Source organism: Urocampus carinirostris, chromosome 3, assembly GCF_059441175.1.
Source record: "Urocampus carinirostris isolate Australia breed hairy pipefish chromosome 3, RoL_Ucar_1.0, whole genome shotgun sequence".
NCBI classification, from domain to species: Eukaryota; Metazoa; Chordata; class Actinopteri; order Syngnathiformes; family Syngnathidae; genus Urocampus; species Urocampus carinirostris.
This window is the reverse complement of record NC_142351.1, coordinates 35,877,277-35,999,172: the sequence shown is the minus strand read 5'-3', so window position 1 is coordinate 35,999,172 and position 121,896 is coordinate 35,877,277. Positions and strand designations below refer to the sequence as shown.

General features: G+C 39.6%; 2 protein-coding genes, 1 long non-coding RNA gene and 1 pseudogene across 3 annotated transcripts; 2 read left to right on the top strand and 2 right to left on the bottom strand.

The window, feature by feature from the left end:
- The first annotated feature begins 2,335 nt into the window (after positions 1–2,335).
- plekhn1 (pleckstrin homology domain containing N1) lies at positions 2,336–26,617 on the top strand. Its single transcript, XM_088331623.1, has 16 exons — positions 2,336–2,596; positions 5,854–5,944; positions 6,020–6,181; positions 7,360–7,440; positions 8,666–8,756; positions 11,931–12,064; positions 13,255–13,404; positions 17,477–17,557; positions 17,678–17,753; positions 19,304–19,449; positions 19,784–19,930; positions 21,058–21,279; positions 22,342–22,497; positions 22,780–23,016; positions 23,228–23,285; positions 26,067–26,617. The coding sequence occupies exons 1-16, from the start codon at positions 2,523–2,525 to the stop codon at positions 26,249–26,251; spliced, it is 2,091 nt and encodes a 696-aa protein (XP_088187749.1). The 5' UTR covers positions 2,336–2,522; the 3' UTR covers positions 26,252–26,617.
- Positions 26,618–27,943: 1,326 nt separating this feature from the next.
- LOC148369563 (uncharacterized) lies at positions 27,944–74,075 on the top strand. Its single transcript, XR_015850023.1, has 3 exons — positions 27,944–27,996; positions 54,621–54,698; positions 73,755–74,075. It is a non-coding gene; the product is annotated as an uncharacterized LOC148369563 (long non-coding RNA).
- On the bottom strand, positions 31,763–94,785 carry perm1a (PPARGC1 and ESRR induced regulator, muscle 1a). The gene is given in 5 exon segments (XM_088329658.1): positions 31,763–31,780; positions 32,182–32,288; positions 33,017–33,133; positions 34,097–35,958; positions 94,521–94,785. Coding segments are annotated over 4 exon segments (2,079 nt in total). The 5' UTR covers positions 35,934–35,958; positions 94,521–94,785.
- On the bottom strand, positions 56,266–56,380 carry LOC148369564 (U2 spliceosomal RNA; annotated as a pseudogene).
- Positions 94,786–121,896: the final 27,111 nt, after the last annotated feature.

The window sequence follows — 121,896 nt, the reverse complement described above, 5'->3', positions numbered from 1 at the left end:
TCAATGAGTGCAACGGACACAGTCATCATCTTCTTGTGATATCCACATACATAACAAAGCCCTCTGTAAACCAATTATTAAGTGATTAGATGCTCTATCTTCCTGGTTGTGTTTTAGCTTTTCTCACACTACCAATATTAAGCAGTTCTTTATGTCATTTGAGCACACATGCAGCTAAATCAATCGGCTACACTTTATTGATTCAATCAAATCTCTTTGACTTTATCTTTTAAGTTTGAGGGGCTCGTCAAAGAGTTAAGAGTACAAAAAAGTATTGGAAACTGACAACAAAGTAGACTGTTGGTGCCTTAGGCGAATCCGTTTTACAACCGGTCAAACAGGTTGGCTGCTCGTGGGCTGCAAGTGTTTGACTTTACGACTAAGATGGCTGCAGACACAGAATTAAATAGCAATACACACATAGCAGTAGCAAACCTGCATGACTGATAAGACATACCAGTGGGTATCACTTTCCCCAGAAAGGAACACATTTTCTTGTTGGGTTAACGGGTGTATTATTAATTTACAGGATTTATCACATAAGCTTCTTTGGAAGATACAGGTAGTAAATGCAAAGACATTTATCCATCCATATCCAATTTTCTCACAACGGTTGGGGTGTGTGCTTTATCCCAGTTCTTCAGACAGTAGGCAGATTATGAACATGCTAAACTGGTTTACATTACACAAAGACCGACAACCTTTTTAGTCAAGTTTATGTCTATATGTAGCACTTTAATGCATAAAAATACAACTCAAATTGATACTTAATATATACCGTAATTCCTCACTACTTTGCACTTTGTACTTAACTGCCTCATTGCATAACAATGTAAACATATTCATTCAAAATTTAATAAGAAAAGCTGCCTGTGCATGGGAAAAACGATTGTGAAGTTCTTTTTTTTTCTATTATAATCTATTATCTTTAAACCCATATCGCTGCGAGCAGGGAATAGCAGAAAGCAATTTTGTTGGGAGGTGTGAAATGCACGGTTGTTGCTGTGATCCTTTATCATCTATCCCCAGTTGACTATTTCTGAGAACAAGAGCCAAGGAGCACTCTTTTTGGTTCGGATCGCTCAAGCCTGTCTTTGTGGCATGCCAAAAATGAACTGCACGGTTTTGGCCGAGAACAATTGTCGACTATTGCTAAGAGTGGGGACTAAAGAAAGCAAGTTTATGTCTCAGATCTCGTGTTTTCCTTGTTCTTTACGTCTAAAATGAACAGCAACCACGATCCATTATTCCAGGTTGACTAATGTTTCGAGTGGGGGCCCAGGCCGCATGGATTTGCGAGACATTAATCCTGTCTTTTAGAACAAAATCTAAGTTAAACAAGACTATATAAACAGAGATAAAGAAGAACTATCGTGACTGGAAAATAAAAGAGACAGAGAAGCTCGGTCCGACGGAAGGGTACTGACGGATCGGGTTGGGCATGGGCTTAAGGTTTTATCTCTAGACTGAAGGTGGCGGACAATACCTTTTCCCACTTCCAAAAGGCTTGCTCGCTTCAGATTTGTCTGAACTTTCATAGGAAACTGCCTTAAAGATTTTTTGGGGCTTCAGGGTAGATTTCTGAGCCTAGTAACGACTCAAAGCTGAATAATAATTTGGTTAAATGCTTAAAAATGAAAGCACACCGCTGGAATCTGCGGAACCAGGTAGAAGCAATGAAAGGAAGCTGATTTTTTGGAATAATGTAATAAGTATTGACGGACAAAACAAAATTAACATGACATGATTCAGATATTTTTAGGCCGGCAGAGAAAGCCTCGCAGACACAATCATGGCCAATCACTGAAAAAAACGGTTGACGCACCAACTGGATAGCGGCTCTTGACAGCATACCCAACTTGCATCAGATGCAAATAACTCCATTTGAATACAGAGTCCTGTTGAACCACATCTGCCTCGCAACACCAGACTGCCTCAAGGATAAAACCCAATAGGAGGGTATCATATTCTAGAATCTAGCTGTTTTAAAACAATTACCTTTCTTTCAGGGTATTTCTTCTACTAGGTGAACATGAACCGGGTCAGGGGTTCTTGGAGTAAAAATAACAATATGTGTTTAACATTGAGCACATAAAATAAATGGTGGCGGGTTATTTCATGCCTGGGCATGTCGCTGATGGTTTTGATTGACACATACCATCCAGTCCGTTTGCAGTGGCCATTTTTTCCGAGTTCCGAAGCAACTGAGCCCCATTTGGCTCTTGTAAGGTGTGAAAACACACACGTCTCCCTCCGCAGGACGTCTCTTTTCTTTGTAGTTGATTTAACAGACAGGCAAGTCTCAGAAGGTGTGAACTCAGCTGATTATTCATGCACGCGCACACGTAACAGTGACGTGTAGGCGAGCCGCGCCCCTTCGAAGCAGACACATCCCTCGACTCACACGCTTCTTCAACAGTCTGCCTGGAGCTCGGCGTGCGTTACGCTACTCCGCTGGAATAATACTTATTCACCACGCTTTACTTTATCCTGTCGAGGAACTTCTGAAAAAAAGTGACAACATGGGGAGCAGCATCTCATGTGTACCTCAGCACAACTTCACTTTCTCAAGCAAAAGTTTCATCCGAAGGAACAGGTAGTTTCGAGTTTTCAGGTGTCATTTGGGGTTTTACGCCATGTGTGTCCAGGCTACATTTGACATTCCATTGCTTTGTTTTGGGGCTTGTGGTTTTAAAATGTAAGAATTCTTGTTGTACATTTTGATGTTCCTGTATAAAAAAGAGCCTAGTTGACCAGTGGCCCACTAGCTGCGTGTCAAGTTCGCCAGTGGTCCAGTTACCATTTGCTTCCTCTGCGGGTCTCTGCGATAATCTGCCAACTGTCAGTGAGTCGAGTGACCCAAAGACAAAATCGGGCTTTGAACCACGTATGGATCCCGTTGATCCGGGTCCAGTATGACGCGTCAATCGAATTTTGCTATGTCTGAGTCAATCCAACCCTCTATAACTATTTAATGTCAATAATACCTTTACTGCACCTACCAATGGCACATATGAAAACAAGTCATCAATAACAATCCCATACATTAATAATTTTATTCATTACATTTTATGCCCCCCAAATTATTTTTATATGTACAGTACACAAAGCCCATCCTCCTTGCTTCACTTATAAGTGGACAGGTTGTAATAGCTATAAGAGAATAAAGCTGAGAGTAAGAGTCCCGGCTCCTTGGCTTTGTAGCGTATTATGAACTGACCGATAACGGATAATTAACAAAGAAAATAGAACAATAACCCTTAAAAAATCCCAGCCCTCCACATTTCTTAGTTTTTGGATCCAGCGCTTTCATCATGTCCTCGAAATGAAAGTTCCTGCTTGCTCGGTTGGGACAGGCTTGCTAGCTTCTGAGTTGTTCCACCTTTTCCAAATGATCCAGCTTTTCTTGAAATGTACATCTTGAAAATGGCTTTGACAGTAAATCTGAAACCAAATCCCTTTCTTCTCCTCCTTCAACCGTTGTAGGTTGACAAAATTGAAATTAAATCAACAGAACAATATATTTCTTGTGCAGATGGCTACAGATGTAGTTTGCTAACACTTGCATGTACAATCTACCACTAGCCAATCAGTCTTCGTCCTCTTTAGGTTTAATGGCAATTGGCCCTTTAGCCAATAATAGTTGGTAAAAAGGCTGCCGTTTTCTTACGCCAAAAAGCTTTTTTAACACTTTTATTATGCTACAGGTTGTGCAGAACTTATTGTGAAGGCCTACAGGTAGATTTGGTAAATGCTTAAATACAGTATTTGATCACACATCTGGAAGCAGCGCAACCAAGAGAAAAGCAATAAAAAGAAGCTAACGAACAATTTGGAAAAATTTCAGTATTCATGGACAAAATATAATTAATATCACATGATTCAGATATTTCAAAATAGGCCTTGGACGCCCTGACGGCCGACCACTAAAGCAAAAATGTAAGAATCTCAATTTAGGAGAATCGCTTGTCATGATTTTAGTCATGCAATCAATGGTTTATCCTGTTGGTTCTTTTCAATCCCCCTGGATTATGTGTTTGGACATGCCATGCTCTGTGTGGGATTCTCACATCTGATTCTCATTAGCACCCATTCTTCTAGTTTACGTTGTGTAATGATTCAGGTTCTGGTACTCACCAACTTGCCCAGAAGCTCTAGATGTGGTTTCAGTTTGCAAACATTTACCCACAAGCACACACCCTTCCGAGATGGATCAATGACTCAAGTATGCACGTTCAATTCACAATTCCTTTTCCTGTGTGGTTAAATGTCAAAACGGGGACTCAAGGATATTTAGTGTGAATGCAGCCATTGACTTATTTTTTATACTCTGCTTATAGATTGCACCTGAGAGTATCATTCATTGTCATACTTATACTCTTAGTTGACACAAAGCCAAAGTGTACAGGAGAAGCAGCACCAGTGACCTTAAATGATTGACGCTAGTTGCTGACTTCCTGATTAGACGGACTCATTTCCCACCATGCAAACAAAGGCGCTCTGTGTTGCACATAGGCACACATGCATATATGCAGTACACAGATAAGAAGATCAACTCTAATGTCAGACTGCGCCAGCTGTGCCTAAGCTTTATCAGGGCAGTGAGGGTGCTTCTTTACAAAGATGTGACACTAATGGTAGCAGAGGAAGGCCATGCAAAACAAAGGAGATCTTTGAATGCTGATGGCATGAAAACCCAGGGGGTAAAAGTAGCCAACCTTATTACTTCAATGAGAATAAACATTCAGAGGGTGCGGACCACAAGATACAAAAATAACATGAAATTGCATGTTCACGTATAGACAACCCACTTTGTAAATCAATCAGTATCATTTGCTTATTTATTTTTGAGATGGGGTCTTAAATGAACTTTCTTTATTGGTATTTGTATTTTACCAATACATCAAGCTGAGCTTGCTGAACTCCATATAAATAAAAAGAGAAAAAGCATTTTAGCAAATTGTTTTCTGCCATTTGCAGGTTAGGGTTTTATATATATATATATATATATATATATATATATATAATGTGTGTTATACATGGGATTATGCTGTTTAAGAGTGAGAATCACATATTATTCGCAACAAATATATAAAATCTTGTTTTGTCAGATAATTTAGCCCATTTTAAATTTTTTCTTATTTTACTCATATTTTAAGTATTCTATCGATGAAATAATAAAAATAAATATTTGATGGAATGTAAAATGTATTTTTTTGTAAAATAGGGTCGCAAAACAGATAATTTAAGATTATTTTTCATATTTTACCAAAATAAAGTTGTATAAGGTTTTTTTTGTAAAACAAGCAAAAAAAACTTAAGCTGGCGAAAATCTGCATTTAAAATTTGCAAAATGTCTCATTTTTAGTATTGTCTTGGTATTTTTTTATATTTTTTGTCAAAAATTATTAGTATCATGAAATATGAATTATTTTTTTAAAGTGAGAAAAATTAAAAGATGTATTGGACTTAAATTACACGTATAATGTTTGGAGTTTTGGAGGGTCTGTAATGTTAACATAAAAGTAAAACATCTGCAAAGTACTGTAGCTCACTATCAGAGCAGAAATAAAATCCATTCTTACTACAAATACTTTTGTCGAAGTAAATTCCTAGGTTTATGAAATGAGTACCTTTTAATACCGTTATCTTACTGTCTCCAAATAATTTTTTATTCCAACCAATATAGTTAATAGTGACAATGAGGACTTTTCCTCAGGCTTTCAATCTTGGCTGTTTCTTCCAGGGACAGCACTTGATAACAGACAACGCCTATAAACAGGAAATAACATTTTGTAAGAAAATAATAAATAGCTGCGGAAAAGGGCTTAAGTTTTTCTCTTTATCTTGCAGTAGTCGTCTGTTCCGCAAGAAGAACCCTCAAGAGGGCCAGGAGAAATCCAACAGCATCATCAATATCCTATGCACTGTCACCCCCAGGAAGGTAAAAACAAAAAACGAAACGCAACAGTACAAAACAGTCCTGTAAAATCAGGCTTAATCAGGTGTATGGCTGCAGGAAATGTCCCCCAAAGACCTACAAACCATTGAGAACATCAAATGGGATCCACCGTTCCCATATGACCCGGCTAGCGGCTGGAAGAAGAGCAGCATCAATGTGAAAAATTACGGACGGCTGATTCACAGCTCCAAAGTTCGTTTCCGCTTCCTGCACTGCCAGGTGAGCGCAACTGATATCTCCTTTTGTGCTATGAAGTAAGAGGCAATATTTAGGGTAATAAAAAGTTGCTCAATAAGAATCTAAACATTGCTGCAATAATAAGCCGGAAAATTGTTAAAACCCGAGAAAGCAGGTGCAGCTTCTCAGGAAGCTTCTGTGCAGACACTAAAATATAGAAATTCAGTGATGCAACTGACAGGGTGGTTAGCTATGAATAATCAAATCCGTTCTCCTGCCTGTGTTTGGACATGCTAGCCAGAGAGGTAATTGTGAAATGTTTCAGGGAGGAAAAACCTCAAGGGAACAAGATTGCTCCTGATCCCTTGTCCTGATAGAGGACAGCTTGTGCCAAGTTGAATTCGTCAAGGCTGTGACACAACAAAAATAACAAGAAATGAGAACATCGAAATGGCATCAAATATTTCTCAAAAGCGGAGGTCAGGAAGGAAACTGTGTCTTTAGCATTGGCTAATTAACAACAGGAAACCATTCTAGAATATTACTTGTTTTGATACTCAAATGATGGATCTCACAATTATTCTCTGAAACCAAAACTTGCACAAAATTATTTGCCTGAGACCATCCGTTATTCAGCAGTTGAAGCAAAAATGGGGTTGAGGGGATTTATAAAGTAGTTGATCTCAATCTTTCTTAAAGGGACAGTGTGTAATACTTGGTGCCTCTTAGTGGTACAAAAACTTTCACTCAGTAAAAAAAAAAAAAAACATTAATTTGAATGCTAGAAAAATACATGGACTATCATACCAAAGTATGACTCTTGGACCACGTACGCCAGGCTTTTAGTGCTTAAATAAGTGATTATATATTGCTTTGATTTGAATCTCTGTGTTTCAAATTCAATAGGATGTAATGGTTTACTAATAAACAAATCTAAAATGAAATGTAACGTGTACATATAAATGTCTGCTTGTATATCTATTCATACTCTTCTGCATGCATTGCAAAGGTATCTGATTAAGACTTTTTGTCAAATCAAATCAACAAATTATTTATCCTCATGGCTCCGGCCGCTACACAATTTTTTTTTAACTGTGGCCCGGGAATCAAAACGTTTGCCCACCCCTGATCTAAATTGACACGTAATCAAAGGCAAATTACAGCAACAAGTTTTACTTGAGTTTCTCTTGATTGTTGAGCTTCTTTTGTTGTGTCTGTAGGATATACACGATTGTTACCTGGATCTTTTCCAGACACACTTACACTTTGTGTCCAACAATACCCCTGGTCTGACATATCAGGTAAGTCCTTCCGAACGCTACCCCAAAGTCAACTTTTGGAACGCCTTCATTCCTTCATTCAAATTCCTCGCTTGAATCATGACGTCAATATATTTGCGAGGTTTCATGTTCACTTGCATCAGAGGTCTGAGCTCTGCCATCATTACTTTTGACAAGCGTATCATGTCAACCGCAGAGGTGTTTGTAAACTGAGAGGATGATTATGTTTCCTCACCTGTCTACCGGAGCATGAGCACTCAATCATGAGAGCGCCTCGTGTGCTGAAGGCAAAACGCCCGTGTAGTCATAAAAAATGTACATGACTGCATTTAAAAGTCTAACCTTGATTCTACTTTTCACCCAGAGAAGATAAATCTTTACTCATTTGTCAAAACATGTTAAGAAGCATGATGTTTAAGGCAAACATCGCAGACAACTTGACTATATTTGCCAAAATTGTACCTTGTCAGATCATAGCCCTTTAATTTTATGAAATTGATTATTTCTAGTTCCTAATTTTTAAATTGCTACAGGAGGGTGACTGATATTCGTATTAACCTCCATCACAAGTACCATTATGAACATAAGGTCAAGTATTAGCCAAATACTAATACCTAGTGTCAATCCTAACCCTTCCCTCATGTAAGTGCTGTAGGAGCTAGAGCCGGAAAATGAGTCAAATTAATTAGATTAATTCGTGAAGTTGGTTGGTTGGTTGGGTATTTAATCCCTTACCCACTAGGGTTGTAGGGGCACCACTTCCTGTGCTGTGTCTTGGGCAAGTGCGGCCTGGTGACGCCAAACCCTTTCCACGGCAAAATAGTTTCGCCTGGGCATGAAGTTAGAAATCATACATTTTAAAATTTACTGAGTCGTTTATTGAGGGTTAGAATTCAGGAGTTTGATTTGAATTACTCAAAGCTGGTGGTTGGGACATTTTATCTTTTTTTTTTTTTTTAAATGATCTATAACTTTGATATAAAATTGTCTCTTGTCTAAACATTTTGCATGGGACAAATGTTTTTGATCAACAAAACTTTCTTTAAACTGAATAGTCGTATGAGTCAATTCAATATTTCATTTTTGTCACGTTGCCTGTTCCTTGTTGGGACTGAAACAAATGGCAAAAAAGACCTGCAAAACAGTCTAGCTTTTAGTCTATCACATACAATTGATAGAAAACTGTCACTCTTATTCAGTGGAAATTAGATTTTATCTGAAAATCTCGTTGATGTTTTTTGTACAGGGAACTTTGCCACTAAAAGAGCTGACTATTTGCAACCTGCAACAGAACTGCAACCACAGCCAGCCAGTTGAATACGCCTTTCAAATAAATGGTGAGCCCTGTTCAATACTTTGCTGTTATGTCTCTATTACCACAGAACTACGCATGCTGTTGTTGTCACGTAAATAATATACAATTTGCAAAGTTACGAATGAATACATTTGTGACTGCAGGATTTGATTACCGTATTTTCCGCACTATAAGGCGCACCGGGTTATAGGGCGCACCCCGAAAAAATCGTTTTTGGTCCTATTTTTGACATACATAAGACGCACCAGATTATAAGGCGCTACAATGGGAACGTCGACAAAACAGTAAGACAGTTCAGTCAAACTTATTACCCCCTTAACATTCCGAAAGCTTGCAAAGACGCAAATACGTGTCGAGAACACGTGCGGATGCAGTGTCAGTACGATGTCACTCAAATGCATCGTTCCGAATATCATTCGAAGGTTAAAGTCTTGGGATTCAAGAAATGCCAACCATTCCTTAGTTTCTGTTTTCTTTTTCGCTCGCAACTTTACTGTATATATGACAATAAACACTTGGAATTGAGTTTAATTTAAAAATAGACACTCCATTCCATCCATTATCTGCACCGCTTATCACAGAAACATCGAGTTCAGTCTGAAACAAGATACAGGGATAATATATATAGCCAGAGTAGCTCACCGAAGTCGTTGTGTTCATAATAATGTGCAGCCGTGGTCCTCTTATATCCGTGAGTTTAGTAAATCCAGTAGAATAAAATATTTACAAATACTAAATAGTAAAAAAATGCTTTCTGTATGGCGTCATCCACGTGCTATACCATCCACGTGCTATACGCATTCATCTTTTTCGGCCAATTGCAGGCTTTGTTTTGCCGTTCAAGCCAATGCCAGCCTGTAAATGATAAAAAGGATCCGCCCCTTGACCTCCGAATAACTTTAGCCAATAGTGATCGATTCAACTGATGATTGACACGTCTTTTTTGGCCAATTGCAGGCTTTGTTTTGCCGTTCAAGCCAATGCCAGCCTGTAAATGATAAAAAGGATCCTCCCCTTGACCTCTGAATAACTTTAGCCAATAGTTATCCATTCAAATGATGATTGACACATTGGTTAGCCAATGAAACGCCGGTAAATAAATCCCAGCATACACCGCGGACTACTTGGTGTTCGGGGGAAAATCTAGTCGGCGGCTGCAAGTTAGTTGCAAGACTTTGCGAATTAATTTTGTTCCATAAATAAGGCGCACTGTATTATAAGGCGCATGGTCAGCTTTTGAAAAAAATAAAGGCTTTTAGGTGCGCCTTATAGTGCGGAAAATACGGTACATGGAATTCATGCTGGAATCATGTTGGGATTCCAATGAATGAAAAGATTTAGTTCAGTTTTGCTAAAGGTCCCTTTGAAGGAAAAAATACAAATAATGGAATGTACTATGACAGTTTTACAGCTTATCTTCTGTTACCACATTCCCCTAATTCAAATGTGCAGTGACCCTCATTACCTCTACTCAACCCCAAGCTTATCTAAAACTGAGCCCCCTTTAACCTTGGTCAGGGGGCCAAAGCTGCCTTCAGAGGACTCACTTGTTAGACAACAGGTGCAGCTGTCCCACCGAGAAGCCTAGCTACCAACTTTGTCGCTGGAGCAAATCTATGCATTCCTCAAAGTCATATCACATCACTTTGGAACGTCTTATCTTCAAATTATAATTATAAAGAACGTGTATGCTTACGTTAGAGAAACAGCACAACAAAGTTAACTGGTTAAATTTTTAAAAGTTTAGGATCAATGATGAAAATATATGTTGGTCTCAAACAACGGTAGATTTCTTAATATGTCTTAAGGGTCTAATCAGTAATCACGCATGTTTGCTTTTTTGTCCATTCCAAATCATATCAACATTTACTGAAACAAACAACTTAATTTCACGGTGGATTACACTTTAAAAACACACCAAAAAAATTAACCAAACTTAAATTCGTACAAATGTATCCAACTATTTAGCTTGTTCTAAGCAAAATAACCTAGATTTATATATGTATATGTATATATATATATATATATATATATATATATATATGAGTTTTTTAAAGGGATATCTTGTATTATCTAGCTATTAATAGTGGTTAAAATACAATTGATTTTCTAATAATAAGCAAAAACTAATTATCTCATAAACAAGCATTTTAAAAAATAGTTGTAGGTCAAAGCGTGGTACCTAAGGTTTACCAAAATAATGAAACGCATTGTAAAAGGCTGGGTTTGTAGCTTGTATTGTTCCTAGTGCTTTTTAGCATTTGTCAGTTACACTACACAATACAGCAACATCTAGTGGTCAAATATTACACTGTGTTCCTTTAAACAAATCAACTGTGTGCCACAACTCAAGGTTTTTTTTCTTTCAAATAAAAATGGACTGTCATACAAAGGTACCTGATTAAAACACCAATAACACTCCTTCTGAACTAAGAAAGAGGGTACAAGTAATTACATTTCTGGCAACTGCTGTTCCAATCCATCCTTCGTTTTGATATTCCTGTTGGATCTCCAGGAGAGCCTTGTTATTTTGTAGTTTTACGTTACAGTCTGTGTTCTCTCTCTAGCCCGGAAACTTTATTTACTTTATGGGAGGCCTCCACAATGGCATGCACATGGAGGAAGTGTGACGACAGTCTGAGTCAAGTGAGGGATTTGATAGAGCCAAGAGCGTGAGACACTTCCTTAACCTCTGCTGGAAACGCAAATCCATGTCCACGGTGGCCAGGGAGCATGACAAAGCAAATAACTATTGAGAGAAGACTTCCAGGAAAAGCTAACACGGGCATTGTAATTGCTTAACAGTTCGTCACCTTTAACAACAGCCAATAACTATGCTATATCTCAATAATCACTGTGCAAGGAAAGTGTCAAGATTCAACCTTTTCTAACATAACAATCAGATTTGATATTAGAAATGTTAAAATCGCTACCAATCTATTTGCGGTTTATCTCTGGTATGTGCGCAGCCGATAAAGAGAAAGTCTTTCTCATTCCTTGTGGGCTCTCCGTGTGTGGGAGGACAAGACCGCAAAGATTTGAAATTCTTATAGGGATGTTCAGCAAAGCTTTGACGCGTGGTCTTGCACACATGTTAGCAGTTATTGCATTCTAGACACAACAATGGGTGCGAGGTGAAAACTCCCTGAGTAAGCCGAAAGATATCTCTGTAATGAAGCGTCTTTGTTCCTTTCAGGTGTCAGTCTTAACCCTATCATTGTCTACTGTACTAACCAAGACGAAATGGACCGGTGGTTCGGTCTTCTTAAAGAAAACATTGAAGCCAATGGCGGCAATGCCATTGCGCCGGAAAACTACACCAGAGTCAAAGTAAGTTCTCACTAATAGCCTGAAAATGTTTTGACCTTTACGCGTTTACTAGATGAAAAGTATAATCTGTGGTTGACGAAGACTGTTTAAATAGAAATTCAGATGCACAAAAAAAGCAAAAGAGTTCTATTTGAAATGTAAGAGGTAATTCAAACTGATGAAATCATAGCTGTTGAATGTTCCTTAAAGCCGAAATTTCCTGCAATTTTAAGCTCTTTCTTTATATGTTTCTTTTCACCCATTGCTGACGTCTTTTCTTATAAAATAAAAGCCATTTTGTTTAAGACTGTTCTTACTAGGAAGTTGAACGGCTGGTTCACAAACACTACACCTCTCCCAGGAAACGCAACAGTTAGCATTCTGTGCTTGACTCACGGTGCATTGAAAATTGGAACTCTCACATATATTAAGAATATCTCAGGTGTGTGGATGTTTCTTATTTGATGCCGCTCATGTTTCACCTGAAATGTCTACCGGTACTCATTCTTAATTGGTGGACAAATTGTACTGAGTTGTGACTTTTAGCAAGTTGCCAAGTTGGTTTTTACCTTTCCCCACATCCCAATTCCATAGTTGAACATTCTTGGAAGATTTTGTGTCATTAACATGTTTTTAAAAAAATGGATGAGATAAAATTAATTTGCAACGGAATTCTAAAAAATTTTATAAAAAAGTAACAATACTTGGGCTCATATTTAGTCAAATGTTGTCTTCCTTATTGAATTCACTCAAGTAATGTACGGACTCATAAAAAATGTACAGCAATAACGTACCTTCATCTATTCCAGCACCCTAAAGGTATTGTCATTGTATAATGATGAAAAATGTTGCAGGTTTTTTAACTGAAACGCCAACCTTCAAAAAGCATTGAAACTATTGTTCTCACTCACAGTGGTATTTGTTTTTCTTGGAAGTTATATCTTTTTAATTGCTCACTGGGAGAAAAAAATCCTTTCCCAAGCCAGAATAAAACCGGATGTGTGTGAGTATTCAGTGAGTCAAGTAGGTCACTTGCAGCTCTACCCCCATTGCTGGATAGTAGGGAGCGGCCTTGACCACATATCTATTGCTATCCAATCCCTAAACACTCACAAGTATGTCATAATTTCAGGTTCGCTATTTGTTAATGTCAACCTAGGTGAAACAAAGACTCTGATTGGCTGTTGTTGTTATTTTGTGTGTTTTGGTAGCAAAACCAGGAGAATAATCCTACAGGCAGAGAAGAGCTCAGGAACTCCATAAACAAAGAGCCCATCTATGAGTGGGAGGGATCTCAACGAGACAGCCTGGGGCCCATCATTTATGTCTCCAAAGTTCGATTGCAACACTTGCCTTGTCAGGTATAACAAAAGCATATACTCCTTTTTTAACTACCTTGTGGGAAACCGTACGGGGCTACGTCGCATGTGTTCATACACAATTTTATTGACAGATAATTAGGGGAAATGAATCACAGTTTGTTAATTGTGTAACACGTGTATTACGTACATTCAAAGGCGGAGTGTTGTACACTCTTGTCTATGTTTCATTTCAATATATTTATTTAGTATTTCTTTTAAACACGATTTAATTAATATTCGGATCACTAATTGACTATACAACTTCACAGACTGGACATGTTATTAGTTATTTTAGTATAGATATAGATTAATTTAACTGCCAAATGTGAATAATTGAAGTCAAGTAAAAATTGTACACCTGACACTCTATTTTCAACATCGCCAAAACACACCTCACCACTCCCTCTCAACTTGGTTTCACTCAATGCAAGGAGATTCAACCGTCTTCTAGGAAACAAACTTCCAATCTCACCTCTTTTACTCTCAATTGTACTACAATCATACACATTCAGCACCCCAAGTCTTAGGGTGGTTGAGGGCACCCCATGACACAGAGGAGGGGATTCCCAGCCCCCCCACTGTGCTCGTTTTAGACGGATATTAAATCATACAGGAGATACAGTGGGATAAATCTTGTTTTCTGCAGCAGCACATCGATGTGAGCATATTACTCACATCGGATTACCCGTGCTGTTCCTACCCAATTTCTCCTTCTGTCTTATCCCTTATTCCTTCAATCAAAATCCCACCATAAAGTTTTCCCACCACACTCTACAGACATTTTGAATTTCTATGCACCAGCCTGTTACCTTTCCCTTTGAACAAGGGAACCACACGTGCACTACACTAGTCCTCTGGTAGTCCTCTCCGAGCACAAAACATATATTTAACAACCTGACAAGCCACACTATCACAGATTCACCACCTTTCCTGATAGGCTCTACATGCATCCATCCAACCTAGCAGTATTCCCTTTTTTTAATTGACCCAACTGCTGCTTCCACCTCTTCCCGCATAATTTGCCTCTTATTCTTCAATTCACTAAACAAATGCATCTGTCCACCATCCACAAGCACAATACAGGGTGATATGGCTTTGGTATAAAAATAGATAGAAAAAGTGTACAGTTGCATGGAACAAAATCTAAGCCTTTAAATACTTTGCAATACATTTTAGTATTACTTTGATTGTGTCAGAAACTTTTGTCTTGTTTTGTGCTCCTAAATTGCAAATATTTTGCTGCATTTACCTTGTCTCAGATTGACAGTTCGAGAGCAGAAGAGGGCTATGTTTGCCCTGTGCATTAAATTTGTTTTCTAATATAATAAAACTGCACCGTGAGCCATTATTGTGAAAAAGTATGTATTTTCATTTTTGTTTTATTTGCGCAGAAACGGCATTTGTAACCAAATTATGTTAGAGGATTAAAATATCAACAATTCTAAAGTCCCAAAAATGATGAACGAAGGCCCACATTTTAGAATCACTGCTCCTACATAGGTAAATTGTGGTTTTCTGGTATTGTTAGTGGCACATAGAAATAAAAAAACAGTGCTCATGCCACAACGTGCCAAGATTGTTTATTTATCTTTGCTTTGGGGAACTAGCGGCTGGCCCACTGATGTCTGTGAGATTTAAGGTGTGGGAAGCGAATACACTCACCTTACAGCTGGAATGTCAGCTGTTTCTGCGGACACACCCTCTTGAAGATGAGAAAATCAAACCCCACAAGTTTTAGTTGCCACACAGTTGCCAGAATTCATTTTGGTCCTCACTGTAGAATCTGAAGGGATCCAAATGGTGTTTTTTTAAAAGATTTTATTTAAAGTGGTTGAAAGGTCTCAAGGTGACCTCTGTGCTCTTTCTTTCGTTGAGTCTTATCTTGCCGCAGGCAGTTATCAGGTTTTATTAGCTTTGGAGCAAAAGAATTTGATGCGGTCAAGTCTTTTGCAACTTCAAAGCCTCAGAAAAAGAAAACATGTTTATATCTTCTAGGTCAAGAACATTCAGTCCATGAAACCATTCTTGCAGCGTTTTAGTCTGCTGTTGGAATTTTGAAGAAGTTAACACAAAATAATGCCTAATGCACACTGCCTTCATACTGGGGACCATCTGTTGCGTTTCCACTGCAGCAGGCTGCAAGCGTTCCATTTCTTCCCGACACCGCATTGGATTTTTATGAAGCAAAAGACATTAATGGAGGCAGGAGGAAGTCTGGCATCAAATGTAGAATTGTATTCGTTATCTATCAAAAGAAATCCATTTGTGAGACAAGCTAAATGTGTGGCTCGACATCAGTCGGACATGTTAAACGACAAAAAGGTGAACTAGAATACATTATGCACAAAAATGGGATACAATATGAAAATCATGCTTTCTTAATCCTTGTTGATAATATCCGCAAAGTGTATCTGTGAACAAGTAAAACATTATTGTTTACAAGGACAGTGACACAAGCATTCTATGGTGCCTCCAATATGTTCCAGATGCAGATGCATTAGGCATAAATATTAGAACTGAATGCAGATAGAGACCAAATGTTTTGGTCAGGATTAGTTTTTAATCAACACATTTTTTTTTTTTTTTACATTTTCCTTTTATACCATACCAGCAAACTTTGACATTATTATCCAAAATACACAAATACAGTACAGTCCAGATGTTGGGTACATCTTACCTTTCCTTTATTCCGCACCATTCTACGGACCTTAGCATTTAAAAGTTCAAAAATTTAGTATACCCAAGTCCAAATTAGCAATCAAGCACCCATTGAGAGAAAAAAATGGGTGTGATTGAAATCTTATGGAATTATCAAATATAAGCTTAAATACGATTTAAAGTTAAAATTTCATTTGCTCTGCTGCCTTCATATCCCAAACACATTTTTGCTGTTTTGCAATACTAATTCACATATTTCATCGTTCTTGGTAAACAACATCAAGAAAAGTTGAATACCAATAAGGAATGCTAAGTGTATCTGGTGTTTCGATCTTATCGGGTACTGGCACTTAAATTTGCTGCTGTTAATCCAGTCAAAAACAATCACTTTTTGAGTTGTCTTAAATTAGCTTGTTTATGGTTCACGGATCGCTTGACCGCATGGGTTGTCGGGCACCAATGAAGACGCAACTCTGGAAAGCTTTCCCCACTATTGACGGCTCCTGGCCGATTTTTGGGTCATGGCAAAGTTGGCACCAGTCCATTCCTTAATGGTGTTGTCTCAGTTCTTTTTCGGTCATCCGCTCCTCCTGCTGCCTTAAAGAATTATCTTGGCCAGTCCTAACTGTCTTGTGATATGACCATATCACTGAAGTTTCTGTCCATGTACAGTTGACAACAGTACTTCATAGGATCCCATGTGCCCTCTGATGGTGTTGCGCACCGTTTCGTTTGTCACATGGGTTGACTAGCTGATGCTTAGGAGTTTTCCATAGCATCGGGTCTCCATGGCATGGATTTTCTTTTAGACTTGACTTGACTGTGAGAGTCCAGTCTTGCAAGAAGAAGATGGAAGTAACCAGGACCTGCATGAGAATGATCTTTGAATTCACTGCTATGTAGTCTAGCAAGTGCAGCTGTGGTTCAGCTATCCCATCCATGATCTCTGTTTCTGACCCCTCTTCTAATATAACAGCTCCAAGATATTTCAATTTGGTGACAGGTTTTAGCCATCTGTGGTTGATGGTGATGTTTGTGGTGATACCGTGGTGATTGTTGGACAACATCTTTGTTTTTACTGTGCTGATTTCCATCCCGTGCTGGCTTGATACTTTGCCCAGGCAATTGACAATCAGTTATTTGGGATAAAAGGTTTTAGTGTAATCGTTTGTGCCCTTATTAGTTTGTGCCCCTTATTAGCGAAAGATCGGAAGCGATCAAGCTTTCATATTTAAAAAAAAAAAGGTCCTCGATTATTCAACAAGCATAGCGTATATGATGTGACCATAAAACAAGTCATGTAAATAAGATTTCAAAACATTTTTATAGGCCTTACTGAGAAAGGATAATACAGTGAAACAAGAATCAACATTGAGTGTTCATGTGAACCTGACAGTTGCTCTATTTTTGACAGCAACAAAGCGACAGACTCCTGGTTATGTACACAACAACTATTATCATCTTATCAGAAGAGAAGGACGGCCTCTTTTACAAGGTGTTTGTTACACACAAATACTACATATTTTCCACAGTACTTTATCCGCCATCCAAACACTTCTTCCTCGAAATGTGAGCACGTTTTTGACAACATTTTTTATGGTTCCTTATCTTTCAGGGAAAGCTTCCACTCAACATGATCACTGTCACCACTCCTTGCCAAGACATCAAGCCTAACACCTTTATGATTGAAGGTAAATACAGACAATACAGGGCAATAAACATGGCTGAGAGTGGGAAAATCTATGAACACATTAAATACCTTGTGCAAATGAATTACTCAGGGAAAAACAACAACAATTAAATAAAGAAACAAGTAATTTACTTATTTTTATTTTTCCTTTGAGGATCAGAACTGCACCTTAAAAAGAAAATCTTATCATTGGAAGAAAATGTTGCATATTTGGAGTGCTATTTTATCCCATTTAAATCTTATTTTTCTAGTTTAAATGTATGCTTAAATGAAATTGTCTTGTCTAGTGGTGGTGGATAATTTTACTCATTGTAGGGTTTTTTTTTTCTAGAAAAATGACATTTTTTTCGTTGCAGAATCCAGAAATATATATTATAAAAAGACTACTATATACCTAAAATGTTCTGCCAATAGGGTGAGATTTTATTTTTTGCACTGTGTGTTTTACTTTTTGCACTTTCAACAAGTGGTTTGTTTAAAAGGAAGTCTAGTCTCAGCTTTTCTGTACAATGACCAAAGGAAGGACCAAATAATAAGTTAAAACTTTAGTATACACTCCAAGTAAGGCGAGAGGACATCAATGGATTTTGAACTTGCACGTAGGACCGAGAGTAGTACTTTCAGATAAGAAAATTCCATCCTTTACTAAAGCTCTCAGAGCCCGCTCTTTTTATTAAATCTTCAAGTTTACAAAAGACAGATCAGCCCTAAAGGGTGTGGAAAATCAAAGACTATCAACATGATTAGCCGATAGCGACTATGATGCAATAGTCGAAACAACAAGTCCAAATAAGGATCTGGAGTCACCTGAAATCTCCCTTGCACTTGTCCAATCGTTACAAACATATCACGGCCACTTATCAAAACACCTTATCTCTCTTATTTCATGCAATATTAAATTAGCAGTCAAATCCAGACATTTTGCTCCATCTTGGTGTAAATATTTTACCATGAACCCTCCTCTGCAAATGACATCACACTTTCCGAGTGCTGAAGTAAAGCTCATTGTGGCTCACAGGTCTTCCAGGTTTGGTAATGTGATTGAGCGTTTAGGAACAGTGTTGCTGATTTCTGTTGACAACAGGTTGCAAACTCCTTTTCCACAAGGTTGTTCATAGCATCAAATGTGCACATAACATACTGATTGCTAAGTGGATTTTTTTAAATGTTCTTGAAACAAAACTAACATCGTAAGAAGAAGCAGAACAGCTTCAAAAGTAAAACCGGACATACAAAAGCGAATCTGTTGTTTGTCTGTGTGCCTCTTTGACTGCAAAAGGTGAATAAAAAGATTTACAGCATATTTCAAAGTTGATTTCCTAATTTCTTTCTAACGATAGTGCATTATTGTGTCATGTCCAAGTGTACAGTGTTATGCATATTTTTTGCCAATTGCACATTTACAGGAATGTGCCAGCGTCACAAAGTGCAAGCCTCCATGAATGAGTTGCTTTTATCCCCATTGAATGACAATGTGACCGCAGCACATTCCACTGAACGATTGAATCGTAAGACAGGCTTTTTCTCCCCCTCTCCCTTTTCTGTTGCCAGGGAAGCTCATCAATCCCATAGTGGTCTCCTGTCTGGATAGAAGCGAGTTCTGCGACTGGATCCAACATTTCAAAGCCGCTGACGTGCCTGTTCTCAGCCCACCGCCCCCGGTCTATGACATCATCTATACGCCAACGCACAGGGAGGTAAAACCTGCCCTAACAATCACGTTGCTAACAGCTGCTGGTGCAAGCTGTGTATCTGTGTACAGTTGCTGTGTCACTCTTGAGGCTTAGGCTTTGTTAATGTTTTTTTCCAGCCTTCCTGAGTTTTGGGGTACTCTGACCTCACTAATTTCTTGTTGAACCTGACAAATGCCCTCAACTTGTGGAACTTCAATCGTTATTTGTCTATAGGGCTCAAGCTTATCCGTGGGCCTAATTAGAACAAGCACTGAAGATAGGCAACTTGATGAATGGAGTGAAATTAGTGCATGTGTAGTATGTAGTTGTTAATGTAAGAAAACCTGTTGTCGTTTAGGCACCACAGTTTAATAGGTGGAGCGGAAACAGTCAAGGCTACTCGGAGTCGCTGAAGTTCAGTCAGAGTGGACGTGGAACTCACAGCCGTCAGTTCCCTTCTCATGACGACAACCCACTCTCACCAGGATACTCTGAACCTCTATGTGTAAGTTACCAACAATGTACTTCGAGAGGTACATTAACCTCAGTTTTGCACCCAATGCAAGTAACCGAAATGTGGGAATTTCGATAAAAACAACAACAAAAATTCTTGAATAATTCAAAAGGTTTTTATCCTGTCATGTAGGATTTTAGAGACATATAGGATTATCACCATATCGATACAATTTTTTAAAATTTCCAGTGATGCACTCATATTTTTAGGAAAACTTGAACATTGATTTGATAATCACTGAAAAAAAATCACTGAATGCATATATTGTACATATATAACTAGCAGTCCTCGTTTTTTGGAGTGACTGCTAACAGCTGTATGGACTTGAGTTATCCTTTGGAATGATCAAATGGTAGACTACTTTCGTTTTTGTTTAATACTGTCAATGCAGTAGAAGTAGATGCAAGGAAGTGTGAAAAATTTGCAGAAGATTTTGCAAAAAAAGTGGTTGCTGTGCAAACACAAGGTCTGTTGTTGTTTAGGGTTGCGGCCATTTTCTGCATTTTGTCCCTGGCCACTGTCTATGGTTGTTTTTCTACGTTTCCACCTTCTAAGTTTTACTCTTTGTCTTTTGCTCGATTGGTAATCCTTGCTCACTTTTTAGAAGGTTTTGTTAGACTGAAGGCAATTCCTATTGAAATGATGCGAATGGCACCTCAGTCTTTTCGAAAGACTTTGCTAAAAATGTTTTGTGAGATCATCAGTTGGCAAAGAAATAATAATCTATTTCACTTGTCAACTGGAGAACTGCAGCAACCGCTCCTCCCTTACCAAGTTAATGATTGAGCAAGGTCAAGAGTCCTGTTTCTGTGGAAAAGATTCAGGTGGTACATATCAAGAATGACAAGAAAAAAACACACCATTAAGTTGGAATGGAATCCCTTAATGAGATTTCTTTTATGCAGCAGTTGACTATTCAGCAGCAGTAGACACTAATATTTTGATTTCCACACATAAGTGTGGTTAAATTGAAGAAGCATAGCTGAAAATTTAATGGCACAATACATTAATATAAAAAAAGTTTGACTGCCTCATTGTCTACTAGAGTGGCACAATTAAAAATGAGAGCCGTAATCGGAGCATAGTGGCTGACTACCATTTCCTTCTCTTGTCTACAGTACAGTCGTCCTTCTTCTACAGAGACCTCCCATTTGGGAAGCAGGACCAGCAGCTTCTCTTCACACAAGCCGGAGCGTGACTCGCGCCCTCTTCCGCTGCGCTTTTCATCCCCGCAGAACATCTCCTACCTCCAGTCTGGAGAAAGCTCTGATTGCATGCCGCAGCTGTACAGCGTACCTTACGCTGCTCCACGTCGTGTTGAGAAAGGGCTGCTGGTCAAGGTAATAAGATGGCCTAGCGTCTAATTTTGATAAGTGCACACAATTAATCTGCTACGTCACTATAAATACACTGTGAGCAGGAAGTCAACGGAGGACATGCCAGCATATTACTGAGCGTTACAGATTTAGACATAACAATGGATGAATGAACAGAAAGAAATTGAGCATTTATACAGTGTCAAACCACTGTTTATTTCCCAACTAGCTTCTTCCTCACTGTTTCTAGCTTCTTCTTTCATTGAAATATTTAAACATGATTTATTGTTATTGACATGTGCCAAAACATTGACTTGCAGGTGATTGTGCAGCTTAATTTGTTAAGCATTTGTTTGTAAAATAAATCAAAATAGATTTCTTTAGATTAGTTGAGAATTTGCAAAAATGATAAATTTTCTACAAGAAAAATATTTGAGAATATCAGCTACATCATTGGATATTTAAAAAGCTGTTAGGACTATCAAACAAAAGTTACAAATATAATTACGGTACTATGCGTCCCGAATGACCGCCAGAGCATCTTGTCACTTGGAATCCTCATAATCACGCAAAAAGATTCCGTAGGAAAAAAACCTCAAGTGACGCCAGAACTTAAACACCTGGTGACACAGGTGACTATTTTGGTATGCATATAGTAAACTGCACATGCGCAAAGGAAACTTTCAGTGCTTGAAGCACAACCTCTGGCAATCGGGAGGGATGAAATAGAATGTCTGTTTTAAGAGCAAATGTAATTTTTTGGACATTGTGGGGGCTGCATTTTGTGGGCGGGCAGCAATTTGCCCCAGGCTATATCTGGGCACCCAAGGTTTACAGTGACTGAAGAGTTACCTCATCAATGTTGTTAGTTCAATTTTCATTGTATATGTACATTGTAAAATCGGAATGAGCATGGATGACTATGACATAAAAACTAGTTAATCGATTTGTGGGATAATCGACTAGTCAAAACAATCCTACCTCTGAGCAAAACCTGGTAATAAGAGCACAAGACCTAAAGATTACATGACCAGCAGAGTGAAAATACTCATTTTAATCTGCAACGTATCTGTCTATTCTATTTAGTCAAACAGCTGGAACCCATCTCAGACATCTCTTGGCTACTCCTTAAATGGCCCGCAGCGACACTCAGACTTGTGCGCCCCTCGCCAGCCATTGTCCCCCCTCTACGATGTTCCCTGTAGCCCGGACATATTCACCCTGGATGAAGCGAAACCAGTGGTAATTGGGTTTTTGATACGAGATACATTGTTTCACCAAAACAAGCGAATACTGTAGATGCAAATAAAAAGCATCTTTGTCCAGCATCATATAAGAGTTTATTGTTCCCTGAATTAATTGTATGTAAATTAGCTGCTAATAAATATGAAGTTTTTCAGTAAAATACAAAAGATAGGCTCTTAAAAGGAATCAAAATTGTCTGAAATTTACAGATAGTACTATATTGTATGAACTAGCTATCTCATAGACTCGTGTACAAATCCTTTCCTTTCCTGTCAACAGAAGAACTGGAACGAGTCCACGCATGTGCATCACCAGCATCAAAGCCATTGGGGTGCACCCTCGTCCTTCAAGCTCCGTACCCCTCCAATGGGCAGGCACAGCCGGAGAAGTTTGGTTCTGACCAACTCACAGGGCCGGGCTCTGGAGACAGGCGACCCTCAGACTCACGTGGAGCAGCGAGCCGAAGCCGTGTCCAGGCTCAAGCTTCTGACTGCACCCTCAAGAGGACAGGAGCAGGTGAGAAAATAGGTGCTGCACATTTCCCAGGGCACTACAGTTTCTGGAATGCTGAGGTACAACATGTTAAGGTGTCCTCATGAATGATTGATGTTTGTGCAGCATATATTTCTTGTGCAGGTGTCGTATTATCCACTGACGCAAAAGAAAGGGAATAATTGTTGTTGTTGACAATGGGAAGTGACATTCCAATTTTTTCATCTGTTGGCAGGATAACCTCAGGTCCAACTCTGGGCTCAACGCGTCAAAGATGTCTGATTACTCGTCAGGTAAAAACTGGTGGACTCTGCTCTTTCATTCGTATTCCACAAAATCAATACAATTCAGCATTGGGGACATGAAGAAAATATTATTGTAGAGATATTTTTTTTGCTAAATGTAAAAGATCAAGTGACGCAAAACCATAGGCATGATTATATCTTTATGTCAATTCCAATCAGGAAGTAGGATGCCTTGTTCACAATAAGTATGCCTATCCCAGGCAGACCCAACAAGTCTTGTTTTACGCTTGACTCCTTGCGCGTTCAAAGACCATTAATGTTGTTAAAGCTTCAAAAAATGTTTTACTAGCTGTTTGTTTTTGTTTTCTGTTATGTTCCAAATGTGTAACGTCTTTTCAACCATTTAAATTTTTTTTGTAAATGACCTTCACTTGATATAATCTATGACTATCAGGATAACATACCCAGATGTTTTGTCAAAACGTGAGAGGGAGGTGGTTGGAGTGCGAAAGTATGCTGGAATTTACTAATTAGAAATAACAATGAAAAGTTGATTTGGACGGGTATGTCTCTAAGTTCTGCTTCATAGTCCTGATAACTGATGGACAAAAGTAATACAGTGGGACCTCGCTACTTCGCAGTTCGACGTTCGTGGGTTCAGAGCTTCGCGGGCCTAAAAAATAATAATAGAATAAAATAATTAAAAGCATCTTTGAAGGGGCGTCGCTACTTCGGAGATTTTCACCTTTCGCGGGTGGTTTTGGTCCCCATTAACCGGGTCTAGAAAATAATAATAATTTAAAAAGGGGCGCTGCTACTTTGCGGATTTTCACTTTTCGCGGGTGGTTTTGGTCCCCATTAACCGCGATAACCGAGGTCCCACTGTAATCTTCATTTTGCATTTTGCGAAAACATCTCGAGGCTCTCTCTCAATCGCTTTTCTCTTAGAACAACAAAAACGGTTAATAAATACTTGTTTGGATTATTGATGAACAAATTAACTCCTATTAATAACCAACTAAGAGTTAGGTGTTGCTAGTACTTTGAACAAGTAGGAAAACATTAGAGCAAGCACAACCTAGATGAGTGATTGGAAACATTTTTGACCCAAGAGCCATAATGGCATTTTTTTTTTCTTTTTCTCATATTTTAAAACAAATTCCAGGAAAATTGCCAAAACCCCCTCTCCAGACAAAATCTATTTTTTTTGGCGAATTTAATTTCACTATGTGACGTTACATGATTTGATCAAATTTATGAAATAAGAGTAATGCCAGAGCCTGAGTCCCATATCAACAAATAACTACAGCGATTCCTTAAGATTGTTGAGGCTTGTTTTGATCCATGTTTTTTTTCCCAAACTTGTGGTTTTAAAACAAAAACCAAGTAGAGTTCTTTTGTAAAAATATCATGAAATTTGTCCTTTATAACGGTTTCAAAACAATGTGCATGCAAAGTTCTTTTGTAAAAATGTCACAAATTACTGCAAACGACAAGCATATCGTCATTTTCACTTTCGGTGTAGACTGCACTGAGCGAGAGAGAGAGAAGGAATTGCCTTGCAGCTGTGTGCAGGGATCCGCCCACCTTTACTGCTTACCCAATCAAAGTCGTTTGCCCATGTTTTTATCTCATCTCATCTCATTAGCTGTACCGCTTATCCTTATTAGGGTCGCGGGGCACTGTTTTTATTTATCAGTTTAAATGGTTTCTTATCAAACTTCTGCATTAAGTTGCTTCGGCTTTACATGGACCAAAATCAGGATGAAATCACTTGACTTTGGAACGCCACAGAGAGATGTGCAATAGTTACATTTTATTTCGGAGCCATACGTACTCATGAAAAGAGCCATATATGGCTCCCGAGCCATAGGTTCCCTACCCCTGATCTAGACAATGACCATTATATCAGCATTCAGATTTTAATCACCATCATAGACTATTAGTATTACTGTAATCCATCCATCCATCCATGATCTGCACCGCTTATCCTCAGTAGAGTCGGAGGGGGGCTGGAGCCCATCCCAGCTATCTTCGGGCAGTGAGCAGTAGACACCCTGAACTGGTTGCCAGTCACCGGGCACACGGGGACAGACACCCATTCACTTGCTCATTCACACAAATTGAACTGGCCAATTGACCTGACATGAATGTATTTGGAACGTGGGAGGAAACCTGAGTGCCCGGAGGAAACCCACGCAAGCACGGGGAGAACATGCAAACTCCACACAGGAGGGTGCGACCTAACAACTGCGCTAACCACTGCGCCGCCGTGCTGCTAATATTTTATTTAAAAAAGGTCCTTTTTCTACATAGTTTATTAAAAGCGCCACAATTATAAGAATATTTCATGTTCAGACTGATAAAAATGACTTAATTTAAATTTTTCAAAAAAGCCAAGACAAAACAAAAATGATTAAAATTGAGAATGATCTATTCTTATTTACAGTCAATTGCATCATAAAACAATTGAATTGTTAAAAACATTATTGAATGGCCTTCAATTAACACTGCTTTAAGTAGCAACAGCAATGCGTACAATGCATATGGATTTAGTTTTTTATTCCTATAAATCAAATTTCTGAGCATGCAAAAACAACTTTAAACAAATACAAACCCAGAGTTATTGGTTTTGTCTTTGGTTGACACATTGCAATGAGAACATACTTCAAGCAAGTGGCTGCATGTTTCAGTAACGCATTGGTTCGTCAGGGGGAAAAAAAATGTTGTGTGCTAGCTATGAATATATTGTTTCCCTCTCATGTCTCAAAGTTTGAGCAACATATTCTAATAAAATGCCCCCGCCCCGTTTTTAAATGTATTTTACAGATCTTCTTTCATACCTAAAACCGACAGAACCAGATGACCAAGAAATAGACTACGACAACATTTGGGAGTACGATCGCAACAGTGGAATGATTCATCGGACGCCTGAAATTCTGACACACTGGACGGGATTACAAAGTGGGGCCAGGGGCCTTGGTGCCATGGCAACAGAGCAAAGATGGTCATAAAGCAAAACAATAGGCCGCTACTTGTCTGGGCGTGTGCAAACAACGGATCTCCATCCGAGAGATGGATCATGAAAGCCAACTCGCGCAATCCATGCGCAATAGGCTTAGAGTAGCGTAGGAAGCATTAGAGTGAAGAGAAGCGGACATTGAAAGCAATGTGGTATATGTTTTAAATATGTGATTCCATGAGGAATAAACATTCCATTTTTCTGATTTCTTATATAATTTGTAATTAGTTTACATCATGGTTTAAGTTGTGGTGTAACAGTAGCATTCTGTGTGGTGTGCTGTGCTGTTTTTATACATTTATTGTCTAATGTGCTTATTTATATTTTCAAATAATAAACTATTAGATTGAATAAAATATTTACATTGTGTTTGTATTATTTCTCACAAGACAACGACACAATTTAACAATATCCTGATTATTCTGATTATCTTGGCATAAAGAACAAGTCAATACAAAAGAAAAAATATCTGCAGAATATTTTAACCCCTAAAGCAACTCAATGTAAGAAATTCAATTTGAAATCTTTACAAGTCGTAGGAAACTAAAACTAGACACCAAGTTCTCTAGAAATGCAATAGGGAGATGGTGTCAAATCTGCAGAGGGCGGGAAATGGGGGAGATATTAGGGTTCAGAGGAATGGGGGCGCCAGTAGCTGGCATTTTATTGTCTAATGCGAATAAAAACACTGCCAAATAAGCACTGTGTAGGAAGTGTGATAGCTGACTGGTTACCGCACCTGCTGCACACTTCTGAGACCAGACAAACATGGCGGCGACTAATAGGTATGAATTATGCGATGTTAAAGAAAAACAAATTTCTAGAGGTATGAATATTTACAATAAATAACATTACAATGATAGTTCATGTATTTTTGCCTATTACTCAAAGGTTTTTTTTTAAGTTTTAATGTAGCACGAGGAGGGACTAAATATTACACACACACACACACAGTACCTTAAAGTCACGATCATCCAACACTGTTCAGGAGTGTCACTTGCCATGTGTGGACATCAAGTTACATTTTGTTAGCGGTAACACAATGACTACGCCATTGCCAGTTTTTACTCATTTATTTCTAATAGAGTACTGGGGGGGGTTAAGGGTTATTGTTCTGTCTTCTTTATTCATTATCCATTATCCGTTATCGGTCAGTTCATAATACGCTGCAAAGCCTAGGAGCCGGGACTCTTACTCTCAGCCAAAAGGCCAAGCTAAGGTCCTAGCCCTAAAGCCTTGCTGCGATCATTGCGAATGATGCACCGTTCCCGGAGGTACTGCAATACCGGGCCGATGCGTGGAGTGGACAGAGCAAGCTCTCAACAACTACGGCACAAAGTACTCAGTTCAGCAACTAGGAAGCATGGAACTTATTAGATAATGATGCGTTATATTCAACAACTTATAAAACCACCCTACACTTTACGGTTTAAACTGTGTTGCCTGGTCCACATACATAGCTAACACATACGCAACAATTAACATAGGATCATCATTGTTGCATTTGGATTAATGTAGCTAAATTGATGACTAATACATGTTTATGATAACACAGTCATGCAATTGGGAGGCAAAATAGTTGTTCGAGATGACCACTAAATAATAAACTCTCATTGTGATACACCGGAGCCTCCACAGACTCCGCCTCTATCCCGGAAGTGAAACTATCCGAGCGAAAGAGAAGTGGGGAGGTGGGCGCGTACGGTGCTAGGAATCAAATGCACTGAAAAATAACAAGTAAGTGGAGCATAAGACCGCTGGGTTGTTCACATTTTTGTTTTGTTTTACTTTTGTGTGTGTGTTTAATTTAGCATTTTTCCTTCAAGCCTACCTAGGAAAATAGAGTTTTTAAAATGCTATAATATTGGGGGTTGCCTGAGCACCCCTCAAAACGGGCTGGTTATGCCCATGGCGGGAAATTAAATTCCAAATCTACTCTGAAAATACAGGCCTGAGAGGTTTGGGGTAGTTATGATTGTCATCAACTTGACATAATACACCAAATAAGTAATAAAACACATTACAGGTCAAAAAATTACAGACAGCAGCTTTACACTTTTTAGTTTTTCGTTCATCTGTCTCTGTAGACTATTAGAATAGTCCAGTCCATTGCACTCCGATGATTACTCCCGTATAAACAGACAGCAATTTCCAATCACATTGAGATCTACATTTCAATAATTAAACCGTAGGGAGACACCGAGTACCTGTACCTGGAGAGAACCAAATACATGGGCCCCAAGCTAATTTCTCGCAGTAATGCCGCAGCCGAAAAGGGACTGAAAGTTCAAAGCCAGAAAAAGCTGAATCGCCTTAATTTGATCAAGATGATTTAATACTAGGTGGAAAATAGATAACGAGAAACCAGTTTTAGGGACATAAGTATTTTTCTTGCTCTGCATTGGCAGCTGCAAGACGTTTTTCCCTAAGATGTTTTGCTCATTTCTGATTAAAAAAATGAAAATTGTGTATAAGCATCCACATGAAATATAATTTGGTATCTATGCTACATTGGAAGTGATTTGTCCACCCCTTAGTCCACGCGATTATTTTTCTTCTACTTCTCTTGTGATCATGTGCTGCTCCCTAGTGCATGCCCCGTATAGGTTTACAGTTCTCAGACGTAATTGATGGCCGAATGAAACAATAGCCCACACAGTGCAGTATTTATCCACATTTGTGAATTAGTAAATGGGTTCACCTCAGCATCTTCAGATTTATTTCCTCTGAAATGCCATCGCTATACTACATAAAAACAGGGTTGACTGTGCTGCCCTTACGAAACTGCAGGCTTACGCCAATTCATCAAAATGAGTGCTACAATGAAGGAGAAATAAAATACAGACAAAAAGAAATGTGCTTTTGCCTGCAACACAGTGTGGAGAACATGTAGCAGTAGATAAGTCACCGTCTGTACAGAATTACTTTGTTGCACATGTACGTTGTGTGTCTTAGTGTCCCTTATCTCTCTCCATTTCGTGCCAGTGATTGTAATTATGACACAATTCATTTATTGGTGCATTATTTATATGAAAATATCCTTTTAAATTCATTTGTAATCCTGCAAAGTAATCCTTATTTTAATCAAATATACCTGTAATTTGATTACTTGTTTTTATCTGTAACTATAACAGAATACAATTACATTTTTGTATCCTGATTACGTAACGCGGTTAAATTTATTCTGTCTCTTCCCAAGCCTGTATACAAAGCATATGCAGTAGTAAAATTTGTCTTGTGCGTCTATGAGCATCCAAGATGTGTGCATATGGACACATAAATCAGCTCTAGTTTTCTCTTACGTTATAGGGACAGAGTGTATTTTTTGAACCAATTGATATTGCAGTATTGTGTAGTGCCACAGAAAATAGTGCTAAAAAGCAAAAGGAAGAATACACACTTAGGAGACTCAAAGTGATCAAACCACACCATTATTCTCCCAATTTTTTTGGGCCCAGATTCAAACAAGGTTTTTGGTTTTTGGGAACCTGTAGCGAAAAATGGTGGACAATTATGTCACCTCCCTCTTTGTGAGGCTCGTGATATGTAAAATGGATGCAAACAATCTTGACTTTCGGGTATTTTTCAATAACTCATGTTTCAAATATACATCATGCATTATTTCTTATTATTCAAATCAATACTGTCTTTTTATTAGTTACTTTTTTTTACCACTAGGTGGTGCTCAATGATACACACTGTCCCTTTGGCATGTTCACCCTTTCCAATGTTAATTACTTAACCTAACTTTGTCAAAATGGGGAAAGAAATAGGTGCCAACACACTGTTTTGGGATCTCTGCAATTGAATCCGATTCAATCTATCCTTGTAGAATCCTCAAAGCTCCTCTGCACAACACCGATGAATAGCTACATTTGATTGACAGCCAACTTCAATTATTAGTTAGGAAGAGTCTCCCTTTAAAATACAGGAGGTGCATATTCTCACGTTTTACCTCTTTTGACCGAAGGCAAGAATAGTTTTCCTGTGAGGTCACGCCCATACCCCAATGTGAAGAACAGTTACTGTACTGGATGGGTCCAACAGAAGCAGTTATACATTGTAACGGGTCCACGCTGTTATGTTATTGGCTGTTCAAAAAGTCAATGGTCTCGTGGTATTTTTTTGACAGAACCGTTTTTTTTTTAAATTGAGATTTTTTTTCTTGGTATCATTACCCGGTGAGTAGAGGGCAAAGTGAGAACCTAACTTTGTGTAATGGGACTTGCACAGATGGCCTTGGTGCGCTCCATAATGCCTAGACAAAAATAGTATGCTGTTCCTCGGCCAAAATGAGCTTCAGAGAGAGAGCACTGGGCATTTTAAATGGCCTGCTCGAAAATAGTGCTTAATTTTTCGGTGAGTGGAGGGCATAGCGAGGCCCTGACTTATCACAAGGCCACCTCCAGCTGTGGGCAGTGTGTGATAAATAGCTGGCTGAAAATAGAGAAATTTGTTCCATAGAGAGCATTTTTTAAACCCCAACCCCAATTCCACACACTTTTCTTAAGTGCGAATAGGTCCGGTTCAAGGGCGATGTTTTAGCATGGATGAAGAGGACTTCTCCCTACCAATATCCAGCTATAATTGTTTCGTCCCCACCTATATTATGTGATCAGTTACATGCCAATGTCCACATCTATGCCAAGACCAAAGCTATGCCCATTATCCTGTTTGTCAATCATTTAACATTTACTGTTGTAACGCATTCTGAAATGTTTGTCTAATGACAGACATAAACACACACCTACCCATCCAGTATGGCCAGCACTACTTGGGTTGTCAAAGAGGAATATCACGTGATAAGAACTATATAGAGCATGTCAAAAATTTACTTGGTGGGCTGCCAGATTTTGGGTCTGGATAAGGTTGGGCCGCATTAGGTTTTCCGCAAGAAAAGTGCTTATAATAAAATTCCACTATCCTCAAATGTCCTTATCTTTTTAACTTTTCCACGCAACATAAGTTCTATGAAAAACAACCTTAAGAGTTACAAAGACAAATGCTCAATCAGTTACTAATAAATGTATAAAACAACGATGCAGCTAATAAGATAGACCTAAGAAACTACAATTTTCACTAAACAGATTCAAATGTGTGTGTTAACTGTTCTGAACATGGCTCCTTGCAAAATAATTTACTATAGCAGAACTTTTTTTCTGCAGCCAAGTACACTGACTTTCAAATCACAAATTTTAAACACTTTACAAACTTAACTAGACTTTTGCAAGCTATGTTTTGTCTTCTTTTTTCTTTTGGCGAGATTTGCAAGTGAATTGGTCATGGAGACAGCATCCATATCAAACTTTCATATGAAGGCCAGGACCTCAACAACAGTTTGCAGATCACGGGCCCTGAGTTTGAGACTTCTGATCTATAGATATAATTTGTCAAGAAAAATATTTTGTGACTCAATGAAGAATTGCAGCGGGCAAGTACACAATGGCACTAAGCAATGTTTTTTACTCCAAAATAATGTGCTTATTTTGACTTTAAAATCTTGTTACACTGTTGTTAGCTCCTTCAATGAAAATCAAAACAAGGCCTCAATATATGAGGCAAATTTGTTGTTAATGAGTGTAAATAAAATGTAGTTGGCTAACCTAAGGTAGCTGATTTCTCTTGCTCACAACTGGGGTTCACAAGTACAATGATACTCCTCTATCCATATTCCGGGGAGGAGACATGATAAACTTTTGTTTTATTTTCTTGATTCATGTAAGCAGTTGTTTCAAAGGATAGTGTCTATCAGCTACCTTTACTGATAATTCCCCTCAAAAATTGATAATATTTTGCTGGATGTGCGAACAGTGAATGTTGATTTGTTATGGCAAAAGCTTGTTGTACAACAATAAAAAAGTGTGTCTTAACAAAAGTTGCCACCAGACAAAATAATTGATTGATATAAGACACGTCAAGTACCACCAGGCATGGTATCTGCACTTTCTTCTGACCAGCGAGCAATTTCACCTAGATGTCTTTACGCAGGTATCGAATGGCTGACAAAGCACTCACATTTGCCAGCAGTGCTGTTTGAAAAAATAGACGATGAGAAAGTTAAAACAACATAATTCTACCTGTAGCGTTTTTGTATAATTATAACATTTTATTGTTAGTGATCCTGAGTTTAATTGAATTGTCTTTATTGTCGTTGCTATCGATGCTGTGAAACATTGTATACAACGAGATTAGACATGGCACTCCAGGGTAGACACGTAACAGTCTAAAGAGAAAAATGAGGTAAAACACTGTCAGGATAAATAGTAAAAATACTTACAATATAGTTCTTAGATACTAGCCCAAGTTCTGAAAAAAATGCAACGGAATATAGTACACCGTAACAATAGTGTAATGAAAAGCACTGCAATAACATTTAGCAGCAACAAAGATGGGAAAATAAGGCGCAAGATATACATTTTTTACAGTTTTGCGCGCTTGTTTAGCGTGGTTATGGTCCCGGGTAGGAAACTGTCTGAGTCTTTTTTTTAGGGAACTGTAGCGCCTACCAGAGGGCAACAGGTTGTATACTGTTGGTGGTGGCTGCGGTGAGAAAAGGTCCTTATAATTTTGATGCCTTTTTTGAGTGAGATGTTTATTTTTTTCGTAAATACTAAAACTATTTTATATCTGACATTGACTGTTAAATATTGATGATATACTAAATGAGCAATTCCAAACTCTGGTTTAATTAATTAATTGAGGGTGGGGGGTGGGGGGGGGAACAGTTGTCAATGAGCGTATGCGGCTGAATACACACCAGCCTTCCACATGTCTCCAACTTCGGGATTTGCTGTCTTCAGCACCCAGGATGCAAATGCAATACAGACCAGACACATATCTGCTTGTATGAGAGGCAGCAGGGAAACATCTGTCCCTGTAAAGAAAGTGATCACGTTTATCACAGTGGAGCGCAGTGAATGGACATGAACACTATCATTGGCAAGTGCACAACAACATCTGAGCATTATGACTCTCTAATATAATATACCTGTACAGTACAGAAGCTGCCCTACTTACGAATGAGTCGAATTACGTCGTAAGTTGCCTCACTGCAATATTTTGGATGTTTAAGGTTCATATAAGTATGTTTAGGGCTTGTATAAGTAACCTGTATTGTTGTGTGCTAAAAATAAACATTTAATAAAATAATATGCTCTATAAAGAAAGTTAAGTTTCAATTACTTTTTGAAGATGGCAGAAAAAAGGTAATCCAACCATTTTCTCAACAGCATCAAGCTTCCATATTCCACTTTCATTTCAATTGAAACGGCTCCCCTCTTCTTTACACTTTACACCAACCATATTGAATGGATGCACGAGATATTAAACCATAAAAATGTCAAAGTTCTTAGCGCGCTGGAGATACAGTATAGAATATCTACACACGAACTAGGAAGAGGAAGCCGGATTTCTTCTTCGGGGTGGATGCTGGGTGACCTCTCACAGCGCCACACGGTGGAAAATAGCACTACAGCACTCTCCTCTACTCGGATAAAGGTGCACACGATACAAAATGTAACTTTCAGTAATGTGCGGATATTTTTCGACATCCCGAAAAAAATGTTTGTATCTACCGTTTTTCGTAAGTCGAATGGTCGTAAGTAGGGGAGCGTCTGTATTTGCACTTTCTGCCATGTCACACAAAGTTAAATCTGTAAGCCTCTATCTAATATGTTCTGCGAAAGCAACTGTGATGCATTTTTTTTCCCCCACAGAGCGATACCAAAATATGAGTCTAGCAGAAACATTCATTTTAGTTAACAGGTTAATTGCAAATGGATTATTTAGATAAAATTTCTCTTGTTATTGCTGAATTGAAATCATTTAATGCTCTTACTTGGATTTGGAACCAGTCTTTGCATGTTTCCATATTCAACTTGTTGAGCCAATATCCCTCTCGTGAAGCGATGATCCTTATGTCCACTGATCGGATCAGGAATGTCTCGATGTCGTAAATTACAGGCATGATGCGTAGTTTGCCCGTTTTGCCCTACATGTACATTCGATGATGGGATTGTCCTCTTTTTTTGGATGCCACCTCTCGCGAGATGAAAATTCCTGAAGGAGAATGTCGCTGTCCAAAAGAAATTTTCACGCATGTCGCTGTCACTTAAGAAATTCTCATAATTGTCTGGAAAGGATTGAGTGGTTTTGGATTTTTGGCTAAGCCTGCTTACCACCTTCACAGCACTGCAAAGTTCATCCTCCCCCTCCTCCTCCTCCTCTGCAGATTCATCAGGTGAAGACGATGCAAAGAAATAGTCATAGGTTTCTGACAGGATTGGATTTGTTTCTCCTGAACTGAGTGAAACCGTCCTTTTGTGTCTCTCATCTTTGACAAAAGGGTGGAAAAAATGTTCTATGCCGAAATCTGCGAAAAAATTATGATAGGATTCTGAGACTGACTTTTCATCCATGGTGATGTCATCTTTAATTGATCGGTTGTGGACTTGTGGTTTTCTGCCCATAAGGAATTTAAATATATTAGAAACAGAGAATCTATTGGAACGTGTTGACTCTTCTTTTAAATCCAATTGCCTCATGGTTTGAAAACTTTGTCCTTTCATTGCTTTTGTGCATGGCTCCAAAGAATCCAAAGCTTGTAGATTGTGAATGCTTGGGCTTTTCAATATTTTTTGAATGCCTTTTGGGGATATTGCATGTCTGGGAGAACATTTAAATGATGATAGCTCTGCTTTTTCTGGATACATATCGACAGACTCATTCTCAAACTGATGATGTGTTGGATTTTCTTTTTGTATACCACCTCTACACCAGTGATTGCTTTCATGTTGAGGTACACCTGCATGTGTGACCATTGTTGTGACTAACACATCAGAGACTTGTGTATTCTTTGGAAAATTCAATGTTACAACATGATGATCTTCCAGCTCATCATTATTCCTGTCATGTCTACTTTGGTTTGAGTCTACTTTGTTCAATCGCTTCCTCCTTCTCCTCTTTCTCAAAATGGTCTGCAGTGATAATGGAGGTTCAAGGACTTCTTTAGTACCGAGTGTGGCACATTGTGAATTACGGGGATGGAAGGATTCCTCAGACTTTGTATCATTTGATCTGATCCTATAATAGACTTTCATAGATGACTCTGTATGAGCTGACCTGTCAATATTAGATTGTACATTACAGGCAAGAGTTTCATAAAAAGCAGAGGGATCTTTTTCTGTGGTGTTCATTTTATCAAGGTTGTTCTCTTTTTCTCTGAACATTATTTTTCCAACTCTGGGAGGCAGATTGAAGCTGGCGTCTTTACTCTTAGTGCACACTTCATTTTCCTTTTTCAATTTGTGGTCTTTTCCAATAATTTCTTGGTTAGCCACCCTTTCAAAAAGCATATTGACGGACTGATGGTGAATGTCTTCCTTGCGGCCTGAGAGGATGTTTTTGATTCCACTGATGGCTTGCTCATAATGGGTCTCTATATTCAAGCCCTCACTTCTCTTGTCCATATTGGTGTTGCCCTCTGAGTAAATTCCTGTCTGATTAACTCTCTGGGCATTTTCCACCATTTTGGACTTTAAGAAATCATAATCACTCAGGCCAGAGTTATCTGCTGTTTCTAGGGATGAAGGACATAACTCACACTCCTTACACATCTCATGGAAGCATTGCCAATCGTTGTCACTAATCTCCACATTAAACTCCAAGTCTTCCATTTAAATTTGAGAGTCTAAATGCAACCTGGAAAGAAATCAAAACCAAAATATATCAAGAGCCTTACTACCATAAGCTTCTCTAATACTCTAACAAACTGAATGCCATTCTTTGCGATCATAATTTTACATGAGTTTTGAAATTAAATAATTATAAAACATAACATAGAAGGAATATCAACTTGATTACAATTATTCTCTGTCAGGGGTATGGTTGAGGAAATATTTTTTTTTAATATTGCTGCAAGACTAGATCAAAAAGCACCATTCATCATAGAGAACAATACTTAAAAAATAATAACATTTGAAAAGTATCGTTTTTGTTGCAAATCCGGTGTCTGTAGGAGAAGAGACCTCAGATTTTAGTGTGACTAACCAAACTAAGTAAAGGTTAAATCAAAAGAACAGTAAGGCAAGGAGTATTTAGAATCAATGTTGTCAGCTTCGACCTGACTTACTTGGTTCTAGAAGGTTCTTAGGGTCCACAGATTTACAGTCTGTACTGCACCATGTTGTATTTCTTAGGGTCGGCGTCCTTTTTAGCAGTGGTCACAACAAGCCTCATGATTTTATAAATATAGAGCTATGCCTCTGATCACGTTATGCACGTCATGCCTGCATCGCTCGCAGATCACGGCCATCTATTTAAAGTAAGATTTCATTACTTTAAAAATAATACAAACTTGAATGCTTCTCAACCCGTATAATATTCAACATCATTCTGTCTCTGTGGTTTCATTACGTAGCTCTCACAAACAACCCTGCGGTAACAATACTACACGCTTGGGTTTTGCTTTTACATTATAATGTCTTGCATGAGCTTTGAGTCATGGGAGTTGTATGTCAGTCAGCTGACACATCATGGGTCATTCTAACTTAGGGAAGTGACGCTGGATCTAAGCTAACCCGCGTAATGGAGGAGGAAGTGCGAGCCAAGTGGAGGATGGAAGTAGTTTAGGGATTCCGCAAGAACTGTAAACAGTGCAACTATTCATTTAGGTCATTTAATCTACATTTAAACATGTAACATGAATCTGTACTGTTATGAATAAATATCGCATATTTGACATAATTCCTTGGTACACAAAACGGAAGGAATGATCCGAAAAGTGGGAGTCCAACATAAAAAATCTGATCACCCATTTGTTGTTGTCGAACCATCTATATTTCAAACTGAACCCTATTCAACTGATCACTTTTGTGTCTGTCATTAGTCAGCATAAAACAATCGCGTGGGCATCTGCTCAAAAGAACACTCTAGTCAAACTAAGGCCAAAATAGTCAGAAGTACACGGTATTTTTATGCTATACGGCACACCTAAAAAAAAAAAAAAAACAATTGCCAGAAACTTAAAAGTCCCCTTAAAATCCAGTGAGCTACATATATCGGAAAATACGAAAAATAAAATCGGAAATACATGATAACAATGAAATACTTTGAACCATAAATGGATTAATCAATTAATTCTACTAGTGAAACCAGCTATAATAATGTTAGTGTATGTACTGTGAAATTGAGTGATTCTTCCCCCCGCCCCCATTTTCCTTTTTCCTGCAACTCTACATGACTGTCAGGTTATTTGGCCAGTCCAAATAGTCCCGAGAGGTGAATGAGCGTGTGAATGGTTGCATGTCTCTTTGTCTGGCAACTGGTTCAGAGTGTCCCCTGCCCACTGCCTAGAGATGGCTGATTTCCCCGAGTTAAATAAACTGTATCGATAAAATAAATTCTATTGTCGTTTTGCTTTTTTTTTTTTTTTTTTTTTTTTTTTTTTTTAAACAAATGCACAGTTAATAAACACTACAAGAGAATAAATGTTAATAAAAAATATATATATATATATTGAGTGAAAAAAAACCTCAATATTTTTATAATCAAATCTTACATCCGTGAATCATGATTTCATCGTGATCCTCTGAAAAGACCCAGACCAGCCTTAACTTTATACCCGATGAGAATGTTATTTCTACTATGTGGCCCCCGAGCTGAATTAGGAGACAAACTGTGGCCTTTGAGGCCACAGCACCTGGGGCAGTGAGCCATTTTAACACGGAAAGTCTTTCGTTACAGTCAACAGGATTAGGCTCTTAAGTCAATCTGCTCAAGATGGAATCATGTCCCACAATATTTACTCTTAATTGTCTATCATGTCGGCTTTTTTTAAAGCTACCTAGTAAACAAATGCATTTAGAACAGGCATATTAACTCCAAGTTTGTGTCACCACACCTAATAAACATCCTTTTTGCGTGGTATATTTTGCATTTGGTTTTAGTTAAGCAATATATTCAAGAGACAATTCTTTTTGTGAGGTCCTGTGTGTGCTCCGCATGAATATTTTTAAAATACAACAAACTGTGATTTCACGACTATAAGGCGCAGTACCGGGTTGGAAGGCACATCCCCAAAAACTATATTTTTATTCTATATTTTCCATACATAATGTGCACCGGACTATAAGGCACTATGGTGAGAACATCAACAAAAAAGTCATATCGTTCAGTCAAACTTATTAACCACTTAACATTCTGACAGCTTGCAAAGGTACGGACTTGGTGTCTGTACGATGTCACCGATTACTCAAATGCGTCATTCCACATATCATTAGGAAGGTTAAACTCAAGAAATGCCAAACATTTTTTGGTTTCTATTTTCTTTTTCGCTGGCAACTGTGTGGACAGCAAAGTAAACATTTAATTGTGCAGAGAAACGTGGTACTCTACTGAGCATATGACAATAAAAACATTGAATTGAATTGAAAAACAGACTTATCACAGAAACATCAAGATCAGTTTGAAACAAGATACTGGGAAAGTAGCTCACCAAAATTGTCTTGCAGCCATCACGTTCAATAATAATATGCAACCATACAAAATACAAAAAAGTGTGCTATTAAGGCTTCATTTTGATTGAAGGCATCAAAACATTAATATTTATGTTTATGGTTTGTAGAGATGTAATAAAGGTAGGCATTGTGCTAAAAATGGTTCATCAAGTTTCCTTCAAAATGGCGACAAAGTTGTTTTTTAAAGAAGCTAAATACTGTACTTAATATATCTTTTGATTTTGCAGGACAGCACGTTTCAAAATGGAAATGAATCAGACAGTAAATTATTTTCTAAAATTTGAAAATCTTGGTCTACCACTACCAACATTATATGAGCAAGTCACTGTATTTTTGCACAAAGAATGCATATCACTATAAAGTAGACCAGTGTTGTTATATCAATGTGCCAGGGCACGGTGGTGTGCCCCAGGAAACTGCTATATTTCATCTTTGCAAAAAGCATGCGATTGTTCATTATCCTAGCTCACAGTGAGCAGTTGAGTTACTATAACATTTATTCACATCAGTAGGGTGCATTCTAATTATGTGCTCAAGAGGTAGCAACTTATTTCTTTTGATGGAACCTTTTAGGATTGCACTGCAAAAAAAATATCAAATCAAATAAAAATCTTGCTAATAATTTTGCTGACAAAGAACTTAATATGTTGCAAAAAATAAAATTATATAATTTGGCAGATTATTTCTACTTATTTTAAGTATATTAAAACTGGTTAAGAATCTAGGTACATACAAAATTACATCAAAGTTATTACCCAAAATAAATAACATTATATTACCTCCTGAGCCACAGTAACCAATTATGTCAAATTGAGCATTGATTCAATAAATTCAAGATTTAAAACAAACAAAAAAAGAACCTTAAACTTATGTAGACATTTTCTTTTCAGACCTGGTGGTGGTGTTTGGCTCTTTAAAGTTGATAATTATTTTTTTATTTTAAATAACATTATATTACCTCCTGAGCCACAGTAACCAAATATGTCAAATTGAGCATTGATTCAATAAATTCAAGATTTAAAACAAACAAAAAAAGAACCTTAAACTTATGTAGACATTTTCTTTTCAGACCTGGTGGTGGTGTTTGGCTCTTTAAAGTTGATAATTATTTTCCCTTAACTATTCAAAGACGTCTGTCTGTTGCCAGTTGTGCCTGCGGGCTTTTGGACATTCATGAGATTGGATCAGGTTTACATGTTGACAAAAACAGCCGTTTTAACAGCTTAAATGACACTGACGGCATAACTGGTAAAACAAATATTCAGATTAAACTCCTGAATAAACAAAGACAGCATTTTTTTTTTTTTTTTGGTTTGAACAAATTTATTGACACTAAAAACAGAAAACAATCATGACAATCTCAACAGCAATTAAGCACATTCACAATATTATATTCCAATATTACGTTTTTAACAGCAAACACAAAGTGAGGTTTGAACAAACCTTCTCGAAAATCAAACATCCACAATTTCATTATATAACATCTTTGTTTGTGTCAATAGATCCGTCCAGGCCAAAGTCGATTGTCCTCGGTCTGAACAAATCCACCGACACCAACAGCAGCAAAACACAGCCATCAAGCATATTCACAATTTTTTTATATTTGACAATATGACGTGACGATATGACGTTTTAACATTTTTTCCTGACATTTCCAACATCAATTAAACAATTTCAGAGTTAGTTTCTTTTAACAGTAGTTAACCAGCTTTGTTAAACTCTTACTTCCTTTTGTATTGAATACTGTAACTCCATTTGAAAAATGAATAAATCCCATCGCATTACTCATGATGATCCAGTTGATGGCGCCATTGTTTGAGCTTCGACTGAGTGACTTGGCATTTGAATGTTCTTCTTATGCAGACACAGTAGACTCGTCTTTTTGATTCTGAAGTTTGAGGTTCAAACTTGATCAGATGCTGTGATGAAGAGTTTGGGTAGTTAAAAAAATGTATGTTGCCTGTGATCTAGATGTTCCCATTCTTGACCATCACCATCCTAAACAAGGACGCAAAACTGTGAAAATCTATATAATGCGACTTATTGTTTTTTATTTTTCCTTATGCTCCTAAAAATGATTGCACAAAACTGTGAAAGTGTATATCTTGTGACTAAATTGGGGATTTTGCTGCTAAATGTATTGCAACATTTTGCATAGCACCACTGTTACAGTGCACTTTTGTTTTTCATTGCATTATTAAGCTGTTATAACTTAGGCCTGTCTCTAAGCACTACGTTGTAAGTATGTTTTCCGTATTTATCCTCATTCTTTTCATTATTTTTTGCCTTTAAAGGCTTTATTACATGTTTACCCTGGAGTGCCATGTCTAATCTTATTGCTTATTGTTATTATTAATGACAATAAAGACAATTCAATTTAATTTAAACGGGGAATATTTATTTGGTGTCTGTTAGAATTTTAATCATCTTATTGACTGATGGATTGCCTTTTTGCCCTCTGTTCATCAAACACAAGTTACATTATTTTGAAATTAAAAAATGGATGAACAATTGACAAAACAGAAAGAAAAAGGGCTGACGGGGAAAAAGTCGGAGCTCATCTTGGTCCTGTCCCTTCGAAAGTACAAATACCTTTCACATGTATCAAATCATATGAAAAACACAGCTATTATAACAAAGTTCACAGTTTCCATAACCGTGTGGGTCGTCGGGCATCAATGAGGATGCAACTCAGTGGAAAAGGTGTTCCTACCATGCAATTAAGGTGTCTTCCTTCCAGTCACACACTTATCACCTACGACCTGTTAGCGGAAAGCGCGGTCCACTTTGACCATGGCGACGACCGAGCCAGTATCAAGAGTGAGTTGTGGTAGTCCATTATGTAGTGTGTCTTGGGCAAGTACAGACAGGCAGGGCCCATCCCTCCCCAGACCGTTTTTCTGGTTGCACTTTGCTCCCCCACATAAAACTGATAGCACTGGTTTCCATGGTTACCAGTAGCAGGAGAAGCCTCCGGATTTGACTATGCGTACATCAAACACACAAATATAACACAAACTAACACCACAAAATACTGTCTCCATATTTACAGACACATTGAGTACATGAAATATATACAATTAACACAAATGTTTTATATGTTAACCAGATTATACTCTCAACAATTTTCTTACCTTAGCTCTAGCTTGTCATTAGCTCAGCGTTAACATCAGGTCATTGTGAGCTTAGTAGCCACACACCCTTGAAAGGGGTAAAAATAATAAACTAACAAAGTAGTCCAACACAAAATGTTTTACAACCTTACCAAGACGATGGTCTACACAGAAAATCTCCAAGTTCGCTTAACACGGAAAGTCTTTCGTTACGGTCGCTCAACATTAGCAATCACGTAGCGTTAGCTTAGCATAGCGATCACTTTGCGCTAGCTTAGCTCAACATTAGCTTAGTGTCACCCACTAACTACTGTGTACATTAAACAAACAAAATTGACGCAACTAACACGACAAAAATGTAAACAATATTTACAGAGATGAAGACATAAAGGAATGATACACAAAAGAATACAGGGAGGGAAGATTTTGAGGTCTGTCCCCACAGCTCCATGAAGGTACTACTCTCTTCATACATGCTGTTATTAATTTCAAATGTAATTCTAAAACACAACCATGATACACAAAAGACAACAATGAAGTCGTTTGGGTAAAGTGATACTCGTATGTATAGAGCCGGTGTTTCAAATGGATAGCAGGCCGAATAAAACATTTGACTACAATCTAAGGGCCGGACATTTCAAATGCTGCGTTTAGTCTAGTGAAGCTAATTGAAGCTACTGACGATCCGTAATCGGGAATTTTCAACAGGCACAAAAAGATACATTTTAGATTTGACATGAACAATACATGAAAAAAGTTGCTATTGCTATTTGTTGATATTGTTCTAGTCAACCCTGAAAGCAATCTAGACAGCTAGATTTGAGCTCATAACCCCAAAAAAGAAAAATGAGATTATTTTTGTGGTGTGTTATTTTTCAGACAGCTAGCTGCTAATATTAAGGCACCATAAGTGGTCTGTAGGCTCTATTTCAAAAAAAGTGGGCTTATTTGATTTACAAGACAAACAAATAATAGCAATGTTCGATCATTCTCTCAACTGAAATATATTTTTCAAATAGAATTGGATTTAAATAAAATAAAGTTCAAAAATATGTTAACCATAAACAACACTTTCTTCATGGTGAGGTATCATAGGGTGAAACAAATTCAAATCTGATGTATGATTGATACAATAATGTATCAAAATCATCTCAGAGGTTTTAGAAAAACCTCTCACCGGTCACATTTGGCCCATGGGCCTTTGACGTAGGTAGTATAGAGGAATACAAGCGAAAATAGAAGAACTACGGTTCTATGTTACTTAGTACCTCCACTTCTCCTCGTATTTAGTCTTGAATACCTGGTCTAAACTTGTAAAGTGCGCGTATAGATTTTAAATTGCATTTTCTTCCATTGTCACTTGTACTCCAATACAGGCGGCTGCTTAAAAAGTCAATCGAACCTTAAAAGCCTCAATGCACAAACACACCTCAAAGGACTTCACATACCCACACTTGGAAAAAATATGAAGAACAAGTTATTAGGTATCCCCTAAATCAGGGGTCAGCACCCTTTTCGGTGCGGAGTGCCACTTTCAAATGTCCTTGTAAATCAGTGTGCCACACCAAGATTAATGACTCGCACAACATTTTTTTAATATCCAACAGAGCTGTCATATTACACCAGTCCAAATATACAAAATGGATAGACATTTTAATCGTATAACTCTGTGTTTTTCAACCCTTTTTTGTACCAAGGTACACTTTTATTTATAAAAAAAGTTCCGAGGCACATAGTCCGTCGAAAATGTTTGAAAATGAAGTTATGTCAAATATTTCACTGTACTACTGCATAAGCAGATAATTAGTATATAAAAAGAAGATAATACTTCAAATAGAAAAAGAATGATGTGCTTTGTTTTTATTTTTTACAGTACAATCTTAAACCGCTTTGTTAAACAAATTAAGTTATTAAATATACTGTGCTACCTCACGAGTAGATAATGAGTACATAAAAAGTATATAAAAATCTACTGCCACCTACTGATATGGATGACTATTACAGCTCCTCGTCTGAAGAGTGCAAAAATACTGAATAATGGCCCGATTTTTTGGAAAGATAAAATTCCAGCAGCACACTAGACAAGGGTCTCACGGCACACGAGTGTGCCCCACACACTGGTTGAAAAACACTGGTATAACTGATCTATTTGTCTTCCACTATTCTTGTTCATCTATTAACTAAAATATGAATGTGAACAACATGTGGAAAGGCCTGTAGCCATTCTGACTTTGACTTTTTACCACAAGAATTAACCAGAATCAACCATTCTTCATCAACTATAAACTACAATCAACAAACAAGTAATATGGTCAGCTACTATACCATTCATCAATTATATCTTGTTGCAGAAAATATCAAAACTTGAAATAACAGCAGCAATGCAGAAGACACGCGCACACACACGCCCCTTTAAAATATTTGCCATCAGTAAATGGTTTTCCGTGCTTTGCTATTCAGGAAGCAATTTGTTAGATAGCTTCAGTGGTGGTGTTTTTAGCAGTGACAAAGGTTTTCAGGGTGTGTGTTTGCCGTATTTGGACTCAGCGCATTTTAAAGTCTCCGCCTTAAATACATGTTCATGTTGCGTCTCGTAATGACGTTTAACACTTGATGGGGGAGGTACAACGCTCTCGGGCATAATGCACAAAACAGCACGGTCATTTTTTGCACAAAGCCTCATTCATCTGTCCACGCTGGCTGAAAAGAACGCTATGTTTTCGCTCGAGGATTGATTGATTGAATGAATGAATGATTAAACGATTCGTTCATTTATCGCGGGCGTGTGTTTCGTTGGCTGTTTTAAAACATGGATCTCTCCCCTGACAGGCGCCGCGCAAACACGCATTTACACACGGAGGAGCGCTAACATAAATGGTAAATGGCCAATGGTCTGCATTTATATTGCGCTTTTGCCTTAGGCTTGTGTGCCACTGGTTAACCCCTCGCGTGCCACTGCTGGCACGTGTGTCATAGGTTGCCGACCCCTGCCCTAAATCATTGCAGTAAATCAAATGAACTAAATTTTTTATTCAATTTCTTATTTTTACCATAAACAATAGGAAGGCAATCCAAAAATGAGCCTTTTCGCTAATTAAAAGTATTGTAAACAATGTTCTACTAAATAGAGGACACAAAACTATTGATACACATAACGTTTATATTATTATTATTTTTTTGTGTATATATTTAATATTATTAATTTTCATGGTTACCAGTAATATTAGAAGCCTCCTAATATGACTCAGATACAGCACTTTCATCATTTGGTTGCAGTTGTTTCTGAGTGTAAGGCGTCATCCTGCTTTTCAGAGATGAGACGGACCTCGGAATTGACAAACTAATCCTTAATCACTCAGAAAACATTTTTTTTTGTCCCGAAAATCTAGTATTACATCGAAAAATACACATTGCATCACTTGTATTATATTTAAAATGAACCACATCTTATCATAATTCAAAGAAAAAGAAAACAATAATGAACGCTTAATATCCATTCTCATAATGAATGTAGGATTATAATTTCCCGTCACACCATTTGACACACAAAATTAGATTTAAATAATTTTGCAAAATACATATATGCCATTTTTTATTTCTTTTAATGTTTTTCATTTATTCATGGCAAAATTTTATCAATAAGAACTTGTATATGAATGTTCATAATTACTTGGCATTCATAGTTCGATTCATTAATGTAACCTTGATTCAATCATGCTTTATATTCTCTTTAAAGGTATGAAGGCTTGATAAGGTTTTCAAGTCATTGTCCAAGATATTGCACAATTTTGGTCCATTGCAGATAATGGATTCAGATTTCTGTGTTATTCTTGGCCTTTGTTCGGATAGTTTGTCATTTTCTCTCATATCATATCCTAATTGTTTTCCTTGAATGTCACGTTATAAATATGCTGGTAAGCCCATGTTTGTAGCTCTGTACATCTTCCAAGGAGTTTGATAACAACGAAGGTAACATTGTTCACAACAAGATTAGACATAGCATTCCAGGTTAAACACGTAATAAAGACTTAAAAGAGAAGAATAAGTAATATGTTCAAGGTCGTGCTCGCAGACTGGCCTAAATTGTAAGTGTATCAATACTGAAATAAAAATAGTCCGATAGCAATTAGCAGTCAAGTCAAGCAGCAACATAATTCCAAAATAAATCGATCTCTCTAATAAAATATGGAGTATTGCATATACATTTTTATTTTTATATTCATTTAATTTTAATACAGTGGAACCTCGGTTTTCGAACGTCTCTCAGTTCGAACAAATCGGAGTCCGACCAAAAATTTTGAGAAATTCTTGCTTCGCTGTTCGGTCAAAAAATCGGAGTTCGAACGCCGGTAATGCGTGAGTGCGTACGCTAGGGTGCGATGCTGAGCGGCGTAGGGGTGTAGATCACTCTTTTCGTGACGAACTGTTATCGCGTGCGGACGTGCTTCGTTTTGCTTTCGCTTTTAATATAGGTGTAAGAAGTGTTTTAGCCCCTAATTATGCCTCCGAAGAAAGTCAGTGCAAGCAGCAAGGTTGCTACAGGTGAAAAAAGAAAAGTAGTGCGTACAACTATTGCATTTAAGAAAGAAATAATAGCAAAATATGAAGGAGGTGTGCGAGTGTCTGATCTTGCTAGGGAATACCCCACTGTCCACCTGCGCCTTCTGCTGACCACCACAAAAGGTAAGAAATCCTATTCATAATTATTTTCTTTATCCTTTTTTTTAATTTTTACACGTTCATGTTAGCGTAATCTTTCGTACGGAAAGATTACGATAACGCGAACGTACGATTAGCCTGGGTTAGCTTTATGTTTACGTTGAACATTCAAAGTAAACATTCAGGGTGTTGGAACGGAGCCCCCTTTCCAATGAACCGCTCACCACTTGTTATGGAGACCAGTGCTAAATGACTTGTAAACGACCTGATTTTTTTATTTTTACACGTTCATGTTAGCGTAATCTTTCGTACGGAAGATTACGATAACGCGGACGTACGATTAGCCTGGGTTAGGTTTATGTTTACGTTAAACATTCAAGGTAAACATTCAGGGTGTTGGAACGGATTAAAACGATTTACATTATTTTTAATGGGAAAAATGATTTCGGTGATCGAACAAATCGGTTTTCGAACAGGGTTCTGGAACGGATTATGGTCGAGAACCGGGGTTCCACTGTACTCCCTTTTCAACACAAAGAAGAAGAAGAGAAGAAGAAGAAGAATTTACTTTATTGTCATTCTTTGTAACAATGCACACAGAACGAAATGTCGATACAACTGACACATACAGTTAAACTGTAGCGAGCCGATGCAACCGCAGCCAAACAGGGCGCAGCCATTTTAGTCATTAGGTGACCAAACCCCCCAATTCCAACCCTTAATGCTGAGCGCCAAGCAGGGAGGCAATGAGTATCAATGTTGTAAGTCTTAGGTATGACTCGGCCGAGGCTTGAACCAGCGACCTCCCAGTCTCAGAGCGGGCGCCCTACCATCTAGGCTACCGAGCTGGTAGGTCAGATATACATTTTTCCACAGCTTTGTGCTTTTGTTTAGGGTGGTGATGGCCCTGGGGAAGAAACTATCTACTGCTTGTTTTAAGGGACCTATGGCACCTGCCAGAGAGAAGCATGTCAAAGAGGTGGTGGCTGGGGTGGGAGTAGTCCTTAAAACCGTAGTTGGCTCTACTAAAGCAACAAGGCAATGTACTCCAGCAAACATTTTTCGACACCATTCAAGGTGAGAATGTTAATAATGGATAAAGTTAGGGATCACACTTAATCTCACTGTGACCTTCTTCACCTTTGATTTGAGCACGGACTAATCTACAAAAGTAACCCGAACACCTGTGGCTGCAGCTGTGTAGAGAAGTCGAAACTGCAGTAGTTCTAATGTTTTTTCAAAAGAATATACCCCTACAATACAAAAGTTGATGAAGAAAACACAATATCAGGGGTGAATAATATAGTCACAATGGACTGAGTCATAGAATTATCATGCTTAGATTACAGCCTGGTACACAAATTTGCATAGAGCTCTTTCTACAATGATATGCCTTTGTGACTTAAAATAAATTTCTCCCCAGGTTCTTTTTTCACATATTTTATTATTTATTTGTTCTAAGTATATCATTTTCAATTTTAGTATCTATTAACATTTTTGTAAAAAAAAGAAAATCTTTACTTGAAATGAGCAAAATTGTCTCGATTAGCAGAAGGTCAATTGTTTTGCTAATATTAAGTTCCTCTCGGAAGAAAATGAGCAAGGACAGAAAATATTTATCCTCTGACAGATGAGACAATTTTGCTTGTTATAAGAGTTATTTTTTCCTAGTCTATTAGATCCATAAAACAAATTAAATATGTATACATATATTTAGCAAATACTACTTGGCGTTCATAAGATCAGACATCTGAAATCATGGAGTCATCATAATCTTTCCCAAGCTTTCGGTGGACAATAATATAGATGGTCAAGAAATCCTTTCCAGGCAACATTCCAAACAGTGGTGCATTCATATAAGTGAAAACCTTTTGCTAAAAACTTGGTGAAACACTGAACTGTCTACATTTGTCTTGTTGGGGTTTTTCCTACAAACATTCTTTGCTTTGCCTCAAAATTATTGGAGGGTGGGTGAAATCGGGTGTTGTGTGTCCCATCTACATCGTCCGTTAGCACAATGTACCATACAACTGCCAGTGTGAAAGTGAACAAATTACATGTCAATAGTATAATGTGTCTTTAACTGTTTAAAAAAAAAAAAAAAAAGAACCTTTTAAGTTGTCTTAATTGTACTTGTATAATGCCCATAAAGGACATTCATTGATTCATTGATTCATATTTTGGTTGTGATGGTTTGTTGAGATTTAAAATGTTGGTATGGTGTGGTGGTATAATTCTGTTTATTCTGAATACATAAAATATGAATACAATAGATATTTACCCGTTGCTTCGGAATTAAATCCCAGGTAAAGTGAATATTGGGTAAGAGCGGGTTAAGCAGCTTTTCTGAATTTTGTCTTGAAATACTAAAATATTTTGTTATTATTCTTTGCTATTTTCTCTGGGTCAAAAATGCTCCTGATCCTTTTCCAAAATCAAGGTTTTAGCTCTTTAAAACGCTTTACAACATAAAAAAGGTATGTGCTTTTAAAGGGACAGTGTATAATATTTAGTGCCTCCTAGTGGCACTAAACCTTCACTTAAAACAAAACACATTGATTTGATTACTAGGCAAACATACCTGAAATATCATTCCAATGTAAATTTTTATAAAAAGTTTAGGTTGAGAAATATGTACATCGTCTACATAGAAAAAAATTCCGAGCTTAGGTCGCCGCCATGTTTGTCTGACGACTTACTGCTATGTCGTGCTCTGTGGCACTAGTTTTCGTTTGCATTAGACAATACAGTTCCATCTAGTGGTCAAATATTTCGCACTTCTTAGTACCCTTATTCAATGCACACACTGACACAATCTGAGTGAAATTTTCTATGCAATAGGCTACCTACCTTTCCATGGTGCATACCACCACTCAAACAATATGATGACTGAAAAGTTGCTTAGTTTAAACACAAATGGTAATACTTTTTATTTTACACATAAGTTGATTTCAAAAAAAGGAGACCTAGTTATTTTTTGGACATTATATTTAGGAAATAATATGATTTATATGACAAGTAAACATTAAAGTTTTGTTAAAATATATACTTTTGTTAATGAATATAAATAACAAATTGCTTGACTTTGTGTCGGCTCGTGCACCACACGCACACCACGTGCTAAAGCTTCCTTCCATGCAGTGATCCGGCATACAACCGCATCATTTCACAGTAGCTGCACGCTGCCGGAGTATTTTTAGCCCAGCGGACAGCAGTTCCAGATTCCTCCCTGCCGTCTCCGGCCTTGAGGCAGTCTGGCTCCTGACACCATTAAAAACAATCCAGCCCATTTTCTGTCACTTCCTCCTTTGGCGTCGAACAGTTGAAGTGATTGTAAGGCACATCGCGGTGTCACACGCCTGAGCCCGGAGTGCAAGCTAATCCCCGACTTGCCCTCTCTGCCTCACTTAAGAAGTTCATCATATGCGTGAAACAAAAAGATAAAAACTGTTTAATGATCTGATCGTAGATGATCTTTGGCTTTAATAATTCACTGACTTAAGACCATCTTTTGGTGACACTCAAATTCAGAAAATTCTCTTACCCAAGGTTTGTTTGCATAAAACGTTCCTTCTTGAGAATGCCATTCTTCTGTTCAAACACACTTCTGTTTACTCTGGGTTAAACATACGGTGAGCCATGGGACAAATCATTCTTCTTGTGTGGACTTGACAGGTTAATAAGTTATCTCAAAACAAAGGAGAGACAATTTCGCTGCTGCAAATCAAATGGTGGACTTCCTTCCTTGGGTTTGGGTCAACTGGGTTATCAGGGAAGTGACAATCAATAGGAAGTGCTATGGCAAATCACACTGATACTTTTGCACAGCTTTTCACTCTCAACACATGATTGACAATTGTATTGCTGTTCATTCCAAAGAAGAACAATTCAGACAATTTTTGCCTTGATGCATTGGTGAGCAATTACTTTTGGGGTGGCAGGTGTTTATTAGGAAAAACGCCTGCACATGTTCTTTTCTTATAAAATGAAGGAATTTGAATATAAAATGGTTCATATTTGTACATCTTAAACACAATTTTACTTGTAAATGCAAAAATGATCAGGCTGTTTAACATTTTAAACATCAGGTTTGCCGATCTAAATGTGTGAATTACAATAAGAGCCTTCGCTAAAAAGCCTTTGTTTCTCATGCTATGTCTGCAATAATGTTTTTCCCACAGGTGAACAAGTTCAGAAAGGACAGTGTGGTGCCAGCAGTTTTTACTCAAACATGTACACTTTACTTATTTGTTTGGTGGAAACAGAACAAAAATAATGACATTATTGATTAATGATGATGCAACTTGTCTTAAAGACCCGTTTTTGTCCGTAATTTTCAATCTCAGTAAACGGTGTAATAATTAATAATTATTACATAGCGCCATGTCCGATTGTTTCTAGAATCGGATCCTCTCCCTGATGTGACCTCATGTTGCACTGCGTAAAGTGATAACTTCTGTAAAGGGTAAATGTTTATTTTGGTGGTCTGTGTTGTTTCCCGATTGCCCTCTTGATGTGACTCAGCCGTTTGGTAGGTTTAGGCATTGTCTGCATCTCCGCTGGCAAGGATGACTGTAGAGGGTGACAAGCAATCTATTTGAGCTCGAGAGAGCTGCTGTTTGACCTGCATCTCTATGTTGTGATCATCAAATTTGCGTACAACACACAATGCAATGGTTTGCAGTTTAATATTGAAGTAAACTGCATGTTATTTGCTTGAGTTGAGAATTATGATTTGCTATCAATCTGAAATAGCAATCTTCTGCAGACTCAGATGGTATCAACTCCTTTTTATAAGACGGCTAAACACACTGAAAGGGCACTAAATTAACACGACCGGGAGGTCCCTGTTTGCCTCTGCCCACCGTGAGCGTGGAAGAATTTGCACCAGGCCAAAAGCATTCTACACAACAATAGGTTTGCTCCCTGACAAGTGCTTGTCTAGCTCTCGAGAGTCCTGCTCTTCAGGAAAGAAACTCACTTGTGTCATTCTACTACCCAAATGGAAAGCAAATGAAATGTGGCAAGTTGGATGTTACTTGCTGGTTGCCATAACAGAAAGGTTAGTAAGTAGCATCGGTTGATGTATTCATTCTTGTTAAAAGAGGTCTAACAAAAAGTGAATGGCCAGAGGTCATCATTATTGATGTCGTCAGTACCCAAAACCTCTCGTGGCTCTGACCTTTTCACTCTGCTAGTTAATCAGCCTGTGTGGTGGAGCTGTCGCTGGAATGGGCAAAACGTATGTGATAAAACCTTGAAGCGTTGTAACATTCAACATTTTGCAAATTATAGATTGAAAGGAGCTTGTTTGATGACTTAAGTCATCACAGTATTGTAGTGGAAAATAAGAATAGCTAGTGGAGTGAGAAACCACAAATGATTAATTCTCATTTAACATAGGGGTCCCTCAAAACAAGAAAATCCCAATTTTCCAAATCTCAGAATGAAATTTAGTCATGAAAATCAAACAAAACATTTTTTCTTACAGAAACAAATGATACAAAACTCATAGGTGTACTTTAATTTATTGTTGGTCCATGTAATATTTCTAATATATTTAAGTTGACCGATGTGCTGTATTCTTCAACCTCAAGTAATTTTTGACTGAGTCAAAATTTCACCTCTACTGCTTACTAAAAAAATGAGAATTTGAATATTTTTAGTCAAAAATGGCTTAAGCCCTGCCTATACCAGTCGTCCTCCGTGAGCGTCGCCAATGGCAAGCGACATTTTGCCTTTTGCGGCTTTTTTCTGGGAAAATTGTGATGCCTGAGGTGTTGAATATCAAATATGTTTGATAATTTGGGCACTTGGTGGTCAAATTCTGCTCATGTCAGGGCACAGGAGAAAACAGTGCCCTGCTCTTTTCCACAACACATAAGCTATAATTGCAAAAACACGGCAGTAACGTTTGAAGACATTTTGGACGCTCTTCTGCAGGACAAATAAGTCGATGAAATGCCGTCAGCCTTTAGATGTTAGCTGGTCCCCAAAATATAAAATTAAGAAGTAACGGGACCTGAAGATGAAAGGGATCTCCAACAAGATACCATAATTGTTGTGTTCGCATATAAAAGGTTCCACCTTACTTAATGTTTTTTTTTTTTTTGTAGTTTAAACATTTTTTTCATAAGTAAATAGCGCAGGTTTGGCACATACTATACACACTGTATGATATTCAGAACAAGAACAAAATATTCAGTTCAATTGTACTTTATTATTACACGATGTGCTCTTATAAGAATCTTTTATAAACATTTGGCTTCAACCTGACATCCCTTTTTTCTTTTCATGTGATTTGTTCATTCTGTGATATTATGTTTGTTGCAACATGATTGAAAGAAAAAAAATAAAGGAAATACAATACTCACGTCTGGCGGCTAGAGTTCCTTCCTTGATCCTGCTGGAGTGATGCAAAGTATCTCCGTCCATGAAAACCAACAATAATAGTGAAAACACCTGGGTACACCCGGCATTACAGATGGAAACATTTAAAAATAATATGCTGATTGTTTTAAACATGACCTATGTTTAGAAAATAATGAGAGAAGTTGGTCTGAACACACACTCGGTTGTGCGGGTGTCATTCATTTCATAAATACAAGTCACAGCTGCAGATTTTGATTAACTATGGAGGAAAAGTGACATCCATATTTTTTTTAAAACACCAGGATCAAGGCAAACTAAATGACTGAAGAAATTGGGAGTAAAGAACAACTTTGATTAAGGGGCACAGAACACAGACTGGATGGAAAGTCCACCCCCACTGAAAGCATGAGAAAATGCCAGATTGTATTGAGAACCTCCATCCTTCTCCACAGTTCTCAAAACCTCCTGCTGTGCCCTAAAATAACTTCTGAGGAGGGCACTGAGGCCATCGCCATCAAAGGGTACATTATAGTGGAAGCTGTCGCATGGCCATGCAATATTACTAAATACTAGCTGCCACTTTGGGGTTGCTGAGGAGAAATGCTTGCTTTTGGTAGGTGGGGAGTCAGGATTTCACAGTGGGTTGTGGTTGATTAAAAGGTTTGCAGCACAGTGGTGAGCGGTGGTCCCCCCCATCGCTCACATAACAGTAACATATATTACAATAATCAGCTGTGGCTTGAGCGTGTTCCCACAACTATCACAAAATGAGGTGGCAGCCATGTGGAGAAAGTCTTAAATACTGGAAGACTTTTTAACTTCATCCCCTGTCAGCAGTGCACCTCTCACATCAAATAACCAAATCGCTAAGAGCTGATACTATCAAAATTTGGGATGTTTTTCTTGATACAATTGTTATTGAAACTTATTTAGATGGTCATCCATCCATCCATTATCTGCACTGCTTATCCTCAGTAGGGTCACGGGGGTGCTGGAGCCATCCCAGCTATCTTCAGGCAATGGGCAGGGGACACCCTGAACTGGTTGCTAGCCAGTCGCAGGGCACCCAGGAACGGAGTGCATACACTTCAATTATAAATTAAGGTGAGACTATAAAAACTTTTTCTCCATGTTACAGAAACATTTTTGACTCAAAAAGCCATAAAAGCAAATTTTTTTTACAAATTGAGAGAGGCACACCTTATATTTTAAGACAAAATTCAACAGAACCGTGAAACCCGCTCTCCAGACAAAAACTAATTATTCAGTACGTTTTATTTCACTGTGTGACATTTGATGACCCCGCGACCCTACTGAGGATAAGCGGTGCAGATTATGGATGGATGGATGGACATTTGATGATTTGATCGAATCTATGAAATAATAATAATGTTAGAGACTGTGTCCCATATCAATAACATACCACTTAAAATATGTCCAAATACACTGATTACATAACACTTTCCTTGAGTAACCCTCTGAGAGACAGGAAAAAAACTGTCATTCATTAGTCCGCTATCGGTGTGTGAGTTTGTGTGAACGGGTTAAATGACAAGTGCAATGTAAAGCGCATTGGATGTCCCCAGTGACTGGTTGAAGTGCTATATAAATGCAGTCCATTTACAATTTACCATTTAGTCTTGAAACTCGTGAAAAGCTTCTAAGACACAAGTTTGAGAAGTTTTTTTCTAATGCTGTCTAGAGCTGAGGCTTGACGGTGGACTGCAGCAAATCAACAAGCACAAACGACGACCGCGACCCGCTGTTTCCTGCTCCACAGGTAAGCTATTTCAGAAGTTATTGATGTGTGTTCTGACCGGGAGCATTGAAAACTACTACCCTGCTGCAACAGGTTACAAGTCCAACTTGCCACTCATTAGGCTCTAACTGATTGTAATCTGGCCTTTGAGAAGTAGTAGCCCGCTACGGGGTTGTTCTGCTCATGTGAGCGCCCCTACTGTCTCTTGTGCCTGTCCGCATCATCAGCAGCAGGGCCGTGAGTAGACACACAATCGGCTCTCTCAGATGTAATCATTAAAGCGGGCAGGAGAGCATGGGCTCTTTTATATCTCAAGCTTCTGTGGAGCAGCTTGAAACCAGGCGCAGTAGTCACACTGCCTACCCAGAGGGAGAGCCCCGTCCTGGGCTGGCTATTGTTGGCCATAGCCTTCAACTGGTGGCCTGCGGTTCGGCATGCACCGGCTGCATTTGTATTGCTCGGTCTTGCACTAAAGCCAAGCAGGCAGGGGTGCTGGGTCAATATTGGTTTTGAGTGCTTAAGGAAAAATGTCAAAATGTTAAATTCTATTGATGTCTCCCACTGGTAGTTGTTTCTGCGGCAAAAGAGAAAAAGCCTAGTGGGCCATTAGTGTAAACAGGGTTTTGTTTAGGGCTCGACTTCCAGCGGGAGGCTTACGCGGTAAAAAAAACACAAATGGAAGGTCCGATCTGACTTTGGAGTGGCCAAGCTGTGTTTAGAAGGAGCAACAGACACTAAGTAGAAAACAGAGTACAGTTACATATTCAAATTAATGATTCAAAAAAGCATCCATTGAAATGTTTTAAAATGAATTGCTAGCACCATTTAAAAAAAAGAATGAAATATTTTTTAATCATTTGAACATAGCTCAGGAGATAATACATGCTATATCATTACAAATGACTCCTTTCATCCCAGCCACCACCTTGACATGTTTTCTTCTGGTAGGGGCTAGAGGCCTCTTAGAACAAGATTAACAGGGTCAAAGACAGTTTCCTCCCTTGGGCCATCACCACCCTAAACAAGCGTGCAAGATTGTGAAAAATATATATCTTGCGACATATTTGGGAATTTTTGTTGCTGATAAATGTTATCACAATACTTTTAATTGTACTATAACTACAACTAAGGCCTGTCTCTAATCACTGCGTTTTAAACATTTTTCAATATTTATCTTGAAAGTATTTTATCTTGGTCGCAGATAAGATAAATGATCTTAGATCAGATACACTGAATGAAAATAACAATGACAATTAAGACAATTCGGTCCAATTTACCGTAAATTATAGAGCGCACCTGATTATAAGCCGCACCCACCACTTTTTAGGTTATTTGCCACTTTTGTACTTATACAAGCCACACCCATGTATAAGCCGCGCCCGCCCGTATCAATATTTGTGACACAATCGCAAGTTTAACCCAGACAAGGGGGGGAGGGTTAAGGGGTATTGTTCTATTTTCTTTATTACTTATCCATTATCCATTATCGGTCAGTTCATAATACGCTACAAAGCCAAGGTGCCGGGACACTTACTCTCAGCCAAAAGGCCGAGCTAAGGTCCTAGCCTCAAAGCCTTGCTGCGATCATTGCGAATGCACCGCTCCCGGAAGTACTGCAATACCGGGCAGATGCGTGGAGTGGACAGAGCAAGCTCTTATTCCATCTCCGGATTGCAAAAATCAAATCATAATACGCTAGGATTAACCTCATAGGCTACAATACTGCCACTGCGATGGGGTTTTGGGGTTTTTAAGGGTTATTGTTCTATTTTCGTTATTCATTATCCATTATCCGTTATCGGTTAGTTCATAATACGCTACAAAGCCTAGGAGCTGGGACACTTAGATGCGTGGAGTGGACAGAGCAAGCTCTTATTCCATCTCCGGATTGCAAAAATCAAAGATCAAGCTCTTAATATAGCAGGGTACTGAACCATGGCCAGAAATTTCTGGCCGTTAAGGGCTCATGTGCCCACTTTGAAACAAGAAAGATGAGGATGGTTAACTGTCAATTTCGCTTCGATGGCTATAAGATGCACAATTGTAACATAGCTACTACAAAATTCTAGAACCACAATGATACCCGTAATTAACGTATGATGCAGACTTGTAAAGTCCGGGTCCCGTTGAAAGTAATCCAAGGAAACAAAATTTATATTTCCAAAGTTAAGGGTGGGAAAAATATATATCCACTATTGTCCGCTGCGACAACAGACAGATCTACCGGTAACTCAGCCTTACCGCAATTCCCATCAGCCCTCGTTTGCTCCGCCCCTTCTTTTTGATTCATCCGTAGAACACATAACAGAATAAATCTCTAAAATAAATACATTACAAAAATATACAGTTGCAAACACATATTATAAATGGTTACACATATTTACAAAGAAAGACGGTACACCGAGAGAGTTTTCAAAGCTTTAATAATAATAATATAACTTTCATCCCAAACCGTGCCTTTAAAAGGTACCAACAAGCTAGTAGTATAACGCTCGCAACGTATCAAACGTGCCTGTCAATAAAAAGCATCCCGTAATTGTAAAATTCACGGAAAATCGTCCTCAACTTCCTCACAACTATCGCCACCAAGGGCGTCTTCCTCAATGTACCTTAACCTTACAGACAATATATGCTTAAATTTAGAGGTTGCAGTCTTTCTTGACGCACATATTCTACTGGTCTTAATCTTACCTTTTATAGTCCAGCGCCGCTGGTGGCCGTTAGAAAAATTCCATAAATTGGCTGCTTCACTGAATAAGCCGCACATTTGGGAAAAAAGTAGCGGCTTATAGTCCGGAATTTACGGTAGTTCATTCATTTTGGTTAAAAATGTAATTGACATTTTGGATTGTACGAAATTATAAACCGTTTTAATTTTTATATTGTTGTCATATGTGGATAACCAAAATAATATTTAAAATGACCAATAAATTGTCCGTCAGAGAATTATTTTTTTTACCACTAATTAGTTCTGTGTAGAATAAGAAATTCTTTGTTAAAACCTTCCTGTGTGGAGTTTGCAAGTTCTCTCCGTGCTTGCGTGGGATTCCTCCTGGCACTCCGGTTTCCTCCCACATTCCAAAATCATGCATGTCAGGTTACTTGGCCGGCCCAAATTGTCCCTAGGTGTGGATGAGCGAGTGAATGGTTTTCAGTTTCTGTGTGCCCTGCACGACTGGCTGGCAACCAGTTCAGGGTGTCCGCTGCCCGAAGATAGCTGGGATGGGCTCCAGCGACCCTACTGAGGATAAGCGGTGCAGATAATGGATGGATAGTTAAAACCAGCAAAAGTATATGCAGGGTTTTTATTCTCATCTCATCTCATCTCATTATCCGTACCGCTTATCCTCATTAGGGTCGCGGGGGGGCTGGAGCCCATCCCAGCCATCTCCGGGCAATGGGCAGGGGACACCCTGAACTAGTTGCCAGCCAATCGCAGGGCACACAGGGACAGACAACGCATTCGCTCATTCACACCTAGGGACAATTTGGACCGGCCAATCCACCTGAAATGCATGTTTTTGGAACGTGGGAGGAAACCGGAGTGCCCGGAAGAAACCCACGCAAGCACGACCCACGACAGGTTCCCATGACATGAACTCTGCCGCACAAGCGCTAACCACTGCGCCGCCCTGCTGCCCTGGGGTTTTTATTGTGATGAGATATTTGTTTTATTGTTCCTTGCATTGCTATCTTAAACACCTCCATCACCCAAAATAAGTTAGTAATTTATTTTACTGTTCAACTTCATTATTAGACCGTTAATATATAAAAGGAAAACACAACTGGTAATCCACTTTCACCTACTTAAAATGTTAGTCAATTCATAACTGGAAGAAAAAAAAGTAATAAATAATGGCATATTTTGCAAAGATTATATTCTTGACTATTTTTCTAGTAAAATAAAAAACAGTTTTAAAATTTACTTTCCACTGATATTAGAAAACAATCCTTAAGGTTAACAAAACTACTCTCTAGCTGTTATATTATAGATTATTTACCACCCTACATACAGGGAGTGCAGAATTATTAGGCAAATGAGTATTTTGACCACATCATCCTCTTTATGCATGTTGTCTTACTCCAAGCTGTATAGGCTCGAAAGCCTACTACCAATTAAGCATATCAGGTGATGTGCATCTCTGTAATGAGAAGGGGTGTGGTCTAATGACATCAACACCCTATATCAGGTGTGCATAATTATTAGGCAACTTCCTTTCCTTTGGCAAAATGGGTCAGAAGAGGGACTTGACAGGCTCTGAAAAGTCAAAAATAGTGAGATATCTTGCAGAGGGATGCAGCACTCTTAAAATTGCCAAGCTTCTGAAGCATGATCATCGAACAATCAAGCGTTACATTCAAAATAGTCAACAGGGTCGCAAGAAGCGTGTAGAAAAACCAAGGCGCAAAATAACTGCCCGTGAACTGAGAAAAGTCAAGCGTACAGCTGCCAAGATGCCACTTGCCACCAGTTTTGCCATATTTCAGAGCAACATCACTGGAGTGCCCAAAAGCACAAGGTGTGCAATACTCAGAGACATGGCCAAGGTAAGAAAGGCTGAAAAACGACCACCACTGAACAAGACACACAAGCTGAAACGTCAAGACTGGGCCAAGAAAAATCTCAAGACGGATTTTTCTATGGTTTTATGGACTGATGAAATGAGAGTGATTCTTGATGGGCCAGATGGATGGGCCCGTGGCTGGATCGGTAAAGGGCAGAGAGCTCCAGTCCGCCTCAGACGCCAGCAAGGTGGAGGTGGGGTACTGGTATGGGCTGGTATCATCAAAGATGAGCTTGTGGGGCCTTTTCGGGTTGAGGATGGACTCAAGCTCAACTCCCAGTCCTACTGCCAGTTTCTGGAAGACACCTTCTTCAAGCAGTGGTACAGGAAGAAGTCCGCATCCTTCAAGAAAAACATGATTTTCATGCAGGACAACGCTCCATCAAATGCATCCAAGTACTCCACAGCGTGGCTGGCAAGAAAGGGTCTAAAAGAAGAAAAACTAATGACATGGCCTCCTTGTTCACCTGATCTGAACCCCATAGAGAACCTGTGGTCCCTCATCAAATGTGAGATTTACAAGGAGGGAAAACAGTACACCTCTCTGAACAGTGTCTGGGAGGCTGTGGTTGCTGCTGCACGCAATGTTGATCGTGAACAGATCAAAGCACTGACAGAATCCATGGATGGCTGGCTTTTGAGTGTCCTTGCAAATAAAGGTGGCTATATTGGTCACTGATTTGTTTTTGTTTTGTTTTTGAATGTCAGAAATGTATATTTGTGAATGTTTAGCTGTTATATTGGTTTCCCTGATGAAAATAAATAATTGAAATGGGTATACATTTGTTTTTTGTTAAGTTGCCTAATAATTATGCACAGTAATAGTCACCTGCACACACAGATATCCTCCTAAAATAGCTAAAACTAAAAAAGCCCCACTCCAACTTCCAAAATATTCAGCTTTGATATTAATGAGACTTTTGGGTTCATTAAGAACATGGTTGTTGTTCAATAATAAAATTAATCCTCAAAAATACAACTTGCCTAATAATTCTGCATTCCCTGTATTATATTTGTTACTTTTCTGGAAAACCAATTGAAATATACTTTGAGTCTTTGTTTGCTTAAAGTGATAGAAAATTATTTGAAAAATAATTAAAAATCTCATCTTTTATATCAGAAAAAAATGCCTATAAAAAGAATGTAAGCGAATTGCAGCCTGAGGGCAAATTAAGGCCCATCAAATGACAGTTTGAGGCCCCTGCCAAAGTTTAGTGTAAGTGAAACCCGCACTAATTATAGATTTGTTTATTACTATCCATCCATCCATTATCTGCACCGCTTATCCTCAGTGTGGTCGCGGGCGTGCTCATCCCAAATATCTTCGGGCAGTGGGCAGGGGACACCCTGAACTGGTTGCCAAAGACTGGTTCACAAAGTCAGACAATTCACTCGGACATTCACACCTAGAGACAATTTGGACTGGCCAATTACCAAGACATGCATGTTTTTGGAATGTAGGAGCAAACCGGAGTGCCTGGAGGAAACCCAGGCAAGCATAGGGAGAACATGCAGACTCTGCACTGTAAGGCTCGTTGCTGGATTTGATCTCATGACCTCAGAAATGTACCACGGACGCGTTAACCACTCATCTGCAGTGCCGCCTTGTTTATTACTCATCATTAAATGTGTTTTTAATATTTTTAGATCTTATTTTGTGTAGAAAACTTGAGAAAAAATACATTTTCGAAAAATGGAATGTTTTTATCAGAACTTTCCTAGTGGAAAACCCCACATGTGGCCCCCAAATTAATTGAGTGACCCCTCAGGTAAATAAACAAGCAAAAATAAGAAAATTCTAAAATAGCATCTTTCTCTATCTACTGTATATCTACTAGATTATAAGTAAATCACTATGGTTTAAAAACGAGTTTGATATCCTGACAGAAGTCATTCCTTCCACCTTGCAGGAAAATATATTATAGGCTAAAGAAACCGACCTTTTGCCTGTTGGCACATTCCAAAAGGTATGTTTGGGCACAAACCCGTTTTTTAAACATCACAAAAGTCTGGCATTTTACAGGGGTGCTTAGAATTTTTATTTACACCGTAATTATTTAGAGAGAGAAAAAGTTGAGCAGTTGCGAAAGGACTTCTGTTTGCTCTTGAGCTCATATCTCACTAAGCTTCACGCATGTATCAACGTTTACCTCATACTTGGTTCAAAACGTTCCAGACACGTTCAACAAAGCTTTCCAAAACCGGTTTGGTGTTCACAAATACATTTTGTAGATGCTCAAGATTTGATGGTGGCAAGAAGAATTGTTTTACTGAAGTAGGGGACCTCTTGCCATTTTTGGCTCTTCTAGCTTTCCAGGAATATGTGATTCTTTTAAAAACAGCCACAGTTAACACAAAGTCATAAAGCAGCACTCTCTGACTATTTTTACATTCTGCTCCTCAAAGCTTTCTCCACTGATCCCTCCCTGCTTTCTTGTTCTCTTTCCCCTCTCAGACTTTACTAGGTGGCAGGCTTTTGTTCATCACAAGTTACTTCCTTCGTTGTCAGACAGGGAGGGAAAGTGGAAAAGGGTAGAAAAGGCACATAAAAGTTTGTAGCATGGTCAATAAAACATTTTATACGATATTACATACAAGCAATACTAACTCGTTGAGTGTCAACCTGTTTTTGAAAAGATGACCGATTAGTGAAAGTTCCAAGTATTCTGACTAAACTTATAATAAGAAATTGTACTATCGGGCTTTTTTAACACAGAGAGTACCAAAGGCACGATTAAAATGTCATCTTTCCCAGAAATACGGCAGATTGTAATTCATTGTGTGACAGTCGTCATCAGTAGAAAGTAGTTACGTTTTGAGAAATTCCTATCTTTAAGTGAAATTAAGGTTTACCCTCACTGATTTCTATGAGATTAGATTTTAAAAAGACCTTTTTCACACAACTTGGACTACTCTTCATCGTGAAATGACAAGCTATGGCTGTGCAAAATATTCTGTTCTATTAGACCAATCTTCTATCTATCTATCTACCTTGGTCATATCCCTCAAGAGGGGTGACCGACAGCAAGACACACACATACAATAACAAAGAAAATAAAAGGGAAATGAATTGCAAAAAAAACCAAAAAACACACATTTTTGGACCATGGCCAACCCAATTGCCCAAACACCCAAACAAGTTAGGCACCTCGGCACCCAAGTTGGTCATGCTTTCGTACCTCCAGATGAAATGGGACACCAGAAAGCGGCCATGTCACTCGGGTCAGGGTGACACAACACACTCTTTTTTTCAACAGCAGGGCCTGACAGCCTTCACTGGTTTACCCCTGCTGCATCATACGGGTGCCCAGCCCATCCTTAAAAACGCGTCCACAATCCCACTATCCTTTCATAACACCTCTCCGCTCCTTTCTATCACCAACAAGAGCTCTAGCTTCCATTATATTTAGACCTTTTTCCTGCAGTCCACTCATAACACCATCCATCCACGTCAATAGCGGCCTTCCCCTTGGTCTCCTTCCATTGACTTCTGCTCTGTAGATCCTCTTCAACATTCGCTCCTCATCCATCCTCTCCATGTGTCCAAACCAACCGAGTACTCTCTTATCAACACGCTTGCTCAGTTCCACAACTACTCCAGTTCTGTCTCTCACAATTTAATTTCCTCTCGTCTATCTAATCTTGTCACTCCTAACATAGTCCTCAAACATTTCATCTCAAAAACATTCAACTTCCTTCTTAAATCTGCGTTCAGGCTCCAAGTCTCTGCACCATACAACACAGTCGGCACAATCACACTCTCATACAGTCCCCTCTTAACATCCATATTGATACTCTTGTTGTTCATCACTCTCCTCAGAGCACCCAAAACCTTGCTTCCTTGATTCACTCTGTGCAATACCTCACACTTCATTCCACCAACTGCAGCCACATCACAACCCAAGTACCTAAAGCTTTCAACTTCTTCCAGCACCTGTCCATGCAACCTGATTTTTAACGACCAATCTTAGTCTCTTTAATATCTGACTTGATCGTTAAGTTACAAACATAAAAAAAAATTGCATTGTCTTTTCCCCTCCTATCTTTCTAATTTAATTGAGCCACTTGTTCCTGCTCGGAGCCTTTCGCTAATAAAATGCTGAACTACTTTTAGCTCCAAAAGCCAAGAAGAAATCTGCAAGCTCGAGCGCTTTCTCCATTCATACCCCAGTAGTGTGGAATGCCCTGAGATATGTGATCTTCAACCTCAGTGACTTAGGCCCAATCCCATTCCTCTCACTTGGCCCTGAGAACCCTCCAGTGAGGTCCCTCCATAGGGAAGTCCCCTCGTTGAGTGGAGTGCAAAGTGAAGATTGTCCCCTAAGAAATTGGAAGGGGCTTGCAAGGTTCCACCCCAGTCCAGTAGATGGCCATAATACAAATTGGCTGTAGACCTCAGTGAGGTATTGGCCTACGTCACATGTAAACAACTCGAGTCTCAACCTGTAGTGTGTCAGTTGGAGAGTCGGTGCAACGTTAAAAATGCCCGCTACAGCTGTGTTATTACCGATTGCCTGGAAGCTCATCACCTTTTCCGTGTCTCCAATCAACGGAGGAGAAATGCGCGATATTGAAGACTGCTTCGGCGCTATGTAGCACTGATTCATCTTTACAAGGTACGTCCACTCATTTAAAAAAAAATGACCCGTTCGGTCAAATACATACATACAACGTACAACGCACGCTCACATAATACCCTATGTTTGTGTAGACATAAATGACAACCTACTTATTAATATCTAAATGCCCTTTTATGACATATAGTAGGGGTCTTTAATGTGTGACACGATAAAAAGTAAACAAACACAAGAACAGTCTACCTGACCTTTAAGCTGACATGATCGTCACCAAACTTCCCTGTAGGACCCAAACACCTTAGTTCATAAGGAATTTAATTCAAAAGAGTTGTCATTGGATATAAAAAAAAGATCATTTCTACTTTTTTCATGATGCATACCTCACAGTAAAAGCTGTCTTTTTCTTTTTCTATGCCCACATTTATGTCCAAATTGTTTATCTTATCTTTTGTGTTCCAGAGTGGCCATCCCATAAGCATGGACAGGTTGGACAGGAATGTTCCCATCCTGTGCTTATGGTTCGATGTGGAGTCAGAACTCATTCAGGACTTAGGGTTGAGCAAGAAGGTCATGTGGGCCCTGCAGGAGCTGCTAAAGAGGGAACAGGACCATGACTGGAGGTCCTGATCTACATGTACTGGCTGGCCCACGGTCTGTCCTACCATGTAAAGTAACGGGTCTTCAGTGTTCCCAGGTCCACCGTACACAGAATTGACCACAGTTAATATGGAATAAATTGCCCAAAAGCCATGTTTCAGGCTCTGGAAGTCAGACCCACATTTGCATCCTGTACTTTTCTGCATTACTATTCAATAAATGTCTTTATTTTGAGTAACACCTTGGTGGTTTATTTCATAATGATGTGAGATACTGTGTGTGAACTATGTGACTGTTGGACAGAAAACAACTACAAATGACTCTGGGTTAAATAATAGTTTACTTTCAGAAAAACGAACTCGCATTGGGCCGAAATGCATAATAGTAAATAAATAATGTGTCACAAAATGTAATGTAAATATACCAATACTTCCATAAAACTGGAAAACACAAACTGGAATTTCATTGAATTCTTTATAAAATATTTTCCTTTTATAAAACAAAGGGAAACATTGCAGGGATGTCACTCTTCTGGAAATTTGTCCACGAGCTTCCCAAAAAGGGGGTTTGGCCTCAGTTTCCTTGTGCCTTTTCTTCACTCTGGCAGACTCCTCTTTCAAAAAGTCAAGGAGTGTATCGTGCTTCCTTTTTTTTCTGGGTGATTTGGGGTTTGGCGCCGGGTTGGAAAATGCGGACAATGTGCCCGGTGGTGTGGATGGTGTGGTAGCTGTGATGGTAGCCATCTCTTCCACAGGACGCTGTACATTGGCCTTTAGGTTGGGTGGGAAAGAACAAGAATTACTTAATGCTGGTGTATTGTACAAACACAACTGTGTATGGGATGCTAAACAAGTTGTTGTGAGACAGGAAATTATAGGATGTGTTCTGGATAATTATTTGATAGTGAATAGATACACAAAACTGACATGTTATTCTTATGGCTGGAAGAGCCTTCAATTGGCCAGCATCACATATGCTTTAGAATTGTCTCCACGTTTGGACAACATTTTAAAAAGGTAATTTGATCTCCTAATGTCAATGGATTCTGGCGCTTCATCACTTTTGCTGCTGCTGGATCTTAGTGCTGCTTTTGACACAGTGCGCCACAATATCCTACTAGAACGGTTGGAAAAATGGATTGGTCTCTCAGGAGCCGTCCTCTCGTGGTTCAAATCTTACCTCTCAGATAGGACGCACTGTGTTAAATATGGTGAAACGACATCTGAGCCCTTTAATGTTACCTGCGGTGTTCCGCAGGGTTCAGTGCTCGGCCCCCTACTTTTCAACATTTACATGCTTCCATTAGGTGATATTATTCGCAAGTACAATATCAGCTTCCACTGCTACGCAGACGACACTCAACTATATCTTCCGTTGGAGGAATCTTCCACACTAAACTGTGGAAATTTGGAGGCCTGTCTCACTGAGATAAAAGAGTGGATGTCACTCAATTTCTTGCGTCTTAACTCTGAAAAGACCGAAATGTTAGTCATTGGTCCTTCTAAATGCCGGGACTTATTCGCAAAAACTGCTGTGAACATTGACAAATGTCACATCACACAGAGTGACTCAGTTAAAAATTTAGGTGTCATATTTGACCCTGATCTATCCTTTGAGATGCATGTAAAGCAAATTACTAGAACTGCCTTCTTCCATCTTCGCAACATTGCTAAAATCCGTTCAATACTGTCTCAGTCTGATGCAGAAACAATAATTCATGCATTTGTTACCTCCCGTCTCGATTACTGCAATGCACTACTCTCCGGTCTCCCGAAGTCCAGAATCAAGTCTCTTCAGCTAGTACAAAATGCCGCAGCGAGGCTTTTAACTAGGACAAAAAAGTACGATCACATAACACCGATTATGGCTAACCTGCATTGGCTCCCAGTTAGCCAAAGATGTGACTTCAAAGTTCTCTCAGTATTGTACAAAATCATACATGGACTTGCTCCCTCTTATCTTTCAGATCTGATCTGCCACTATGTCCCGGTCTGAAGCCTACGATCTGAGAGTGCTGGTCTTCTGATGATCCCGAGAGCAAAGAAGTCTTCTGCTGGTTCGAGAGCGTTCTCCATCCGGGCACCGGTGCTGTGGAATGCTCTTCCCCCTGAGATTCGATCTGCAACCTCAGTGGAAATGTTTAAATCTAAACTTAAAACTCACTTCTACTCCATTGCATACGAATAACCTACTCCTCTTGTCGGTTGAAAATAGTTTGTGTAATATAGTGTAACAATCTGTGAAGCCCTTTGAGACTCTTCGTGATTTAGGGCTATACAAATAAAAATGACTTGACTTGACTAATTAGTTTATTTAATATGTGTTTACAGAGAAGGCAGTGGACTATGTGATAGTTACTTGTTTCAACTGTATTTCCGCGTGAAATTCGGAGACATTACTCATGATGCATGACGAAAACTAATGCATTCTGATCTCACATGAAAGAATCATATTGTAAATAAAACACGACACCCGAAATTGTGTGCAGTAAACAAGCGCATAATTCAGAACGTTATTGTGACTATGCTGCTTTAGCGACTGGCCATGTAGCTGTAAAAGCACGACTCGTTTAAGATAAATACAGGGATAGGATGAACCGTGATTTTCTGCAGTTATCCAACTCTACGGTTTGCAGTATGAAGATTTTTTTTTGCGGCTCCCTCGGTAAATTTGTGCACTGTATAAAGTAGCGATTTTGCAATGTTCAAACCAAATAAATACATTTCAAGACAGTTTCTTTACATCAATCCAATGGAGTCAAATACTGCTCCTAAGATTTCAAATTCTTACAACTATTTTTGACGTAACAGAAATAGTTACATTCTCTGGTACCCAGTTACTTTTACTATAAGTAATTTAGTTCTAACTCAGTTAATGTATGGAAGAAGTAGTGAGTAACCATAACAATATATTTTTTAAAAGTAATGTGCCCAACACTGATCACAATGCTTACATAGGCATACAATAATTCACAAAAATTCATCCATACCTAGGAACTATTTGGAGTCACCAATAAACCTGCCATGCATGTTTTTGGAACGTGGGAGGAAACTGGATTGTTTGGAGTAAAACACCCAGGCACGGGCTATCTCCGCACAGGGAGGCCGGTAGCTGGGATCGAATCCTGGACCCCTGAACTGTGAGGCAGATGTGCTAACCATTCATCACCCTGCCACCTCATTCAGTTGTTTTTTTTTCCAGGAAAAAAGTATCTGACCAAGCCCCTCTGATGGGTTGGTGCTGCCAATGGTCCTGAAAGAGTTAAATGCGTATAATGATTTGTTGAGCAACCTAATCCATTTCAGAAAACGCAGGTCCATTTAATTTCATGTGAGCAGAGTTACATGAACATTGTAAGGATAAAGAGTCAGATAAGCTTTACCTGTCCTCTATTAGAGTGCACGTAAAGTGTATCCTAACACAACATCCAATGTTAAATTTGACACCGTATAATTTTGAGTGGAGCCACGAAGTCAATTCAAGAACATCCACTGTTTTTTGGAAGAGTTCAGGGTAAGGTTTTGCAGTTTGCTGGGTCTCTAACACTGCATTACACAATAGAATCAAGAACACTGTTTAACACTGACACAAATAGTAGTCTGCTGCTGCTGAGTGAGGGTGTGTGCATGTGTGTGTGTTATAAAAATGCTCAAGAAACAACACAGTTGTAAAAATAATTCATGCGATCCCACGAGAACAGACTCTATTCAGTGAGGCAGTGCCCCAATAGGAAGTCCACTTCCAGAGTTCACTTCGACAGTGTCAACTTTGCATGAGTGTATTTGCACACTTTGAATCGCTGACTCTGAGAGGCCAAGCACACAACTTTTGAGCCTTTTGTTAGCATGAGAACAAAAGAAGAGGAAAATCCCAATAAAAAAGTGAGCCAACATTTACCGAGCAGGAGTGGGCAGTAGCGGGGGATCAGGTGTGTCTCCAAGGCTACTGCTGTTGGGGATACAGTGTTTATAACCACTTGGCGAGAGGAAGTTGCAAAAATAGCTTCAACATGAAGGTCAGCTGCCGCTTTAGGGAATTGCTTACTACTAAAAGACATTCTTAATGGCCAGGATAGTGTAACTTGATGCTTAATGTGGCTGTGCTCCCTGCCGACACTGGGGACTTCCATAGCCATTAGCCAAGCTTGTTGTTAGGGTTCCCCTTCACTTGACTTGACACTTATCTCTAAATCAAGTTGCAGTATGAACACGGACTTTCCTTACTGGGCTTAAATTGCTCCTAAATTCAGTGAGCTGCTTGACTCTTTTCAACCAATGTTCTAAATGTAGGTAACACTTGCCTTAAACTCTTTTTGTTGGTCAATTCCAAACCAGATTTATGTATATCATTGATCACAGCCTGATCAAATTTCATAACGGTAAGGACAATGGTGTCATGATCCAACACACCACAAAGAGGCGCTGGAATATCACTACACCTGCATCCCATTATTCACACCTGCCGCTTATCAGGGACTTTGTATAAATGGACTGCGCTTGCAACCTTATCTGTCGGATCGTTAAGCTTTAAGCCGTTCCTGCCTGCCAAAGTTGACTTCTTGTTGCCTGTGCTGTGGCCCCCGAATTTATTTTGGACTGTGTTTCGAATTCGATCGTTTTTACCTGGACTTCCTGTGTGGAATGAAATGATCTGCATTTATATAGCGCTTTTCAAGTCAATGACTTCCCAAAGCGCTTTACAATGTGTTCCACATTTCCCAATAGCGTCCTTGCAGCCATGTAAGGCACTAACCTGTTTATTGGGGGTATTAGGGGTTCAGTGTCTTACCCAAGGACACTTCGACATGTAACACGGACGAGCCGGGATTTGAACTGGGATCAACCTCCTGAGCTACTGCCGCCCCCATGAATGATTTTTGTCCAACTCCCTTTATGCCCCAAATAAAACACTGCCCGTGTGTCAGTGTTTGGGTTGAACTCAAAAACCTTACAAATGGCCTATTCTGGTGATAATGGTAATTTTATTTGATTTTATATTGATGATGTCGAGTTTGGTAAATGTGGTGAAATTCACTTTCAAATCTTAATTTGACAGTGGTTTAAAATAAAATATTGCATTACATTTATTTCCATGCACAATCATTGATACAAGGGCACTGGACTTGAAAACCGAAGTTGTAAAAACGCTTGGCCGAAAACCAAAAATTAATCACCTATTGAAACATAAACATTTTTATTTTTAATTTTGCACTGACCGTCTAAAGGCCCGGTCACACAGCCTTTCACGGGCGCATCTAGGCTGAATCACGGCCAGAAATTTCTGCCCGTGAAGCAGACGGTGTTGGACGCTTTTGAGATCGCGATACAGACGAGATACAGCCGTGTTTTACACGCGGTCGGAAATTCACACGCGGTTGGCCGCGCGAAAAAGTTTTGCGCTGCTCAAAACTTTAGACCACAGGTAACCGCGGGCGGCACAGCGATGCAGCCGCGGTTTCCAGCGATAAGGACACGAAACAGTCGCCGGAAGGACGCGGAACAGTCGCCGGCCAATTTTTAACATTTTTCACCGCGGGCAACCACGGGCAAAAAAAAAATCGCAAAATTTTACCCGCGATACAGACGCAAAAGGCTGTGTGACCGGGCCTTAAAGAATGTAGAATCTAAAAAAACTGAATGGTGTAAAGTTGCAGAGGGGAAATGGTTTTAAGTATTTGGGTTTGTATGAGGCAGCAGGGGGAGGTTTGGAGGAGGATATGAAATAGGGGGCAAATGTAGAGATCTGCGAACGGATGCAAAGCGGGGATTGCATGAAGGTGTGGATGTACCAATCGTGATGTATGGCTCAGAGGCGTGGGGTTTGAGAGAAAATGAGCGTAATGGGTTAAGTGTCTTTGAAATTAGATGTTTTCGTTGTATGTGTGGAGTGACCCGACTGGAAAATGGAATTAGTTAGGAAGTAAGCAGAAGACTTGGTTTGGTGAGAGAGATTGTGAAGAAGGTTGATGAAAATGTTATGAGATGGTTTGAACATATGGAAAGAATGGATAAAGGCTGTTTGACTGAGAGAGTATATAGTGCCAAAGTGGTGGGAAATACAATGAAAGGAATGCCCAAATATAGTTGGATAAATGCGATGAAATGTTCTCTGGATGTGAGGTCGGTTCATTTAATGTATACGTGAGTGAATGCTGGGGAAAGATGTGAATGGCAAAGGATAGTTAAGAATGACTGATATCATGCGAAGGGGGTAAACCAGTGTACGCTGTTGGGCCTCTGCAGGTGAAGGATTGCATGGCACAGCAACTCATCTCTTGTTGTGCTGTGGGCTCAATGTTTGGTGTCAGGTTGGGAAGAGCGAAGGGGAATGCATGTTTGGTGAATGTTTGTGTGTTCTTGACTCAGCCACCTGCCGTTAGGGGGGTATGGCTTTGGTATATAGATAAAATAATAAGCACATCAGGTCTTAGCGTGCCGTGTATTGTGCGTGTGTGTGTGTGTGTGTGTGTGTGTGTGTGTGTGTGTGTGTGTGTGTGTGTGTGTGTGTGTGTGTGTGTTTAAAAGAAAGACCTGGTGCAAGACAGGGTTTGGTGTACATGCAATGTAAGGCGCCTTAGGATGTCTTCAGTGACTGGTTAAAGCGATATAAAAATGCAGACCATTTACTATTTGATACAGAATTCTTTCTTTCACACTCTGCTTGTTTTTTCTGGTATTGCTACTTCAGATATGCAATGTATTCTTGCTTTTTGTCCTTTTTGGAGAAGGACAAGACTGAGTGTTGCAATGTGCATGCATTAAGAGCCATCGTATTGGCACTTGGACCCTATGTACGCCGTCACCTGAACCTGCTGCATCAGTCACGATTGAAGGGCAGGAAGCTGTCAACTGGACATTTTGTTATTACCTGTATTTAATGTTCATCCTTTGTGTGGCCCCTTTTCAATGTTTCTTAACTTTCCTCATGCTGAGGTTTTTGAGTATTTCCTTCCTCTTATGTAGGTTTCAAATCAGAGAACGTTGAAATGGTGGACTGTGTAGCCCTTTGAGACTTTTTTTGTGATTGGGGCTATACTGTCACGAACCAGGACAGGAAATTGGAATGAGAACCCAATCGCGTAACGTTACTCACAATTTATTGGGGAGAAGAGGAATGCGCACACACTCGATCCGGGGATTGATGGTCACCGAAGTAAATTTAAATCAAACAGATCGGGCCAAAAATAAAACAGGATCAAAACACAGGCAAAAACGGAGATTCACAGGACTTGGCATATCACACAGAGTCCAGCAGAAGTTTCGCAGACGCTCTGAAACCAGGCAACTCGCAAGACCGCGTTTAAGTAGTCCGGCAGCAATCTGTCAACGCGTTTCAGCTGGTGTCAGTGGGCCAATTGGGCGCCGTGGCAACCGTGAGAGAACCTGGCACCACACGGCAGGGACCAATTGGGCGCCATGGCAACCATAACATATACAAATAAATATGACTTGACTGTGATACTTGTCTCACTAGATGGTAATTTTAAGTGAATTAATCATTATATTCTGATAAAATACCAAAAAAGAGTAATTAAGCCCACAAAAAAGCCAGTTAAACAACAAAGTGATGCAGAAATATAACCGTTGAGGGATCTAAAGTGGAAAAAATGGTAACAAGTTCAATGTGCTTTGAGTAAAGTGGCTGATGATCCATTCATTCATTCATGCATTGATTTTTCAAAATGGTTATTCTCACTTAGGTTGAAATGCTACATTGTACAATCTTGCTCACTTTTTTATTAAGAAAATATTTAACAGCATTTTTGACTTGTGTCGATGTGACCTTTCACTGTTGGTTTTCAAATAATGAGTGTTGTTTGTAGAAGTCAAGTAACTTGTGGACAATGCAAAGAAAGTTGACACAGACATAAGCAACGATATGCAACATCAACAGACCACGCATGACCTTGTGAAACTATACATCGGCAGAATTTGGCCACGAATGAAACGGCATTATATACAAAGAAAAAAAAATTGGAACTCTACAGTAAAACACAATAATTTACGACTGTATTTGGATTACGTGCGCATGTCAAACTGGGTTGTTCCAAGTCATCTGCCAGAGTCAGCTGAGGCATCATTAAGCTACCTTTGTTTGAATGACGCACATTGTCTGACGTAACTTTCACCATTACGGCGCCAGAGACTGATGACAAAACTTTAAGATCTTAATAAATGGGACAAAGTGCCTTTGTTTTTTCTTCCTCCCAACCTTCCCCAATTTACGAGCCTACTAATAAAAACACTTAACTTGTGTTGCTACTGCAATAACAATGAAGCAAACAGCCACCTGTCCAGTCTGGAACAGGATTTTGGAAAGTTGTTTAATTGTGAATTGGATTCAATCGTGACTCAAGAAATTTATGAATTGGAAGACATGAAAAAAAAAAGACAAACAGTCCACTGAAATTTGATTGAGTCACACATGGAGAATGAACAGGCAAAACAGCCTGCAGTGTTTATTTTCGCACACAATGAAGAACGCGATCTGCTAATCCCTGGCCACAGGTGCACAAATACCTGTTTAAGCAGAGGTAATACTGATAAAGGATCCTGGAAAAAGGAAAAAAAACGGAGTAAAAAGTTCCCACACTTGTCTGTTTAGTTTCTTCCAGCCAACATGCAAAGCAGCACGCCACCCATGAATGACACGGGCTGGTGTGTGTAGGCGTGCATACGCGAGACTCGTGTAACTCACCTGACGCTCAAGCTCTTTGTTCAACCCTAATTCACAGGGCGGCTGGTGCGGCCTGCCTTCCCCTGAGGCGAAAGAACAATTTCTCAGGTATGGGAAAGCGGACATGGGAGGAGAGTTCTCACCACGCTCCCTAACCGTTCTCACAGCACCTGATTGGCGAAAAATTGCGTCACAATGACTGGAAGGTAGCAGGCCAGGTAGGCTGTAGGTGCTTGGAAGTGTGTCTGTCTTTGAGGAGGACAAACAAAAGGAGGAAGAGTTTTATTTGGCTGAGTTATACCTACAGACTCGTTTGATGTTTAATGTCTTGTGTGCTCCTCTGAACACCTTAGCCACTTTTCAGCAGCTACTTTACAAACTTGATGACAGGCGTACGTGTGAATCAGTCTGAAACAGGGGTGGGCAAATTATGAGCCACGGCCTCAGGCTTTTTAATACAGCCGTCAAATGTTAATGACAATAAGTATAAAACGGTCCAAAAAGGACTATTTATAAAAATGTGTTGATTTGGTACCACTCATAGTGCCCCCAACATTCAAATAGCTGGCTACATTTGCTCTTTTTCTTTTCTTTTTTTTAAACGGTATTTCCACGACCGTAAGGCGCACATAAAAATCTCTGATTTCTTTCATATTGTGCAGTGTGCCCTATAGTGCGGTGCGCCCTGTGTCTCATGTGGAGTTGCTGACATGGACCAGCTCGGTTGGGCGCCCACCCCCGAGACTGGGAGGTCACAGGTCGAGCCTTGGATGAGTCAAGACTTACAACATTTTTTGGTGAAATATGATGTTTTAGTGAGATCTTTAATATTTCCAACTAAATGCAATCTCCTGTGACTTCTATGTGCCTCTGATTTCAACACCACCACCTCCCGCTTGCGTAGAAGAGGACACGTGACATCACACGCAATGCATTGTTGGTGGAAGTACTCTTAATGCTAACGCCGTAGCGTATCTAGCAATTTGAAAGTTAATGTTATCGTCTTGGTGCTTCCGTTTCATGAAACAGTGTCATTTTTCCACCCTGACTACAATGTTGCAGAAACTTCCAGCGATTAATAATTAAAAGAATGGATTGCCGATGCTAGGGCTAACCATGTCTGTTGTTTGATCTTTTTGAAACTGACTCTGAAAGTGAAAAAAGTGAACCTTTTATTGGAGATTTAGCGAAACTGTTCTGGTCAAAAACAGAGGACGGGGATTTTGACTGTGTTGTTGATATGGGTTCCCAATTTTAAAAAAAAGTGAACACCAAACCCTGTCTTGCACCAGGTCTCTCTTTTAAAATTGTGTCTTATCCTTGTGATTTACTTTGCAATCAATACTTAAATAAACCACAATGAAAATCAGTTTTGCAGTTTTTAAAATATGCACACTTGTAAGCTTGTCTGTGTTGCTGTAAAAACAAAGAATATCAAAATGAGAAAAATGTACCAATTTATTTGTAACCATTGGCTGATAATCAGGACCAGCATCACAAACTTGAGACAGACGCAATAGTTGATCAAACCCCTGAGAGTGGAACACATCAACACATTCTCAAGAACACAGAAACAAATAAGGTCCATTTTTCTTTATTCCACCAAATGTGAGCTTTGAAAGAGTCAACACTGCCCACTATAATTTTTTTTCACTATATTGAGTTAACTTCAATGACTGCTTAAACTACAAAACCTGAAGCATTGGTGGAAATGTAATGATTAAACAAGTGATACAACTCATCCCTCTAAACTTGGCAGTTTTGCAATGACAAAACCAGACACAAACTGTACAAAAATCATTTTAAGACGTTTATTTTATTTTCCTGCTTCAAGCTCACATTCAAGTTAAGCTAACACGGAGTCAGTTTTAATAAGCAAAACCATAAAAGATCAGTAATAAAAAAATCAGTAATATAGAGGATATTAAAATTTTACCTTAAGCTCAACTGCAAAACTGATAAGCCTTTATTTTAAAGCATTTCAAAAAAATTGAGGTGTGCGTGGGGTTCAAGAAGTCAGCCGTGCGTTATCGCTGTCTTTGTCCTTGAATGAATAACTGGTAGACCGAGATATGAGCAAACTTGTTGCGCACCTGCTAACGCAGTAAACTCTATCCCGAAGTCGTACTTATCACTGGCCATCACGTCAACACAGGAGCTGAGTTCCTGGAACTGCTTTAAAGTCATGACAGCCAAGTAATAAGTTAGTGTTTCATTATTTGCATCAATCTCTCTCCTCCTTGTGAATGCCGTCGAACATTTTTACACAAGTCAGTTCGGTTTTCACCATGAATCTTTCTTCCAATGCTATTTTCTATTGTGATGGGATATTATCTTATAGAAGTAATATCTTTTTTTGATCATTTAAACCATTTGGTTTTCTTTTTTTTCTTGCGGACAGCAACAACAATTGCTTTTGAGAGGAAATTGAGATGAATTGAAAGAGTCAATTTTACAGCAATAAATGTAAAAGGTTTTAATTCCCTTCTCATTGCTCTCTAGTAGGTGCCACAGGTCCCTCAAAAGTAGGACAAACAGGCTCAGACACAGCACTCTCCCGAGGGCCATCACAACCAATGCCGGAGTGGCTAATCTGGAATAACGGGAGACTTCCTGAAGCGCCGGCTCATGTCAAGGTGGAGTTTGGCCTGGATGGATGAGAAAAATAATTTGAACATGTTTCTGTCACTTGCATTATCTAAACATACTCTTGCATGCATTCACTTATCAGCTATTAAGCACATCCAGTGCAGCAGATCCGGTAAGTTTAACCATCGGGGGAAATTCTCCCCTCCCAAATTTTAACTTGATTTTGCCCACCACCACTCTTCTGTAGCGGTAAAAGGAACACAGAACAACGCGAGTGATATGAGTCAGGCACGATGGGTGGCAGAAAAGTGCTAGTTGAAGCCGAAAATGCTAAGAAAAAAGAAAAAGAAACGACTTGTTGTTATTAATCTCACTCATAATGCAATTTTTGCCTGTCATCTGTGTTTCTGGGTGTGTGTTGTGCTACGTGTTTGCAGAATTAAGCAGTTAAATTCCTTCACTGAGTAGCTTCTCACACTCAAATAAGCTCTTAATGATGGGAATTACGCCTGTTTTTCAAGAAACGGCTTTTTTGCCTCAGCTCACTAAAAAGAGCCGACTTTTTCAGCTACCAAAAGCCTCTTTAGATTGTTTTTGTTGCTTCAACTCATATTAAAAGTTATATTTTAGCTCTATGCACATAATTAGGGGGACGAATAAGACAATGTCACAAGCCAGAAACGGAGACAGGACCCAATAGCGTTCGTTTTTACTCAGTTTTATTGAGAAAGAGAGCAGTGCTTGCTTCCACGATCCGATGATCTTTGGACACGGGTTGCTGATGGCAGGAACGCGGAAGTGGCACTTCCGTGTCGAGCGAGGATAGTCGTAGGCAGCGGGAAAACTGGTTGATCGCCGGGACGGGGGAGCAAGGGCGGTAACGAGTCCAGAAAAAAGGTCGGCAAAAGGTATCAGACAGGAAACAGGGCAAAACAGACCGATGGCCGGGATGGTGGAGCAAGGCAGAAACGGGTCCAGAAACAGGTCGGCAACAGGTATCAGGTTGGAGAAAACAGGGCAGGAGAATGTCGGATAGTGCAGAGCTTGCCTAGCTGAAAGCATAGGTTCGCAGACGGTCTGACAGCTTCCTCTTGGGAGCTGGGGGTTTAAAAAGGGTCAGGGAGCCGATCAGTGACTAGGGCTGTTGGTGCCAATGGGGCAGTCGCAGGTGCCCCGAATCAGCAATCATGACAAACAATGGAAAAAGAAACAAAAGAAGAAAATAAATAAAATAATGGCAGTCTATGAATAGTCTGTGATCTGTAAAGCCATTTGAGACTTCTTGTGACTACTGGCTATACAAATAAACATGACTTGATTTGACTTGACTCAAAAAGAGAAAAAAAGAACAAAAATGGAAAACAAAACATAAAAGGCTAGAAGACGCAATAGAATACAAGGAAAATGAAAAAAGCATGTAGAGCGGCTGACATAGACCAGCTCGGTGGTCTATGGAAAAAAAATAAGAAAAAGAGGAATAATGCTAGAAAAAATAAGAAGAAAGCTTTGTAGATAAAGAAAAAAAGAAATGATAAGAAGAAAGAAGCAGGTACTCTCACCATATAACTTCCTGGCATATAATTTCCTGTTGAGGCTTTTCTGTACACATTTGCATGTGAGCGGAGCTTCCCTGCCTTAAAATGTGTAAAAACGAACAAAGCTAAGAAGCCCATTGTCTTCTTGTTAATGTACACGGAAAATAAAAGTCTTATGTCTGTAGACAATGGCCCTGTCATCAACTAAGTCTCAGAGACCAGGGCTTTGCTCAGGATTTTGAGTCGCCTACTTGAAATGTGTGTAGTGAAGCTGCTTCATAATTTATAAGAGTTTAGTATGAAGCTTAAAAATCTTGGAAGGCAAATGCAATTTTGATTTCAAAATATATCATTGACAATAAAGACTATTCTCATTCATAAACTATGCCCTTTTGTGAAAACTTGGATTATGAAGTACTCTCATTGGTGAAATGTGTTTAAATACCCCAAATTTTAAGTCTAAAGCTCCTCAAATGCATTTCAAATTGAATTTCATTCACATCATTTCAGGCATTTGAGGCCAGTAGGAAATTGTGATCTTGCATTCAGAGCTCCTAGAGCTGTAATTCAGCTTTTCCGGATACAGTAAACAGAAACCATATTTAAGTATTAAGACAGGATTGCTTGCTATATGTTAACATTGTTGGCAGTGGACAGCATGAAACCAACTAAATTGATCGGTCACTTCAAAGACATTCCAATCACGTTGATAAGACGCTGAATCAACAACACAGATCCCATTGAAAAAATGCCTATTGGCCAATTGTAAGAGGAAAACAAAGCATCTAGAAGGGAGCTGGCTGTCTAGTATTGAAAATGAGGAAACCTGATGTTAGCTGTTGATGGATGTGCTGTTGGTTGTGTTTAACGTAGATTAGCGCTGTGGAAACATTTTTTGGGGTAATAATCGTTGTCCCCCTTCATGCATTTGATATGCCCCCCGTGAGACACTGCATCTATCCATTTTCCCCTCATCCTCTATATGGCCGCGCGGGTGCTGGTGGCTATCCGGCCAGTGGGCAGGCTGACACCCTGAACTGTTTGCCATCCAGTCGCAGGGCACACTGAGACAGACAACCATGCACACCTAGGGACATTTTGGACCTGGCAATTAATAGATAAAACCACAGTTGTTGTCATATTCTATGTTACTGATATCTATAAACAGCGTCTGAAACTCATGACAAAAAGTTACCGGGCAGACAACACTGAAAAGTTGCCTGCCCAGTGACGAAGTTGCCAGCCCCATTTTTCACAACTTGAAACACAAAAAGACGACTAATAGCAAAGAAACCATTGTTGCAAAGTATTAAGGATTTATAAACAGAATGTATATCAGAACAAAACTTAAAAGTTAAGTTTATTTTAAATCTACTTATAACATTTATTGCATGTATATGACATAGCTCTTTTCTATCTGCCATCATTATGTACCTGTATTTACTCATCTTCATTCATGCAATGTTTGCGTCATCTGCTACAAGTCTTCTCTGACTTCTTCCACAATGCTTTTAGTGTACATAGAGTCATAAATTTTGTTAGCTTCTTTCGAATCTTTCTTCTGGGGCTGAGGTTTTGGCTTGATTCCTAACCACTTCTCCATTTTCTTGTGTTCTCTGTACGTCTACTTTGGAAAATGATATGCAAATACACGACCTTATAACGCTCGGCAGAGTCAGGAAGCACAAAGTTATTCGATGCAGGCTTCTGATTGGCTGCCGATTATGCAAATTGCCAAACGGACCGAAATTCCGAAATTTCCAAACCGATCGAACATTTCGAAATCGGAATAAAGCAAAAGTTTGATTTGGGGAAATAGTTGTCGGCCACCCGGGCGAAAACATTTTGTTCAAGTTGTACGCCAGATGTAAAAGATGCACGCCCCGGGCGTCCAGGCAGACGTTATTTCAGACACTGCTATAAATAAATAAATGTTTTCACTGTGCAGGTTTTGACTATTGCAGCACTTTTTAGGATCACAAAAGCCCCCTTCCTGTCATAACTGAAACAGCAAAATCCAATGCGTTTTGAGAGGAATCGACTACTGACGTTTTTGCACACATATTTGGGCGATGCAGTTATTACCATGCATGCATGACCACGCAGAGTTCATTCAAGGAGCTTCATACTTTTACAAGCCAAGCCTAATTATATATATGCATGCGAATTACTGATTGGGCGCGTGGTTGTCAGTCAGTCTCCCCTTCCCTGTTAATGTGTGTCGGCGTGCGTGCGAGGCAGGCAGCCAGCAGTGTGCCTGGCGGATGAAAGCACGCGTGGGCGAGCGTGAGCCCGAGTGTGTGCGCAGCTGCTGACGAGAACTGTCACTATCGGGTCCACACATCTTTGGCACTGTCTGTGTTGATAGTGTGCCTGAGGGCGAACGAGCGCGCAGAGGTTGAGGGGAGCAGCAGTTTCCCACGGCTGCTGCTCGCCGCCTAGGCCGTGCCTCTGCATTCCAGGACTGCCAGCGCTCTGTAAATGTTTGGACAGCCTCGAACAAATAACACACCTTGAAAGGCACAAGCACGAGCGCTCTCGCGCTCTCTGCGCTCCCTTTCTCTTCATCCCACTTCTTAAGCGCGCATGGCTCGCGCGCTCTCCACCCTACCCAGCCATCGCTGCAGTTTTCCCAGCAACCCTATTGCACAAAACGTGTTGAAACTGCGGACTTGCTTGCACAAACAAGTGCACGCTCGTGCATATTGGCGCAAGAAACACTACGTATAAGTGACGTCGTGTATGGTAAGGCACAGTCAGATCTCAGTCAAATGAAATGTCTGCACTGCTTATTCATCATTTATTTGACTGGCAATATTTAAAGGTTATCCCAAATTCTTAAACATGCAAAATGTGAGGAAATAGTGTACATGTTTTTGCATTTTAACGGTTTCATCAGTGCATTTTAATAATTTTCCAATATAATGCATTTTGAAGACAGCATGCCTTGTCTTTGTAACCCAGAGCTGTGACGTCAGTGGAGAAAAAACGGCCCCCTAGCAAGCCAGTTGCTGTATTGTTAATTGTCCAAGAGGATACAAGTGTTTTGGGCGAAGTTTTGCTAGTTTTTGTGGAAAATGCCTATACGCGTTGTGTCCCAGGTGGACAAAGTAATGGTACAACAAAGATAGATAGATACTTTATTCATCCCTGTAGGGAAATTCACATTTCCAGCAGTATCCTTGTGCTAAAAAAATAAATAAAAGGGCAAGCAGCCAAAAATGGGCTAACTGGTGAAACCAAACACACATGGAGAGCCACCAACTGGGTGCTAACCGGGTCCGATCAACAAAAGGCATGAGGCTGGCTGACCAAAAAATGCGGTGAGTAGCCAGGCAAACCGGGAGCCAACAACGAAAAACAGTATCGGCTGTGGCGATCAACGTGAAGCCAGCCGGGATTAAACCAAAGGACAAGGGAAAACCCAAATTTTCGCTTATTATTTTAATCATCATATTTTTTTTAATTAAGTTTATTTACCTCTAGGAGGCGCTAAATTATACTCGCTGTATCTTTACTTGGGGGGGTTGAAATGTCAAATGCCAATTTCCGTGCATCTATCCCTTATCCTGAGAATGGACATACACGGAAAGTAATCCAGAATGATTTTGTGCTCGTGCACGGTGATGAAGTCGGCCAGCAGCTGGAGTTGAGACGAAATTCCCAAACTTCCCCCGCGCTACTCCAGCAGCAGCCAGTTAACAGCAGCTTTGTTTTCATTGCTGGGGGCCCTCAGTTTGCAGATTTCCCTCATTTGCTTTTTCTGCTCAGCACTTTTTTGCAGCTGTGATGACATTTGGGCCTCACCCCCCTGGCTTCTCACGGGCTCATGCCAACGCCACTTCAGCCGCTGGTCGTCCGCGGAGGTTTGAGGTCAGCGTGCTTTACTTCTGCTGTGCGTATGCAGTGCACACACGTACTTAAAGTCACAAAGTATGTTGCTGACAGTCCACTCCACCGCGTCGGGATTTTCCAAACTGACTTAAACGCACTAATTGCAGTGATAGTCACTAAGCCTGCTGTAACTCTTTGGAAATGCTCTTAAATATCTCATCTCATCTCATCAGCCGTACCGCTTATCCTCATTAGGGTCGCGGAGGGGGCTGGAGCCCATCCCAGCCATCTCCGGGCAGTGGGCAGGGGACACCCTGAACTGGTTGCCAGCCAATCGCAGGGCACACAGGGACAGACAACTCATTCGCTCATTCACACCTAGGGACAATTTGGACCGGCCAATTCACCTGAAATGCATGTTTTTGGAACGTGGGAGGAAACCGGAGTGCCCGGAGGAAACCCACGCAAGCACGGGGAGAACATACAAACTCCGCACAGGAAGTCTGGAGCTGGATTTGAACCCACGACAGGTTCCCATGACATGAACTGTGCCGCACAAGCGCTAACCACTGCGCCGCCGTGCTGCGCTCTTAAATATAATATATATATATATATATATATATATATATATATATATATATATATATATATATATATATATATATATATACACATACCCTAGTCATATCCCTCGAGATGGGTGACAGACAGCAAGTCATACACAAAAATAAAAAGGAAAAAAGGAAAAAGTAGCAAAAAACACAAAAAAATTGACCATGGCCAACCCAAATGCCCAAACACCCAAGTTAAGAACCTTTGCCACCCGAGTTGGTCATGCTTTCGTCCCCTCTAGATGAAACAGGACAGAAGAAAGCAGCCATGTCCCTCGGGTCAGGGTGACACAACACACTCTTCTGTACAACAGCAGGGCCCGACAGCTTTCACTGGTTTATCCCTGCTGCATCATACAGGTGCCCTGCCCATCCCCGAGAACGCGTCCAAACATTGCACTATCCTTTCACAACACCTCTCCACTCATTCCTATAACCAACAATAAATATATATATATATATATATATATATATATAATATATATACATATTATATATATATATAATTAATCGTTTTCCAGGTCAGTACTGATCGATTAGAACCCGAACATTTTGGGGTAAAAGAAATAGAAAAAGTAACTTTAAATGTGGGTTGCGTCGTTGAAAGTGCCCTTAAAAAGTGGAATAAAGGAATTTCCCTTTCTTAATTACGTTTGCCTATCAGAGTTCAAAGAGCCCTAATAATAATTCTTGCTTATATCTTACTTTTAACAAACCTTTTCGGTAGGATATTTGGTAGGGATAATTGGGGGTGGAGGGAGTGCTGGAGAGTGGCTTTATGCTGGCCCCTGCATTTTCTCCGTTTTATCTGTTAGCGTAGCATGAATACAGTGAAAGTTAGAAAAAGGCCTGTTACAAATACAGTCCCAACCTTAACTCCAACAAAGATGAAAAAAGAAAAGTTTATCCGAGCGCGTCTAAGTAAGGCACATACTTGTACTCGCAACTTAAAGAGCTTGACAGGTGCTGTAAGTATGACACAAGCCAGGAGAATCTGGAGTGTTTACTTAGCCTCGGAGTGCTACGTCAACAGAACGCAGCGGCCTACAAAGCAGCGAGTAAAAGTGGCAAGCGGAAGCGCTGTGACCGGGGAAGGAAACGAGGTTGTCGGGCCGGGCTAACAGCTCGGATGAAGGCTAAACCCTTCAAAACGCCTCTACCATCCATTTTCCTATCCAATGTCCGCTCCCTGGACAACAAACTGGACCATTTACAAGTGGAATTTACATCGAACCGCGAATTGACGAACTGTTGTGCTTTAATTCTGACGGAGACATGGCTAAACTCATCTATCCCGAATGACGCTGTTAGCATTGTGGGGCTAACTGCTTTCCGCGCTGATAGAAGCGGCGAGCTCACCGGCAAAAGCAAGGGGGGCGGTCTATGCATTTATACCAACAACAACTGGTGTAAAAATGCGAAGATAATCTCGAAACACTGCTCACGAGACATTGAACTTTTGACGGTGATCTGCAGACCCTTCTACCTACCGAGGGAGTTTAGCGCGACCATCATTACTGCCGTGTACGTGCCCCCCAGCGCTAATACGAAGGAGGCAATGGACGTTCTCTACCGAACTGTGAGTGAACTGCAGCATGCTTACTCCGAGTGCATTTTTATTGCGGCGGGGGACTTTAACCAGGCCAATATGAAAACAGTTCTCCCGCATTTCCATCAGCATGTAAACTTTGCTACAAGAGGTAGGAACACATTAGACCTGGCCTACACAAACATCAAAGGTGCATATAAAGCAGCCCCCCGCCCCCACCTTGGCTCATCAGATCACCTTTCTATTATGCTAATTCCAGCATACAAGCCCCTGCTGACCAGAGAAAAACCTACAGTGAAGCAGGTGAGGGTGTGGTCTGAGGGGGCAATGGAGGCACTACAGGACTGCTTTGATTGCACTGATTGGGACATGTTTAAATCGGCTGCCACTTACAACAACAAAATAAATATAGGTGAGTACGCCATTTCTGTGTCAGCCTACATCAGTAAATGCGCAGAAGACGTCAGCAATAACAAAACTATATGCACCCGTGCCAATCAGAAGCCCTGGATGACTGCTGAAATACGAAAACAACTAAAAGTACGGAACCTTGCCTTTAGATCTGGTGACAAGGAGGCGCTGTTATCAGCGAGGGCTAACCTGAACCGGGCTATCAGACTAGCAAAGCGAACGCACAGTCAAAAAATCCAGGAACGTTTCCTCAGCACAACTAACACCAGGGATATGTGGAAAGGCATTCAGGCCATCACCAGTTACAAGCCAACCACCGCCCCAGTGCAGAACACTAGCGTGGACTTTCTGAATGACCTCAACAAATTCTTTGGAAGGTTCGAGGCACAAAACGGCACCCCTGCAGCGAAAGCGGTTCCAAATCAGGACGAAAGAGCACTCCACCTGGACTCATCTGACGTGAGGAAGACCCTGAGAAGGGTCAACACAAGGAAGGCTCCAGGCCCGGACAACATTCCGGGGCGGGTACTTAGGGAGTGCGCCGATCAGCTGGCTTGTGTACTAACAGACATTTTCAACACCTCGCTAGACCAAGCCAAAGTACCATCATGCTTCAAATTTGCCAACATCATCCCAGTGCCAAAGAAACCCCAGATCTTATCACTCAACGATTACCGGCCCGTTGCACTGACTCCTATCATAATGAAGTGCTTTGAGAGACTGGTTAAAGAGCACATCACCTCCAGTCTCCCCTCCTCATTCGACCCCTTTCAGTTTGCCTACAGGACAAACCGCTCCACCAGGGATGCCATCTCCTCTGCGCTTCACCTGAGCCTGACACATCTAGAGGAGAAGAACACCCATGTGCGGATGCTGTTCCTGGACTTCAGTTCAGCATTCAACACCATCATCCCACAACATCTGGTAGACAAAATGAGACTCCTGGGTTTCAACACCCCCCTGCGGAACTGGCTGCTGGACTTCCTCTGTGACAGACCCCAAACAGTGCGGCTAGGTCAGAACAGTTCAGATGTCATCTACCTCAGCACGGGCTCCCCCCAAGGCTGCGTCCTAAGCCCCTTGCTGTTCACCTTGATGACACATGACTGCGTCCCTAGGTCCGCCACAAACCACATCGTGAAGTATGCTGACGACACAACAGTGGTGGGCCTCATCAGGGATGACAACGACCTGGCCTACAGAGAGGAGGTGGAGCAGTTGGTGGGCTGGTGCAGGGACAACAGCCTGGTCCTGAATGTCAACAAAACTAAAGAGATCATTGTCGACTTTAGGAAAAACCAGCCCAACCATGCCCCACTTTGCATCAACAACAAGGCTGTGGAGGTTGTCAGCAGTATCAAGTTCCTAGGGGTGCACATTACAAACAAACTCACCTGGTCGGTGAACACTGCATCACTGGTTAAGAGGGCACAGCAGCGCCTTCCTGCGGAGGATGAGGAGAGCCCACATGCCCCCACCCTCCCTCATTACATTCTACAGGGGCACCATAGAGAGTATCCTGACCAGCTGTATCTCTGTGTGGTGTGGAGGCTGCAGCGCTACCGACTGGGGTAGTGTGAGGAGGGTAACGAGGACAGCAGAGAAAATAATCGGGACTACACTTCCCTCCATTCAGGACATTGGCCAGAAGCACTGCCTATCCCATGCTAAAAACATTACCGGGGACCCCTCTCACCCCCATCATGGACTGTTCACTCTGCTAGCCTCTGGGAAGAGGTACTGCAGTGTGCGGTGCAGGACCACCAGGCTCCGCAATAGTCTAGTCCCCCTGGCCATTAGACTGTTAAATGGTCAATCTAACATATAGTTAACTTAAATCTAAACGGCTGCTAATCTGACTTTTTGCACTACTGGCAGTTTTTTTTTATAGCTTGCCACTCCTTGCACATTGCTCTCTGCACTACTGAAATTACAGCGTTATTGTTACAGTGTTAATGTTACTGTGTACCTGACTTGTTAACCTGACTGCCCATTTTGCACATCTGGTTAGCTACTCTTCTTGCACTATCGGCACTATGGTAAAATACTATACGTAGCCAAAATACAATACAACATTATTTATATCTGTACATTCAAGGAAACTGTGGGGGTCAGATGCATCGACATGTCGTTCTGTATACACGTGTACTAGAATGACAATAAAGTAGATCTGAATCTGAATCTGAATGCAGAAGGCACTGCGAGGGAAACAACTCTTTGATGCATCTGATTAGTAATGTGACGTTGCATATACCTGTATACATACTGTAATCTCTCGGTCATCAGGGTTATTGGGTACCAGAACACCTTCATAAAAGCCCAAGGGAGAATATGACAGTAACAAAATATCAATTTTAGATCTACAAATAAAAACACCAAACTCAAAATTGCCATTGAATTAATGTTCTTTCTTGTCATTTTACAAAAGGCAAACAAAATTGGAGAGCTTCCCCTTTTAGTGAAAGAACGTGATGGAGAGCAGCGGACCAGTTGCATGCTAGCATCGGGTAACCTCAAATTGAGCCAGGTCTCTGCAGTGATTAAAATACAACCATCCTCAATGTAGCTGTTTCCCGCGAGTTATAGCTCCAGGTCATCCTTTTCATGGCTACTTGATCTGGTGTTGGTGAGGTACACGAGACAGTGTGGAGAGAAAAACAAGCTAAGGAGCAGCGCACCGGAGTTTAGCATTGCAGCTTGTGAACTTGTACCAGCTCACAGTAGAAAGGTAATATTCATTCTACACACTTTTTGTACAGCATTGGAAAATATTAAAAGTGTTTGTGTTATGTTCATCTTCATACAGTAAACATGTTTATATATAATTTTCCTCTCCCATCTTTTAGACCTTATACATTTATTTTGAAAACAATCAGGGAGCCACTCAGCAGAGCCACATGCAGCTCCTGAGCGGTGGGTTGCCAACCCCCGGCCTAGCCGTAGCAGTAGGCCAGACCTACAGCCTTGCTGTTGTCTTTTCTGCTTCCTGGACTTGATAACAATCCACGGGGGTTTCCTCAGAGGCTGATTTAATTGATGAATTTTTTTCAAATTTAACAAGCCTCTGAAAGCTAGCGATTGCCATACTCCTCACTTTGTTTTGGGTGGAGACATTTACTTCATTTAATTTGACTAACAGCATATCCCAGCCTATCACAGTCGCGCATGCAGACAGTACACCCACTCAACACACAAAGCCTTCCCTAACCTGCCCCCGTGATAGCATTTGTTGTTTACTGTCTGCTCAGAATACAATGCACGATACATTGATAACAGTGACAATAAACATTGATAACAGTGACAATAAAGACAATTCAAATCAAAATGATAGAGAAGGTCAACCAGCGATAACCGAAGAGCTAAGTAGCAAGGGGTCTTTTATATGTCATTCAGGATGACTTTTTTGTTTTATCCATTCTCTAACATTCGTTTCTGGCATTGTGAGTAAAAATAGTGTAATAATGAGAGATAAAATGTAACGTTCATTCATTACTTTATCTGTATCACTATAGATCAAGGGGTTAGGTTTCGACACTGTCACCGCCACGACCCAGGTTTGAATCCCATTGCGTGAAATATTTGGCGATTTTGGTCAGCGATGTCTACCGTAGAACCTCATGTAGTAACGTGTAAATACTTCATGCATTTCCAATCTTGTCCACTGTACTTTGCGGTATACAAAACACACTGGATTATAAGGCGCACTTTGAAATTTCTAGCCAATCTGGAGTTATTAGGTGTGCCTTGTAATCTGGACAATAAAGTGTTTTTCTCTCAACAATCAAATCAAATTCAGGTTAGTCCAGTAACACCATTGAAGAAGGAAGTGAGCAGTCTTGCGTCTCAGGGGTTTAATATGATAACGCTGGAAGTTCCCCCACATTGGATAATGCCTGCTTATTCTCAGCTGTTCCCCAGCCGGAAACTCAGCTGCTGCACATTACACCAGGAATGTTTCCTGGGGTCAGGTGGCAGCAGTGTGTTGGCGCATCAATAATCCGAGTGACCGCGCCGTCCCAGGCCGCTTTTGCGTTATTAAGGGGTTGAACCTGAGAACTTCCCATGCTCCGCTCATCACTCCTCCCGACCTGTTTGACGGCAGCTGCTCTGCTCTCGGATTCCCTGAAATGGGGCATGAGCCATCATGTGCTTGTCTGTAACGTTAGGTTAGGTGTTGGGGGTGGAGGAGTAGGGGGATAGGAGGGATGGTGGAATTTATAGGGTCACTGTGTGACTAATTTGTCAGACACTTTAATCCGTATTATTTGTTTTTTTCCATTTCCCGGAATACACATGTAGTAATATTTGTTACATGTTTAAAAAGCTTCATTAACAAGCATAAATCACTAAATAACATTCAGTTTGGCTTAGGAGAAAATCATTCCACGGCAATAGCATTGATTGTGGAAGATATACTGTAAAAAAAAGACAACAAACTTCATTCCGTCGGTATTTTCATTGATTTAAAACAATTGAGAATGGACTTGAACATTGAATACATGTAACAATTTGATATATTTTTAATTTTATACATCTATGAATATATTTGCACAGTTTTGCGTGGTTGTTTAGGGTGATGATGGCCTTTGGGATGACACTGTCTCTGAGTCTGTTAGTTTTTGTTTCAAAGGGTCTGTAGCACCAACCAGAGGGCAATAGGTCAAAGAGGTGGTGGCCGGGGTGAGAACTGTCTTCCATAATCTTGATGGTTCTGCTGTATTAAAGTAATTGTTAAAATAGTTAAAATCAAGCGTCTCAGGTGAATTGGCGACTGTAGGCATTATTGGCCAAGCGTGTATCCAAAGTGGAGATTAAAAATAAGATTTTTTAAAAATTGGTAAGAAATAGAAAACTACCTGGAGAGCCATTAGTCGCTTTCAATTGAGTTTTCGCATTTCGTTTTCAAAACATTATTAACATTACAATGTATTGTTACAATATGAAAGGCATATTTATTTAGAAACAAATCCAATATAGCAATTAACTCATTTGATGCCATAATGTATAAATACGTTTCCAGAAGCATTGCCGAAACATAAAAATATGTTTTGCTGTTTTATTTAAAGAAAAAAAAACATTAAAAAGGATACCTTGTAACTGGCAAATGGTTCATATAAAGTTCGTATAAAGCCTCTGTAAAGGATTTCAGTATGATAAATCATCATTAAATGGCAGGAGTGGCTTTGATCAGACCTTTGTCCACACAACGAGGAAGCCCTACTTCCTAGCGCTGCTTCCTTTTTACCGAAAATGAGTGTGTGTAGGCAGGCCCATAGTGTAGTGAAGCAGTGTGGTAAGAGTCCCGATTAATAGGAAAATAGTGATTGGCAGTTAAGTCCTCAACAGAGCCCATTCCTTTAAAAAAAGATAGCTAAGTCCCATCGTCATCGTCTGGTCAGGGATGGATTCATCGCTGCATGCCCGAGGGAATGCGATCATCATGGTGATCTATAGCATATGAATAACCTATATTTTATGTTGACCATATCTGTGTATCTGTGTATTATTTGCCCTCATGTAGGTTTTAGACAAGGGGATGGTGTCGTGATAGTCTGTGATTTGCAATAATTTGTGGTCTGTGCAGCCCTTTGAGACTCTTTGTGATTAAGGCCTATACAAATAAACATGACTTGACTTGACTTGACTTAAAAGTTAGAAAGTTATTTTTTTCCGATGAAAGATGAAGGTTTGAGTTATTTTGTGATTTGTCTTATACAAAAAAACAATCTGTAGGCCTTCAAAGATGAGTCAAAAGGGCAAATATTGGCTAGCACTGGCTCTTTCAATTTGAGAAAAAGATCTGGCATTAAAGAAGTTAAGCTTTAACTGAGATGAAACTCCACAACTTCAGACAAGCACGACGGGAAAGGACATTGACTATGTAGACAGATGGTTAGTGGAAAAACAATGCATGAAAAAATGTGGAATGAGCATTACTGTAAAGTAATGTGAACATCAGGACAGGACAACATACTTCATGAAACCCTATTCTTTTCCTGGTAGTTATTTGGTCGCTCCAACTTTGCGCCTCATTGTAGGTGCTCCAAGATTTTAAATCCCTCCTCAAGCTATTGAGGCACAAGGCACCTGAGCGGATCATTTTGGCCAAAATGGTATGGCCTGACAACAAAACCACCAAAAGGTACTTGAGGAAGTTTTTGGGAGCTTGCTACTAATTGCACCACCGTACAAAAAAATAAAACCAGCCTACACTTAATTGGCTTCTTCCCTTTCTTCTTTCTATAGGCGGCCATTCAATTTAGAGACGGAGGCAAACAAAACCCACACTCTCTCCTTGAACTAAACCACTTATGAGGTCACCTTACAACTGTAGATGGATAGCCTAAAGCACATTATAGCTGTGATAAACATACATTAATGACATTTCCTCCTAGCAAACAGTTTGTTCTATTTTCATACCATTTACATGAATAAGGTTTATAAGGTAGATAAATACATAATATAACCGAAATGAAAGGCAGGGTTATTCTTTGTTTTCTTTAAAAACTTACAAACAATTGGAATAGAAGCATCATTAAATTCCAATGCTGGTAACTAAATCAGTATCAACATAAGAGAGATTTGCTTCATCTGCTTTTATTAAAAACCACACAAAGTAATATTTGAATTGGATTATGGTAATGCGTGTAATAACACGTTTAACTGACACAACTTGTGATCAAAGGTAAATTAAGGGCCCAATAAATGCATCCGGACTCCAATTAACTCAATTTTACGGCCAGATCATGAAGTAAAAAAATCCATAAATGTATACACTACTTACGTTATTTTAACGTACTTCTACATTTTGTGCGCATTCAATTGTTACACTTTTGCCAGTAGACCCAAGTGAAAGGAAGCAGGAACTGAGGCAGGGGTTCTGAAAATTAGGATGGTTTTAATGAAAATTAGAAGAAAGAGAAACAAAGTAATGAACAAACAAGTGGTCACAAAACAAATAACATCCATCCATCCAGTTTCTGTGGCGCTTATTCTCACTAGGGTCGGGGGGTGCTGGAGTCCATCCCAGCCATATCCGACTGTGGCCCATTTTCTAAAAAATGCAGTCCTGACAACCTCGCTCAAGTAGATTGCCCGGCAATGCCTCGTTATTACGCTTGTATGACAATAAGAATAAACGCTCTGCCTGACCCAAGCATGCGCCTGACCTGACTTGAAATTTGTGCAAGATCTGCTTGAGTTTGAGCTTAAGCTCTTACATTTATCATTCATTACCAACTTAATTAAGGACAGTTGGAAAATTCCACCTAGAATTCAAATAAAACTAACACCTGTAGATATAGGTTAATTGTAGCATGGAAAATCTTACAGAAGTTGGACAAGATATGCAGCCCTCAACCTTCTGCACTTGAACAAAATTCCATTCACAGAATGGACAAGTTAAAGCGCGTCCATGCGTCCATGTGTCCAAGTGTGTGTTTTTGTGTGTGCGTTTGCGTCCCGACCACATTGTGGCCACCGTGTGGGACCCTCTTTTCACCCAACTCCCTTCGCATTGCTGCTTCTAATCTCTGACCTCCATCAATAAGACGCATTCAGAGTCCATCAAACAGATGAGCTAGCGCAAAGGCAGCCACGCACCGCTGAAGGAGGAGGGGGACCATGGGAAACACTCTCTTAATTGTCCCCCCAACCTTTTTTAAAGAACATTAACCAGCATTATCTGAGCATGAGCCTTTCTTGGTGGAGCTCCCTTCTAGAGAGGGCCACAGCGGCCCACTCAGCCGACAGGCCATTAAAGCTGACAGGTCTTTGTGAAGAACACAACCTCACACAGACACACACCTACAATCGCACACGGGCGGCCAGGAAAGTGCAGCCGGTAAAACCGGCCCTTTAAAACAAAACCAAGAAGCTTTAATGGTCATTTGTCTGGTTTGCATCAAGCACACCTTGCGGTGGGACTTGCACGCACAATCTCTGATCCATTAAGTGTTATATTTTCCCAACAGGGATTAATTCCAGCTACCGCAGCCACCCCGTGCGGAGTTTGCATGTTCTTACCATGCTTGCGTGGGTTTCCTCCAGGCACTCCGGTTTCCTCCCTCATTCCCTCATTCAAAAGAAATCATGGATGTTGGGTTAATTGGCCGGGCCATAATGTCCTTAGGTGTGAATAGGCGAGTGAGTTGTCTGTCTGTGTGTGCCCTGCGACTGGATGGCAATTTCTCAATTTTGTTTTGTCCCCTGCCTACTGCCCAAAGATAGCTGGGATGGGCTCCAGCACCCCCACCCAGTGAAGATAAGTGGCACAGAAAATGGATGGATAATATAATATAATATAATATAATATAATATAATATAATATAATATAATATAGTATAATATAATATAATATAATATAATATAATTTAACATAACATAACATAACATGGGCAGCACGGCGACGCAGTGGTTAGCGCATGTGTGGCACAGTTCAAGTCATGGGAACCTCCTGCGTGGGTTCAAATCCAGCTCCAGACTTCCTGTGTGGAGTTTGTATGTTCTCTCCGTGCTTGCGTGGGTTTCCTCCGGGCACTCCGGTTTTCTCCCACATTCCAAAAACATGCATTTCAGGTGAATTGGTCGGTCCAAATTGTCCCTAGGTGTGACTGAGCGAGTGAGTTTTCTGTCCCCGTGTGCCCTGCGATTGGCTGGCAACCAGTTCAGGGTGTCCCCTGCCCACAGCCCGATGATTGCTGGGATGGGCTCCAGCACCCCCGCGACCCTACTGAGGATAAGCGGTGCAGATAATGAGATGAGATGAGATAACATAACATAACATAATATAATATAATATAATATATGTAATATAATATAATATAATGTAATATAGTATATTAGCACTTGCTGATTCTAAGTACTTTTTAAATGAGATTCTCATTTTAAAAAGGCATTTATTGCGTTAAAAAATCATCGAAATACAGCAGAAGAAGTCAAATCTGTTGAGGTATGTAAGCAAGCAAGCTAGATCAACTTCAGGGAAAATAAAGATTACTGAAAGGAGAGTAATGATACCAGTTATCGTGAAATTTTTGGTACTTGTGATGGTTGTTCTTATATGTATCAGTCACCAAGCTTCTGATTACAAACTAAAGGAGTTTGTGGCTAATGGATGCCAACTAAGATATTTTAAAATTCAGTGTATTAAGTGATCTGCACAAAAAAAAGTATGAATGTACAAATAAAAGATGCCATAATCCAATACATAGGTATTTGTTTTTTGGTAGATCTTGTACTATTGTATTGGCTTTCTGTATCAGTAAGTCATAAAGGGTTATGTAATTGTCGTAATGGTCTGAGATGAATAGTATCAAAAAAATCAGTAATGCGTATAATTATAAATTATTCTAATCATATTTACATGGAACTATTGAAATTTCAACACCAGTCCAGTTGACCAAAATGTTAAACAAAAAAACAAGCTTCACATTGATAAGGCCGAACCGCACTATTCAAATAGCAATCATCCCAAATTGAAATTTAAATATTTGCAATGACTGTGATAAAATATTCTACCTCTTCAGGTTTTGTTTTGCATTTACTTCAACATAAATTCATCAACCCAAAATATAATTTGAGCATCCCGGATTTGTTTGTAAAATGACCTCAATTAAATTAAATTAATACAAATTCACTTTCTCACAGACATTTAAAAATGACTTTCAGAATGCTTTTTACTCTTCTGTTTTTAAGATGTTTTTTCTTGTGTACTTCTGTGTTTTGCATCAGGTGCAAAGGAGAAAACATATTTATTTCACTGACCTGTATGATAATAAATTAACAAAATGTTCTTGCTAGTGCGGTTTCAGGCTTGAATAACTCAACACGATGCCTTGAATTTTTAAGAGTGTGCTTGGGTAAAAGTGGGGGTGCATAAACGGTCACGACACTAAATGAGGTGCACATTTTGAATTGCCTGGTAACAGTTACCAACATTCAAAGTAATACAACCTATTCCAGTGGATGTACCCAGCTTTGCTTTTATTTTAAAAATTTGCTCCCATATGCATGCCTGAAGTCAATAATTAATCTAACGCGAGGTCAACTTTATTTTCCTGTTTTTATGAATTCTTTTTCAAATGTCAATGTGTTTTATGTTTTCTCAGCAACTGCTTCTAAGATAGTATGTGAATAATCAACGAGCACGTTATATCTCTGCTCTCTGTTTTGACAATTAAATACACGATTTGATGTATGATCTCGGCTAAACAGAACATCTATTTATGTGATTTTAAAGATGTGGGATGTGTTTAGGCTAGTGTTAATCTTGTGTTCCCTTGTTGAGCTCACCCCAAAGCCTCGAATTACAGCTGCAGCTTTAGCACCCCTGGATGAGCATGCGGAAGATTTGAGTTCTCTTGGCTAAGTCATGTCAGGTCAAAGTAGCTACGGGGGGAAAAAAATAAAATAAATCTTGTTCCAATAACACATACTTTTGTTTGATTTAATGATCATCTAATTTATTATATATTTTAACTCCTGTTTTCTATGCTGTGCCCAAATAAACTTCCTTCATTCGTTTAACTGAAATGAAAATTATCGTTCACACACACGCAGTCGTTGATAAGATAACAAGCAAACGCTAGCATTAGGCGAGCGACCTTATCTGATATTACGTTTCTTCACTTAGTCACCCAGAATATGCCAGAAAATTCGATGCTCAGGTTTGTTTTCATGAAGCGCAATCAAACACCGATTCAAATGATTTAACAGAAATAAAAAGTATCCCACACGCACAAACACACACACACGTGTTGTCGTTAATCAGCTAACAAGTAGACGCTAACATTAGCGACCTACCAGAGGCAAAGTTACGTTTCTATAATTTAGAAACGCGAAAAAACCCCAAAACAAACACAAAAAAAAACGATTTAAAAAAAATATATAGTGACTTACAATTCTACTGAGCTCCCTTCATCCTCGTCGGTGACTCCATGCTTTGTTTTCAATTGCTGCCTCACCATCGTGGTGCTTCTGTGCCATATCACTTTTGCAAAGCTTGCAAGTGATGCACTTTTTTGTTTTGCAAAGTGTGGAGTGCTCCTACACTTTTACAGACTTCAGTCAAACTGTTTTCTCTATGTCGGTCATGTATCATGAGTTGAATTTACTGCAGCCTTTGAAAATAGCGCCTTGGTACGCACTCCACCTCACTATGTTATACTCGCCGACTTGCACTGCGTGTGACGTCACTAACACGGCAACGTGCTGAGTGACGCATATATTGCGGGTCGCAAAATCTCGATGAAATTATTCGTTGCCAACACTTTTAACCGTTGATTTTAATCTGTTTTATCTATTCGATGTTGCAGCTGTAGTTTGTCTTACACCACAAGATGATGAATAATACACGGTGTTCCTTTAAGGATTTTCCCTCTTATTTTATTAAAAATATTTAATGGTTCATTAAATCTTAAAAATATTTTTATATGGTTAGATTTTAAGATTTGTTTCAAAAAAATGCAAATTATATTTTTAAATTTTACAATTTATACTGGGAACTATTTTATAATACATGCCCACCTTTTTACAATAGATTTTATCACACACTTGATATTTGCGTGCAACACACAAATGTGTCCAGAATATACAGAAAAGCATGCGCTTGTTTAATACCGGAAGTGGCATACGTTTACCCAAACGGAAACCTCGGCGATCATTGGAGCGGGCTATTTGCGCACAAAAACTTACTTGTTTGAGCAAAGATTTCTTTGTTTTAATTTGTAAAATCAGTACATTTTTCTTCTAATGAATAAGCGTCTTTGACGTAAGAAAAATATAGCCCAACGCATAAATGGTACCAATGGAAAAATGATTTATTATATAATAAGTAAGAAAGAACTTAAAATAAGCAAAAGTATTTGCCAGTGAAAATAAATGAATGGAATTATGATTATTTGAGTTATTTTACTATGTCTTTCCAAATGGGCTTTTGGCAGTATAACGGTAGAAAGATATCTTGCATTCTTAAAAAGTAAATTTATGTGACTCTTCCAAAATGTTCGGACTGAAATTGATGTTTACTTAAAGATTTACCAACTGGATTTGACCATCATAGTTATCGCTTCAGCTTAAACACATCAGCAGTCGCTTAAACACATTTAGTCACAGATGTGGGATTGGCTGCTCTTTTTCGAGACAATTTCTTCCTTCATTTCACTCATTATGTGTGAAAAACGCTCCCAGTGACCTCATGACATCATTACTCACAAACATGGGCAAATTTGCTCTGCTCCTCTTATTGAACCATAGAAATGGCATATGTTGCGAAGAATGGGCCTGCTATTAATCAAAAGCAGTTAGGCGCTAAATAGGCAGCTCCGGGACGGGAAGGACACGCCCCCTTCTCCAGACATCCAAAAGAGGAAGTGTCATCACCTCCTCTTTTTACCGAATAAAAAATATTTCCCCTGTTTTTTATTCAATGAGGCACAGAACGTGTGGTGTTCCTCCCAACACTCATGCAAATATTTTACAAAATGCTCTACGCACTGGAGGATTCAAGAATATGAGTCTCAAATTAGACGATTTTGGCTTGTTTGCTGTAGAATTGTGATCTTATTGAAAGAACACAACGCTTTCAAAATGGCAAATCCCATTAACACAACGTACAGGGATTGTAGTGAACAGCGATTGCATACTGCTCATTTCTGCTTGGAGGGATTGGAACTTTCCTTACCCCGTCTTTGCCTCCTTTTAAGAAGGCGATCGTGGCTTTTCGTTTGTGTTTTTTGCTGCCTGTGTCGCGGTTGATATAATTTTATCGGGAAAGCTCCTCATTAGCGGTGGGGCTGCCGAGGGGCTTTACTGTTTTGTTTGCTTCTAGTTGACGGTTGTCAGTTGCCCACTGTGTGTTGTAGTCTGGCGTTAGGGCTAGTTTTGACATGTTACTTGATTTTTTCATTTCTGGACGACTTTGCGTTTGTTACTCTATCTGCTGCCACTTTTGTTCTTGGCCTGTTTGCTCACCGTGTGTTTTTTGATCTGCTAGCCTGTCGTCAGTTTTTCTGTGTTCCTTGGTTTGCTTATTTTCAGGCGGCTTCGGGTTTGTCACCGTAGCAGTTGCTGCTTTTCGTTGTTGACTTTTGGTTTACCTGGTTGCTCACGGCGTGTTTTATCTACTATCCTGGCGTTAGAGCCGGCTTTGCTGTGTTCCTTCATTTTTTTAATTCCCAGCCAACTTTGTGTTTGTTGCCATAGCTGTTGCAACTTTCCATTGTTCGTTCCCGGTTAGTCTGGTTACGCAACATGGTTTTTGATCGGCTAGACTGGCATTAGCACCAGTTTGGTGTGTTCCTTGGTATCTTTCCGGGCAGCTTTGCGTTTAACGCCATAGCTGTTGCAGCTTTTTGTTGTTGATTCCCGGTTGGCCTGATTACCCACCACGTAGTTTTGTTGTGTTCCTGGGTTTGTTTATTCCCGGCCAGTCATCGTAGCCGTTACTACTTTTCGTTTTTTGTTCCAAGTTCGCCTGGCTGCTTGCCGTCTGCTCTTTGGCTGGTCAGCCTTGCGTTTTTCCGTTTAGGCTGTTGCCGTCTATTGTTGATCATCCCTGCTCGCCCCCATTGGCGGCTCTCTGTGGGTTTTTTTTCCCAGGTATCCCCTTTTTGGATGCTTGCCCTTTGTTGTACAACGACTGCATCCACCCGTGACACAACGCCTAGACATTCTCCACAAAAACTACCAAAACCATGCTTAAAACAATCGTAACTTCTTCCATAAATTGACGCCTAAAACAATATATCAACTGGCTTGCTAGGGTGCTGGTGTTTATTTCATGATGTCGCGGCTCAGGAAGGCAAACAGAAAACCTGCAGTCTTCAAAATGCATTTTCTCCAAAAGTAATTGGAAAATAACAACGACATACATCTAGATTTTTTTTTGCAAAAAACATTTATTATTTACCCACATTTTGCATGTTAAAGAATTTGGAATCACTGATAGAAAAATGTCATAGAGATGGGTCAAATATGCAGGTTGGAGTGTCTAAGATGTAAAAGACACATGCGTGTGCATTGATGGTCTCGGTGAGGCGGGGCCTGCTTGTTGGCGACACAAAAGCATCACTGTGCAATCAGCTCGGTGTAAAATCGACGCTCTATGGCTTGCACAAAAGGGCACAAAAGCAGGGGGCTGGTGGCTGGGTGGGACGGCTGCAACACAGCTGTGAGCGGAGCCTACACAGCCCGCCTCAATATGGGCCCACCTCACATCTGTAGCAGCTTGGCCCCGGCTTCCGCTCGGCCCCACGCACAATGGAGGCCCACGGCAGACTCCTTTTGTGGAAAACTTTATTCAGGGTCCCTTTTTATTCTCAATCTTAAATATTTCATTAGACCTCCTTGGCCCAGCTCCTTTTCTTTATATGCGTTTTCAAGAGCGCTGCACTTTAGCCCCCCTTTGCTTGAAGTGACGCCCCCAAGGGCAACGATGCTTTCTTCCTAAACTGTTTATGACGGGACGTTGGACAAAAACAAGCACTACTTTAAAAGTCCGACAAGGAATATGGGTCGTGGGAATTGTCCATGAAGAGGGGAGCTATTTTTAAAAACTCAATATGAGCCCAAAAAGGTACATAAAATCTTGTATGTTACTGACAGACACAAATACATTTTAAACAGCCAAGCTCTATGTAGGAGAACTTTACATTTCAAAGGTTGAGTACCTGCTTTTTAAACACCCAAAATGCTTCATTCCTGTAAGGATTGGTGATTCGGTGAGTAACTCTTTCGTTTTACACACATTTATTGTCTACCTATTTATCCATTATCTGCACCGCTTATCCTCAGTAGGGTCGTGGGAGTGCTGGAGCCCATCCTAGCTTTATTCCGGCAGTAGGCAGGGGACAACCTGAACTGGTTGCCAGACAGTAACAGGGCACACAGAGTCTTTGTCTTTGTACTGTGCAAAGCAGTTGCATTGTAAATGTGTAATTCTTATTATTTTCATTCTCTATTTACAATCACTTTTAAGTACCGTATTTTTCGCACTATAACACGCACCTAAAAGCCACACCTAAAAGACCATGTGCCTTACAACATGGTGCGCCCTATATATGGATCAATATTGAGTCACAACAAGTCTTGCAACTAAGGTAAGCAGCCACCGACTAAATTTTCCCTTGTAGAAGTAGTGTGCGGTGCATGCTGGGATAAATATACTGGCATTTTATTTCCTAACCAATAGGTCAATCATAATTTGAATCATTCACTATTGGCTAAACTTGTTCAGAGGTAAAGAAGGCAGGTCCTTTTTGGCATTTATAGGCTCGTAAAGACTAAAGCGGGGTAAAACAAAGCCTGTATTTGGCAGCGAGGCTTTTAACTAGGACAAAAAAGTCCGATCACACCGATTTTGGCTAACCTGCATTGGCTCCCAGTTAGCCTTATATGTGATTTCAAGGTTCTCTTAGTATTATACAAAATCATACATGGACTTGCTCCCTCTTATCTTTCAGATCTGATTTCCCCCTATCTCCCGGTCCGAAGCCTACGTTCTGAGAGTGCCGGTCTTCTGGTGATTCCAAGAGCAAAGAAGTGTTCCGCTGGTTCGAGAGCGTTCTCCATCCGGGCACCGGTGCTGTGGAATGCTCTTCCCCCTAAGATCCGATCTGCAACCTCAGTGGATATGTTTAAATCTAAGCTTAAAACTCACTTCTACTCTATAGCATATGAATAACCTACTCTTCTTGTCGGCTCCAGAGCAGGGGAATGTATAATAATATTCTGAAAAATAGTCTCTGTAATATAGTGTAATAATCTGTGAAGCCCTTTGAGACTCGTCGTGATTTAGGGCTATACAAATAAAAATGACTTGACTTGACTTGACTTGACAACTATTTAGGACTTCTCTTGTCTCGGCCACCACCCCTCAAACCTGCTGCCCTCTGGCAGATGCTACAGGTCCCTTCAACCACGGTCTAACATGCCCTGAAATAGTTTATTTATCCATCATCACTCTAAACATAGGCACAAAACTTATTAAACTCATCACTTAGTATTTATAGTGCATTTCTCAACTCTTATTTTGTTGATGCTTATACCGTTGCACTACTTTACATTGCACAATTTTCCTGATTGCACTTTCGACTTGAGCTTTTGTAAATGTTCACTCATATCGCAACTCGGGGCCTAAATATTCAGTCCGACACTCCGCTGCCCACGGGTATAAAAGCCCGAACTAGCCCGATCCTGGCGATTAACTTGATATCAGGGATCGAACCCTTAGTAAAACCGGAGCTGCACTTTGGCCCCGCACTTTGGGTTTACTTTGGGCTCAGTTCCTCAAATCAAGTTTGCACTTCTGCCCCAAAGTACGCACAGAGCCAAAGTGCACTCTTGCGCTGAAGTGCAGTGCCAAAGCACAGCATTCAAATGTGTTACTCAAGTAAAAGTAATGATATATCAGAATAATATTATTCAGGTATAAGTAAAAAGTAGTCATCCAAACAATTACTTGAGTAAAAGTAAATGCCCCGAACAGCATGCATGCTGTGCAGAACCTCCAGGATGAAAAAAAGAAACGCAAGAGAGAAGCCCGGCCTGGCCTAGCCTGACTTAATGATTGACATTTTATGCCCGAACCCGGCCCGGGCCCAAGATCTAACCTCTAATCCCAACATTTTTTTTATCTTATTTTTATCTTTTAAGTCTTTTATAACATGTTTTTCCTGGAATCCCATGTCTAATCTTGTTGTAAACAATATTGACTATCTTATTATCAATGACAAAAAAGAAAGTTCTGTAACTCAAATTAGTCTGCAACACAATGTTATACCATCCTAATTTTTGTGTCATGGTTTTTGTTTTTGCAACGTTCATCACTTAAATGTGCACCTACTGTTCATGCTGATGTGTCAGGTCAGCAAAAGCATCTATTAAAATTCAAATTTCTCCACAAGAAAAGGACACATTAGCGACATTGCGTGTCACGATGAAGTGTTAAGCCACAAGTTGCTCCCTTGTTTGGGAGGGCCAGGCATAAGTAGTGAGTAAAAAAACACTCATCTGAATATTAAACACTTCTTAATAACTTTTCAGTCCCCACCCGAACTTCTGTTCGCACGCTGAAAAAGAGTTGAAAAGTGTTTGTCTTTATGCTAAGCTTGATTGGGCCGGGTAACAAAGAGAAGCTTTTGTTGAAACAGGAGCTGGGGGTTGAATTATACAACATTTAAAGAGAACCTTATGAATAATTCAGAGTTATCATTCAATTCTTTGCACGATTATTATGTTTTCTTTTCTCTCCACATGTGAGGGATTTTAAGAAGATCGTGTGGATGAGCATGTGTGGGGGTGGGGGCGCTCCCTGAGCACTTAAAAAGAAGTAGTGCACCCGCAAGGACAAAACAAGAAAGGCCTTCGTGCGCAGGCCGGGCTGTCAGTTTGATACATTTAATGTGTCGGCAATTAAAAACTCGTTGGCATTTTTTAATCGGGCACAGGCCTTGTTAAACGCAGCCCAGCGGGGAGGAGGCAGGCCGAAGGAGGCTCGACTTACCCATCGCTTTTAATGCCGTCGCACTCGCCTTTGCCATGTAAATAAGACATTCATCCAGCAGCACTTAACCAATAGAAAAAAATGACCATCGATGTCTGATTTTTTTTTCCACAGAAAACAAAGAATTCTATAGTTTCCAAATTTTATTCAAAAACACGCTTTTTGGCCCTTTCTTCGTGCACATTCTCATGGTAATTGTGTTGACTCAACTTTGGGCAACGCAGCTATACAAGGCATATGAACCCTAGCGGGAGTCCATTAGAGAAATACCATTTAGCGAGCTGTTTCTGTGAGAAAGTCAAATGTTTGAGGGGCTTTTTTGTGCCGCCTGAGACGAGGATCCCAAAGTAGCAGCGGGAGGTCTTTTGGGAGCTTGGGTGAAACTAAAGGCCTCAGAGGTCTGAGATACTTCACAGCTGAAGTCACAAGTGTTAGGAAAGCAGACAGACAGCTTTCCTCAAACAATGTCTTTTTTTTCTTGTCAGCCGTGACTGTTTCGCTATTTAGCGTCGTAGCAAAGGCTAAGTATGCGGAGAACAAGCCTGTCAGTAAACATGTGGGGTATAGAGTATTTTATCAAAACAGGTGACTTTAAAGTCCTAAATCTTAAAACACAAATATGCAAACACTATTTGATTGTAAATACGACAACATATGATTATTGTAAAGCATATGATAAAGTTATAGTAGTTAATATGTTTATCAGTAAGAATTTTTGTGATGTTGATAGAGGTTTGTGCTATGTTCAAGGTCAGGTAGGTCATTCTCAGAAATCTAAATACTATTTTATCAAATAATATTTGATAGAGAGGTGGATTGCTGGCTGGATGGATAATTGGAGGCATGGACAAAAGGATGAATTGTGGTATCGATGGATGGATGGATGGATGGATGTATCAATGGATCAATGAATGGATGGCTTAATTGATGGATTGCTCAATGGATGGATATGAAAGGTGACTAGGTGGTTGAATAGGTGAACGGATGGTTAGATTGTTCAATGGATGGATGGATCAACGGATTGATGAATGGATGGATCAATGGATGTATGGATTGATTTATGGCAAAGAGAGGTTAGTAGTAGGATGGATGAATGTATCAATGGATAGATGGATGGCTCAGTGGATAGATGGCTCAATGGATGGATATAAAAGGTGACTTGGAGAATGTTTGGATGGATGGATGGACGGATGGATGGATGGTTGGTTGGATTGACCACTGGATAGATGGATTGATCAAAAGATCAATGGATGAATGGATCAGAAAGGTGAGTTGAATGATAGATGGGTAGATGAACGAATGGATCAATGTAATGATAAATTGATGAATGGGTGGATGATAAGAAAGACACTTTAAGTGCAAAAAATGATCAATTAAGAGATAGATGGACAGATGTGTATCAGTGGATGGATTGCTTGCTTGTTTCTTAACTTGCGTGGCATAGTTAACCTAAAAACATATCATTAATAGTAATTATGCATTTATGGGCAGCACGGCGGCGCAGTGGTTAGCGCTTGTGCGGCACAGTTCATGTCATGGGAACCTGTCGTGGGTTCAAATCCAGCTCCAGACTTCCTGTGCGAAGTTTGTATGTTCTCCCCGTGCTTGCGTGGGTTTCCTCCGGGCACTCCGGTTTCCTCCCACGTTCCAAAAACATGCATTTCAGGTGAATTGGTCGGTCCAAATTGTCCCTAGGTGTGAATGAGCGAATGCGTTGTCTGTCCCTGTGTGCCCTGCGATTGTCTGGCAACCAGTTCAGGGTGTCCCCTGCCCACTGCCCGGAGATGGCTGGGATGGGCTCCAGCCCCCCCCCGCGACCCTAATGAGGATAAGCGGTACGGCTGATGAGATGAGATGAGATGAGATGTTATCATTATTTTCATTGTTATTTTTCTTGTTATTATCATTATTATTATCCAACAGAAATAATACATCTCATTATATTGCACTTTTTGTTGGATACATACATATTTTGTGCACCCCCACACTCTAGCTAAGTATTGTACAAACCCTGACCCAACCAAATAGTTAGACAAAAAAGGGAACTGGGTTGCCCATCATAAAGAATGAAGTGTAAACTCCAGAACAAGTCCAAGTAAGCTTCTTGGACGCAAGCCGACCCCCCCCCCCCCTTTCTGCTAGTTCATTATGGGCCACACACTGCACTTAATTCAATTAATTGAATTAGGCATAGCAGCTCGTTTGGCTTTTGTGTGCTGGCATGAGAATCTGCTGAGAAGAGAATCATGGGCAACACTTGTCAGGAGATCTGAGAGTCGCTAGAAATTCTCAGGATGGAATGGACCCCCCAGAACTACAAACTACACGTTACATTATTGTACCCCGGCGCTGTGCCAAACAAGAGTGGGCCTCAAATGTGGGGAGGGCTGAGGAGGTTCGGGTCCCTTCACTTTGCCTCGGGCAACAGTATATGATACATACAGTGAAACAATCAGCCGAGAATTGAGATTAATATCATCCCATCAACAATATGAATAGAAAAAGGTTAATACAGTGTTTTGTACCGTGCAACTCAACCAGCACTCTGATAATTCAAATGTTTGATACATTTATGACAACAATTTCAGAGAAGATGGTATCGATTCCTTTAACAAACATAAGTTTAAGGTATCAGGAATGCAACAGTGGCCTTTACTACATGCATTCGGAACTTACAACTGATGAGTCGTCATTTGAAAGCATTACAATAGCGTCAAAGCCTGTAAAATATACTTCCACTGACTACAAACCACATCTTGTTTCATACATTGACATAATTGTTCCATTAATTGCTTATTTTTTTGATACCTTATTCTTTATGAATAATCTACTTGTACATTGAGTTGAACCGAGCAAGAAAAAAAGGTTAAACTAATTACAGTGGTACCCCGGTCCTCAACCGCCTCAATGCTCAACCAAATCGGTGTTGACCAAAAAATGTGCGCAAAAAATGTTTCGATGCTCGACACAAAATTCGGTGCCCAACCGAAAATAGCCGAGTCAAAATAGCCGAATATAGCCAAAAATCGTCGAATTGAATGAGATTGGGTGCGTGATGAGTGGAGCCAAGTGGAGCCGAGATGCACTCGACGGCGCGAGTTAGCTTAGCTTTAGCGCCACTTCTATCCGGACTGTCAATGAGTGAAGGGGTACATCATTTTCAAAGTTAATTTTTTTCGTTGTTTGTGCTTTTGCGTTGCTTTTGAACATGGGTCCCAACAACAACAGTGAGCAGGACAAGGAACGCAACCTCCACGTGGTGTCCTGTGGACGGCCACATGGCCGACGAATGCGTCTCCCACCCGCTACACGAACGCTTCGGTACAAGTTACCCAAAGCTGACCTCATCCGCTTTCGGAGCAGCCAATTCGCGGAACTCGTAACACAACCGAAGCGTTCCATGTCGTTCCTAAAGATCATCTTTAGACGACTTGAAGCGATCTAACAACAACAACAACAACAACAACAACAACAGTGATAAAAGGAAGGATAAGAGGAAAACAGTGAGGCAAACTATTGACTACTGAAACTACTGAAAAAGGAAATAATCGAGAAGTATGAAAATGGTTTTCGAGTGTCCGATCCAGTCTTGCAATATGGCATTGCAAAGTCAACAATTTCGACTTTTATAAAACATACATAAAGTGATAAAGAAAGCTGATGGCAATAGGAGTGACAGCGGTTTCCAAGCAAAGGCCTCAGATAATCAAGGAAATGGAAAAGTTGCTTCTAATCTTTATCAAGGACAAGGAGTTGGCGGGGGATAGCATTAGTAAGGCTTTTATTTGCGAAAAAGCACTTGCTATTTACGATGACCGATAAAAAATAGTTTATATTTCTTAATGTTTATTTTATACTATGTACACATTTATGGTCTTTAATGTTGTTTTAGAAACATGTTTTCTTCACATTTTAGGTATATTTTATGGGTGGAACAGATAAAAGTACTTACCATTGTTTCGTATGAGAAAAACAATTTCAGTACTAAACCAAATCGGTACTCAACCAACAACCAGGAACCCATTAAGGTGCCAATGTATTCGATTATATTTAATAGAGTCAAAAGTACACATACATACATAAATTTCAGTGGAAATACCAAATGATTTTATGTAGTATCTGGTATTTGTATAAATGACAAGTAAAGAGTCAACTCTTATGTATTTTCAAATCAAATTATATTTTAGAAGTTCTTATCTTCTGCTGAAGAAGATATTATTCTTCCTCCATGTGTTGTTTCAACATCTTGGTTTTGCGACTCGGCAGATAATACAAGCAATAGAGTTGAGCAGATCTATTGAGGTTATTGATCAAAATAAAACTAATAAAAACCAATTAAACAAAAAATTCTGAAAAACAAAATATTCTGGGCTTGTGAGCACAAACAAGGCTTTAATGGTTTCACAGTCAGCTTTCAAAATGGCTGTCATCATTTATTTACCAGAGGAGCAGATCACGGAGCGTTCAGTTCTTTGTCCAGACTGAATTCTGCAGAGAGTTTGATAAGACTCAAGACAAGACTCAAGGCCTCCTCCACGACAGTTTATCAGAACACCACTTAAAACAATGTAGAGGCTGTATAACAACTAGAGGAATGGATACATTGATAGACGTCAAGTGAATAAAACAAAAAGTAGATCAATAAAAGTAGACATTAAAATATATGGATATGGTTTTGTGACTATGACTAGATAGGTGAATAAGATATAAATGACTAAAATAATAAAAGTGTTCTAGTTGTAAACTCATACAACCATGTAAATATATGCAATGGCCAAATTCAATATTACATACCCAAGTATAATATATTCATTTTGGTTTCTTGTCGATATTTTGCAATACACACCTGTTAACTAAAACAAGCCATGTGTATTGGACCCCTCACTGCGCTGATTTCGTCCCCTGTCTCTCTTCGTAGCTTCACTGGAGCTCACTTGAAAGTCAAGAGTTGGCTATTGGAGATGTTTTCTCTCTCCTTTTGGTTTGTGGGGGACAGCCGCCTCTTTTAATGCGATTGCCCTTTTGCATTTATCCACACGGCCTGCACTCGGAGGCGCTACAAGGTGCTGTGGCTACATACCGCCACCTCCCTAACCCCAGGGGTCAGGGTCGGATTGACACCCGAACCCGCAGCCCTTATCCTCCTTCAGCCTCTTTAGAGGTGCACCCGGCCGTCAGTAATGCGGCCCGCGCTTTATTCATTTGGAGATCAGCCGAGCTGAAAAGATAAGCTGTGAATAATTGCGGTCCAAAGAGCGCGGAGAATCCGATGGGATATTTGAGTCTTTAACTTTTTGGGCCCTCTCTTCTTCCCTTTATGTTCCTCCAGGCAAAGGACAGGCCTTGTTAGGCTCGGGCAGCCAGATGGGCGAGAGAGAAGTGGGATGATCTGCCGAAGCTTTTGGGAGCGAGGTGACAGCGGCTCTAGCGAGCTGTCACTCACACGCCGCCTGCTCAATGCGAAGCTTAATGCGTCTTCCACAGCCACCAGCCGACAAGTGCCGGCTGTGTGCGGGCACCAGACTTCCAGTCAGTGTGCGCTCACGCCTTGCCTCCCTTTCTTTCTTAAGTGGGGGCCTCAGTCGTTTGGGATCCTTCTCGGAGAATAGTTGTAGGTATTTAGCTGCGAATTTTAATCATCCCTGTGTCAATTAGCATTCAATATACCCACAATATAAAATGCAGCAGTGCAGCTAGCTGCATTATTATACAAATAAGCTAACAGCTGCTTTACTGGTACTAGAGTTTCGCAGGTTATATTGGGCCAGTACGAAGCTCAGGCTGTGCTCGGTCTGCACACTTTTACTGTCCTAAGTGTTTGAGGAGCTTACGGATGACAGCAGACATGCAGGACCACATACTGTACACATGCACACACACGGAAAAAAAACACACACCCTTCTATGTCCTGTTGCATGTTTGTTTTTTGCCCAAACCACGAACAAAATGTGCTGCAATGAACTTGATTGTTTAATCAATAACTAAGAGTGATCTAGCCCTAATTGTGTCACCTAGCGCTAACTGAGGATCATGCAATGTAAAATGAATGCAAATTTCTCGAGATACAAGTGTTCTAGAAAATGCACGTTTATATGAAAGTTTATTATAACATTTTTTTTAATGAGCAGATTTTCTTACTACTTACAAGGCGCTAAAAAATACACACTGCTCCTTTAACATAAATCCTGATTTATTTTCAGATTTACATAATCTATTCTGTTAAAAACAGCAAGAAAACAACAACTTTTTTTACAATGTATAAAGCAAAAATGCATATTTTAACCATTTCAAGTTCTGTAAAATTTGCTAAAAATTCCAATCCGAGATGTACCCAAAGTAAACTTAATGCTGTTTCTTGAACTGTTTGTGGAATATGGACAGTTTTAGACTTATTTAAAAGGTAGGACTCTGAAATGTTGTCCCAAACTGAAATAACCACTGCAAGTGCAAATAACATTGAGTAATCTGTGTTTGAACAAACAGAAATAAAATGTTTTTATTATCGCCTGAATTTCATTTTTGCAATTAAATGCCTGCAGATGAGTGTGGCATGGCGAAATTAGCTGGAAAACAGGTGAAACAATAGCTTGAAGCCTTAACTGGTACGTTGTCAAATATGTATATATCTCATTCACAAAAACGAAACTTTGAATTTCACACATTTGTATGCGTTTCCAAAAGTGGCCATTTAGAGACGACTAATTTTAAACAATAAAACATTTGCAAATGTGTACTTTACTTAGGCCATTTTTTTAGACATTTTGAAAAATTATAAATGTTTGAATTCTCTTTCAGCGTCTCTACCGCTTATTTCAGGGTCTAGTTTGAATTACATAGGGACATCTTCCTATCGATTTATTCAGAATTTCATCGGTTTACCAATGTGTCAATTATCATTTAAAGTGGTGACTATTGGTTCAAATTGTTTGAAAGTAAAGAAGGTGAGTCATTTTTATCAAGACAGGCCCGCATAGGCTAACGCGGGCCCTGGACCGTGAAACAACGCCTGCAATAGGCCGAAAAAATGTCAATCAAAAGTTCAGAGGCTAACAACTTATTAAAAAAAACATTTTAGTCGTCTCTTCATTTGTAAACGGGAATTATGGGGCCAAACAGACAGCTGGCAACATATGTCGGCATTATCGTGTGTTAGGGAGTAAATATTTTACACGGTTGGACTCACTAGACTCTCAGGGATCTAAGGAGACCATACTATCGTTGAATGTGGTGGCTGCGAGAAGATGTCTTTGGTGAGCTATGCCAGATTTATAGTTTTCGGGTATCTTGTTTCATACTCATCATGATGTGTCTGCGATGAGTACATTTTTAAATGGTCAGCGTATCTTTGATTTCAAGAGTTAAAGCTTTCCGATGATATGTGGCATGAAAAATTCAGTAAATGGTGAAATTGTGAAGACACGTCTTTATCAACAGTCTGACAGTCGGAACGTTAAGGGGTTAAATATTTTCTAAATAAAAATGCTTTTATTATAACAAGATATGAAAACTAACCTTGTTATTTCAAAGATTATGGGTTAACCTTCACTGGTGCCAAATCCTATTTTGTATAAAACGATTGTAACATAGTTGATTTATCACCATATTGGAATTATTTTGTTCTTTATTAGTTCAATTCTCTTTGTTTTCTGTATTGTGATAACTTGTTCAGGATCATCTATGTAAACTGGAGTAACCATATTTGCTTCCTGTCGTTATAAATGGCTTTATCATCTTTATCTATCAGACAGAGGAATAAACAGCCGGCATCTTAAGTGACCTGATATAATAAATCAATTGGGGGATTTGTAAGTCTCTTCATTGAACAAAGGCCACGGGAATAAAAACCCATTAAGATGACATTTGAATTGGCAAACAAACTGTTTAATTTGCGTCAGCCCTGGGAGCGGCCCAAATTTACATCTGATTGGAGTTTAATGGCCCGTGGCTGCTTTGGCTGCTCTGTTGCCATAGTGACCAAGCTTTCTCAACATTTCTAACACACTCGAATGTAGTTGTCTTTTTTTTAACCATTCAAAATGCGTCACGTGAGCCAAATGGGCTTGGGGGCTTGTATGTATCAGTTTGTAGCTTTTGCGGGGTCCACTCCGGCCCGGCAATGAATATATGGGCCGTTGAATGGTCCAGCACAATGACCCCAGCTGATGCGGTTGCCACAGAGACACGCCCACACAAAGGCTCGGAATGATGACATATGGTCCGAACCTGCCCAGTCGCTGGACCCCCAATAGACCGACTGCATTGAGAGACAAAACCCTGCGTTAGCCATTTATGTGTGCCCACTCATTTCATGGTAAGATACACTTTTGATCAAGTTTCCTTTGCCTTCCACAAGGAGTAAGAAGCTGGTGAAAAAGCGGTTTTGTAAGTGAAGGAATTCATCATGAAGTCATTAACAAAAGGCCTGCTCTCCACCTGCTTCTACATTCATTCGCAGATAACAGACCTTTGTTTTTGTTTAACATAAGAGAGAGGAGACTGCATTTGTTCCCAATGAGGCTTCTCCACTAAATTCCAACCTGTAAATTGTCTGTGACTTAATAGTGCATAAACAAAGATATTTTGTAAAAATGAGGCAAGATTCTTTTTGGATGAAACGTTAAAAGCGCGAACGAAAAAATCTAATTTTGTTCAAAGAAACTAGTTTCCTTTTTTACAGTCTCATGACTCAAGCTTTTTAACGTCATAACTTCTTTGGCTAAAGAGTATCATCCTTAAGTTTTGGCTGTGTTGAAGTTTAACTATTGCCCAAGCAGTGACATGTTGTGAGGTTCATGTCTGTTGAGGCAGAGTCAGATTCATAAATAAATATATTTGTCATTTTATTGGCGGATCAACATTTTATTGTATTAAACTTGTAAATGAAGTCTACCGCTACTTTTGAATAAAGGCATAAAAAGATAGATAATGGCTGAGGTGTGCGCCAAATCAAAATTATAGATGTCATTATCGCCCTCTACCATGAGGCAAGATAATTACTTGCTAACTCTGCATCTGCAGGAGCACAGAACAGAAATACATTCCATACTAATTTATTGATAATATAATATAAAATGTCAGCAATTTTTCAAAATAAAATCCAAAAAGAGTGAAGTTAAACAAGAAAGAACTTTCACATTGAAGAAAGTTAACCTTTTAATATATTTGAAATCTTATACATCAATGAAGGCCATAGCATAGCCTCACCTTGCCCCTCCTGACTGCACGTTACTGTAACAAAGTGATTTGTTCCAACTTTATCTAATTAACAACATGTTCATACCATAATTTAAACAGATACCTTCTATCTTTATTAATCAGAAAGTCAAAACTTAAAAGTATCTGCAAAAATCTTCACACATTTCTATTTGATATTAAGCATATGTCTTAACTGATTACTTGTTTTGTTTTTTGTTCATGTTTACACACTGTGTAAGCCGATAAATGTCACACATTTCTATGCTTTCTTGTTATTGTAAGCAATACAATACATTTCACCAAATATAATTTTCCAGTCCAATTCACAAATTATTATTATTACTATTATTTTCAGTAAAAAAAGGAACAATATTTTTTTGTTGTATCATTTTTCTTATATTTGTAAAAGTAAAATAAGCACAATATTTTGCCAGATCAAAGAGGTTAAGAATTATGTATGTTATTTTACCATATATTCTCTTGTCTTTTAACCAATAATAAAAAGAATACTTGAAATGAGCAAAAATGTCCCCTATGACAAATCCTTTAGCCTACTTTAAGTATTCACCTTAGAACAACACACACAAACAATTATGAAAAAAATCCCATTCCATCATTATATTGCAGAGTTTGGACTCAAATAAACACAATTTCTGAAATATGTTTACACTTTATGTGTGCAATTTTTGAATGGTGCTCGACAAAGACCTCGGAATAATCAGAATGACGATGAAATGCAGATGGCAAACACAGAAGTGTAATTGTTTGGGTGTAAATCCCTCCAGGCGGGCTGCAGCGGTCCTATTCCATTAGTAAGTTAAGTAGTGTGTGAAAATGACATTCAAGATTTGACCTGCTTCATGACTCACAACCCAGCTATGTGATGATGTCATAGGGCCTTTGAAAGCTCGGAAGGTTGCGATGCTCCCTTTCAGGAGCGGAAATAGCGCCGTAGTTCTACTTTTAGCCACGCGCCACAACAAGGAGATCCTTTTTTTAAAACTGTATTAAATTAAAGCAAAACATTCAAGAAAATCATAAACATTTAGTTTTTCACTATGATCCCATTTATGTATCGTGCTCCTGAATGAATTTAGCAGGAAAGATTGTATGATACTGTACGAATTGGCATCATGATGAAATGCACAAGTAATACATAATGCCTTGTTCAAAGGCAGCATTCACAATCTATAGACTTTTTTGTATTCATCACGATTTGAGAACAATAAAGAAAAAATCTAAAAAAGCAAAAAATATTTTGTGCATCTGCAGTGTCTGAAAGAACATCTTCTGTTGTTGCTAGGGAGCATTGTGGCCAAATCTTTAACTTCAGCCGCCAAGAGAAGGTATAAGAAGATGTGCTTATCTGTCAGTGCAGTGCTTTCTTTCATAGGTGGCCTGTTGCCATGACTCAGCGGCGGTGGTCAGAGGTTTCCACCTGTAGACACAACAGTCCGTCGGAAAAAACAACTCTCTGATACCTCGGTCTTCTCAAATGGTCTGGGAGGATTCCCAGTCATTGTTTCAACGTCTTTGTAGTGCAGGTCTGTTGCAGTCTAGGGGATTTCCTTCCCTATGGGTATTTTTAAACCCGTGTGTGAATTTGAGGGCTTTGGGGCGCACACGTGTCGGCTCACGCGCTCCCAGATGGTGCGTAGAAATTCAATAATAACAAGGGAAGGCTTTGTTGAAATGAGATTTGCATGTCATATTTGGTGCGTGCTTAATTGAGACGGACGGCAAGCGTCTAGATCTCGAATTTCATGGCCCGTTTCCGGTTTGACAGCTCTGGTGGGTTCGTTGAAGCTTCTGTAAGACATCCTGGAGCTCTCTGACCTCTCGGGAAAATCGTTTTTATTGGGTCCCTCCCACTGACAGCCATCAATGGAGGTGTCCATACAGCGGACTGGCGGCTGGGATACATAGGTCATATGCAGAAGAGCCTGTCACCTCGAGATCAAGACTACATCCGGACTATTCTCACCCTGTCACCTTAGTTGACGTCACGTGACACTGATTGATGACCTTATGCTATGTCATTTGTCCCAAGATATCTGAGTGTGTTCCCAGAAAATGTCTTGAAAAAATAAGAGAAAATTATTTTGAAAAAATCTTTATATGTACAATGTAAAATAATTGTCCTTCGGTGGTTTACTAAATAGTTATTTTCTCGCACAAAATCTGTCAACATTTACTTGGACTGCTTCCAACTAGCAAAATAAACTCCGAAATTATTTTTAGGGGAGGATAATTGTGTTATTCATACACCTGGAAAAAATTGTTATGTTTTCTTTTTTAAATGTCTTTAGTTTCATTGATAATGTTGTGAACATCATTTACAACGAGTTTAGACCAGGCACTCCAGGATAAGTAATTACGTGTTTAAGGACTCAACCGAAAAAAAGAATGAAAGGATAAATAGGAAAAAATATTTAAATATGGTTCTTGGAAACTGGCGTTGGTTGTATTAATAGTGCAATGAAAAATATCTATCGCTATATTGATAGATCGTTTTGTCAATCTGTCTATCTAGCTATCTATCTAAATTTTGTAAAAAAAAATGGTGTCAAACTTCATTGCTCTGTTGGAACATAATCTGTTGGCCACATATCACTTAACCACTAGTGTCGTAGGGGCACCATTTCCTGTGGTGTGTCTTGGGCTGGTGCAGCCTGATGGTTCCCATCATTCTCTTGGTCAATGCTTCCACCTGGACATGAACTGGAGACATTTCATGTGTTAGGCGAATGTGCTAACCACTGCACTACATAACATACTGTATACTTATTTCAAACCAACAGCATTGGAAGGAATCACATTTTTTTCATGCCCAGAAGAAGATGATGTGAGTTTTATTTGAGAAGAATAAGCGAGTTTTGTCAAATGAGTTAGAAAACATTAGTTTGTAGTGTACAAGAAGGCAAGAAAGAAGCTAAAGCTAATTCCCGACGGGAAAAAAATTGTCTTTTTCCGCGTCCCCAAAGTACAACGTAGCAAAACAGATGCCAGTGTCTGAAACTTGTGACGAAAATGTACAGGACACCAGGGCAGACAACTCTGAAAAGTTGCCTGCCCAGCCATAAAGTTGCATGCCCCATTTTCCCCAACTTGAAACACAATAAGACGACTCATCGCAGAAAAAAAAAACATTGATGCGAAATATTAAGAATTGATAATCAGAATACATAACAAATAAAATAATAAAAGTTTATTATTAATCTACTTATAACATTTAATGCATGTATATGACATCGCTGTTTTCGATTTGCCATCAGTATGTACCTTTTTTCACTCATCTTCATTCATGCAATGTTTCCGTTGCGTCGTCTGATAAAAGCCACGTGAACTCCTCTTTCCACAATGCTTTTATGTACGTATACGTTTTGTAGCGTCATACATTTTTTTAGCTTCTTTTGAATATTTCTTCTGGGGCTGAGGTTTTGGCTTCATTCCCAACCACTTATCCATTTTTCTTGTGTTCTCTGTGCGTCTACTTTGGAAAATGATATGCAAATGCACGACCTTATGACGCTCGGGAGAGTCCGGAAGCACAAAGATATTCGATGCAGGCTTCTGATTGGCTGCCAAATATGCAAATAGCCAAACAAATCGAAATTCCGAAATTTCCAAACCGAATGAAGATTTCAAAATCAGAATAAAGCAAACATTTTATTTGGAAAAAAAAACAAAAACGATTTTTTTTTTCTCGAAAAAGTTGTCGGCCACCCGGGCGGAGATGATTTGTAAGCTGGACGCCCGACGTACAATAGTCCAAATGTAGTCTTGATCTCGAGGTGACAGGTTCTTCTGCATATGACCTATGTATCCCAGCCGCCAGTCCGCTGTATGGACACCTCAAACTCGCATGAATGGAAAATAATTTCCCATTCAATGGAAGGGTATGAACACAATATGAGGACTGAAACCTACCGCTTCCCCCCACCCCAAAAAACCCTCAAAGTTTGGCTGTGCGTTATACAGGAGCTTTTGCAGATTAATCAGGCAGCAAGCACGCAGTATTATTGGACCACTATGTGACATACAAAAAGGCATTAAACTGTCTCATTATCACACTATTTTTAGCCATAGTACCATTTGTCTTTGGTACTTTGAATAAAAATAGTGTGATAATGAGAAAAGATCATATAACCACAATATGTCAGTGGTTAAGATTCTGCACGCTGCCTAGTGCAACCCATGTTTGATTCCCATTGAATCCAACTGCAAAAATTGAGCATACAACACCTAATTTCATACTGATTTTTAAACCAAAATTAGAGCTTCACGTTTTACACAATTGTGAAAAACTGCAGCAACTGAATAAAGACCCACACGGCCCAAAAAATTGATATGTTGATAGAAGTGACCAATGCAATCGGAAACATGGGGCATACTGTATAACTGCATAGCAACATCTACTTTTTTAGATGAACAGTATGTTCTCCCCGTGCTTGCGTGGGCTTCCTCCGGGCACTCCGGTTTCCTCCCACATTCCAAAGACATGCATTTCAGGAGAATTGGCCGGTCCAAATTGTTCCTAGGTGTGACTAAGCGAGTGAGTTGTCTGTCCCCGTGTGCCCTGCGATTGACTGGCAACCAGTTCAGGGTGTCCCCTGCCCACTGCCTGATGATTGCTGGGATGGGCTCCAGCACCCCTGCGACCCTACTGAGGATAAGCGGTGCAGCTGATGAGATGAGATGAGATGAGTACAAAGTGCTTCGATATTACTAATTCAAATTGTTTATTTAAAAAATTATACAACTAAAAATACAGTTATTAAAGTGTTTAAAGGAATATTGTGTATTATTTAGCGCCTCCTAGTGGTAAGAAACAAAAGTATTTAAAAATTTATATCAATTTGAATAATAAGCAAAAATACATATATGTTTATTTTACTTAACAACCATAAGGAATCAATATGATTGTGCCCTATCTTACGGCTAATGGTGCCCCTAAAACCCCAAAATCTTGTGAAAGGCCGGACAAGAAAAAAAAATAAAAATGGTGAGGTTTGGAGTAATTTGTACTTAAGCTTGTGCTTTGTAGCACTTGTTTTTGGTTGCACTACACAATACGGTGACATCTAGTCAATATTACACAATGTCCCTCAAAATAAAGCAGGTATAGACACCAGTCTCGAGTCAAAATCTTTTGTTGTTGTTTAAGTGTGCAAAAGCATTGTATATATATATATATATATATATATATATATATATATATATATATATATATATATATATATACATATATATAGAAAAAAAGAGGTAGACGTTTTTAAGAGGCAAAAAACGATAGTGTAATGTGCTAGTGTTGGCAAGTATGGCATTGTCATGTGTTGTGTCATGTTATGTCAAGTTGCGTATCTGCCATAGTCTATGTTACGTCTCCTTATGGACATTTTGTGTCTTGTTTTGATACTTAATGATTTTTTTAATCATCTTTTCCTCGTTTTTGTTTATTAACCCCTTACTTTTTAAGTATTATCTTGACTTCTTGTTACTGATTTCTTGCATTCGGGTCCCCAACTACGAAAATGACTTTCTTTAAGTATTTTTCTTAGCTGTATAAAGAAATGACAAGACTGAAAGCGGTTATGAAAGCAGTGCCCAGATTGACTCTCAAAGACAGAATGTGAACATTTGCATCCAATGACGTTCCAATAAGGGGACGCCTTCCGGTTGATTGACAGCCTTACAAAGACGATGGTGCAGAGCGATTTGTCAATGGGTACAAATCGACACAAAGATGTATTGATTGGCAGGCGAGAAAATAGCATGGGAGAAAAAGCGAGGATAAAGGATCTTTGCCGAGTGATCAATACTCTCGCTCGGGCTTAAAGGGAGCCGTCCCACTTTGGCTTTATACAGTTGAAGGAGCTGCAAATATCAGTCATTGTTTGGACGCAGCAGGTCTTTCAGTCAGCGCACGGCCACACGGCAGGGGGGTGACCCTCTTGGGTGCACACCAATATAGAGACGTTCCCTGTTATGGACGCTCCAAACATTCAGGGACGACACTGCTAGGAAAGAATGACTGTCAACAAAAGATTTAAAAATCGAAATGACAAAACGTTGGCTCTGTTAAGTTTAAATATTAGTAGAAACTCAAAATAAGGAGAGAGGACATGAATGGATTTTGAACTTGCAAGGAATAGAAGCCTTCAGATAAGAGCACTCCATCCACGTTCTAAAGCCCTGCCCTAAGCCCCAGATCAGCCTTAAGGGGTGTGGTTATCAAAGAACAGCAACATGATTGGCGATAGCGACTATGGTGTAATAGTCAAAACAACGAACAACCGTGCCCGATAATAGTCAAAATAAGGAAATGGCATCCCATGAAATCTCCTTTGCATGTTTCCAATATTAAAACCGAGATAAACTCATCAGGCATTCAGTCCCTTTTTCATTTACTAGTTAATAGATTGATAATGATCAGCCAAGAGTATTTCTTACCCTTAGGTATATGGGTGGAGTGATCTACCAGGATTTTTGCTTCCAACTCCCTTTTTTATCAGAATTTGTATTATGAAACATTTTGCTCTGTTACACTTACTGAAAGAAAAAGGTTTTATGTAATTCATTTTATCGAATTTTAGGCTAATAATAAATGTGATTACTTTTACAGTTTAGCTGGTGTCAGGCCTAAATCCCATTGGTCGCAGCTTGTTAAAAAATAAAATTTCCAATTTCCATTTAAAATAGTTAGATGTGTACTCAATTTCATAAAAGTATATTGACCGAAAAATGACTTTTCCTAACTAGTAATTGTGTACTTAGCCATTCCCAGTGGTAAAAAAAAAAGAAAATAATAATTGGAGAAAAACATTAATGCCTTAAATAATGAACAAAAATACATGAACTACCAATTAAATGATCTAAGTATAATGGTGCATTTTAGTCACTTTGAGTGCCCGTAGTTTGCATTTTTCAATGTGATTTTTAGCATTCGTTTTGGTTGCATAAACCAAACAGCGACATAGAGAGGTCGAATAATATACACTGTACCTTTAATCGGCATAATTTTGAGGGGAACATCCCCTTATTTAAAACCTACAAGGGGGAAAAAACTCAATTTGATGAAATTTAAGAAACCTTGAGAAGTAAAAGACTGAAATGTCTGAAGGAAGCCTGCCCAAAGTCCGGCATGGGGGCCAATTAAGACCTGTGGTCAAATTTCTACCGGCGCACAGCCTCTGCCATAAAATAATAATGTGTGGCCCGCCAGTAATGTTAACTGCAGTAAATAATAAATTTGGACTAAATAAAAGAGAATTCAAAATTTTACCACATGATGTCAGTTGTCTCTTGGCCACCTTGTCCTTGGCTTTCTGTTAGAATTTTAGGCCATCCCATTTTCAACTTGGTGACTGTAAATTTAAAAACGCAAGTTGACTGTGAGGGTGGCTGCTTTCAGGACATGTGGAAATTGGAGTAATTTTTCACAAAATCTCCAACTGCGTCTGCTTAATTTGACAAGAGACCGTGTCTGTTTTTGAAGAACATTATGTTAAGAGGTACTGCCAGACGAAAAATGCCAACAACAAAAAACTAACGGGAAACGGATGCTGTGAAAGGGTGAAGTAACTGGAAACTGTTTTAACTGCACAGCAGCGTTATTTCACGGGACCCTGCGAGTCAAGGCAAAATGCTACAAAGGCAAACTACGAGGTCGTGACGCTGACCGCCAAGCACTGCAAACCATTCATGGGAGGTGAATTTATTTCAGACCCTACAAAGAATGCCAGGATAGTCTGCCCTCACACATTTTCAGCTTAACAAACCTGGCCCGCTTTCTGAAAAATTTGGACACCTCTGGTTTAAAGGTGACAATTTTTGGAATTTAAGAAAAGTGAAAATTTAAAGTAACAGCAAAGAACAATTAATGTCATTAAAATCTCATTTTATTGTAATAGGAACGTGACATATTGGCACAATTGTTCTGATACAAGATCACGTGAATTAAAATTAAGTTTTAGAAGGAGTAAATATCAGAGTCTTTCAAAAATATAGATTATTAATAGGCTTTCAAAGTGAAACCCATCAACGCTTGTAAAAATCCGTATTATTAGATGCTGTTGAAGCATTTAGGATGTAAACTCCAGAGTAGTTGTACTGGTATTGAATTTTAATTATATGTCTTTAAAGTTGTGTGCGTATGTGTACCCAGCTGCATTCCCACTTATTCTTTGGCCACATTTGTTTAGCGAGGACCCATCCACTTATTGACACTCGTCTCCTGCATGACAATCCGGGCAATGAAACCACAAGTGGGGCATACACTGTTCAACAGTTGCTACAAGAACAACACCGGCACACACAAAGAGTGTTTACCTTCCCAGGGTATGAAAAAAAATAGCAGGACAAAGAAAGAAAAAGCCGGTTTCATTACATGACTTTCACGTACGGTCTGTGTAATTTTCCAAACACTTTTCATGAAACATCTCGTAAGCTGCTGTTACGTAATAAAACACATATTGTAGTTGGATAGGAACTACTTCGGCTCCAGTCAGTGTGTGGAAATGTTAGGGGAAAGGATGAGTTTTGAGATTAAAAAGAAGGATGAAGATAAATCCAAACCTGGTCACATCTGTTTCAAATCTATCCCAAATGTTCACACGCACACACATGCACAAGGACAAAAGAAAATCTACGTGATGGGACCAGTAACCAGGACATCCTGTTTGAGAGCCCGTGTAAACTCCTTCCCCCAACGCCTCCGAACCATCCAGGCAAAATGCTAAAGAGACAGCACAACTGTCACCATCTGCTTTGTTCCGGGATGGCTGTGCAGGAAAGCAAAATTTTATTGTACTTCCCTCATGTGACAGGATTTATCTACAAAATACAGTGCTCGCACTCTCCGTTACCATCTGGTGGAACACAATGTGATGGATTAGGTGTGATGGACTGCCACAACGGTGCATATGCACCTGTCTACCTGTAAATTTTTTACAGAAAACAAAACAAGAAAAATGCTTTAGCAGCCATATTTTAGCCCAGTGTTTCTGAACCTATTTTGAGCCATTATAAATTGTCAAGGCACACCCTCCGACGAATATGTTTAAAAAATAATTTAAGCCACAAGTTTCTTTCATTTGTATGTTTTTTATCTTGAATTATCATGTTGCCTAAGCTGACGGTATTGCGTTTTTCTGGTCATTTGTGGTCATCGTGGCTCAAGAGGTTATACAGGTGATTATTTTGGTAAATAATACAACAGCAGTTTTGAATTTTACTATATTTTTATCTTCAATCTCAAGTTTTACTATACATTTAACTTAAAATCTGCGACAAACTTCTGCCAGTGGAACGAAAAATGTTTTATTATGTACGAACCTTTACTCTTTTTCTCATGTTTTTTTTTTGTTAAATGAGAAAATAAAATAATTAAAAATCAGCAGATTTATGTGCATGATTTTCACTACATTTGATTCATTTTATTACTTTTACTTTCAATCTTGAACAACTTCATCAAACAAAATGAATTATTAAAAAAAGAAATGATAAAAAAGAATAATAAATGTGCGTACTTGCTGTCAAGACCATAACCGAAACAGGACCCACTCGCGTAACGCTTACCTCAAGTTTTATTGAAGGAACGTGGAAGGGGTGCGCCCACGATCCGGTGTTCGCTCTCGTACTCGGCTTGTGATCCGAACACGGAAGTGGATCTTCCGTAGCAACCGATGGCGGTGTCAGGGCTGGTAAACTGGTCGGTAGCCCGGACTGGGAGAGCAAGACGTGGTCGGGGTCACAAACGAGTGGTAAGCTGGGACGGGAGAACAGACGTGGTCTGAATCAACAACGGATCGTAATTCGGGACGGGAGAGCAGACTTGGTTGAAATCAAAACAGGTCGTAGCAGACAGGAGACAAACAGGAGCAAAAAACGGGACAGGCGTGAGTCAGGGTCGAAAAATGGCTTGCCGTGTAAAAACAGAGATTCGCAGATCGACTGACAACAGGAGACAGATAGGAGAAGGTTTAAGTAGGGACAGGGAGCCAATCAGAGTCCGAGGCAATTGGCGCCAAAGGGGCGGGTTTAGGTGATTCACATCGGTAATCATGACACTTGCACTCGCACCATGAAGGAGCTTGACAGAAGCTGCAATGAAGACACAGGTCAGAAGTGAAGTTAAGTCAAGTCATGTTTATTTGCAAATCCTCACAAGAAATCTCAAAGAGGTGGCGGGCACGAGTAAATCAAGTTATATTTATATATATTTGCCAGTACAAACGCTCCCCTAGTTACAAACAAGATACGTTCCGGACGATCGTTCGTAAGTTTAATTTGTTCGTAAATTGCTTCAGTGCTATATTTTGCATGTTTAATGTTTATACAAGTATGTTTAAGGCCTGTACAAGTAATCTGTATTGTTTTGTACTGAAAAATAAACATTTAATACAATAATATGCTCTATAGAGATAAATAAAGTGAAGTTTAACTTACTTTTGGAAGATGGGCTCCAAGAGTTAGGCAACTTCCTCTTCCGTCGTAGATAGTAGCCGAAAAAAAGCGATCCAACCATTTTCTCAACCGCATCAAGCTTCCTTATTCCAGTTTGATTTCAAATGAAATGGCTTGCCTCTTCTTTACACTTTACGCCAGACATATCTAATGGATGAACGTGTGCTTAAACAATAAAGATGCCAAAGTTTTTAGCACGCTGGAGATACAGTACAGTGTGTTTACATGCGAACTAGGACAGGAAGAGGAAGCCAGTGGATGCCAGGTGAGCCCTCACAACGCTACATGCCGGTAGCGGCGGAAAGAAGCACTACAACTGTACTCTGAAAAAGCTGCACTATATTAAATCTAACTTACAGCAATGTCCAGGTATTTTTTGACAGCCCAAAAAAAATGTTCGTATGTACTGTTGTTCGTTACCCAAATGTTCGTAAGTAGGGGAGCATCTGTACTACCTCATGTGCTAATAATCAGTTTATAAAAAGGAAAAAAAATGTTAATCTGTTGCCACCTACTGATTTGGATGGATGTTCCTCAGCTGATCACTGATAAAACAGCAAATATACTGAACAATGACATGCTTTTTATTACCAAGATAAAAAAGGGGAATTTCCTGCGACACACGAAACACTAGTGTGCCTCGGCACTCAGGTTGAAAAACACTCTTTTAGCCAGATGTGAAACAAACACATTTCCGGAGACATTTGATAGTGTTTCTGTGGTTCTATGAAAATCCCCTGCAAGTGTTTGGAATCCAAGCTCGCTCCAGCTGCCGTGTGGGAAGCCTTCAGGGATAGCTCGATAGGAACATTGCCTCCTTAGGTGTGGCTATTAACCAAACTAGATTAACAGCACAGGCTTAGAATGTGTCCTCACCAGAGGCCAGCTATGGTTGAACCTTCTCAAGTCTAGTTCTTCAATATGTGTTTTTTGGTCATTTTTCTTCTGAGAATATACAAGTAAATGTGACTTGACTTGACTGTTGCTCGAAGAGGGCACTTTGGCTTTTCACATTTTAATGAGCTCAATCACATGTCAATGTGGTGTACTTTATATAAAGTGCCCTATATATATATATACATATATATATATATATATATATATATATAT

Excerpts from the sequence above, each read along its gene's own strand:
- plekhn1 (XM_088331623.1), top strand. The coding sequence starts at position 2,523 with ATGGGGAGCAGCATCTCATGTGTACCTCAGCACAACTTCACTTTCTCA. Across the intron at positions 13,405-17,476 it reads TGCAACACTTGCCTTGTCAG|CAACAAAGCGACAGACTCCT; the intron begins GTATAACAAAAG and ends TATTTTTGACAG. Across the intron at positions 19,931-21,057 it reads GATACTCTGAACCTCTATGT|TACAGTCGTCCTTCTTCTAC; the intron begins GTAAGTTACCAA and ends TCTTGTCTACAG.